Below are 142,838 nucleotides of genomic sequence, written 5' to 3'. Positions count from 1 at the left end.
ATTTTCAGAATTAACTCACACAGTAACCTGTATCTTTTATAAACCTGCTTTAACTGGTGTGTTTTTTATTCCAGGAGTTGTTTCATGCAGTCATGATGGGATCTCTGGATCAGTGTTGAAGGTTACAGTCAGACCAGGACAAAACGTCACTCTGTACTGTGACTGCAAACCATCAACAGGAATATTCATTGTGTGGTACAGGAACTGTTCTCATGAGAACCTTGTTCTGAGAACAAAATATGACAAAGGAGATGCTATTAACAAAGACCATACTGCCATTATGAATCCATTCCCTCATTTTCATTTGGTGAAGAACCAATCCACTGAATCCTATGACCTGCTGATCAAGAACATCACTGATTCAGATGAGGGCCTTTACTACTGTGGAACTGAATAGACCAAGGTGGAGGATAAGGAAAACATTTCTTCCAGAGCTGTTTACACTTATGGAAATGCCACAAGGATCGTACTCAGTAAGTAGTCTCATCTGACTTCTTTATATGTGTGAATATTCTGCAGAGTAAATTTAACCACCATTTGACCAACTCATCACCACACAGGAATAAAATGTAGGTTTACATTAATGTGGACATTTAAAAATAAAAAGTAGATTATTCAGATTCATGATGTCACAGTTCACATACAAAATATATTAACTTAATCATCATTCACCGGAGAGTAAAATAACTGACAATCTGGAAGAAAATACTGATTAATTGTTACCAAGGATTTCTGCCAAATCAGAGACCTCTTGGATCTGAAGGGTTTTGAGCCATCATGAATATAAACACAATATTTTCTATATTTATTTTACTGCAGAGTAAGTTTTCAGATGATTTTCCATTTACAGATAACAGGCTCGGATACAGAAAAAGATCCAAGTTGCACTTACTGTTGATATTAAATCATAATTCAAGACATTACCGAAATTAGAATGATTTTAGATGTTGATGTCTAAATTCTGAGTTGGACCAAAGTGGAAATTTGTAGATTTTGGGTCACATCACATACATTGTGCGTATATTCAAGTACATTTGAAGGATTCTTCTGATGGTCAGTATGAACAGGATGATAATTTCTGCACCTGACTACTGTTTTAAGACAGAATTGAGAAATGGTTGATTTAAAGTTTCAGAAAGCAGTTTGGTACAAGGAAAAAGGTCATAAACTGCATTATTTTCTGGAGTAAAAATAATAATGATTATTTGTTTATTTCAAAACATTCTTAAAGAGCCAAAGTGGAAGGTCCATCAACCAGACTGGGTAGATATTACATCAAGAACACTGAGTAGCACATAATGGAAATGCAGCATCAAGTCATTGTTGCCCAATTAAACAGTTTGCCACAAAGTCCTGCAATTTCATTAAAAAAACAACAATCTCATTTTAATATTGGTATAAACTTGTTCTTGGTTGCTGGAGTATTGGTACAAATAACACACATGCACAATATAAATTACAAGTTTGTGCAGGTAAATTAAACATAAACAGTTGTAATTTCCATCACATATCTTTAAAATTGGAATAACAAACATTCACTCATTTGTGTTTGATTCAGTCTCCAGTGAGCCAGATTACACAACCTCAACCCTTCACCTGATCCAACAAGGCAAGGCAAGGCAAGGCAGTTTTATTTATATAGCGCATTTCATACACAGTGGCAACTCAATGTGCTTTACATAAAACAAACATTTAACAGAAAAAATTGAAAAAAACATGGAATTTGAGAAATAAAAATAAAACCCAATCATAGTAAACACATACATACCCCCCCCCCCCCCCACACACACACACACACACACACACTTATAATAAAAACAAAGTACAGAAACATAGAAAGAGAGAGAAATAAAATACTATAAAGAGCATTAAAAATAAGATTGCAGCATAAAATAGTGATTTGCTTTAGATTAAAATGTAAAGTGCTTTAAAAGAGCTCAATCATAAGCACAGGAGAAGAGAAGTGTTTTTAACCTGGATTTAAAAATATTCACAGTTGGGGCTGATTTCAGTTCTGCTGGTAGTTTGTTCCAGTTGTGTGCAGCATAACAGCTAAAAGCTGCTTCACCATGTTTAGTCTGAACTCTGGGCTCCACTATCTGACCTGAGTCAGTAGATCTCAGAGCCCTACTGGGTTTATATTCTACTAACATGTCATTCATGTATTCTGGACCTAAACCATTCAGTGATTTGTAGACCAGTAGCATAACTTTAAAATCTATTCTATAGCTGACTTTGAGCCAGTGTAAAGACTTTAGAACTGGAGTAATGTGCTCTGATCTCTTTGTTCTGGTCAAAACTCGAGCTGCAGCGTTCTGAATGAGCTGCAGTTGTTTAATGCTTTTTTGTCCAGTCAGAAGACCGTTACAGTAGTCGAGTCTACTGGAGATGAAAGCATGGATCAACTTCTCCTGGTCTCTTTGAGACATAAAACCCTTCACTCTGGATATGTTCTTAAGCTGATAGAAGGCTGTTTTGGTGATTGATTTGATATGACTGCTGAAGGTCAGATCTGAGTCTATCAGCACGCCAAGGTTTTTTTATTGCCAAAAACAATTACTTCAGTTTTGTCCTGATTTAATTGAAGGAAATGTTGGTTCATCCAATTTGTTACTTGCTCTAAACAGTGACACAATGACTGTATTGGACTGTAGTCATCCGGGGACAGTGCTAGGTATATCTGCGTGTCATCTGCATAACTGTGATAGTCTACATTAGAGTTCTGCAGAATTTGACCCAAAGGCAGCATATATAGACTGAACAGAAGGGGTCCAAGAACTGACCCCTGAGGAACTCCACATGTCATAGCCACTCGATCGGATTCATAACTTCCAATGGTCACAAAATAACTCCGCTCCTCCAAGTAGGACCTGAACCATTCTAGGACTGTTCCACTGAGTCCTGCCCAAGTTTCCAACCTGTTCAACAGTATACTGTGATCCACAGTGTCAAACGCAGCACTGAGATCCAACAGGACCAGAACTGACACCTTGCCTGAGTCAGTGTTTAACCTTATGTCATTTAACACTCTAATAAGAGCTGTTTCTGTACTGTGGTGAGGTCGGAAGCCTGATTGAAATTTGTCAAAAAGGCCACTGGAGTTCAAGAAATTGCTGAGTTGATTAAAAATCACTTTCTCAATGATCTTGGCTATAAAAGGAAGATTTGAGATAGGTCTGTAGTTGGTTAACATGGAAGCATCCAGAGTTCTCTTTTTTAAGAGTGGCTTAATGGCAGCTACTTTTAGGGGTTTAGGAAATGTGCCTGATTGAAGTGAGCTATTTATTATTTGTCGCAAATCTGTTTGGACAGAGTTCACAATAGTTTTAAAAAAGTCTGATGGTATTTTGTCAAGACAGCATGTTGATGGTTTTAGATGCTGAACTGTTTCCTCTATGGTTTTTTTCCTCTATGGTTTTCTAAATTCTGACATCGCAGATGAGTTATTCCTGGGAGGTCTTAGGGATTGCGTCTTTTTATTGTTTTGTTGATTTGTGTTGATATTTAACCTGATGGACTGGATTTTTTCACTGAAAAAGCAAGCAAATTCATTGCATTTATCTGTGGAAAGGAGTTCTGGAGCTATCTGTTTAGGGGGGGTTGTAAGCTTATCAACCATAGCAAACAGAGTGCGAGTGTTGTTGATGTTCTTATTAATGATTTCAGAAAAGTGTCGCTGTATAGCTTTGAGTAACTCATAGTTAAAATGACAAAGACTTTGTTTGTAGAGGTCAAGGTGAATTTGAAGTTTACTTTTTATGCACTTACGCTCTGCTTTTCTGCATTCTGTCCTCAAAGCCTTTATCATCATAGTGTTCCTCCATGGTGTTTTCTTTCTGATCAAGGTCGTCTTAGTTTTAGTTTTAATAGGTGCAACAGCATCCATGACATTTGAGATTTTCCAGTTAAAATTATCCAGGAGTTCATCAACTGACTCTGCACTCAAAGTTGGTGACATAGCTATAGCCTCCATAAACTTTGCACTGGTATTATCATTTATGTACCTTCTCCTAACAGACACAGAGGTTAACTGAACATTTGGAATGATCTGTAAGTCAAAGAACACACAGAAATGATCAGAAAGAGCCAAGTCCTTAACATCAACAGAAGAAATGTCAACACCTTTAGAGATCCAGATCCAGAGTGTGGCCTCGAGTGTGTGTGGGCCCTTTCACATGTTGTAAGAGGCCAAAAGTGTCAAGTAGAGCAGAGAGTTCTTTGGCATTACTGTCCATGTTATTGTCTATGTGAATGTTAAAATCCCCTGTTATGATAAAAAAGTTGTAGTCAGTGCAGATAACTGACAGCAGTTCAGCAAACTCATCAATGAATTTTCCTGAGTATCTTGGAGCAATTTTAATTTTTAATCTTAAATGATTAAAAAAATAACTTTTGGATCACCTTTTAATAAAAAAACAGAGATATTCAAAAGAGCTAAAATCACCTAATGTAATTTCCCTGCATTGAAATACAGATTTAAAGATGGCAGCAACTCCCCCGCCTTTCTTACCAGTTCGGCACTTGTTCATAAAACTCAAATTTGTTGGTGCTGCCTCATTGAGAATAGCACAACAGCTAGATTCAGTCAGCTATGTTTCACTAAGAAGTAAAAAATCTAGATCATAGGTCATAATGACGTCATTAACTAACAGTGATTTGTTGACTAGTGATCTGATATTGAGTAGAGCTAACCTTGTGGAGATAGCAGGAGACACTGGTATATTTCGAGGTTGACATGCTATACTTAATAAATTGGCAGATTTAATTGAACCCTTTTTTCTCACCAGTTTAACTATTCTTCTGTTACCTGTCAACACAGGGATTGAGAAGGCTACCTGAACTCCATAGGGCCCTGACTTTTCCTGGGGGAGAACATTATTGGTATCAGTATTGCAGCCTGGACCCGGCACATATCAGTCAGACTCACAGATGATATGATTCAAAGGAGGTGGGGGGGGCTCTGTGACTTTTGGGTGATGGTGTTTTCCAGCGTGGTGGAATGCGAGGGGCTGGACGAGGAGGGAGGTTGAAGGGAGAAAAAATGGGATTTGGGCGTGGTGTGAGTTGGATTCCTGCCGTGACAAGGTCATTCATCCTGTCGGTGAAACCCAGAAGTGGGGAGTCCGGACTGAGTGGAGAGAATTAAAGGCTGGATGGGGTCCTGGTGGGTGAAAGTTGGGAGTATCCTGGTGGGGCTGGGGGAGACTCCACTTGTTGGGCTGTTGGGGCTGGGGGAGACTCCTCATGTTGGGCTGTTGGGGCTGGGGAAGACTCCTCCTGTTGGGCTGTTGGGGCTGGGGGAGACTCCTCCTGTTGGGCTGTTGGGGCTGGGGAAGAATCCTCATGTTGGGCTGTTGGGGCTGGGGGAGACTCCTCATGTTGGGCTGTTGGGGCTGGGGGAGACTCCTTGTGTGTTTCATGGTCAAGACTGAGGTGTGTGCTGGACACTGCTGCTCTCTCTCTGTCCATCTCTGGCTGTTCTCTCCTCTCTCCTCTTCTCTCTTTTGGTTTACAAGCTCTGCCAAAAAACAGGTACCTACTGTACAGTCTGTCACTTGTATCCATTTTTTCCTTCTATCCTCAGTTCATAACTTTACTTTGATGACTACTTCATTAAATGTTTATAGCTTAACCAGAGATATTGTCCAAATTGTATATAAAGACTTGTTTTACCACATAACTGGCTTTAGATACAATAGTTAATACAAGTTAAGGTATTTTGTGAGGTTAACTTTCATGGTGCGATGATAATATATTCATGTCTGCAGGCAAAGAACCTCAAGTGGATCGACAAAGACCTGACACCAGAGGAATAACAGGAAATCTGGTAATTTACAATATAATCTTGAATCACTCTTCAATAGTATGTGACTTTATCATGCTGAACATTTTCCCTTGTCACACAGGTATAAATCCTGTCTCAGATCAAATATGTTATCTAATTAAACTAATGATGACTGCATTTCATTTTGTGTTTGAATGCTGGGACCTTGGTATTGTGCATACTGACTCACTGGCACAGCTAAATATAATGAAGCAATTATTCATGATGCCTAATAATTACTAATCATTAATACAGTGAGAAAGACATTTGCCCCAATAAGTTAAACTATTGCAATTAGAAATGTTTGGTTTGCATCTGTCAGTTCTACAGAGATCTTTGCACTTTTGCATGTATATGATGTTTTACACTAACAACACTGATCTCTGATTCTGGCTACAATGGGTGTTTAATAGTGAATCATATAAGATCAAAGTAGTAGGTCTCTGTAGTACATGTTCATGATTCTAAATTACAAATGTCAAATTTCAGGATGAAGATGTGTGTTATGCTGCACTGGAAATTCGTCAGGCGTCACAGAGACCAAAGAAAAAGAAAATCCAGACTTCTGAGTTCAGCACTTATTCTGCCATCAATACTTCTAGGGTGTGAAGGGCCGTACAAGTTGACATTATAAATGAATGAGAAGAGGTGTTCATAAGCCATTGTGTTATTTTAGCTCTCATGCTTTGATAAAGTTAAGCAACTGTAACTGTAACTGTAAGTCAATATGGAACTATAGTATCAAAATATGTTTTTTCAACGTTTTATCAACTGTACTGTTCTAGCTTGTTTTTGTTTTAGTCAAAGAGACACTTGATTTCAAACAATTAAAACTTGACTTTTGACACCTGAAGCAGATTGTTAGATGTGATTTACTTTCTTATGCAATTTTCCAGGTCTATATTTATACTCTGGAGCTCTACTGAAATATATTTCATGATTTAAAGTTTAAAAACTCCTTCTACAGGCTCTCAGTTCATAAGTGGTCACGTTTACCATATCCTCACTTTGATTACATGTTACCTTTATTTTTCCGTTAAGTGAAAAAGCTTGATATAGTTTGATTAATATAGAGTAGACAGGAGAGATCTGATGAAACATCTTTGGGTGGGATTTATCTTCTCTATTCTGTTAAGTATAGGGATACTTCGTCCTTCTTATTTATTACAAACTGGTTTGCAGATTCAAAGATGTTAACAGATCATAAAGGGTTAACAGTGAAGTTACCCTCATCCATCATGTCACCCCTGAAATGAGTAAGGCTCACAGGAAACCCACACTGAAAAACAGCCCCTTATGCAACAGCATACCGCAACATGCAGACAGACTATAACTGCTATTTAGTGGTCTGTTGAAAGTGTGAATTACATTTGTTCGTAGATTTATTTGTTTTTTTCTTTTAATAATTCCAAAAATGAAATTGAAGAGATCAATTAAAACGTTTTATATACGTTTCTGTAAAAATGGTTATGAATTGTTCACATGGTACTGATCTGCACTGATGGAAGTGTTCTGTTTTTTACTGTATGTGTGAATGCTGCTAAAGCAACAGGAAAAAGCACTGATTACCCTCATGGGCTATAGTGTCTCCAATAAGTCCAAATTAAATGACAAAATACACTGATGGTCCAGAGTGACATGACAAGAATTGTCTGGTCTATTTTCTGTTCCTATCAACAACCTATCAGGGTTACTTAACTTAAAATAAGTACTGTCATTATCATGGGTACAATGATAACTAAGTTCACATGGCCATTAGGATTCTTTCATTTGAATGTTTTTTTTGGAGCTCGATGCATAGACTACTGATCTTTTTCTTATGAGGACAGCCTCAGTGGATATGTTTAATTATACACCAAAACAACCACCAGAAGAGGTTTGAATCCAAAGATATGATTCCTTACTATCTACATTATAAATTCTGAAACAACCGAAACTTTATATTGTGAACAATAATTATCTTGCAGCATTGGTTCTGACCTATAGACTGTATAGAAAGAAAGATGGACCTAGCAAGATGAGACATTACCCAATGATTTGCATTGGAACCAGTTTGAAACCCAGAGGTGCTGCGTATGGTCGGCACCATCCTTTTCATTTGGAGCTAGGAATTTCCAAGGACAGATTACGGAGTTTTGCCTAACCCTAACCCTCGGACTGAAGTTAACACATTGTTGGACACTTGGACTAACGTTAACTACTTCACCTAAACTGTGCTGACAGGGCAGGTATCATAATCAAGTAACATCTTACCAAAAATAGTCCTGACAGTAAACAATAGTCTGACTCAGTGCCAGTCCCAGAGCTGGGGAGAGACACAGGTGAGCAACTGTTAATTACAGATGATTTCCACTCAGCAGACATCAGTGCCTACTACAAGTCTTCAAATCTTGTTAAAGAAACAATAATTTCCAAAATGACCACCATCACACTTATGAAAGGGCCCAAATTAAGTGATTGACACCATAACGTCTCACTGAAAAAAGGCAGATATAATATTTCTAGAGGGAAGTTGATGCTTTTTGAATACGAGTCAGTTGGAGTCAATTGGGGTACTTCCAGCCAACAGAGGTACAGTACTAGCATTGGCTTCAACCTCAAGCTGTGGTACTTGCTGCTTGTTCTGAAAGTCATGCAAACCTTAACCCATATCAATTTAGTCCCAGAATAATAAAATATAGACCTGAAAATATGCATGTTTTGTCCTCTTTAAGATTGCAATGTACACCAATCAGCCATAACATTAAATCCACCTGCCTAATATTGTGGAGGTCCCCTTCATGCCGCCAAAACAGCTCTGACCTGTCGATGCATTAACTCCAAAAGACCTCTGAAGGTGTCCTCTGGTATCTGGCATCAAGATGTTAGAAACAGATCCTTTAAGTCATGTAAGTTATGAAGTGGAGCCTCTGTGAATCAGACACATTTTTCTAGCACATCTCACAGACACTTGATCACATTGAGTTCTGGGGAATATGGAGGCCAAGGCAACACCCTAAAGTCTTTGTCATGTTCCTCAAACCATTCTTGAACAATTTTGCAGTTTGATACAGTGCATTATCCTGCTAAAAGAGGCCGCTGCCATCAGGGAATACTGTTGTCATGAAGGGGTTAATTTGAACTGCAACAATGTTTAGTTAGGTGGTACATGTCAAAGTAATGTCCACATTAATGCCTGCACCCCAGGTTTCCCATCAGAACATTGTTCAGAGCATCACACTACCTGTGCTGGCTTGCCTCGTTCCCATAGTGCAACCTGGTGACATTTCTTCCCCAGGTAAACTATGTACACCCACACAGCCATCCACATGATTTATAAGAAAACATGATACATCACATCAAATCACCTTCTTTCACTGCTCCATGGTCAAGTTCTGATGCTCACGTGTCCATTGTAGGCACTTTTGTCAGGGACAGCATGAGCACTCTGACAGGTCTGCAGCTACGTAGCCTCATACACAGCAAGCTGTGATTCACTGTGTTCTGACACCTGTCCATCATTCACTTTTTCAGCAATTTGTGCTACAGAAGTTCTTCTAAGGGATCGGACCAGATGGCCTTCACTTCTCACATGCCCACATATATCAATGAGCCTTGGGCAGCCCTGACCCGGTCATAGGTTCACCAGGTGCTGCTGTATTCATTTCAAACTGATGAGAAAAGGATATGGCACTAGAAGTCAAATAAGATGCAATCAGGGGAATAACCAGTTGTCTCTAAATATATAGACTCTTCTTGTGGCAAATCATTTTGACTTGTTAGACAATTAAACAATAATATTAAATTAGGCTTTGGTACTGTACATGCTGCTTCTCTGGAATAACTTGATGCAATGAAACCATTTTCATTAATATTTATTCACAATTCTAAGATCTAAGTAACCCATACCCAACAAAAGTTTAAAAGAAATCAGCTGCACAGAAATATCTAGACTGATGTTTCTGTACAACTTCCGTACGACAGACTGTCCCTGCCACCCAGTTTCTAAGAAGTTACAAGGCAATCAGGTTGGTCAGGGTTGACAAGAATGTTAACCTCAACCATCATGTAGTCCCTGTAATCAGTAAGGCTTACAGGAAACCCGCACTGACAAACAGCCCTTGTACGACAGCAGAGCTCAACATTTAGATGTACTGAAAGTGCATCTTGGTGGTCTGTTGAAGGTGCATGGTTTCACTGTGTTTATTGTTCAAGAATAGAAACTGAAAAACACATAAACACAATACATAAAACCAATGGAGATGTAATGTAATCAAAAGTTTAAATAATTTATTTTAACATGCTTAGTATTAGCTTACTATAAAAACTTGTTTGTTTCTACAGTAAAGCAAAACATTAGTTAGAATGTATATATTATTATTATAAAAATGATTGTACACTACAGTGTATTTCAGAGTATTTATTGTGTCAAGAGAGAGTGACAGCATCTACTCAGTTTACACATATGCAGACACTCTGTGTAAACTTAGAGGGTAATTTGTTTCATACACAAATACTCATGACAGTGATGAAATATTAAAGATACAGCTCTACCATAGAATGTACAACTGACTGACCATCAGTGCACAACTCAAAGATATTTAGTTTACATCATAGATGACTAAGGAAATCAGAAAATATTCACATTTGACAAGCTGGATTCAGATTAAATTAAATATCAAAATCGTTGGCAGTTTTTTAATTTAGTGGTTGTCAGCTTATCAATTAATCAGCTCATCTTTGCAGCTCTACATACATTGTATCATGTATCATCATTGTATTATCTCCCATTGAGAATAAATAAAAAAAAAAACATTTCATGATCATGGAGCTTTAACATAAGAGGCATTTCATCATCTCACTTCTTCCGGCAGATATCCTCTCAAGTGATGCATGCTGTTAGCTAATTACATAAAAATGTACACAAGTTGCAATGTCAACATCAGATATCCAAAATGTTAATTTTGTTAGAGTTGGGGAAGAAAAAAAACCTGGTTTTGAAAATCAGTATTTCACCTTTAGTATTTTCTTCCCAAAAACATTTTCAGCAGAGTGTTTAATAAATTTGAAACAGCATTAGTCTGCATCAGAATTCATACAAAGGTTTTGGATGAGGTTGATTTCAGGGCTCTGTGTAGGCAAATCATGTTTCTCCACACCAGACTAACAAAACCATTTTTTCATGGATATCGCTTATTTCATGAGTTTATAGTTTTTTTTATTCAACAGAATATTTTAAATAATAAAGCAAATGAAAATGATATGGACAAAATTATGAAAGCTTTAACTTTATATTTTAATTGAACTTTTAGGAGCAACCGCTGCAAACAAGCGATTTCTGTAGACCTCAGTGAGACTTCTGCACCTCTCTGCAGGTAGTTTGGCCCACTCTCCCTGAGCAAACTGCTATGGCTGTCTGGTGGTTTGAAGGGTGCCTTCTCCTGACTGTTTCAGATCAGGGCTCAAAGAAGGCCACTTCAGAATAGTTCAATGCGTTGTTCTTTGCTTGACCTTGGAGTGCAGCTTGAATTTCATTGGAAGTTTTCTTTCGTTCTTTGTTGACCATTCGAACAATCCTTCTGTTCAATGTGGGGTCAATTTGCCTCTTATGGCTGCATCCAGGAAAGTTGGCTAGAGTCCCATGGATCTTAAACTTCTGAACTAATATTTGCAACTGTAGTCACAGGAACATCAAGCTGCATGAAAATAGTCTTATAGCCTTTACCTTTAACATGCTTGTCTATAATTTCCTTTCTGATGTCCTCAGACAACTGTTTGCTTTCTCTGGTCCATGTTCAGTGTGGTGCACACAATGATACCAAACAGCAGAGTGACTTGTTTTCTCCATTTAAATAGGCTGAATGACGGACTCCAGGAATGAATGTGTGACACTAAATAAAGAAAACTGTTAGTTTGAAATATTAGTGTAATCCAATTATTTAGAATCTTTTCAACCAACAAATCATTCTAGGCCATTTTAGAATATCTTTGTAAAAGAAGCAAAAATTTACCTCTTATCACACTTTGTTTGCTTTACTCTATGATATACCAAAGGCATACAGTTTCTACAGTTGATTTTAACTTGATCAGTTATAACATTGTTCAGGATTGTATCTGAGGGGAGAAAATGGTATCAACACACCATTTCAGTTTGACTCTCAACCATTTTTGATTATTAAATACATATATTTCATGGTTGCATAGGCTAAAGTTGTGGTATTAAAACAGTGTTAGAATTCCAATGTTAAACTTTAATTTCTGGTAGGTTTATTAGACTTAATTTCAGCACCATGCACAGTTCAGGTAGTATTGCGCAACCATGGTTTTAATACTTGTCCTTGAGTTGGAGCAGCATTATGTTACTGATAGGATCCTTGTGTTTATTTATGTTTGTTTGTTGTTTTGTTTTAATGTAAGGTAGATTTGTAGAAATACAAAAAAACATTTTGATGTAAACTATGAATGTCAAAATCTTCAGCTTTCATTACTTACGGGACCCTCATACTTTTGCCACAGGCCGCTATTTGCATCTCATTGGTCTATGCTGTAGTAGATTTTCATTAAGTGTTACCATTAAAAACAGCCTTAGACCACAATGGCGATGCATAGAGATGTACACTATGTAGTGAATGCAAAGACTTCACAAACCGGTCACTTCCCAGTAGGACATTACCCTCTTATAAATGGTAAATGGTAAATGGACTGTACTTATATAGCGCCTTTCTAGTCTTTTCGACCACTCAAAGCGCTTTACACTACAACTCATTCACCCCATTCACACACATTCATACACTGATGGCAGGGGCTACCACGCAGGGTGCCAACCTGCACATCAGGAGAAAGCTAACCATTCACACACATTCATACACCGTTGGCACAGCAACGGGAGCAATTTGGGGTTAAGTGTCTTGCCCAAGGACACATCGACATGTGGACTGGAGGAGTCGGGAATCGAACTGCCAATCTTCCAATTGAAGGACGACGGCTCTACCTCTTCTTCAGTTCATTGTATACTTTGATGACCAGAATATGTTGTATCTGTTCTATTTTGGTGTACTGTAATGATTCTGTATTCATGCTTACAGCTAAAAATCCTAAAGTTGATAATAAAACAACTGACACCAGAGGCCAAGCAAGAGGGAATGAGGTTATTTATAGAAGGAAGTTGTATAATCCTTCATGTGCATAGATCATATACATAGTGTATGTTTAATTGTGCATTATAGTAAATCATGTATTTCACAAATGTATATTATTCAGAATAATACACTATATGTCGATATATCTGTCAAATCATAGGGTGAAGATGTGTGTTACAGTGCACTGAAAATTCGTCCGGCATCACAGAGACCAAGGAAGAAGACAACCCAGAGTTCTGACTTCATCACCTATTCTTCCATCAATACTTCTAGAGTGTAAAGGGACAAAATATTTACACTAAAATAATAAATTGTGTAATTAATTTATCAAAACTGATGTTTCTTTAATTTTGTTTCCATTAATTATATATATGAAAGTTTCAGTTAAGGGTTAAGTTTTTCTAAAGTTAAAGCATATTTGACTGGCACATTTTTATTATGTATGTATGTATGTATGTATGTATGTATGTATGTATGTATGTATGTATGTATGTATGTATGTATGTATGTATGTATGTATGTATGTATGTATGTATGTATGTAAAACAAATTATGAAATGTCCTTATTTGAACTTACAGAGGGTGTCTCTTTTGTCACTCAGTGGAGGGCTTTATATAACTTCCCTGGGCATATGTCAGAGCCCTTTGCATAGATTTAACGACAGAGTGGTCAAAAAATGTTTGCTTAATTGAAAGAAATCCCACCGAAACGCGATCTGTGGGTTTATGATGATTAGCCCCACAATGATCTTGTCAGTAAAGTACAAATGTAACAGTGTGCCAAAGTGACGGTTGATTAACCTGGAAACAAAAAAAGTTACCAGGCTTTAAGTAAAACATGATACAGTGATTATGAAAATACATCAGAGATAAAGCAGAAAATACCCTTAGTTTTCCAAATATATGTTTTGTTCTCATTTACACACAAGCAACAGTGTATAAGTGGTCAACAGAGAATCAGTGTTTTTCCAGCAGATCAAACATACATACACCAAGACCAGCATGCATACTCACACACCCACACAGGAACAGGATGCATCGGTGCATAGTATGCTCATGTCCCACTGCAAATGAAAGAGTAGCCTACTGTGGTTGCTGCAAGTTATGACCATGGAGCTTTGACACTTAAGATACATTTTTAATTATCTCACTCATGCAAATAAACTTTAAGGTGATATTCTCAGTGACTGTGACTGTGACAGTACAAGGGTGCCATGATTTTCATATAGTTGTCATTTGCTGACAACATGTCAAGAAAAACTGGTTTCTGATCCACTGGCGTTACAAAGGTTTCATTAAGATATTTCACAAAAGAGAGGATTCTGAACTCAAAACAATCATAATCTGATTTAATAGATATGGGAATTATGTGATTATTACTGTAGTTATCTAAGCCACTAAGCTAGTGGGAGTAAGGAGGCCAACCATGTAGCTATAGGCTGTTAATTAAGTGTACTAGTAGCATCAGCTAGCAGTAGGTTCACAAAATTAGCTTTTGTGATGAGCAGCAAACATCAACAATTGTCAACTGTGAGCTTGAACACCACACTGTATTCATGGACCCCATGACTCGGAAAGATGTGTGGGTCCCCTGATGAAGACATCTATTGGACTGTTAAGGTGTTACAAGATCAGAGAGCTTCAGTGGTGACTCGAAAAGCCTGTGGGAGTGATGCAGAGATTGAAAGTGGCCACTCAATTACATCTGGTAAAACTCTAAAAGCTACATCAGGGTTAAGGGGTTAACAATTTGACTCCAGAGTCATAGATGCAGTCCTAATGTCTATTTTATCAAATCTCCAGTGGCTCCAGGCGTACGCAGTTTTGTGTCTTGAACATGGATGGTGTTGGTGTAGGTAGCCTATTTGCTAAAATCTCACAAATGCTTTACCAGCCTCCCTTTTCCTACATTGGTAAAATGATATTCTCCTGTGTCTTAGCCTGTTCTCATTTTGGAGAATTGTATGTTACCTTCAAAATAAATCATATGTAGTATCTACTTCAACATTTAATATTTGGGGAATGTTGTGCAAGACCATTAATTTAGTAAACATAAAACTCCCACTAATTCATAGATCAGTTGGTTTTTAAAACTTCTCTCAGAGACACCTGGGATATTTGAGTGCATTCAACTTGATAAGTTTTTTCTAGAACAAGCAGAGGTGAGTGCAGGGAGGCCATCTCTGAACAGTTATACTTACTGGCTCCAATTAAAACTCTCCTGACCTCTAGTGGAGATGGTCGATAATAACCTAAAAAAGACCAAAAGAATAAAACATGTATTTCCTGATTAATCATAAGCAAACCAATCTGAAAAAAAGCTTTGCAGTCTGTCTGTAGCATCACACCAATGTAAAATTATCCCCATTAAAGAAAATGTTCTGTTTGATAAGCCACATCACAACACATGCATTTTGTGAAAAGGAAAATTCTGTGCAGGTTATAATTGACATCGATGTGCCTTTTTTGCTGCCTTTAAACTGTAAGTTACCTCACAATTGGATGGGCTGCACATTTTTGTTGTCATTTCTCTAGGTACTTTTCTTTTAGTAAAGGTTTTGAAGAGTGAATTTCAACATTGCAGATGTAAGTCAAATTGTATCCTACCCAACTTTGTTGGTTTATAGAGAAGGTTTTAAGGATTTTGAAAGTAGGGACAAGCCTGTGCCCTCTTGTGCCTATTGTGTCCTTGATGATGATTTTTACTCCAACCTTTACTTTTATTTTCTCCTTCCTCTCCTTGACTTCAGTCTATCATTTTTGCCAGAGAGCAGGCACCTACAGCAACTCTTCTTTACCCCCTATGTGAATATAGTTAATGTTCATTTATCTAAATCTTAATTGTTTTTCAGAAGAAAAAAGTTGTTTTAAAAAAAAAAGATACCAGAGATCAAACAAAAAGAAATCAGCTAATGAACAGTATGACGTCTGTGAAGATTCTCCACAATCCAGGTCATGGTTATCCAAGGAGGTTTGAATCGAGCGCAACGGGGCTTACTTGAAGACACTTGAAGACATTTTGCCTCTCAGAGGCTTCTTCAATTCTAACTGACTGGTGGGGAATCCCAGGTATTTAACTTCTGTGGGATCATTATCAAGATAATTGACTTGGTTCATTAGTGCTCCTGGTTATTGTAATGACTGACATTGAGAGTTGTTGGAGTCATTTGAGGCCAAGTGTGAATTACAGTTGTTAGAGTTGCTACATGAGGCCAAATATGAATGGGAAAGGATGAAAGGACATCATTGTAGGCGATGAAAGCATTTCCAGAGATGATCTCTAGGCTGTGATCAAAGCATAAAGCTTTCCTGATAGCTTTATTCAGATGATAAGATGTCTGGGCTTTAAATCAAGTGTTTGTGTAAATGTCAACTGGTTTTTAACTGAGTCTTTTGAAATAGAGAGAGGAGTGAAGCAGGGCTGTCCTTTTAATGCAGCTCTTAATATTTTATCCAACAGCCTAAAGTTTTGCTGGAACATGTGTAGGCTATGAACACAAAGTCACAGCAATTGCATATGCTGATTACTTTACTCCCATTATAAAAACAGGCAGAGATGGATGTGTTAACTAATTATTTGATTTTATGTGAAAATGTGTCTGGAACAAATTTAAATCACAATAAATCAGAAGGAGTTTGGATGTGAACAGAGAGTGACAAACAAAACATTGACATTGAAGTCAAACAAGAAATTAAAATACTTGACCTGAACATTGTTAACAGTGAATTGGGAGAAAAATTGCATGAAATTAAAGAAGAGTTAGATAGATGGGGTAACAAAGATACTAACAACCAAATAAGAATAAACATTGTCACCCGCCACCGAACAAAATAACAATCCAACTAATCCAACAAACAGTGTGTCAACCTAACCAAGGGAACAACCAGGGAAGTTCCCAAGAGAGAATTCATGTATAAAAGCAAAGAATATGGTTTGGGTTCTGTAGAGTTTGGTGACAGATTAAAATTGCTTTTGAAAAAAAAAACACATCTGCCCCCATCACCAGAAATGATCTTTGGGTTGGAAATCTTTCAAAGTATAAGACATGACCCTTTTACAAGGGTCATTTAAGGTTTACAAATTATTATTATACATAATTTTTATTGCACAACACCAACATGTACAAATACACTGGTTAGGTTTACCTAGCAAAATGATTTATAGTAAAATAAGTAATTTTTAAATATGGGAGATTAATTCATTATGAAAATCAATTTATAATTAAAGCACACAGGTGATGAAAAATCTAAAAAAAAAAATAAGAATATGTCAATGAGCATTAGTGATGCTCAGTGGCTGATATCGGTGGGAAGACTTCCAGTAAGAGGGGTTGTGTCTTGGAGTTGTTGTAAAAAATGTCCAATGATTTATTACAATGATATTGGAGTGCAACAGCATCTTCTAATGGACTGTTACAGAGCTCAGGAAGTCTGGAATAAATTAAAAGTGTTTAGTGTACATGTTGATTTATTTTATAAATCTTTAAGTTGTACAAGTTACATTAACATTGTCACAATCTAAATTAAGAATGCATTATTCTATTGTTATAAGCAGACATAACCAAGCACAGAACCAATTATTCTACAGGGCCATAAGTAAAGCAAAGAGCTCAACACCACTGAAGGCCACAGTAAAGCACAAAGAAAACTTCTTACCAATCCAATCTGTGACAACAACCTCAATACATAAGCATGGACACAATCATCCCCTTCTATATCAAGTATAGTTGACCCCGAACAATAATATGGCCAATGCACAGACCAGCACCACAAATGAAGGATAATAAAATATGCTTCACTCACCAAAGCTGGGGGCTCACTTGAAGAGAAAGGCAGCATGGCGGTTCATTCTCTGGGGAAACATCTCAATAACTTTGGATGAAGATAAAGTCCTGTTGCTGCTGAATCAGTGGATTTTTGACAGACAGCACGGCCAATAAGTTGAGTGAGTTTGTGTTTATTGCATGGAAAAGGGAACAACCAGTTACAAAGGGTATGGTACAAGTCTGGTAATACCATGGAAACAAACATTACTTCCTTTTACAGTACAGTTGGTAATGTAACAGTTACCAGTGGTAATTACCCAATAATATACAATAATTTACTATGTATTTAACAGGTAAATACTTAGTAATTTGTGGACTGTAAAGGGAAGGGTTACCAAAATGCCAACCTCCCTTTTTGCCACTGAGAAACCAAAATAAGGTTTGCACTTTGTAACAGAATTCTTAGACTGCCTGTCAGTCATTTGACTAAACGTATTATCGTAATTTCAAAATACTGTAGTGTGCTGACAATAACAAACCTTTTTTTTCTTCAAAGTGCAGGCTTATAAAACACATGTACAGTACCATTCACTTGAATGAGAAAGTGTGCCCAAACATTTGACTCGTACTTTAGGCTGCATGGAAAAACTCAAACCATTGGGATTATATTCATTATTTAAGTTGCAATTCAAAAATCCCATTTCATTAAAAAAAACTGAATGGATTTATGTGCTGGCAAAGTTTAAATTATTTATCATATAATAATGCTCAACTCATGTCCACCATCTTTTTTATTTCCTTAGTTATTAGTTATTAATAAATCATTAGACACAAACAGCCTATGAAATATTATTTCATATTATTTGTCTACAACAAAGGAAAACATTTTGTTCATATATTTCTAACACTGAAAAAAGAAAATAATTACATAATGAAAAAAACATTCCAACAGTAAAAATTTTAAATCAATTAATAGCTACATTTCTGAATTATTTGAATTTAAATGGATTGCTGAAGGTACTGACTTGATACAGTACAGTTTCGGTTTAATTACTGAGTAAATTGATGTGCTTTACTTAGTGACGTTGTGGAATATATGGTAGTTTGTGGTGATTGAATGGAAAAGGGAATAATCTAATCTAACAAACATGGCTTCTTTTTACAGTACAGTTTCTGCTTACTTACTGAATAAATTGTAATGTTTTACTCAGTAATGTTGTGGAACATATATGGTTACAAGTTCCTGTCAACTGCATGGACAATGGAATAATGATTACAAAGGATAGGGTAAGAACCTTGTTTTACCAAACAAACAAGGCTTCCTTTTACAGTACAATTTCAGCTTACTTACTAAGTAAATTGTCATGTTTTGCTTAGTAACGTTGCAGAACATATATGGTACAAATTTGTTTTGATTGAATGGAAAAAATAATAATATATAACAAATTATACGGTAACAATGAAACATAAATCCTTCATAAACATAAACAATTCAAGCATTCAAAGTATGCATTAAATGCCCTCAGTTTGATAAACAGCTAGTGTTCTCACATTTATAGTTTCAACAAGCAAACTGTTCATGGGCATTTCGCAAATTAAAGAAAATTGGGATTGGAATAATGACCTAAACCCAGAAGAGAGTAAAGCATTACAAAGTAATTGATTCACTAAGATTATTTTTTTGTTAAAACGAGTAACATAACACACTAGTTTTGCAATTGCAATTCAAGTAATCAGTTATTAGTTACATTTTCAAATAAGCAATCTGTTACTGTGAACATATTGTAGTTTCCTGGGGGTTTGCTATGACAAGAACTCAAGCACAGAGATGGTCTCACAAAAAACAGCATGATTTTATTGGTAGCAATATGCTTACCATCAACACTGCAATGCTCTCTTGTCACTGTATGGAAGGGAAGGTACTAACCGTGCACCTAACTTCACTCTTGATATAAAATGCATTTTCACAACAGCAAACTGTAAACAACTAGAAACATTTTAGAAACAATGTTAAGAACTAGAGACTTCCGTCGGCCTAACTAGAGACTTCTGCTGACCAAGCCGGATATTTTCTGGTAATCAAATTAATCATGCAGCTCTTGTAGACTTTCCAAATGTTATAGGACCAATTCTGATCTATTCTGAATTCTGAATTCAGGATTTGTTGATGCTCAAAAGTATTTATCCACTATTGGCGCTTTTCCACTATACAGTTCTAGCACTATTCGGCTCGACTCGGCTCGATTAGTTTTTTTTTGCGTTTCCATTAGGGATAGTACCTGGTACATGGTACTTTTTTAGTACCTGCTCTGGCGAGGTTCCAAGCGAGCCGAGCCGATACTAAATGTGACGTCAACAGACTGCCAGCCACTGATTGGTCAGAGAGTCTTCACTGGAAGAGTCATGAGCCGTCCCACACAAGAATCAAACCTGCCATTTTTAAATACCGTCAATAGCGTTACAGCCATACGGCTCAGTTTTCTTGCAGTACACCATCACCTCCATGTCCTCCATTGTTTATGTTTGCGTCACGTATAAAATTAAGTCACGGCAGCTTCAACGACCCCGCCCACGTTGAGGAGGTACTATGAAGTAATGGAAAAGGTCGTTCCTGGTACCAAACCAAGTCGAGCCAAGCCGAGTAGTGCTAGAACTGTATAGTGGAAAAGTTCCACCTTAGTAGCGACGGTGTAGGCTACGGCAGAGACTATGACATAAGCATGTGTTGACCAGAAAGGGAGGACAAAAGTCCCACACTCCAGTTTTAAAATGTCCTTGTAACTAATTATAATTAGATTAGAAGTGTGCTACGAGTACAATGTCAATAAGCATTTATGTATTACTCATAAATAATAACTGAGGTACTATGGGTAAGTAAAGTATTACCATCCTAGGCATTTCTCCATAACAATAAAGAGTCATGCCTAAAAAACAATCAATCAACAGGTTCAAATTATAAATCAAGTAAAATTTCAAATGAATCAAATTCAAAGAAAAAAACACTTGGTGTTATTCATTAAGGTCTTAAACCTCGAATCCACCTTGTATCTGCTTCATCAAGACTGTTATCAGATTTAAAAAAATATATTGTTAAATATTGATTGGAGCATGGAAATACTTGACGTAACATTTTTCCTTGTAACATAACACTGAGAAAAACAGAAATAAAGAAATTTGGCATGTGAAATAATATAGGCCTTTAAATTTATTGAGATCAGACTAATGTGAGGTGATGTCTTCATTGGAGGTTTAAATTCAAGCATTGCCTCTGTTACACAGAAGAGCCGCATCTGTTTAAACAGAATTTAATCCCTCAACCATAGATAGGCAAAGCATCAAAAAGCAAAAAAGATTGCGTCTAAAACAATATATGGTATCAACCATATTTCTACATAAGACTTAATAACAGAAAAAAATCTGTTTCAAATATAAAATAAGTTATTCAAAAACTGGCAAACTGATTGTCATACTGATCTCCATATATATGCAATTGACCAAATTTGCTATATTTTGTTGACTTTTTTTACAGACAACATTTGACATCATACATATATCACAATTCTGCCAGTGCTTTTTGACGTCTCAGAGAATGGAAACATCAATATGTTATTTGCTTCTCTTACTCTTCTTTCATATTGATATGTTGGAAACCACTGTCCCTAGAAATGTCTAGCCTTAAGTAGGGTTATGCTTCCTAAAACTTAGTGCCTTTACATTACCAAGTGCTCGAAATTATGTTCTAAAGCTACCCTTTCGGTTCAAAAAGTATTCTAGTGAAAATGTCAATAAAAAAGGGAAACATTCTCAACTGATGGTCAGAGTTTCTGAAGACCACTTTGAAGCTTCTCTGAGGTTGGCTCATTTTTCTTTTTAAAAAGATTTTTTAGCTTTAGGGATTTTTTGCTTTTTTCTTTTTCCTTGTTCTTCTCCTCTTTAATCTCATGGGGTGATGCAGGAGATGGGACAGCAACTCTTGCTGGTGGCAATGGTGGCTGCACCTCTGTTAGCTTGCTCTGTTGCAGGTTGGGGGTTGGGGCAGAGAGGCTGGTTGTGGATGTAGCCAAGGAAGAGCAGGACTTCTCCAGGATTCCGTCGTACACAAGCTGGCTCAATGGGCCAATGGCGAAAAGGTCTGATGATGACTTCCATGGCACCAGGGAGGGTGCTGTAAGGTCTGGTTGTCCAATTCTTCCTGTAGATGAGCCTGATCCAGATGCTCCCAACTCCTCCCTCATTATTGATTTTTCAGGTATTTCCATGTGTACATCAACTCTATCACGGGATATCTTTCCAGTGGGCATGTCTGTCGAACTGTCAGTGTTATCTCTTGGTATTCTTGGTAGTCTCCTTCTGAGAGAGCCCACAGACATCTCAAGTTCATCTCTGAGAGTCCTCCTACTTGTTGATGGTTCTGAGCCAAACTCTTGCTTTTCTTTGGAGGATGTGGTGTCCACATGTGCTTCAAATTGCTCTTTGGGTAGCATCTTTATGGAAGCAGCATCTGCACAATATTCCAGCTCATCTCTTGATATCCTCCTTGATGGTGTTCTAGCAATCTCAGCTGTTTTGTCCATTGCCATTGCCCTCATGGAGGAATCAATCTGATATTCCCCTTTATTCCATGGAAGCTTTCGAGAAGCTGAGTCTAGGGAAACTCCCATTGAATCTCTTGTAATTCTTCTGGATACTGAGTCAAATGGGCGCTCAAACTCATCTCGTATCATTTTTCTTGAGGCACTGTCCATTGAAGCGCCCATCACATCTCTTGGTATCTTACCAGGTGCAACATTTGATGCTTCTAATTCATCCCAAAGAATCTTTCTGACATCCAGTGGTAAATCACTTATTTCTCTGTATATATTCCTTGAAGCAGTGTCCATCAAATCCCCTACTGTATCTCTTTCTACTTTCTTAGCTGTAAATTCTGCATCTAACTCACTGGCAAGCCCCTTTCTAACTGTAACATCCATGGGAACTTCGCTCCTGTCTCGCGATCTCTTCTGTGACGTAGCCTCAATCAAACACTCTTCCTTGGACATCTTCAAAGAAGGGATTTCTGAAGAAGTATCTAACACTTTGTCTTGTGTCATCTTTCTGCAGGAAACATCTAGAGAAGCCTCTAGCTCTCCTACAGAAACTTTGCGAACTGGAGATTCAATACCAGCGTCTACTTCTTCTGCAAGCGATTCAGTTTCATCATGGTAGAGCCTTCTAGAGGAGGTGTCAACAGTGGGACTCGGGTACATTTTGCTTATAGGAGATGAGCTGATATATTCTGCATCTGAGTACATCTCTAGTGAGTCTCTATTAGTGAGAGAAAGGAAAGGAAGAATAAAGGAGGAAGGGATAAGGAAGGAAAGAATCAAAGAATGAATAAAGATTTAAGATCAACAGAGGAATCATCGAAACAGTTTAGCAGTGTGTGAAAACAACAAATTGGCCTCTAAATGTTGTGAGCAGAGAGACATACTGTTTATTAAGGCTTTTGAGCAAGAGCTCCTCATCCTCATCAAAGCAAGGGTAGGGAGCTCGGATCGGGATGATAAGGTCGGGGTCTGTGGAGATCATGGTGGCTGTTGGCTGAGTGATGACACCAGAACGACGTGACCGACATATGGTGGAACCCCGAGGTCGAGGAGAGCGTTTCATTGGTGAAACTGGAACCGGAGATAGATCAAAGATTAAACCAATCAGCAAAATCAATGATGTAGTAGTAGCAATAAATATGTACACCATGGTTTTCAACCTCAAAGGCCCGATCACACCACAAAGTAGAACAGGGAAATTAATCAGACAATCCTCATGAAATGTGTGGCTCTAGAAGTTTGGTGATGTAGGGACTACTTTCAGGGCTAGTTGATGAATTACTGTGTCTTGTAACCAACTATTAATATTCTACCTAGTCAGGAACATTCAAGCTTTTTTTCTATTTTCTCTGTAGTAGGCCGTTTACTCCCCTGTTTTGGTTTTAGGATTGTACATAATTTAATTTGATTAAGCGTTAATGAAGAGTGAAAAGAAGGTGCTTGCCCACTTTCAGCAAGCTTGCAAAGAGTCAAACCATGTCTCTTTTGGAGCAGTTTAAATTCTGACATGTGCAAGTATATGAAACTGGATGGTAAAAACACAGCTAGTAAGCTAAGAGTTTCCTCTTTCTGAATTCCGTTCCATCGAAGCTCAGCATTGTCAAGACAGCTTGCTATTGGTCAACACTGTGAATTTGTACATCAAAGTTCACCAAAGTTGAGCTTAACACAAAAAAAAGTGGATTTACTTGTCTTAATTTAGAGCTTTATAATGACTGATACTGTACTGTCCTTTGAATATACACATCACTTTTTACAAACACGCAAATTAAGGAAACACATGACTAAATGAGTGGATAATATATATATATATATATATATATATATATATATATATATATATATATATATATATATATATATATATATATATATATATATATATATATATATATATATATATATATATATACATATATATATATATTTATAATATTGCAGTTGCTTCCAAATTTAGGGGTCATTGAATGGCTTAATAAGTACAAAAAGTATGTGAATTATATTCTATGGGCATTATAATTTATAATGGGGATCCAAACATATAAAGAAAGAACTCATCTTTTGGTCTACTTACCTGGCATCTGTGATAAGATTGGCGAAGCAGACTCTTCTAACAGATCCTCTAGAGATCCATGGACCGAGCTGCGACATGAAAAAGATGACTGGGGCACTCGGGGCAACCCCATGGCATGTGAGTCTGAGTAGAGCTGAGCTGTGAGGTTTGCAAGGCCAGGATTTCTGATTATGTTGAAGCCACAGATTCTCTCAATATGCTGCCAGCGATGGAGCCGCTCCCGTAGGCAGGCTGTTACGTCACACAAGGCATTCCTTTGGGAAATACAAAGACCGTTGTGACATATACATATTTGCTGTGACAAACACAAACAAAACCTGCACAGTAGTATTGTGGCTCACTTTGCCTCCATGATCTTGTGGTCAACCTGGTCTAGAGAGGAGCTATGGGCTACATGGAGAGTTCCAAACACAGAACTCCTCTTTTTCTTAATCCTCTCTGCCTGGAAAGTAAAGGTGCATGTCAGTTTATGTACTTGTGGGACAAAAAAAATCAATATTGCAACATCAATAAAGTGGCACCAAGTATCAATACATTTTTTAAATATACGACCGCTCAGAGTTGATTCAGCTACTTCACTACCAGAACACCAATACCACCCCCCCCACCCAGTATGGAGGCACTGAACAGATTTGTGATGGTCTGTTGGTGACAATGGAGAAAAAAATTTATGTAAAATAATCTGCTGTGAGCCACTACTGTCCGCACTGGAAACACAGAGAGTATGCTGGAGCCTCGACAGTCTCAAGGAGTGCATTCATAGTCCTTTTTAAAATGTTCTGTGTGGTACCTGTGTTGTAGCTGACTTAGCGGCTCTACAATAAGAGGCTCTCCAAGTGTGTGTATATAGGAGAGTGTCAGTAAGTAGTCGTAGCCCGATTGTTTATCATATTAACGTTCAAGCTACCGTCATCAAATGTTTTGAGCCTAGCCCTGCATATTTCTGGTCCTCAAAACTGGTATTTTCGTCTCTTAACCCCTGTATATCTTGTAAAGCTCTGATTATATAACAGTTAGTAATTGGCAGGTTGTCTGAGGTGTTTACTGCCACAGAAAAGGAAGAAATCTTTGGGTTATTAGCATGATGTCGCATCTCTGTTCTCTCCTATTAGACTTGTTAATGCTACCACCGCAAACCAAGGCTCCAATTATCAGTGTTTTGATATATATACTTCTTTTCTGTCAAACTAATTGCCTTTTTGATTGCAGCTTCCTCAAGAACTGCTCATTCAAACAGAGGGTGGGTGCTACACTTCTGTAATAAACACTAACCCGCCATCATTGTCCAGGATGGAGGTATATACAGTTAATGTCATGTCACTCACTTGTGCATTCCCTGCTCAGGATGTGGAGGAATGGCTGTAACTTCTTACTTAGCCAGTGTGAAATGAAAAGCCTACATACATACAGATAGAGACTACTTCCTTGACAGTTAAATGTTGTTATTATGGGAAGAATATCGTGATAGTGTCATCTGAGTATGGTATTCATGTAGTTTGGTCAAAATAAGACAGATCTTCTATATTCATAACCCTATGTCCTTACATTTTTTGCAGTTATTTGTGTATGTGTCCAGTGTAGTCCCTTTAAATGTCACTACTGTATTTTTCATGTGTCTCCATGAATACATTACCTCTTCCTTGGCAGAGGCAAGCTGTAGTTCTGCACCATGCTTTTTGACATTGTAGTACTGGACTTCCACCTCATGTGTCAACTGGAGCCACCGCTGGAGAACTTCTGAGAAAGTCCAGCTAGCTAGCATGTCTTTTTCTGCCTGTTTCAGTGCTCCACGAACCTGAAGGGACGGCAGCAGTCAAATGTTTGACATCAGTTTAGAGAAATGTGAAAAATACTTTCAGTGCGTTTAAATTACAGCAGAGAAGATGACCCTTCTAGTGTGGTATTGTGAGGTTGTTTCCTCTGAGATGTACGATGGGTTTTTAGTATGTCTACCTGCACCAGCTCTTCCTCTGCATATCGTAGGCGACTGAGCTCACTGACAGCTCCCTGCCTCAGCTCGTGCAGACGGTACGCCTCCTCCTGTGCCCCCATAATTTCATCCCTCATCTTCTCCTCCAGGTTCTGTTTCTCCTCCGCTACATTACGTTTCTCTTCCTGGGCTCGCTCTAGTCTGAGTAAGTGACATGGTTTTTAGTGCATTCAAACAAAATGAAGCCAGATCATATAGTAGTTGAGAGGCAGACAAAGAAAAATAAATGAATACTTACTGTTCCTGTAGATCTATGAGGCTCTGTTCAGCCCTCTGCAGACTATCCAGATCTTTAATCATCTTGTTTATGTGGATCTTGCTGGTTTTGTTTTGGGCTTGAGCAAACCAACAGCCCCCAACTCCCATCACCACTGATACAATTAGCAACAGGTCCTTCATGTAGTTGTGAGGAGGACCTATGGTCGAATGGAAAGTCATGATAATATGATTATAACTATATCATAAATGTATCATCAGGTAAGTGGAATTCAGCAATCATTAAAGGGGAATTTTGGTATTTTTAAACCTTGACCCACTTTACTTTCCCATCTTTTTGTGTCTAATTGACTAATGGGGAGAACCATTTTTGAAACTGGTCCAGTATTGAGTGAGAGCAATTTGGACTGCAGCCACTAAGCAGGCTGCAATGTAATCCTTTGGGCCAATAACATCCTGTCAATGTACTTCCAATGAAAGTGCTTGCTTCCCCCACTGACAGGCTCAAATTGTTATTGTAAGTGTCTGACAAAACTATGAAAAGGACCATACAGAGAAATAAAACATTTTTCTTTGCCTTTCGCTTGATCTGGTCTGTTTGTTATTGTGTCTCACCAAGAAGTCTTGCGTGTGTGAAATCTTGTGAGAGCTGAGTTGTTCTTGAAATCCACTGAATACTCAGTCATGACAGACTTGGAGAGAGGTGTGCTGGGAGGAGTTTGTCATGTTTAAGTACAGCAAGTGTAGCTTAGTATTATCTTAAAGATCTTCAAAGTCGTGGCAAAATATTTAGCTAATTTCCACAGCAACATACACTACAGGCCATTTGGTGGCTCTACTCTGAACCAATGTCGAAATTTGTTGTTCCCAATTAGTCACTTAGACACAAAAATATGGGAAAATAGGGTCAAGATTGAAGTGAAGTAACATAGGAGTTGCCAAGTTGGCGACATACAATTTTTAATAGATAGTACAGTGTGAATTAAGTTTTCAAATTTCTTAATTTCAGGGACTGATTGATCCAATAATATAATTTCTTAAAATGAAGGGTTGCAAAATCACTAGAGTTTACTGAAAGAAACAATACAATGACAACACGCCAGTAGTTCTCCTTCAAATATCGTTAAGATCTGTGGAAACTGGGAGAGTTGGGATGTGTGCATACTAAAGAAGCAAGTAGGCAGTCCAGGATTGGATAGTACTTTAAAGAGACATAAGAATATAGAGAAGGAAGACGGTGAGGAATTGTTCTTACGTGTAGTTGGCCCAAACAGTACTACGTCCAGAGCTTTGATGGTGAGCTTCTGTTTGTCTCTCTGGTCCTGAATTTTCAATTGGACACTCAGAAATGAAGGCTCATTGGCTGCAATCCTACAAACAGATTTGATTGGCAATAAAGATTCATTATGTTGATATGATCCCAAACAACAACTGACTTGTTTTTGCAGTGTCTTTGTTGGAAAACGTTTTTTCTCACCTGGGGAGTGTGTTTCCATTGACCTTAAAGTCTTTAAAGTTCTTCTCATACTGTGGCAACTCAACAAAGTCCTTCAGCCAGCGAAGCACCTCCTCTTGAGTCCAATTATGTACTGAGAAGTGAGACAATAGGGCAAAGTGAGTCAAAATAGAGCTTTACATCTTTGGAATAAAACACACACGTATATACACACACACACACGCACACACACACACACACACACACACACATACCGTCAGATGATTTCCAACCCCTCCAGAGCTCCTCAACTGTAATGTGCTGGTCTTCTCTGTGCAGGTTGCTGTGTTTGTTGGTTTGCTGCTGCTTCATGTCTTCAATGATGAACTGCAAAGACAGATAGCAAAGCTCTCACACATAAATGTTCTATGTATCATATTATCTGCACTTTGTGAAGCACTGTGTAACTCTGAAAAGTGCTGTATTTTTCTTTTTTGTACACTTGGGCCAGCTGGTCCTCTTTAACCTTCCGTAGACTTATACTTAAAGGAGTCATATTTATTAAAGGTTCCTAAAGTCTTTACCAAGTTAAGTAAAAATAATAAATAATGTTTGCACAATTTGTTCTGTTGTCTGGGTGCCAACATTTTGGGGTATTTAAGTGTGCTAATGTCACTGAGTTATTGTTTTGGATTGGTCCTAGACTGGTCCTAAATATATTAATTATTTTATTTAACTTGCTTCGGACAGCAGCATGGGTTGTAGTAAGGAATATTGTTGTATTAGAAATTGTATTAATTGATTTCAGTGTTTGACTCTGATACTGTGACCTACATGTAACCACTTGGGACAATATTTGTAATTGACACAATATCAGATTCCCTCATAAGCGGAAAGACAGCTAATTTGTTCCCTCAATATTTAGTCTAAAGCCAATTCCAAAACACACTTGATGTCTATCATTCACAGAACACTTCCTGTATCTGGTTTGTGTCATCAGAAGCAGTTAACAGAGTAGCTGCGACTGCAGTGCCAAAGCTTTCGGTTCATTCTGTAGGTCCTGAGGGCCACCACTGCTTCAGCCCCAAATGTTTTGAGCCTAGCCCTGCATATTTCTGGTCCTCAAAACTGGTATTTTCAAGTAACAAAGATGATATAAATGTGAAGAAGAAGGGGGAGGGGGAGAAATATGGTGCTGCACATAATAAGACGCATACAGGCTATGGATGTATTGGCAGTAAAGTTACTGTTGACAGTGAGTGGAGAAGTTTCCAGTGTTTCAGGCTTTTCTCCACATTTCAGCACACAGATTGATCCATAAATGAAAACTGGAGAGAGCACAAAAGTCTCAAATTGCATGTCTTTAATTAGCAGAGCTGCACACACACAGAGTTCTCCACCGTCACAGACCAACTTTCATGTATTATACTTATTTTATTTCTTGTATTTTGCATCTATGTGCATCAGATTCTTTCCTTTGTGTTTATTAAATACCTGCAGTATCACACAGTAGCTGAAACGATAAATGTGCCTCCAAACAGACTGTGCACATTAATGCATGTGGCACAGCAGCAGCAACTTTATCAACATTGGTTCGGTCAGGATCTGATGGAAATTAATCCTCTGTGTACTGCTACACTTCACAGGTCAGCTGTTACACACAGATTCCAGGTTTATATGATGGAGTTGTTTGTAATAAAGCAGTCCTTATGGATGAATGTTGAGCTCCATCAGCAATGCCAGGACATTTTTATTTTAAGTAGCTGAAAGTCCAAGATAAGCCTACTGCCCCATGCCCACCCCCCTCCAATGTCCAATGACTCCAGTGTCTGACTTTGAGACACACATATGTATGTATATACAGTATATATATATTGTTTTTTTGTTTTTTAAAATTTAAACCTACAATCACTGTGACCTGAGCCCGGTATTTTTTACTCTTTCATGTATCTGTATGGCTGAAATGACAATTCAATTCTTGAATCTTAATACGATTCTCCGAAGCTTACATAAAGGTTAGATAAAAATAAAACAAAAATCGCATTGGCTGAGCTAACCTCACTTTCCTAAATACAGTGTGTTGCAGTGTGTTCTTGGATTTCAGTGAAGGAATAAGGAGAGTGTGACTTGAGAATGTATTTATTTAGAGTGGATGTAGAAGCATGAGTGTGTATTGCAGACTTCACTGATTCTACACGCATATGTGCCTGTGGTAAGTCTGTCTTGGAATGTGTCCTTGGCTGTAAACGAAGGCTTCATATGATGGCTGGAGGAGGGCTGTGTTCTGATGAGCCCAGGCCCCTCCCCTGAAGTCTCCATGGCAACCGCAACCCGAGCCCCTAGATACTTTATCCCTGAACTACATTCTGGAAGGCCTAAGGCATTCTAGAATTCTGGGTTTACTATCAATGTCACATAGAGCAGAGACCTGCAGACTCCCTGAACAAAAACGCATGTTAACCCTGGATATCATTAACTGTGAAATATTGAATCGAACCCACAAAATTTTGTTTTGCGCATATGTACTGGCCCAAATGCTTGGTTGAATGCACTTGTTTACATGACCAAAACAAATCTGAATAATAACAAGAGTATAACTTTGCATAAACAGAACTATTTTTTACACTAAATTAAAATGCTTGGAAGGTGTGATATAGAAATGAAAAAAAAACAAAACAGACTGAGACAGTCGGATTTTTCCCCATTACAATTATCTTTAGTAGGTAAGAAATACATTCAGGCACTGAACACATACAAATCACTGATGTGATGACTGTCATGTGTGTCTGTTTGAAATATCTGGCAATAACAGGCATAACAGAGTCTTGTCTTAAGAAGAGATATACTCTTGAAGTATGACTATGAAGGTCATCAGTGTTACAGTACTCTGTTAGTGCAAACCAACTTTGTCACAGAGCCAAAAGCAAAGTTATACCGTTGCTATCCTTGAAGTAGCATTTGACTCTACCACCAGCCAGGACACCTGTTTTTGTACTCCTGGTTTACCCTGTCTGTCTCTTGCATGCAAGAAAACACGCACACACATACAAGGTTCACAGCAGCCAGGAAAATGGCTGTTTTTGTACCTCCACACTCTCCTCCACCTCAATCCCTCCATCCTGATCATCGTCCATCATCTGGTGGATGCTACGCAGGGCTTCCAGGCTGTAGCGATCAGCCTCACTCATACATGGTGGAGACACCACCATGCAGGGATCTGCACAGGTGAGGAAGGCGACATTAGGTCAATCATTATTTCAGGTAATTTCAATCCAACTCAACAAATTAGTTCACCAGATCTATAGATCAATCACTATCTGGTGTATATGTTCACTGCTCTGTTCTATACACTGTTCTAAACAGGATGGATGGTGTTTAAATACATTGTCAATTTGTTGGAGCTGCAGCAATGGAGTATGCACATTTACAAGTTCATTCTTCTCTATCACTGTGCAGAGAAGTCTCATCTTTTTGTCTATCCAAAACATTGACATTTTAACAAAAAAAAATCGTGAGTCAATGGCCATGATAATATTTTAAAATACAAACCGATTTCAGGCCAGAAATCAAACTTAATCATACAGGGGGTCCCACTAGTATGGTAGTTAAGACTCATGCAATACATTGAGAGACATATAATCTCAACACCCTCAATTTGATTCTGGACAAGCACATTTTGTTATATGTAAACTTATCAATAAAGTTACAAAGCCAAAAAAAAGTCAAAAATAATATTCCAAATAACAATAATAATATTAAAACCGCAAGCGGCGATGGCGGGCCCTCGCTCACCCATGCCACCGCGGGGCCTGAGGCATGGCGGGGCTGTGGCGTGAAGCAGAAAGTGAGAAAAAACCTGGAAGGAGGCCAAAAATGCAATGTTTCGTTCATCCAGTAGGGGGGAGTCACAGGTAGTTACACATATGGTCTGGTGTGGTCTGGTGTATTCAGGGCGGCCACTCATCAGTCATGTGAAGTTTGGAGTGAATTGGACAAAGCATGAAGAAGTTATGAGAGGTTGATGGTTCATCCACCAGGGGGCAGTAGAGTGTAACAAAACACAAGCGGTTGCGTTCAGGGTGGGACAGTGATTACACATGTGAAGTTTTGTGGAAATCGCACAATGATGATGTAAAATATGGCACTTCCTGTTTCCACTAGGGGGCGACACGAGTGAGATCGCCTATGAGTGAATGGAGACGTTGAGGTCGGCCCCCTGGACCTGTGTACCAATTTTCATGATGATACGAGTTCAATAAAGCCATCAAAAAGCCAAACGTATTTTCATGGCAAGGAATTGATGGTCGCCGCGTCGCCACACGGACGCCATTACTCGTAGCTTCACAGTCTTCATAATGTCCAACTGGTTCTGAATGAAGTTGATGGGGCAAAGTATGTAATTTTAATGAATCTTAGTTAACTTCCTGTTACCACCGGGGGGCGCTATGAGTTACGTGGGAAGTTAATATATCGGGACGTTCAGGGCGGAGCCATCATCATGTCCAGCAAGTTTGAAGCTGATTGGATGAAGTATGTGGGTGTGAGAGCAACTCGTATGTACATGGCGAGCACGCCAAAGTTAGTTGAGCCCTGGCAGACACGCCCTTTGTCCTACGGATGCGCAGAGCACAACTTAAGCTCAGCTAGGTCTGGAGATGTTGCGTACCTAATTTGAACTTGATCGGGCGAACGCTGTGGGAGGAGTTAATTTTAGGAGGGAAAAATCAAAACCAAAATGGCAGACTTCCTGTTGGGTTGAGGTCATGAGGTCAAGAGGCTTTTTTGCATATGTGGGTATAATACATATGTGTACCGAATTTTGTGAGCATAGGACAAAGTTAGCAAAATTCCCCATGGGCATTTTTGGACTTTGTAGGGGGCGCTATTCCGCCATTCTGCGTCGACCATGTGCGACCATCCAAAAATATCGAATTTCGGATGAGGCCGGACGTCCGTGCAAAAGTATAAGCATTTTCGCATTTGGGAAAGGGGCGAAATTGGAGCACGAAATGTCGGAAGAATAATAATAATGATAATAATAAACATTACAATTTCAATAGGGCTTTCGCCAGGCGACTTGCAGTCGCCGCTCGGGCCCTGATAACCATATATTTTTACAAACTGTACAAGTCAAATATGGACAATAAGATGCTGCATAGTCAGTATAATTCTGACAAAACAATCCTTTGTCAGTGCTGATCAAGAATGAATTTTGAACTTCAATCAGTTAGTTTGTTGTACAATGTTTGTAAAAGAAATAATGCAATACATCCCATCCCACCAGAGCTTTCATGTAGTTGTAATGTTATTCATACAAGGTGCAACCGAACTAAGAGACTGCCAAGTTTTGACAAGTTTGTAGTTGTATAAGTACTAAAGTCAGGGACACAGTAGCAGACTTTTACAGTTTGAACCAGTTGTGAATTGGCAATAGATATTATCAATTGTTTTTACACTGCATTTTAGCTACCAATTAGCTCAAACTACAGAGTTTTATCAAGAACAGTCATGAGTAACGCCATTAAAATAAACATGTTTTTTGTGATTGTAACAGCTTTGAGTGGTCTAAGCTATGAGTTGGATACTCAATACGTAACTAAAGCACGCAACAAGGCAATGGACTCCATTCATTAATATGTGCATAGAAATGTTCTTACTTTGCGCACAAAATAAGTGTGCATGTAAAATCAGTTGTGTAAGCTCTGTTGGCACAGTACAGTAGTGGAGAGAGCTGTCACTTATTGCAAAGAGGTCTGTGATGGTAAAAATGTACAAAAGAAAAAAAAACACTTTACTGTGATGCAAACAATAGTTTTAGAAGTATAAGCCAGAAAAGCCAGAGTTGGCTGGTAAAACGCAGGCACAACAATTTGTAGCCAGACTGTAAATCCTATATACAGCCCAGATAATTGTTGCACCACTACAATGCAGCATGTCTGTAAAAAATAAAAATCAGTAAATGTGCAGATCTATAGAATTGATCTAAATAAATGTCTACTGCAGCATCAGGTATACATCGTGTTTAATCTCTGTCCACAATGTAGTGAAAGAAGAGCACCCCTCCCTGTGCCACTGCTGAACTGTCAGGGTGTGAGGAAAACTCAGCAGGCTGCTGGTTAACCAGCAGAATTGGCTTATATCACAGCCAAATCTGATGGGGGAAATTACTTGGTGTCACATTCCAATATATGTAAAACGGATGTTACAATATAACAGCTATAGCCATCTAAAAGTGGGAACAGGACAATTTTAATTTTATTTTTTAAATAAATGTGGTTGTAATATACTATTTACATGGAATAAATAGCTATATCATTTTTAAGATTGTGGGTTGTTTGTGATTTGTGCATATACATGGTCTAAGGCAGTTCTAAATTTGTTACAGAACATATTGATGAATCCTGGATTTGTGCTTAAAATGTGTGTATGCACGGTTTAAACACAGATTTGTGGGTTTGCATTGTTTGTAAATGAGGCCCAATATGTGCTGAAAGTACATGGTCACTTGGCAGTGCGGACTCTCTGGAAAATCCATTGTCATGGTCAAATCAACTGTTATGATCAGCTACAGCTTTGAACTTCACAGTCTGTTCTTGTAGTAGTATAATATGCAGAGGCTAATACATGGGAACAGCTTTCTGTTATTCTGGTCGGTCAGTCCAATGAGTCAGGATCCATTTTTGTCTCAGTGACTGTAGTGTTTTGTGCTCTAAGGAGCTGAGGGGTCTAGGGGTCAAAGGTCTGCTAGTTAAACCTGCTGTCAAAGCAAACCCCAGTAACTGTGGCCTCTCCCTGCCCACAACATGAGCAAGAATAAAGCTATGGGAGAAATTGACTTCTTGGAATTAAGTGAATTGTTATTTACAGTAAGAGTTTGGATGTTAATCTCAGAATTCTGACATTTTTGCCTAAATACATCTCTGAAGTAGTATTGTTTTATCTTCATGTAGATCTTGCACCTTGCCTATGTTCAGTTAGGGCTGGCACAAAGGAGTATGTGAGTACAATAGGATCCAGTGATTATACTGCTGGATAAACATCAAGCCTGCTTGAAGAATGTTTCTAAAGGATGCAGAAAGAACAACACAAACTGAACATACAAGGATGCAATGACTTAAAATTATTCTGATTTATTTTAACTTTGTCTGTTGTTTGACATATCAGTTAATTGTGTGATGCATTTGAGCTACTCTTAGAATCATTTGATATGAATAGTTAAAATTATTGACAAACCACTGTTTCACTTGGAACATTCATGAAAAATTGAGTCTCATGAGATATGGCTTGCCTATGAATATGATCCATGTCCATCTGCACATTTTAACAACCAGACCACAAATGTTCAAAGCACAGTCACTGATTCCTTGGTTGTTGATGAAACGTGCATTTCTCAACAGTAAGAGGACCTCTCAGCTGGATGGGTTATCAAATATCAATGGTGTATCCAAAGGCCATCTGAACAGTGTGTTTATATATTATCTGTGTCCCTGTAGGACCTCCACATATGAACTGTGTTTAACCCTTTTACACAGGTGGGCTGAGCACAGGACTGGAGCACAAAGTAGCTGGATTAACAGTCTGAGGTCACACGTGTGAAATAAAAGCCATCGACAAAGTCCAGCAAGATTTAGAAGCGTGAAACGAAGTTTACTTTCCCAAATGTTATATAAATATAAAATCACTCTATCTTTCATTATTATCAAAATAGAAGTAATTCTGCCAAGTAAAAGAAAATCTAAAACCTTTGCCACAAGAAAAATAAAATATTTTCTTGAAAATCGATCACATGTGATCCATTTAAATGGAAAGCAAATCTTAAAACAGACGTATGACAGGCTGTCAAAGTGCCAAGAAATGTGCAAACGAGATTGGTGCCTGATATGGCGCATTATTGGCGATGACAGGGCAGATTCGAAAAAGATGACTTTGTCAAGCTCAAGGGTGAGAACTGAGGTCCATCTAGCCTGATTGGTTCAGTCTATATTTACGTTAGTCTCTTACATGCATCATTTAGCACATACCTGTTGGGTCAAACCCTGCGCTCCCAACTGGGAAGGTGTAACCCTGGAAGTCCCCGGTGCCTTGTGCGCCCATGATGAGCGCTGCAGGGATAACCAGTAACAACAGGGCCAGCATTTCAGTTACTAGATAATATCGTCCAGAGTTGATAAACTCCTCAAAACAGATGGAGAAAGAACCTATACGGCACCAGCCCCCGTTTAAGAGGCACCAAAGTCACTCTGCGAAAAAAGTGTTAGGCGATCTGTTGCTATTAAGGGTGCAGCCAGGAGAGATGTGATACTGACGATTCTCTTGAGAAATCAGACAAGACGGATTACTGTGCAACTCAAACTGTATATTAGCGAATTAAAAGGTTTCAAAGCACTTCTAAAATCCCTATAGTAACGATTTGGCATCCACACACACACGAGAAGACTGCGTAAAAGTACTCCAAGAGTGGGTATTGGTATTCCAGAAGAATGTCAGATTCTGATGTTCAGAAGATAAAACCCGTCAGGATAACTGATCCAGTGACTGATCCATCGTGCACAAAATCCAAAGTTGTAACCACACGCAGAAAAGATCTAAGAAAACACCATTTTCAGGTCAGACCATTTTGAATGGGAAGGCACTGATTATCCTGCTCAGACCGCTTCCCCGTTCCTCGTGTCCGCAGTTTTTTTTGTTGGCTCTTGGTCTCTTTATACATCAGCTAATCATACTTGTCCGGCGCTCTGCTCACTCTTGTGAAACCCCCTTCCCAACAGAGTGAAGACGTCGAGATGTGACGTTCTTGCGCGGAACTGACCGCCTCTCTCTCTCTTTCCCTGTGTCTCTTGCAACAGGGCCCCCAACACATTATTATGTTTCCTCACCTTCTCCCCAACCCAAATATGTACATAGAGGTCAAAAATTCCAGTTGGTACAGTGTTGATCCAGTGACCTGATCCAGTGTTTATCCAGTGACCTCAATATGCAGATATTTTTTTGTTCATATGCCTATTCTGTCATGATTGAATAATGATTTGTTACACTTGCTTTTAATGCATGACACTGATGAGTGAAACTAACACAAGTCATTCCTACTTGATCATTTTAACTATCCTATCTCGCTAATTGTGGTTTGGAATGAGGATCAATTCCAATCCTTAACATCTCACTCCGACAACTATTACTCGAGATCAATACTTCCATGACAGGAATAGCATGGCATTTGTCATGTCACGGCTTGGCTGTCTAGGTCTGACAGTTGTATCCCACCATGTTCACGGATCCTCAGGCGATGTGGATGGACTTAGGAACTGTTTGTACACCTGTTGGTGGGGTTTTAGTGATGTCCATATGTGGTTTGCAACTTCTTGGACACATGTACGGAAACACTGAGACATAGACAGTCCATCTGTTAAACTAAAATTATTGAAACAAACGTCAAGAGTGTGAGGGACGCTAACAGACCACATGCAAACACACAAACACACTTTAAGAGTAACAAAGTGTCAGGTTTCATTCCAGCAATCCGGCTCCCAGTTTAAAAATAGTGAGGCAGTTTTGACCTCTACCCTGTGGAGCATGCCCAAATGGCAAGTGTCCAACAAGGCCTCAGCAGGATGAGTGTGAGTATACAGTAATAAATATATATATATATATGTATACTGTATGAGTGACTGAAATTAAACTTAATTCATGACCTTCCAAAGAAGGTCATGTCTCTTATGAAAGGGCACAGCAGATTGAAAAGATAGAGGGTTGATATTATATAGGGGGAAATAAGTGAGTAAAAAGGCAGGATATACGAGTAAAATATACTTATTTCATAAATTAAGATGTCAGTAAATCTACCAGGATGATGTTTTTGCACACTAGCTTCTTATACAGTATTAACTTTCATCTCACCTGGCCTGGTGTATTCATGGTGGCTTGACAGACCAAAAGTTAATTAAAAGTAAGGCACAATCAAAATGTGGGTACAGAGAAGAAATTAAGAGGCCAGATTAGGGATCCAATCTCTGGCCCGTACGGAAACCAGCGCCTCAGTGATGTGAGGAGTTAAGATTTGATTTGATGTGCAAATGGAATGACCAAAAATGCCAAATGTCTCTGCCTCTGCAGAACCACACAGGGACCAGAGGAGTAAAACGTTGGGATATTGAATGTAGCATCTTATACCAAACTACTGTGACAGAATTTATGCAAAAAATCTTTACATAAATTGAAGATGATGCACCTTGAATATTAAAATGTTGGAGAATGCCATAGACTGGCCAGATAAGGCTTGATCGTAGCACAAACAGATGTTGCTGGAGTGGTATGATGTAAACTTGGTATACAATCAATGAACGGAATACCAAATTTATAAATGTGTGCTACAAAGTAACAAAGTTGTTTACATAATTTCCATTAAAACCTCAAATTGCCTGTAAACTAACCAGGACAACTATATTTATACCCTGAGAAATTCAGTAAGTCAGTTCAAGTATTACATTTACACACTCACCCTACTTGGCAGTAGGTAGAAAAGCAGAAGAGACTTCTTCTTCAGACTTGAGTCTGTAAAAATCATTCATCGTCCAATGGTAAGACCCCTATCACAAAGTTTCCTGTCAACACAGTGGATTGTAGTAAAAGTTGTTGTACTATAACCACAGTTACATGCAATGTTGGACAAAACCTGACTCAACAAGGCTGAATCTCATCATGACTTAGTTGAGCAGCAGGTGGAGGTGTGAGGGTACTGCTGCAGGCTACAAGGCTGAGACACTGTTAAAGCTCTTCCAACACATTCAGTTCAAACTCAAATGGATACTTGACTAAGAAATGACGTTCAGGATACAGATAACTTAAAATCTGACAAAACATATTCAAGCAATTTCTGAATCTCATTTAGACAGTACATTTGATGATACTACAGTGGAGATACAGCATTTATAGAAAGGTCATGGACATCTATGGGGTAGGAGTTGCAATGTACATTCAGAGCCACATCCCTGTTAAACTCAGAAGGGATCTGTCATGTTATGTTGAAATGCTACAATTACAGGTTCACCTAAAACCTATATTGCTGGATTGCTGTTATAGGCAACCAAGGTCTAACAGTTAGTACCTTGATGATTTGATCGAGCATGCAATGAAAATAGAGAAATGTATATCTTCTGAGAAGTAAACATACATTTTCTTGCATCTAACTGTTCTCTGTTGAGGACAATTCTTAATGTAAACCAGTACCAGTAATTTGGTTTAAGTTACTATCTAACCTACCAGTATATACCAAGACAGGAACTGTATCATCCACATGCACTGATCAAATATACACCAAAATGCTTGGGCTGCCTTTTCGGGGTCTAAAAGCTGACCAATCAGCTTGTTACCTATCATAAGCAAACTTTTGGAAAAAATTGTACTTGACCAGATATAATTATGTTTCTCTATGAGCAACTACTAGCCCACTTATGGTGCATCAACAGAATATTGTAGGAGTAATACTATTAGACTTTAGTGCCGCCTTTGATTGATCAGTTTGCTACTAAGGAAGTGTTGTTGCTTTAGTCAACTTGCTTTAGCATGGATATAAGAGACCACAGAAGCTTTTCTTTAACAGAAGCTTCTCAAATGCAATACATATACGGTATGGAATCCCACAGGGCTCTTCACTTGGACCACTGCTTTTTCTCAATTTCTATAAGTCGTCTATGTATGCAGAAAGTTCAACACTGTACATGTCTGCACCAACAGTTAAGGAAATCACCTCCCTCAGCCCTCTGACTATAAGTATTGTATTAAGAACCAATCACTGAGTTAGCCCTAAACCCCAGCTGAATCGGTACTGAACACTGTTGCTATTAAGCAAGAACAGAAAACTAATCTTTCTGGTGCAACCTTAGACTGTAAACTGACGCCAGCTGAATCAATACTGAAGACTGTTGGACAAAAAATTGACTGGACAGATGTTAAGTTTTGACTTTATAACAAGGTACTTCACAATCAATAATTTTTTTATCATTAATGTGAAAACAGAAGCACTGCTGTGTACTTAGCTAAAGTATAGGGACTCATTATATTTAGATTTGAGATTGAGAGATTTGATTTGATGATTTACATTCAGGTAAAAAAACAGCAAACTGATTAGAAAGCACAGGGCTTGGTCGCCCAGAATACACAGATACAGTATTACATGTTAACACACAAACTTCACTCACTGTCATCTTTGATATAAAAAGTAGTAAGAAACTGGTCAATTGAGCCCAGAGGCCTTCAAAATAAAAGACAGTTAAGCGTAAAACTGCGGACAGATATAAATTGTCTGATGAGTCTCCTTAAAGATCCAGCCATATTGTTTCTTCTTCATTTTTTTTTTTTTTTTTTTACAGGATGTACAATAGTTAAACATTGTGTAAATAAGTACACATTTGGCTGTCTAGTTCCAAAACGCATCAGTGGAGATTAAAAAAGAGCTGAGAAAAAGTAGTTTCCACCCTGACCACCTTGTTGAGACAAAACTGAAATTGGAGTCAACAACATGACAAATTCCATTTGATAACAAAAATGAACTCACTATGTAGTATAATATAAAAAAGTCAAAATGTACCTCGGCAAAGCTTATAAAATATAATATGAATAAAATAATATAATAATATTCCTTGGTCCATAAAAACTATGTTACTTTTACAACAAAAATGTTCCCTTGCACACAATAAATCAACACTTTTCAGTAAAAACATGATCCCTGTGGACATAAACATAGCATGAAAACAGCTTCCAAATCCACAGGCATATAAAAACAAAATTGTTCTTTTACAAATCAGGTTGATGTGAGTTAGAAGGCAGATTCATCTTCTGTTAGGTGGTCTCAGATATCCAGGTCCTTCTGACAATTCCACAACAGTCCACAAGATGGAGCTAAAGAGAGGAGTCAGTATCCAGAGTATTTCCTTTCAACTTGTCCCCCTCTCCGAACTTTGTTTTTTATTCCCAATGATCACAGTTGATCTCTAATGAAGAGTCTCTGAGTTCTGTGTGTAATTCTTCACAGGTCTTTGAGCCTCTTTGTAAAGCATATGCACACATTTGCTTACACACTTATAGAAACACATTCAATTACGATACACTTACACACACAAAAGTATTACTAGGACAGCACTGACATGGTAGACGACCCTGACAACATGCCTGAGTCACAGTTCTGGTTCTGGTGGTATGAACAATTCGTAGCCTACAGTTTAATTCACCTTGATTTATGTTACAAATGCCTCTGAAATGGCCCTGAAACAGTCAGCCACTGATGAGGAATACATTATTGTCAATGTCCTGACAGAAATGAAAGAACAGCAGAAAGTTTTCTTAAAAGAAAGAAAGAAAGAAACAATAAAACAACGACATTACCACCTTTTAAAACTCAAGTGGATGATCCTACAAAGACCAGCGACAAGATTGCAACAATGTGCAGAGACATATACATAGTGTGTGAATCTGCAATATCACTGGATGGGAAAATTGACTATATCGAGGGGCAACATCATTATTGACAGAATTCCAGAGTCTCAGTGTGAGAGTTGGAAGAAAACTGAGAACAAGGTCTGCTGGATTCTAGCTGAAATGTTAAATGGATGAGGAAGCAAAGTGGAGTACCCACATCGGACAAATTATCCTACAACAGCAAGAGACCAACACAGAGTCATCATCGTCACGTTTTTAAGATGGAAGGACAAGGTGGCTATTATGGCAAGAGGAAACAAACTGTATGGTACCAACATCTCCCTTAAAGTGGAAAAATACAACTTTTTACCTTTACCGCATAGCATTTCCAAGTGGTATCATTGTTTGTGCTGCTGTTGTAAAGGCAACTGGATTACTTTTCTCAGAGTATAACTCTGAACAAATAGTCAGCACCACTCTGGAAATAAGACAGAATAAAGAAGCATGGTCACCGAAGAGGTAAATTGAAATTGTCATTATTATTGAATTTGGGAACTGGCAAAAGCTTTTGTAATGTTGTGCACTGCATAGTAATAACATATCTATTAACATTATTGCTTAGCACAAACAAGTAACTACAGCAGAGGTTGGTGTCAGAGTGGAGGGGGCAGTAACATTAGAAGAAAAAAATAGGAGAAAAAGCGTGAGTTTGTTCATTCATTTAGTCTATAATGGAGACATGAAAGCAGATAGAAATTCTAAGTATGTATTGAATAAAGAAAACTGTTTGTTTTTACAAAATGAAAGAAACTGCGCAACCGACGGTGATAACATATTTTCTGTCAACAGGATGAACAAATCAAATGAACAAGTAGATTAGCCTGACTGGATACTGATCGAGTTTTAGATGGTTGTTGGACTGATGGTCTTCCTTCCTGTTAGCTACCATAGCTAACTAATCTAAATCTAATAGTGACATTATTCTATATCCATTGCGCTGTGCAATTAACATTTACTTCATAAGTTGTCTGTTTCCACTTTATTGAGGACTACTCTGAACCATAAGGCTCAAATGAAAAGAACTCATCTTGATCATGAAAGCTGAACAATCCAAGGGAGACATTGCCTACATCTGCTATAATAGACTCATTGTCCACCCTAATTCCCAAAGGACTGCTAGAGTGGAAAGATCAGCCAAGAACTGCTGTTCCTAACTTCAGGCACATGCACACATACACTGAACTGAATGTTACTTTACCTACACCATGTTGATGTTGACACTTCCCAAGAAGGGGTTAAAATAGCTCATGTGAATATATGTAGCCTAAGAAATGACGTTCAGGATACAGATAACTTAAAATCTGACAAAACATATTCAAGCAATTTCTGAATCTCATTTAGACAGTACATTTGATGATACTACAGTGGAGATACAGCATTTATAGAAAGGTCATGGACATCTATGGGGTAGGACTTGCAATGTACATTCAGAGCCACATCCCTGTTAAACTCAGAAGGGATCTGTCATGTTATGTTGAAATGCTACAATTACAGGTTCACCTAAAGCCTATATTGCTGGATTGCTGTTATAGGCAACCAAGGTCTAAAAGTTAGTACCTTGATGATTTGATCGAGCATGCAATGAAAATAGAGAAATGTATATACATAAACATACATTTTCTTGCATCAAACTGTTCTCTGTTGAGGACAATTCTTAATGTAAACCAGTACCAGTAATTATGTTTAAGTTACTATCTAACCTACCAGTATATACTAAGACAGGAACTGTATCATTCACATGAACTGATCAAATATACACCAAAATGCTTGGGCTGCCTTTTCGGGGTCTAAAAGCTGACCAATCAGCTTGTTACCTATCATAAGCAAACTTGACCAGATATAATTATGTTTCTCTATGAGCAACTACCAGCCCACTTATGGTGCATCAACAGAATATTGTAGGAGTAATACTATTAGACTTTAGTGCCGCCTTTGATTGATCAGTTTGCTGCTAAGGAAGTGTTGTTGCTTTAGTCAACTTGCTTTAGCATGGATATAAGAGACCACAGAAGCTTTTCTTTAACAGAAGCTTCTCAAATGCAATACATATACGGTATGGGATCCCACAAGGCTCTTCACTTGGACCACTGCTTTTTCTCAATTTCTATAAGTCGTCTATGTATGCAGATAGTTCAACACTGTACATGTCTGCACCAACAGTTAAGGAAATCACCTCCCTCAGCTCTCTGACTAAGTATTGTATTAAGAACCAATCACTGAGTTAGCCCTAAACCCCAGCTGAATCGGTACTGAACACTGTTGCTATTAAGCAAGAACAGAAAACTAATCTTTCTGGTGCAACCTTAGACTGTAAACTGTCATGATCAAGACAAACATATTTACTGGCACAAAACATGGGGATAAACATATCTGAAGTCAAGAGATGTTCTTCTTTTTTAACACCACATCTGACCAAACAGGTCCTACAGACTTAAGTATTATCAAACTTTGATTATTGCCTGGTGGTCTACTTAGGTACTATAAAGATGAATCCAGGGAAGCTACAACAAGTTCAGAACAGAGCAGCTTGGCTTGCCCTTCAGTACACACAGAGACCTAATATAAACAACTTGTATGACTAACTCTTCTTGCTCAAAGTTGATGAGAGGTTAAAAGCATCACTTCTTTCTTTTGTAAAAAAACATTGATGTATTTAAAATCCCTGATTGTTTGTAAAGGCAGATCAGACTCAGCTCTATTGCACAAATACCCCACCAGATATGCCACCAGTGGTAACTACACAAATCCAAAAACCAAAACAAATTTGAAACAATGTGCAGTGTCGTATTGAGCTATGATTGAGTGGAACTCCCTTCGTCATATTTCTAAATAACTCAGAATAAAGCTAATTTCAAAAAACGAGTGAAGCAACACCTATTAGATCTAAGTGTGCATTGCTGACTTATTATTTTAATTTTATTTATACTCTATTATTTTATTATTTGTCTGTTGTTATATGTTGTTTTTGTGTGTGTTGATGGTTCCTCCTTCGTCATATATTTTGTGTGGACACCATGAAGTTTTCTGGGGGTCCTATTAAAATCAAATCAAATCAAATAAAATCATATCACTACTGTTGTAAACTGCATGGCCATCTCCAAGTCTGCCCAACGATGATGATGGTGAAGATGAAGAAGCCGGTGATGATGAAGAGGTGCTATGTGTCCGCAGAATGGCCCCTGCGGCACTGCAGTGTGGTCGGGGCCCCGGTTCAGGGGTGTAGGTGAAGGTGAGGGCAGTGGCGTAGATGATACCATCATTGCGGACCAGCGTGACGGGGACCTGCACTGGCTGTCTCACCCAGCGCCAGCCTTCCCTGAAGGCAGAAATGTCCGGCACAACACACAGTACGCTCTCTCCACATCTTAGGAGACCAGACAAATGAGAAAAGGTCTGAATATTTGGGTCATCACACAAATGTGCACACACAGAGATATGTAACACTCACAGACACTTGTACCTGTACATGGTGTCAGCCTCCACATCTCCAAACCAAACTCTGAGGTTAGGGGTGAAGTTCTGTCCTGTCAGCTCCAGCATCGCCACATCTCCTCCACCATTTAACTTGACAGACATACAAAAAAGGCTTTAAAGTCCCTTCAAGCTGAATAAAAAATTTAAGAGGAAGTAGTTGCTAATAAGAACTGTGTTTGTTGACAAAAAACATAACAAGCATATTTTCAAAAGAAAAGGTTATGTGTTTACCTGCAGACTCTCCACCACAGGGACAGGTGTGACCGGTGAGGGGACAGGGCCCATGCCCTCATAAAAGGTGTACTCTGCTTTGTCAGTGCTAATGATAGTCCAGGAAGCCCCGTCATTAACAATCTCCTTGTTAGTTTCTTTAGAGCATTGTGTGGCCTGAAGAAAAAACCCCAACAAAAAACAGGTAAATAAATTTCACTTCCCAATTTCATAGCCAACAAGGGGAAAGACATACTTGAGCAAGCTACCACAGTGTCAGGCAGGAGGTTGAAATGACAGGGTCAAAGATTAGTCTATCTTCTCTTGCTTCAGAATGTTCACTGAGAGAAACTGCAAGACCTCTTAAGTGGGAACTAATTTCAAAGCTCACACTTGCTGTAAAATATGCTCTTGGCAGGTTAAAATTCTGTTTTTTTTTTAACAAGCAGAAACAGTTGTAGCTAGCCGAAGTTACAAAAACAATCTATTGACAGAAACACTAGTTACAGGGTAGGTTTACAATTTCTTTTGAGTCTGTCCTAAAACAACGTGCCCAAAAGAAAACTGACATGTTTTTTCTTGCTGCAATTTTTCCTCCTGTTCATACTTACCATTAAGACATTCCTTCATAATGCACTTTAAATATAAGTGATTGGAGACAAAATCACAGCCCTCTCAAAAATGCATTTAAAAGTTTATTTGAAGCTAATATGAGGCTCCAGTCATCCAAATTAGTCAGATCAAGACAATATCAATAGTAAGTTACTGTCTTTTTAGCGCCAAATTCCCTCTACAATCCTTCCACTGTAGCTGGAAACAGGAAAACACTGTCTGTCTAGACACATAGAAGGAATTTTATGCTAAAAAGCCTGGAAAATATCCACATTATTTTATATACTCAGATGGCTAAAGCCTCATATTTTCTTCAAATATACCTTTAAATATTTCTTTTTCTTAGAACAACTGTGTGTTTTTTGTCCTCTATCACTTACATTGTAAGTGCACCTGGACAGGATCTTCTAATGGTCATTATGAACAGGAGGAATGATTAGAACAAGAGGACTGACTACTGCGATCAAAACCAGTTTTAATGTACATATGGGCACCTGACTATTGTTTTAAAACTAACTATTGTAAAAACCTGAACCTGACCTTTAACATACATGCTACCTCACAGATTCTTACCAGTTACTATATTGCCACATTTTTCTACAAAAATGTTTCCTATTATTACAAAAGAAACATTTCTTTACTGAATCGTGTGAACTTATAATTATACAGAATTGCTTTTAAAATCAAAAACAAAAAAGCAGATGTTTTTTCTCCAGCCTTCTCTGAGTCATATTTTCTTCAGTACGTCTACGACTCAAACTGAGATTTAGGATTAAGATAAGATTAAGACCTGATTCAATCATGATCACAGCTGACAAACTCCAAAAGATACTCTGATTGCGCACCTGGAACTGGATGATTCGCTCCTGTGAGAGACAGAGATACATTTTGTCTGTGTCTTTCAGGTAAAAGGCACATTTGTGGAGTTGGGACACCGGGTCATCTGCGTCTAATGATGCAGTCTGCTTGTCCACTTTGCGAATGATCTGCGAAATCCAGACAAACACACTTATCATTGACACACAGGAACATATCATATACATATGCCAAAATGAACACAAACCCAGGTCACACAGTTAGAAACATCACTACACCCATATTTAAGTACACATGCGGTATGACTGGTCAATTTCTGACAAACAATATTACAAGTGAAATATGAATTGACAGACACATGCATACCAGTCTAGGCAAGGCCATGCCAGTTACAGAACAGACCAGTTTAACCGTCTGGCCATAGTGAATGTAGCCATCTCTCACAGCAAACTCCTCTCCCTCAGACTCCTCATCATCCACTAAAGAAAATGACACAGAATACAGAAACAAAGTACGTCACTTTTTTTGTTGAGTTTGACTGAATAGGAATGCAGGAATTAAAGGGGCCATATTATAGACCTTTTCCACAAGTTAAAACCGTTTCCTTGGGTCTTAATAAAATGTATCTGACACAGTTCGGTCCGAATATCTCAAGGATCAAGCAGCACAGCAGCCTTCTCATCCTGTCCAAACAGCCCTGTTCAAAATGGCAGGTTGAGTGCCTGTCCCGCTCACCTCACCACTCTCTCCTGCAGCTACCATGGCAACTGTCGATCCTGTTTTGTTTATTCCTGTTACTTGCATGACTTTGACGACAGGATTGTTTGTATTTATTCTCCCAAAACAGCCAACGAGCAACAGCAAACACTGACGAGTCCAAAACCAGCGCAGTGATGTTACTCAAGCTCAGCATGAATGAACCCAAAATTAATTTAATAAAATTCAAATGGATGCCGAAATATCTACATCATGATGCACATTTACAAAAAGTCTGAATTCATGCTTTGTCAGGTCTGTCTGCATGCTAACAAAAAAACAACTTTTAAAACGCTGAATGGAGTTCTGATCGATCACGGCTGTGCTGACATTGTAGCTGCTTCGTCCGCACTCAAAATAACATCTAAAGACATAAATAAACTCACTGGCATTTAAGATATTTATTGCTGATGACAGTAGCTGAGGTGGTGTGTGACTCTGGCGTTAACTTAGCTCTGGCTAGGTTGAGAATCAGGTTTGATAAATTCACAAAAGTTTGAAAAAATAAACTCCTCCCACCAGTAAACTGGTCCAAAAGCAGAAATGAAGACCCAAATATATAAACACAAGCACTGAAAAGGTTAGTTTTTCATAATAAGACCCTTTAAGATATCATGTAAGTACTTTTTTAATAAATTATATTACTACATTAATAAGAGTAAACACAGATGAAGAACAGAGGAGAGGATTAAAGAAATAGAATAAAACCAGAAATAAATGTTTTTTAAATGATATATATATGTATAGGCAAAGAGAAAGTGTGACTCACAGAGGTGGATGTGGAAGGCGCCCCACTGTTGAGAGCTGGCATGAAAGTTTCCACCTTCGACATGAAGATACCTGGTACTAACAGTCTGGGATCGCAGACGGTTAAATAACGCCACCTTTGTTCCCGACGCTATACACACTGAGAGATAGAGAGAAAGAGAGAAAGTGAAATATTTCAACACTCAAAGAGAATATAAAATGTACATTAAAGTATTTGTTTGATCTTTTCCACATGAAAATTAAATGTCAGTGTGTTATGTGAGCGTGATGTGATATTGTGCCACTCACAATCTGCATTTTTCAAGGACTGTTTCTTTTTGGAGGGCTTGGAGATGACTTTAATTCTCTTGCCGAGGAAGACTCCGATATTGGCGCTGTTCCCATATAACATCTTCACAGACAGCATGAAGTGTTTCCTTTTATCTGAGTCACTGATATACAGCGTCTTGGCTGTGCAGAAGTGCTAATGCAAGAGGAAAAAGAAGTTAGAAAGTTTTGTTTGCGTGTGCATGTCTGCTTCTCCCCCTTTCACTTCCCTGTCATCTCCCTCTCAGAACAAGTTTATCACTGACATTTCTAGAAAAAAAAAAAGGGGGACATGAGGACATGCATGAATATCAGCTAGTGTGAAGTGTGAATTCAGGTAACAAAGTTTTGCAGCGACAAACAGGATATGGTCAAACTGCGAAGCAAAGCAGCAGCACATTTCATCCTGTGGTTACTTTGCATGGTTTATCACTGTGAAACATCAGATAACACTAGTAAATTTGTTAGTATGAGTGAAGTATAGAAAGAGTATGTGTGCAGTTTAGATTGAAAACACAATCAGAAAGATAAAACCCCTACAGTACAGTGTAATTACAGATGCCCACCCACCTTCCCCTCCAGGTTGAGTTGCTGCATCTCCTGCTCACTGTTGCCTATCCCAATGAATGCACATGGCTGGGCCTCCTGCTCTGTGCAACCCTCCTTCTCCATATTCTCTAACTTCTTCTGCCAGCCGCTGCCCATCAGATACACACATGGCGGAGGGCAGAAAAACCTAATTGACACAAGAAGAGGTCAAAAAACACACACTACAACGCACTCACACACAAACAAAGTATGACGCTTTTAACACTCCCACACAAACCTTTTTTCATTGCCGTATGACTTTTGTGCAACTTTTGCATGTAGTATGAGCACTGTTTGATCATCTTTCTCCTTTAAGTAACTCCTCATAGCCTCTCTGAAATGAAGGGGGGGACACATGTTAACACACATAACAGATTAATCAAGTTGTTTTCCTTTAGCTTTCTACACTTATTTTAAAGGCTAGTTTCTACTTGTTTGCACTGTGAAGGGGTGCCTTTTTTCTCTTCACCTTGTCAAACGCTGAGGCTGAGGTCGCTCACCAAACTTCCTGCGAAACAAAACATCAGGGTGAAAGGTGATTAGTGTGGTTTCTCTACAGAGATTATGTAGATAAAAAAAGAGAGCATTAAAATCAATGGCAAGGTGCATGAAGTCAGTGACATCTGTAATGGAGAGATGTTATATTATCATGTTGTATTAACCTGAGACCACTGACACACATGTGGTTAAGGTTGGCCTGGGAAAGAGCCACTGTACGGTATACAATGATTATTAGATGTAGATGTACAATGCCATAGTAGTAACCACTATGAAGTAATTATTCTCTTTTTGAGCTACTTCCTGATATAATGGTTTAATTAAACCCAGAAATGTGTGGTTAGGATCATGGGAACCAACCCTGAGTATTCTACGTCACTCTGCTTCTCAATTACTAATAATAACTATATAACGCTTGCTATGACATACATTTAACAATGTTGCTATAATTTGTGAAGATATTACATTTTTGCTGCACTGCACTTGTGGAAACTGAAATGAAGTAGTGATAAAAATAGGTAGCTAAGACAAAATGTATAACTTCTGACAAAAAAAACTAACGTTTCTGAAATAGCTATCGTACGACAGCTCAACAAATGGCAGAGAAACCAGCAAACCACCATAGTACGAATAGTTTTGTAGAACTGACCCCACATTAAGCCACAGAGCAGCAGCACTGAAGCTTATGAAGCAAAGGCAGCACACACTAACACCCAAAAAGACAGCCCTCAGAAACGCTACACCTCGGCCACGCTTGACCACCACAAAACAAAAACTTTTTTTCATAACACTATGCTTTGAATTTCAGCACTTACCCCGTAACAACGGGCGCCATCTTCCAAATAACTACCCCTCCCCGCCCCCCTCCTAAAAAAATTTTTAGAAAAAAAGAAAAGTCTAACAATCGCGAGATCCCTCCCCCAGCCCCCTTTACCAAAGCCAACGACACAACAGAAGAACCAGACTGGAAGGAAAAGACGGGAGGAAAAAAAGAGGGGGGAGGTGTGACCGGTGTGACGGAGGGGGGAAAGGGGTGAGAAGAGGGGGAGGGAGAACAGAGACGGGCAGAGGGCAGACGCCAAAACAACAGGCGTGGGAAAGTTACAAAGTCGCGCGAGAGCCGAAAAACTCTCATAATAGACATGAATGAAGTTTGACCGGTTGTATCGCGAGATTCAGAGAAACTCTCACAACTGGGTTTCTTTCTTCTTCTTTTTTTTTTTTTTTTTTTACACACAAGGCACACAGACTGTAACTGGATTCCCACGCCTTATTGAGCAATAAAGGAAACACCTCTACATTGAAGGGATGGAAAGTAGAGTTTGAGGATTAATTAGTGAACATGAACTGGAAAACATGAAACGTATATCAAACATTGTAATAACACACCATTTTAAGACTATTCTTAGAGAAAAGTGCAGTTTCTTAGGGCCAAAAGACCGATTAACAAAGAAATGACCATGTTAAATTAACATTACAATAAAATCCACCTTAAAACTCAAACAGCACAAACAATATTTCGGAATTATTTTTTATTACATAAACATATTTTCAAAGGTGAATATAAAAAATTAAATGTATAAAAGTTTGACAATTTTATCCATGAAGACAGTAGAAGGTGAACAATTATTCCAAAATCTCTCACAGCATTTGGATATCTAACATACAGAACATGATTTTGCAAAATATGTTGATAAAACATATTCCCCTCCAATCATTGGAAGGGGCACATTGAAACTGCGTGTGGTGTGACAAGAAACCATCAAATATATTATTTTAAATCTCACTGCTGTACAGAGAAAACATACAGTAGCATTACATAATTATGTGTGTGAATTCATGATCCATTTACCAAAATGAAAAAAAAAAATCTACTTAAAAGAAGCAAACTTTTGGCAGGAGAAAGATTAATCGTTTTTGTCGATGCCATCATAAAATGGGGCATTGTGTGTCAACAATTTTAAAGAGGGGGCTATTTTGTGACTTCAGTTTTTGGAAACCTCATGAAAAATGCACTCTGTATTACCCAAAATGCAAGCAACCTCCTGTGGGTTTGAATAGTCATCTGACATGCCCTTCTTCACTTCCCCTCAGCTCCTGGGAACACGTAGCATCATGTCACACTTGTGGACACCTGCTGACTGAGGGAGCGGGGGATTGCAAATGGAAAACACAGGCCTAATGATCAGCAATAATACCAGTAAATGATGATTAAAACTACACAGACAGAGGAATGACATTTTGTATATACTGTTAATCTCAAGTTTTAAAACATCTACATACTGCCCCACTTAAATATCTTGTGAATTATATCAATGTGAATGTTCATAATACATTCTTGATAAGATTTTCACTTCTGGGTATATCATTCACAGCCTCATTTGGCCCTTGAAGATTCAGTCTGATAAAATCCCACTTCTGCTTTAAAAGTAATGCAGTGGTACTTGCGATGACAGCAGGGATTATCCCTGGGGGAAGTCAACAAGGGCTTGTTAAACCACTACTTCAACACCCTGCTGCTATAGTCTGTGGTGCAAGATGAGGAATGAAAACCAGCATATGTAACACATAGTCAAACAGCAATTAAACAATGACAGTCTTCTATTCTTCGTGGAGTTCTTCCTGAGTCAGTTAAGATATTTGGCAGGGGTCAGCTGCTTTATATCTTCAGATCTTTGAAAAAAAAAAAGTGTTGATACTGTTATTAAGTAGTGACGCAAAATTAGAAAATCCAAAGACACAAACAAGTAGTGCTGCTTGGAAGTAAGACACGCATATACATTTAGAGACAGAGTCCATGTAATTTTGACAGAATAAATCAAGTCTCCAGTTTTACAATTTCCATGTTTTCAGATTATAACTCCAGCAATTCTGATGTAAACAATGTCCTCTGCTTTCGTTGTCTGAAGACCCCATCAGTAAGGGGTCCGGCTTCTAAATTTTCCAGAAAATCTTCTTCCTGTAGAGCACATAGGAGATGAAGACCCAACAGGAAGTAGCCACAAGGTTCTGCGTGAGGTGCTCAGCGTGGGATTGACTGTTGGCCATGTGCCAACGGAAGGGGAAGTACTCCTCAAACACTTCATGGCCCACATACACAAGGATGGAGTTCATACCTGATTTCACACACACAAGCGAGAGTAAAGCAAAAGTCATGCTGATTATAGAGAAAGACTAATAATAATCAAAATCTAAGAAGTAAAGAAGGGTATGCATATGGATGATTTTCATGGTTCATATTTAACTAAGTCTAAGTCTAAGAAAGAAAGGGTTGAACTTAACTGAAGTCAAAAACAGGCAAGTAGGTTGTATAATATTATGTGTTACAAATGTCCACTAACTTGGCTTTTAATGTCTGACAATATGGTTCAGTGCTCACCGGGGTAGTAGAAAGGAGCTCCAGACCACCACTTCTTTACATCCACTGTGTAGTAGACCAGCACTAGCAGCACAAAGGCAAAACAGGCCAGTGTCGTCACATAGGACAGAGACCTAGAAGTCAAATGGACACACATAAATATGTATTTCTGAAGGATACACCAAGCTGTAATGTGTCTGGTAAAAAGTAACTGCACAAAACTCTTCTCATACAGGACACAAATACTTCACCATTGAACTTTAAAGCCAGTGTCAGTGTCATTTCAAGTGGATTTCCCTAAAGGTTAACAACTTCTGACCGTGCCTAGCAATGCATCGGCTCAGTTGGGTGACTGGCTTGGCAACCATGTGCCAAAAATTTAACCCAGCTGAACTTTTAGACTGCATGCTCTGGTGAAACAGTACTTTAGGTTTAGGGAAGTAGCTGTCTAGGATTGTTAAGGAAATGTTGTAAAACCATGATAGAACTTAAATTTAGTAAATGATACACCATGAGTCATCAGTCCGTTTATATACATCAGGGCATACAAGGCATTTGAAAACAAAGAGAGGAAAGAATGTTACGACAGGCCACTATAAAGTACTAAAAATGTAATAAACAAAAGAGCACTTATAGCATTTCTAAGGTTACACAAAAATATAACAACAAGATATCATTACCATAAATTCTTGTTGACAGGAATGAATCCCTGGTCTGTGGAACACTTAGTCAGAACCGCTGAAATGGCTCCCTGTGTGTTACAAGAAACTTTATTATTCAACAAAAAAAGTAAAAACTGTCCTATTTCATTGCAAACATTGTGACTGCAATCCTATTTAATAATACTATGAGTGATTAAATGTACTCAGAAGGAACAACTTATTAATATACATGTGTGCACATACTGTAAAAAGCAGATCAAGTTATTGTGCTTACCAGTATGAGACCCCATATGAGGAACCTTGACACAATACTTGTATGGAGATCTCTGTAGTGTAAGATTATCTTTCCCGCCTGGAAAAATGGAAAATTCAACAATTCAAGCTTTAACTGATTCCCCTTGGATGTTCCAGTTAGCTATATGAGCATTCATTTGGAGACACAGAGAAATAAGAGACAAACAAACACATATTACAAACCTGTAATCCAAGAAAAGCCATGAAGACAGAGTTGATGCTACCAAGAACACCTTCAGGATCATAAGGCATGCCAGTCGCATAAATCACCTTAATTTGAATGGGAAAAAATTGATTTTTGTAAATACTCAGTCCACCGTTGCATCATTTGTGCATGAGAGAAACCTGATATATAAGCTCAAGTGTACCGTCTCAAGTTATAAAAAGACTTAAAGTGTCTGCTGTTGGTATGTTCTGGGAGTTTTATTTGGTCACTAACCCGTGACGAGGGAGTCTGGTAGATGTGGTTTTCTCCAAGCAGCCAACGGTCAATAAACCCAGCTGCTCCACCGGTGCAGTTGGCATACAGACCCATGTCCCCAATGCCACCTGGACCGAGATAGCCACTGTTCAAAAGAAGAGGGTGTCAGTATTATTAGTCTTCAGTTTTTAAAAAAGAAGTAAATAAACACTATATACAGACTCAATCTGTTGAGTGAAAGCAAAACAATCAGAGTTGATGTATCCAGAGAAATTTGAGATCTGCATCTGGGTCAAAATGAGACTACTAAAGCATATGCTGATAATTAGACTGAAGTACCATTACCTTACACTTATTTGCAAAAAACACCAACCCCTTACATAAACAGACTAAAGACCAAAGACACACGCATTGAAAAATACTTTTTTTAAAGTGGACAAATCCTTGTTGTTTGCTAAGCATTTCCCTCTTGATACAAGTACAAAAATACAGTCACATGTATATACAAATATGTGCTGTCCTGATTGACTCACTTTGGGCAGTCGGCTACAGGAAGTAGGAAAGTGAGGCATAGCCAGATGGTTTCCAAAAGAAGCACACACAGCCAGGCTGGCCAGTACAGCAGGATATCAAGGCATGGGGACCACCATGCATCCTGGAAAACACAGATATTTCTCACTTAAACCCTTTCATTGTCCTTCCAAATTCATTTAATATAAACACATTTATCATAGATAGTTAAACAAGAGGTTACATCAGAATTTATTTAGGATTTATGTATTCATGGCAAACGTGTTTTTAAGTAATTCATGTTACAGATCAATTTAAAGAATGAAGGTAAAATGGAACTCTTGGCTGACCGTTGTAATGATGTCAAGGTGAGCTCTCGCCACCAACAGATCCAAGCAGGCTACAACAAGGTATGACCAGGCCAGACGCTGCAACACACCTGGGATCCGCAGGTTGTCCCACGATACTGCGGTGTTGAGGAGGATCAAGTGTGAGCCCAAGTGCAGGAAGAAACACAGAAGCAAGTAAATAAAGGAAGACGCGGCCACATAAGTCCTAAGAGACGGTACAGTGATGAATAATATTGTCTGTTAATCATCTAAATGGTTTGGGATACTACAACCATTAATACAGAACTGTTTATACTCACATGGTCCCTGGCAGTAATTTGGATTGATGATGAAGACGCCAATGATGAAGAGCTGCAGGCTCCTCCACACAACTTTTCTCAACAGTGAGCTGCGAGTCGCACCTGCACGTAACATTGAGTTGACTGAAAGAGCGATGGATGTCCCCATGATGAACACAAACCTGGTGGAGGAGGGAGATGGAAAGAGAGAGAGAAAATGAGACAAAGAAAGTGTTAGAAATAATATATGATTAAATAAGATACATGTACATCTGATAACAAATTAGAGCCCAACAATAAATATGGCCAACATATTGTCATCAGATTATCAAAACTCTCAAATATTAATCTTGGTATTGGGGCCTTATTAAGTTAATTGTTTTTGGGTTTTTTTGGGGGGGGGTCTCTGGTTAAATATTGGTCTGGAGTCTATTTCCAAATTCAGCAACCCGTAAACAAGTTCACACTGGTTTGCAGGGAGAACTAGCTTATGATAGAAAATGCATGAAAACTACAAACAAAACATAAATACCAACTGTAAAAACACACAATATCAAGGCAACTACCAATTGGTCGAAGCAAGAAAGAACATAATCCTTCAAGCAAGTTGTAATGACTTGAACATCTACTGCAACTCATTATAAATATCTTTATTTTATGCATGAATTCCACATTATCTGTAATGAGTTCATGGTTCTGGGTCTCTGTCAGTACATACTTTGCCATGATCATTGCATTACAAAATATCAGCTATTATTTACTTTCATGTTTGAGTGGAAATAAAGAGTGTCCAATTGTAGAGTGGAGTTGATTAATCTGCAGTGTGAAAATATGCCAGTGAAACATTACAGAAGAAAATGTAAATTGAGTTTACCAAGGGAAAACCAGATCTGCAACAGTAAGGCCTGTAAGGAGACGGACAGGAAACACTGTTGTCAGAATAAACTCCAAAACCAAGATATTTTACAAAGATATGTGAATAAAGAGTCATTTTAACATGGTTGAAAAAAAGGGAACAATTGAGACTCACCATTCCAGCTCTCATGTCTGAAAAACCAATACCGCCCCCCTCCATAATTCACAAACACCATAATTACTAAAGAGATCCTGTCAGGAAATAGAAAATACAGCATTACTGAAAAGCATGGAGAAAATCAAAGTTGCATGGACACACTCGTCTCAAATGTGAAACGCATAGCAGTGACAATCATGTGACACACAAGAGATCAGACCAAGTGGTAAATTAGTGAACATATTTCTTTGAAAAGCTGAGCTGCTGGGGTGAGCGGTGGGTAGGGTGGGGGGTTAATGGCCTACCCTCTGAATGTGTCCAGAGATCGCAGCCTTTTGCTGGGGCTGGGTGATGGAGGGAGGATGTTGTCAGTAACTGGTGCCACCGTCCTGCCAGGGGAGCCCAGTTCCTGCATGATGAAATTTAAGTTAGATATTAACATTATTCTACTGAAAGCATACACACTACTGCACCCTGTGGCATTAACTTGAGTGAAAGAAACATTCACTATACAAGTCACAAAGTTACACATAATACTTAATACCATTCCTAAAGGATTTGACCAATATCAGTTCTTGAAAAACATTCTAGTAACCAATTTTGTGCAACTATTAGTTATTGACATGAAAGTGAAGAAACCCTCCATTCAAATAACTTGTAAACTCTCTACTAAAACCTTTACTAACTCTTTAAGTGTTAACAGCACCTGAAAAAGTGCTAAATATAGGCAGCATGTGTCATATAAAATATTTTTAAAATGGTGTCAACATTTTTTTTAAACTTCTAAAGTGCTTTATAATGCAAAATAAAAACAGAGTTAGGGTTAGGGTTACCACAGAGCTGCTTGACATAAATTCTTAAAAGTATACCAAGAAAACTGATATATAAGTCAAACCCCAATGAAGAAGATGATATTTTGTAGCTCATTTCGGTGTAGTCGAAGTAGCTAAATATGGTTTGTGACTGGAAGAACACCCTCCAGAGAAACACTCACAGAGTTGATGAGCCTCTCTGTCTCCATAGTGCCACCAATTCGGAAGAGGATACCCTTCACTACATCAAGTCTGGACAAGAAATAAGCAATCAGTTAGAGGTGATTATCTAATAGAGAAAAGCTAAAGAAATGCCATCATTAATTTGATGTATCATACATACGTTTTGATTTTGTTTGTTTATGAACAGATGACTTTGCACATGTTCCAGTCAGAACAAAACAAATCACAGCTTTACTTTAATCAACTGAATAACAATAACAACAGAATAAAATGAGCTTACCCTAATATTGTTCTTCCAATGGCAAACACCAAGGCCAGTCCAGCAAAGATAAGAAAAGCTACCAAGATTGCTGTGGAGAGACAATCAGATGTACAATAGTGTGTACTCTGTGAAGGGTAGTAATGGTGAATATATAAGAACACTTTACATCCACGTCTTACAAGCTTATGAATGTGTGTATGTGCGTGACTCACGTATGTAGCTGTTGACAGGGTCTGCATCAGTCACTATGGAGCAGTTGACCACTGAGGAGTCGTTCAAATTTTTCACCCACAGAGAGTAGTTCCCCTGCTCCCCAAAGTGGAAGGGAACCCTGAGTATTTAAAACAATGTGTCAATGCTTGATATATATGCACATAGTTGTTCCATGGATCAGTTATTCAACATATCTTTGTGTTTCCTTTTTTGTTGTAAGATAGTTAGTGGACACACAATGTTCACCTTCACAACATGTGCAAAAAAAGCTACTATATGTCAAATATCTGTGAATGTTGTCTGCTTAACTACATTTTACAGTCAGATTTTGTTAAAAAATGTCTTTCCTTCCTATGCTGGATGGCCTGGCTTTTCATTTTATGGTGTTTGTAAAAACATTCAAGTCAATTCATCTGAGCTGTCAGAGACATTTCCCACTGGTTGAAGGATAAACTGGAGGACCTTCAGGGTTCATTTCATTTATACAATATATGCCCAGGTCTTGCATATGTGAAACATGTCTGTATTCATTAACTTACGTGCAGAGCTCCAAGTTGATAGGAGTGCTATTGAGCTGTAGTGTGAGTCCATGCTGAGTGCCCACAATGAAATCCTCTGAACTGGGCTGACCAGGACTGGGTTTAGCAAGGACCACCCCAAGCGGCTGGTACAAACACTAACACACAGAGAAACAAGCATCTAGCATCTGAACTGCAGCATTATCATCATCATCATCAACAAACTAGTCAGATATCCACCATTGGAGGGGACTAATGGAGCTTTGGTGGAAGTTCAGTCAGTTAGACAATCTTCTGCCTGCTCAGGTCTGCAGTTTAATTTCTCAAACTATCTGTCATTCCCATCCCTCACACATGCTCACTCATAATGTCCTTGCTGTCATTGTTTGGATTATCAACTGAGATGTCAGCTGTTCACATCCAACCAATAAAATGGTGATACACCTTAATTTTCAGCCTATCATATTACAGCTGCTCTTTTAAATCTGTTCTCACTTTCTGCCCCTCAGTGCTTTAACGCAGCCATTTCACATGTCTCACTTCCTCCCTATCACTGCCTAGTCACAGGTTTATCACTTCAACAACTTCATCAGCCCTATCAGTCTCAGCAGAAGCCATCAACCACCACCACCAGTGTCTGAACTCCATGGAGAGATTTATCTTGCTGCTGCACAGGACTGATGTCCCCCAATAATAACATCTCCCTGTGGGTTCTAAGACTTTTGACAAGATGTAATCATAAATATCATTTCTATAATAAACTATTATTTTTGCTTCATTCACTTCTCTCCTGATGAATTTTGGTGTGGAGTGTGCCCAACTTACCTGATAGCAGCGCTCTGACACCCAGGACACCACTAATTCAGTGTCCAACTCATTGTTAACTCTCAGAAGTGCCTGATCCATTTTCAGGACTCTGTGCTTGTGATAAGAGAAGCCAGCTGGAGAGAGAAATAGCAGCACACATTGAGCAGATGCAGATAAATCCAAATCCATTTGCTGTACAGACACAGATACACCATGCAGTAACGATGCTGCAGCCCACAGTGTTGCTCAAGCTGACCACACCCAACTGTGAGTCCACTCTTTACTAAACGCTGTATACATTATTTAAATCATATGAACCAAGTGCACATGCGTTGAATAATCCTAACCTTTCTGACTCCATATTGACATAGATATTGTATAACATTAAGTGGGAGGAATCATACCGTGGATGCGTTGCGTTATTGCTCTTGTAGAGGCTTAATCAGTGTAACTATCGTGCAGTAACTTACCTCAAAGCTACTCGGCCACTGTCACCGAGGTCAATTTATTCCATACCAAAAGTGTGTATGTGGTAGTAGCTGGATGTAGCTGGAATAAGCAAAGAAACAGACGGACTGACGTGCAAGCTACAGACAGGCTAGTGCTGCTGTCTGGAAGAGGAAAGCATGTGAGAAGGCTGAAGTTATGGCTGCAGAGCCCGATGGTCACATGCTGAATTAATCCGTAAAATACCCCCACGGAGGGAAGTTCAAACGAGTCGGACGGAGCTCATTCTTGGCTGCTTCTTCCAGCTGGTGCTGTTTGACGCCAACCTGAAGTTAGCTAAAAGCTGATATCTTATGGTTTTAATTGTCAGTTTCATTTCTATTGCCGTGAATCTGCAGTTGTTGTTTGGACGCTTTCGTTAATACTGGAAGTGAGTTTAAAAAGCCACTGAGTTCAAAGTGCTGTCAATTATGACTGGACTTTTAGCTAAATAGCTTGGTAGCTAAGTGAAACTAGCCTGTGAGCCTTCATCCCCAAAAGCTTGCCCTTGGGGGGGGTTTGGGTACTTACAGGTAGACATTTCAGCTGTCAATGGTACCACGCAGACGGCTATGACCAAAACTATAGCTGCAAGATAAAACATCTCCACCTTCGCGGGCTTTGACATTTCGCTGTGACTTTTCTGTGTCACTGCTACATCTGAAGTTGTGTCTTTTGTGGTTTCCTTGAATTTCCCTTTTGTCATAATAGATACCACTTCCGACTCTTCCTTGTTTTGATATTGTAGTGGGAGCGAGAAGGGACAAATTAAAGTGATTTACAATTGCGACATCTTTTTTTTGCAATTGGAGCCTCAGCAATAACTTTAAATGATCCCCAGGGTATGTTATAATCATATCAGGAGCGAGAATAGAGGTATCTCACTTTTTAGTTAAATGTATTATGAATTAATATTAGTAACATTTGCCTATAATTGAGAGAGGGCTGGCACATTTTGTGGAAGTGCCAAGAGTATACCTGCCACCAAAAAATGTCCATTACAAGATTAAATTACCCCCGAATAACTACTGTTGATATTGCATTTTTAATGTGCTATAATGCATATTTCACCAATTTAAGAACATACGTATTATTCAAACCAAACTTTCCAAAGTGGGACAATGAAAAACTGAAATAAAACATGAAATGTGTTTTAACGATATTGATTCGTGTTATACGAATGATATCAATCAGCCACATGGCTTCATGTATGACAGATTTATATCCTTTACATTAAATTATTCTGAATCCTTTGACACTGATCTTGGACTGGATTTCTGGACTGGATTGCCCCGCCCCAATCTATGACCGCACATGTGTGAAGTCATGTGATTTTACTTACATGACAGCCTAGTTTTAAATTGACAGCATTCCTGTGTCTTAGCATTTGTTAAAAGATGAGGTTGATGCATTTGAGCGTTGGTGTCCCACATTCTTATTCACCTACATTATTAACACTACCTGTGTGATACCTTTAAGGGATCTTCCATCATGGATTATTCATGTTTATTTCAAATGAAGCACTAAACCTGTAATCATTTTTTTGTATTACAGTTTGTTGTTATGGAAACCATGGCACAAATTATAATCAGTGATACAATATGTATGGAGTTTATTCCTCTATCTTAATTCAAGAGCATATTAAATGTATTTGAGAACAGTATTTATTGATTTCATGCTCAGATTTTATGATATTTTCTCTCAAAACTCTGCTCTCGCGCTCAAATTTGCTCTGCGCATGCTCGCACTGTGTCCTCGCACTCGGTTACAACGCTGCTCGCGCAGATTTCCTGCGCTCACACTCAGGTTCTTCCTCTCGCACTCAGGGAGTTTGTGCTCGCGGATCTCTGCCCTGCTCTCGGATTTTTTCTGGATCAAAACTGTAAACGGGTGCGTTCGCTGCTCTTCGAGGAGCGTCGCATACGGGCGGGCACTCTTTCAACCGGGTTTATCCACTCCTGACCTCCGGTGCTCTAATAAATGTGGTTTCTCAGGATGTTTTTGAATAGATAAGTAATAAAATATAAAATATCACCATTTGATAAACATCAGATTCTTTTATATAAAGATAATCTTACCAAAGAATTTTCAGAACTTGTCAATATTATTATAGTTTTGGGTAAATATCACATCCATTCATGCAAATGAAAAAATAAACCCCCCTCAATAGTATGGTTTAAAAACGAACTAAATAAATATTTTTCTTCTTTGAAGTTGTTAAATGTATACAAGCCAATTTGTAAATTGAGTGAAACTGCAAAGAAATATTTGTTTTTTTGAAGGTTTTGTTTTTTTAATGATATGAAGTGCCTTGTATTTTCTTTTCTTTTTATATATTTTTTTATTATATCCTTTTATGTCTATAGCCTTGTAGATGTTATTTATAATGGAGATATCTTTGTATTGTAAAAAGAATGCACATGTTTCCTATCGAGTTTTTTTGTATATTACGGAAATGTTAATAAAGTGTATTGGAGGGGAAAAAAATAAATGTATTAAATGATATTTTATTCCAACAGTGGTCAAAAAAATGAAAGAAACCACATTGATTACAGCACCAGAGGTCAGGAGTGGATAAACCCGGTTGAAAGAGTGCCCGCCCGTATGCGACGCTCCTCGAAGAGCAGCGAACGCACCCGTTTACAGTTTTGATCCAGAAAAAATCCGAGAGCAGGGCAGAGATCCGCGAGCACAAACTCCCTGAGTGCGAGAGGAAGAACCTGAGTGTGAGCGCAGGAAATCTGCGCGAGCAGCGTTGTAACCGAGTGTGAGGACACAGTGCAAGCATGCGCAGAGCAAATTTGAGCGCGACAGCACAGTTTTGAGAGAAAATATCATAAAATCTGAGCATGAAATCAATAAATACTGCTCTCAAATCCATTTAATATGCTCTTGAATTAAGGTAGGGAATAAACTCCATAAATATGGGGCTATACAATGTATTACTATGGTAGTGTTTATTCTTTCAATCATTTCCTCGTGAAAATGTCTTAGAGACATTTTTCTAATTGGCATCTCTGATCAGAAAGTCATCAGACAGAATCAACACAGCAATCCGAACTCATTTCATTTTCTCATTTGGAAAGTGATGTTTCCTTAAATTAGCAGGAATGTTTGAACTGAATTTAACAGATTTAAGTCCAAAATGAAACTATCTCTATAATTATAGACATGTTTTCCCCCATATTTCCTTGGTTATTATATGTCTGTACTCATGCAAGAAACTTTTGGATTCAAGTTTTCTTATTAATCTTGGAGACTCATAAGGTATGAAAGCATGGTCTTATTTCTGAATGTTGAATCTAAGTGGACAACTTGATAAAATTGCGTTTTTTTCAGCCTACGATTCTGTCTGTAGAGTAGCCTATAAAAACAAAACACTTAAAAGACACCTTAACGATATTGCTTGATTATTTAAGTTGGTTTGCGATATTGTCATATTGTAATGAAACAGTTTTACTTCCGTTTGTCTTTTTGGGATCAGTTTAAGCATTTTTCCCTCAATACTCCATGTGCTGTTTGTAATGTAACTATGACTGACGCATGCGCATACGCTGCAACAACAACAAGGAATTCCAATCGATAGTCGAGCGGCGCCTCCCATCAGACTTCATCTTTCACAATGGCAGATAAACAAAATGCCCAGAAAAGGTAATAATACAAATTTGCCCATAAATGACACTAAACCTCTTAGTTAATTGTTAATAGTGAATATACATACGACTAAATAGCCACAATGAAGTAAACTTGTAGCTAATATAAACAGCTTAGAGAAGTGGCTAACTTAGCTAGCAGTGTTAGCCACGTTAACATTTTAAACCATTTTCTCTCATGTCCTCGCTAACTTTTATTTTGTCTTATTTCTTGTAGCGTCAAAATAGCCGCAGGCGCCGTAGTTTGTGTTGAAAGTGAAATCAGAGGAGATGTCACCATAGGTAAGATGGTTTAGGCAACTTGCAAATAGAAACTGCTGACTTGACAAACCTGCATTTCTTTTCCCTTTAATCCGATCAGTCTCTACTGCCAGTCTACTTTTGTTACTTTACTTACATATGTCCAGCATCTCTTCTCAGTAACTTGTCTTGCCTTTACTCAGGCCCCAGAACAGTGGTCCACCCAAAAGCTCGCATCATTGCAGATGCAGGTCCCATTGTGATCGGAGAAGGCAATTTGATCGAGGAGCAAGCACTTATCATTAATAGGTAATGCAATATTTCCTGTTACTCAGTGTAATGTCTTCTATCCATCTTTGAGTGTGTACTGTCTTTGCTTTGTAATCATTATAGTAACTACACGCTTTGTTTTTCTACCCAAGTTACCCAGAAAACATCACACCAGATTCAGAAGTGGAACCAAAGACTATGACCATTGGTATCAACAACGTATTTGAAGTTGGCTGCGGTATCCTTTTAATTAGTCTTGACTCCACAGGTCAAGGGATTTCATTTTATAACCGTGTAAACATTTTGGGCTGTTAAAATCTAATTTTGCCTTAACTGGTGATCCAGTGTCACAAGCCCTGAAAATAGGGGACAACAATGTGATAGAGTCAAAAGGTGGGATGTTCAATTCTTTGTTTTGGTTTTCATTGCTTGCACACATCAATATGTGAGCAGCTGCAGCATCTGAGGGAAAGACTAGAGCATTAATATAAATGAAGTAACTCACTTGCTAATATCTTCTGTTGTGTAGCTGACGTTGGTAGGAATGTGATCCTGACCAGTGGATGTATCATCGGGGCTTTCTGTCAGGTCAACACCTGTGAGGTCATCCCTGAGAACACGGTCATCTATGGCTCCGGATGTATGAGGCGGGTTCAGACAGAGAGACCACAGGTACGTGCTTACACTAAATGGCAACATTTTGAGTGTCAATGTGGAAACCCCAGCAAAATGTCTCTGAAGAATAGACAAACTGACACATTAAGGTTTTTTATAGGTGATGTATCCCACCAAAAAAGTAATGTTGTTGACCCAGTGATCAGAAATGTCACAAAAAGCTCAGGGGGTCAAAGATTTTAGCAGCAGTACTGTAAAGGAAAAAATAAACATTAAATTATTGATTGATAAATAAGCAGAAAGATTATCTACGTATGCTGGCCGATATATTGGCTTATCACAGATTGTCTGGTATGCACCAATATTTTTTTTAAGTTCTATAGGCAGTGTATATTTGATCCTTTTTCTTAATTCAAGTTTAATGTATACGCTCATGTCTATCATGTCTGTCTTTATCACAAGTGTTTGATAACAATATTGCAAAAAATGTATGTTTTATATACATATTCTATATAGCTGCCAATGTATCATGTCGGAATTTTTTTACTCCCTAATACCAGTATCGGCATTGGCCCAAAAAATCCAGTATTGGTCGGGCAACAATGCTGACTGTAAACATTGATCAGCAAATACATACTGTGCATGGTAAAACTCTGCTCTGGATTTCTACGCTTTAGTTATATTACATAGTCAAAGGTCTTGCTCAACTTTGTAGAATGTATTTGATCTAATTAGAAAGGGTTTACCATGTCTGAAATCTCCAGCATATAATTCCTAAAAAGTATGTATATGGATGAGTTTTTAGGCCATGCTGTATACAAAAGAATACTGTGCAAATAACCACGGATTTACATATGAGCTGTAGCTCAGACATGTTTTTGGCTTGTTTAGAGTCTACATCTTATTTAAAAGTAGTATGCAACAAAAACTCAACTAACGAGATTTAACACATTACTGCATGAATCTACGCTGATGGAAGACAACAGACTTAAGGCACCACAAATTTTACCATAATTCACATTAAACATTGCAGCTTTTATTTCCACCGGACACTTTAATTTTTTTCCTGTAGTCTGCTCAGGAAACACTTAAATATTGGTAAATTTAAGCGTACCTTGTTTCTAAGTAGTGCAAGATTTTAAAAAATGGCCAATGTGTGGCTATGCCATGTCTGAAATGATTGTGGAAGAAACACCACTTTTATGTCTTCTGCTTTTTAACACATTTGTTTGTTATCTTTACAGCCTCAGACTCTTCAGCTCGACTTTCTGATGAAGATTCTACCGAACTACCACCATTTAAAGAAAACTGTTAAACCAGGCCACACTGCTAACTGAAATGTAACTTTATACTCTTGAAGTTTTATTGTAAATGGCTAGTCAACCCATATTTAAATAGCTAATGCTGGGGGGAAGCATGAATGTATATAATTATATGTATCTAGCTTCATCAGTACTTTTTTCACTGGTATTTTCTACTCTAACTGCAAGCATTTCCTCTTTATCTTGCTGTGCTGATGAAACATTTTCTATGATTAATTAAATAACCTCAAATGCTGATTCGTGTACTATTTTATGATAACAGTTGTTACTGGTTATTTCATCACTAGGTTATACATAATCCAGTAAGAATACATAGGAATGAATAGGTTTTCAGTGTATATCCACAATTGGGACAGATATGGTCATTGATTTTCAATTTATTTTTCTATAAAAACACCAGCTATCTACTTTTAATGTAATTTTTGAGAAGACCTCAGAAAAGCCATTTGACCTCAATTAACTGATCTAACACACCACCATACACTGCAATGAATGTAAATCAAGAAATGAGGCAGCATCATGTAACAGTGTCATTTACTAAAATAAATTCACAAAATTCTAGCATTTTAAACCTTTGCTATGATGCTACGGTGTAAAACAATTTAAATACATTGGAATTCAATGAGAAGTGACGTCCAAGATGGTTCATGTGATCTCAATGATGCACAACACAAGCCTGTCTTCTGCAAATCCTATTGAAATGGTGGCAAGTTATCAATATTTGAGGAGTGTTGCCCCAAATAATATCTTCTACACACATTTCTTTGTGATACACTGAGTAAAATGAAGAAAGAAAAATATTTACACACTTGAACTCTGATTTGCAGGTTTTTTACAGTCAAATGACAGCGCCCCCTGTAAAAGGATGATAGTTTTGGTCGGGGTATACAGCATCATTAATGGTCTCAGTACTCCTTTCCTCTAAGGTCCTGCAGTTATCACATATCAATAACCAAACTAAGAAGGATTCCACACAATAGTTGCTATTGACTCCATGTAATACAAGATCACAGAGGAGTGCGAGGAGAGGAAAAGAAGCAAGTTGGTTGACGTGAACAGCCATAAAAAGTCTTTCTATTGTAGTGATTCTGCATCAATCCTGAGGGCGTGAAGCAGAGGATTTCACTTCTTCCCAGGCACACCATCTGTATAGTCCTCCAGCACTCCCGCCAAATGGTTGTTGTGAGTCTTGAAGTGTCTCTTCCTCTGTCCACCTTGCTTCTTCTTCTTTTGAACTGGTAACTGCAGAGAGCACAGACACAGACTTAGTACAGACGTTAATACTGAGTGTTTCAGGATTTTTCAGCCATGACCCAGCTGAAGGGCTCTCGCTCAATTCTAGAACAATTTCAAAATTCCTTTATAGTCACTTGAAAATAGGGTCCAGGTTTAAAAACAGTTTGCCCGTAAAGTCGTTACTTCTAGTGAAATCAATAATTTTATACTTAAGTTATATTCATTTGGCGAGTTAAATTGAAATCAAGCAAACCAAAAGACACAGACCACTTTCTTTCCTCCTGTTTCTTGCATAGAGGAGATGCCTTGTTTCTTAAGGTACTCCTCGATCTTCTCTTCATCTATGGCATCCACTGGAACGCTCCTCCACAGTTTCTGAAACTCTACAATTTACATTTTTTTGATTTTGAGCCAGAAACATGACTTGAACAGCTGGACACACAATTTTAAATTACCGTACTTAAAGATTTGGACCAAACTTGACCTTGACACAAATTAAAACATCCAGATATCACAGTATGTTAAAATGATCTATTAATGATAACAACCAAAACAAAACATTTTAAGGAATATGACATGAACTGCATTGAACATACTACAGCAAGGTTTGAGTTATTCCAGGAAAAAATGCATAATGATTGGTCTCAGGTTTGGTTATTTTATTCATTCATATATCAGAGACAATACACAGAGGCTATCACCAGCCGCTTGGTGTTTGATGTTCACGTTTACTTTTGAACTAATACAATTAATTGATTGTCAAAACCTGCTGCAGCCCAAACTTTCAACATAAGAAAAGCCCCATGAAAGAGAGATTACTCACCTTCATCTACTGTAAACTGGCAGTGCTTGTCATTGTAGAATAGGATCTTCTTCTTATCTGGTCTTGTCACAAAAATGATCTGATCTCCCAAAGCCTGCGATTGATCATATGAGGGTTTACTTCTCTGCCAATTTCTTTATTGTTCAGTCACCACAAGTTGAGGTACAATTAAATCAATTGATCATACAAGAGTGTGAGACTAAAGTGTAACTCCCTTGCAATACTCAGCATGCTGTGCATTATTATATTAGCATAAAGGACTTATATTGTGAGCTACCTTGATGGCCTTGGCCGAGTTGGGCAGCCCCTCCTCTACGTCATCCAGCAGCACCCCTCCAAGGCCCAGCTGGTCATGTTTGTCCAGCAGTCTCAGCAAGGCTTTCTTGTCCTTCAGATTATACTTTGGCTTGAACCCATACGTCCCATCCCGGACGTCAATTTTTGGGTTGTTGACCAAGGCCTGAGATCAGCAGGAAGCAGTGAAGGAGATGTCATTGCACAAAAATTAAACAGGCTGTTTGCAAGTATCTTTAAAAGATTAGCAAATAAATAATAGAGGATGTATATTGTTTCCATTACAAACAAGAGTATCTTCAACAAAGTACTAAATATTGTTTAGGATTAGGAGGTTTAGGATTTGTGTTGTCAGTATTATCTGTTGCTACTCAGTTGCAGCATACAGCATGTGAACACACCTCAGTCATGAGCCACTGTTTCTGTTTCATGCTTATGTCGAGAAGTTTGGTCTCATCCAGAATCTCCTCTAGGGTCAGGAAGTGTGTATCACCATTCTGATGCCTTGTCTAAAAAAAGTAAAAGCACACGTGTGTGAAAAAACAACAACACACAAATAGCATCAACAACATCCTTCACTCATTTTAAAATGTAAGCAATTCTTAGTGCCACCCCTTTAAAAGGGTTTAGCCAAACATCTATGGAAATGTAGTGCCTTATATCCAACTGCTGAGGTTTTGACACAGTTTAAAGCTCTGTGTAACAGATGGCACAAAAAATGCATTCAAAGAATATCTGTCAACTTGAGTTCTACAGCGAGGGATGAGTCAGACAGCTAGTGTGACAGAGCCTGGTTGCCTCTCTGCAGCGCCACAGCATGATAAGCTGTTTACATACCGAAAGAAAAGGCTGGGGACCAAATGCTACACAGCGGACAAATCTGACTCACTGGGTTGACACAAAAGACAACAAGCCAAGCTTTTAAAGAGCTTTGATGGACATGATGACAAGCTTATCATGTAGTTATTAAGTGGATGCTGCTGTGAGAGCTTGTAAAACATCATGGAAAAAACAATGACCAAGAGAAACAGATCGTTTTAAATTGGTAGAATTTTTTTTTTTTTTAAAGATGAAATGTCTCCGCAGACTTACCTTCATATAATTGACTATCTTGGCCAGGCAGCCAAACTTGTACCCGGAGCTTGTCTTAATGTTAAAATTGCCATTACTCGAGTCTGTGGAAAAGAAAGAAAAACACTTTAAGCAAGATATTTAACAGTCATATAATCTATTGTACAACAAAGGCTGACACCAGTAAACTACACAGACAGACAGAAGTTATAGATTTTGTGAGAAGCCGTTGAAAATCAATGGACATGATTTGCACACCAGTCAGTGTCAAAACCATGGATAAATTATATATTTTTTATGTCACTAATCTTATTTAATAATATTTTATGGCAATGTTTGTCGAGTTTGAGAATATGTTGAGCAACACCTAATTAAAAGGTAGGCTGGTGTTATTCTACTTTTTTCGTCATTTCATGCATATTTCCAGGTCTATATTTATATTTTGGGGGTCTACCGGAACATCTTTGCATGATTTACAGTTCAAATACTTTGCCATTTTAGCTTCTGTCTCTTTTTAGGGCCCAATCCTTATGAGCTCACTTTGTTTTGATTGGTCAGCTCACGGCTCCCAGAAGCTTCCCCTCGACAGACTTCCGGCGGCTCAGGGGGGTAGGACTTCACTTCTTTTGTTCTTTACTCTAAATGGATACTTCTCAAATATATGTGTACGTGTTCAAGCTCATATCCAATCAGAAATATAATAGTGGTCAAAATGAACAACCCATGGAACAACCTTAGCAACAAAGTATATGTAACAGATGGCTGTTTGTGGGCATGTGAAAACGATCTGACGTTATCACAAGGAGGAAGTGAAGGTAACATTGCAAACTAATTGTTCAGATGTGACTGAAGCTTGAGCTTTTCACTTGGTGGGAGCATTTATACAGATGTTCACCTCAAGTTTTGGACCTTTGACCAGGTTCAATCATCCTTTAAAAATAAGTCACAATTAAATAGTTTCATGTTTTAAAGATGTCAAGCAATCCCTCTAAAACTGCTGGCTAAAACCGTCATTTTTAACAAACATTACTCAACTGGAGTAAACACAAGTGCATTTGTTTGGGACTATTTTCAGCTGCTGATTAATACATGTTCGGTGCACTGGCGAGTATTTAAGGCAGCAGAGAGATGTAGGTGGGACTGACTCAAACTACAGTGCTCCTGTTCATGGTGATGAAGAAATATGTCACCCAGCACAATGCTGGGGCTTACTACCGTCACAACGTCTGCTGTGACAAAGGCCTGTCAATGGTTTTGGGGCGTGTATGGCAACATTTATTGAAAGGTTCAATTCCCCGTTAGTTTTGCTCTTTTCCGGGATTTGTAAACATTTAGAAATTACAGACTATCACCAGCCTTTAACAAAAATATCCTGAAATACTGAAGAAGCAGTACATGAGAGTAATCTGATGAGAGTGAATTGAAGTCTGGCCAGCTGGTCCCATTCTCTGCTGGAGTGCAATAATGCTGCTCCCCCCTGGAGACTGTCTGAGGTCTGGGCCCAACACTCCAATGAAAGCTGAAAACAGACACTGATTCATGAATGATTCATGGTGTGGGCGGGAGCTTCTGTGGCTGTGAGCTGCCCTGTGGGCAGGACACTGAAAATGTGACAGGCCGTTTAACGTATGGTGCAGAGGCAGGGCTATAAGAAAAGAACCAATGGAGAGAAGTCCATGCTGTTCAGTTGAGACATGAAGAGCTGCAAGGAGTGGCGAAGAGAGGGAGAGCTGAAGGGAGGGCGGAAGGGAGGAAGTGAGCAGGTGCACGCGCAACGGCTGAAAGTGCGTGACAGTGCTAAGGAGGGGAAAAACAGGACGAGGCGTGAACGCAGAGGAGGAAGAAAGTGGGAGACGGAGCGATAGGTGGAGCACCGAAAAAAGAGAAGAGTGCATCTGTTGACTTGCATCTTCTAAAGGCTAAGCCAGACACAGGTGAGTCTGCATATTTTTCAGAAAAGCATCCTCTGTATTTCTGTGATCTGTTGATTTTTAACATGCACACATTATTCAAAGTATACATTTAAGCTACAAACTGTAAGCTAGACTGTTTTATGGGACGAATCCAGCATTTACAGGGCCAATCATACATGATTGAATCCATTAGATTCCATTAGTATTTACGAAGACTGCTTCGGCATTAGAGAAACTAAAAATGGCAAATCACCATATGTAGCAGCTGTGTATGGAAAATGTGAACACTATACCAACTAGTAAGCTAAAATCTTTAGTCAGCCATTATGATATTTAGGCCAAGACTGAGCATACACCATATTAAATAAACATGAACATCTCTGTCTGCTCCCTTTCCGCTTGGAGATGAAGCATCAGACAAACCGAGTGTGTACTCATGTGCAGATTGTCTGTGTTTGAGATGCATGACTCGATGCAAACTGCAGCTCTCGACACAAATCAATGAGGGACTCACAGTTGTGAGGAGCCAGCCGGGGGCATTAGGCGTGTGCAAGTGTGTGTGTTGAGAGGCAGCCGATGTGTAACTGGCCCAACAACACCTCTAAAGAGGGGTGGGGTGCGGCTCATTTAGGGTGAGATAACAGATGCTGTAGGGAGCCAATTTGTCCTTATGTGTGCGACTTCTCTGACAGGAGGAGAGGATGAGGAGGAGGATGTTGTCATGGCGATGAGTTGAAATGAAGTTAATATTATGAGGATGCTAAAGAGGGAACAAGGAGTTGCATCAACTGAAAAGAAAATGTCAGTAAATACTTCACATACATAATACACTGTAAACAGATGTGCTTGTGTAAATGTATTTAACTCTGTGTGACCCCTTGATAATCATTATGATTCACCAGCCAGATAAAAATCCCACTGTTATGTTCAGTATACAGAAAGAGTTGCACCGACTTTGACAAACTGAACTAAGGAACATGTATTATGTATATATAGTATATATAATATATATGTAACCGTGGTAAAAAATCATGTACACAACATAAGTTATTACAATGATAAAAGTACACTTCATCTTATTTAAATGACCCCAAAAAGAAACTAGGGCACATGCATTTTTTATGATCATGTTTGCTACTGTTGTTTTGGAGTGACAGGTAACCATGTCTAGGGTATTCATTATTCATTGATAAGACATAACATATTAAACTGATTTTGGATACCAATGCAAGACTAAATTAGGCAAGTTGGTCCTAAAAATGTGGAAATGGGTGATGTTGTTAGACAACTGAAGCCATGACACCAACAACAACAGGTTATATCATGTTTAGGGTTCAGATAACATGGAAAACCAAGCTTCAGTCACACCAGGAGCATTCACTAATCTTTGCAAGTGCACAAGTACAATCTGGCATGTAATACAGGTCAAAATCTCACACACCAGAATTCTGTCCTACATAATTTAAGTATGTTTTGACACATAGTAAGCCCGGTTATTGTTAGAAGCTCTTAGAGGAAATGTGCACATTAAAAAATGTACCTTACAGGATTAATTTTAGTGCAAAGCAGAGCACTTGCGCTCCTCTTTCTCAACTTGTTTCTGTGGTTCACTCCAATAATCTGGGTCAGCTACCTCAGTCTCAGTATGTGATATAAAAGTGTCTGTGTATGTGTGTGTGTGCATGTGTGGGCAGAGAGAGATACTGGCATGCTGTTCCCTTAGGGATTTAAAATGGTAGGCGTTGGCTGTAAATGTGAAAGAATAGCAAAGGAGAGACAAGTGGTCTGAAATTGTGCACGTTGCATAACGTTTATTAACTCCATTCCAAGATTCTAAATTCCTTTAGCACAACGTTGTGTCAGGCGTCACGGCCAAAAGAGTTGCAAACCAAGCATGAGTGCCACATACTGATGTGCGGCTCCCCCTCTTTTTCAGGCTTAAAAGTCTGTATTTGGTCAGAGTAGACAGTCTCAGTAAGTTTTGAGCTCTTTTGCAGTGAAATCTTTTTCCCTAGTAATAACAAAACATCTTCATTTGTTCTGTGTACATACTCAGGATGCAATTTATCATTTTACAGCATTACTGATTGATTATGACTGACAATGATATTGTGCTAACAGAATCACATTACAGTCAAATTACCTAAGAGAGGCCCTGATGGTTTTAGAAAATGGGTTTCTCATTCTACCTCTGGTCTCTGGTGAGACTATACCCACATTTGCTGTGTAAAAGTGAAAATGAAATTAAGGCAAATGATCTATAGAAATGTATTATTTTTATTTACTGTGTTTAGGAATAAACGTTTCTAAAAGTCTGGCACTACAGAGCCCGGTACATCAAGTTAAAATTATGATATTACAGTAAAAAGCAAGAAAATCCTAAATATTTGCCCTAAAGAGCAATTCTTCAGCTAGTTTCATTTTGAATCACCATGGAAACAAGTATTTTATAACCATCACTTTGTCGCCCCCCTGCCTGTCATCACTCCACAGCATCACAAGCAGTAACAATCTTTCCTTTTCCTTCTTTTTTATCTTACATCCGAACAGAAATGGCCAACGTCAGTACCACTATACACCCGAGTAATGTCCCATGGCACTCAGAGGCAGCAGCCCGTCTCTCCCACGTTTCCTTACAGGTCCAGGAGGTCTACCCCTTTCATGATGGCTGGAATGTGGCCTGCTTCATCATCCTTTTGCTCTTCATCCTCACTGTCCTGTCTCTGGCTGCCTTGGCCATACTCTACGAGCTCCTGGACTGTGGCTGCTGTGCCAAAGGAAAGACACATCACCAGCTACAGGAGGAGGGGCCCGGAAGCTGCGGCAAGCTGATGACCAGCATTTGCAAGGAGCCAGAATCTCACACTGAGGTGGTATAGGAGCGACAAAAGTGAAAATATGGAGGAGTAAGAGTTCGGGTTTAGTTGCTGAACTGGGCAATACCACAGTGTTTACCCTGATGCCCCAGGAACAGAACTTCTAAAACTGCTTAATAGTGGTTCAACTGCTCACAGTTAAGACGAAGGAACACAAGATGAGGTTACAGGACACTGTGAAGAATGATGTGGGCAGTTCTTCACTGGTACGGAGTGAGTCTTATTAGCTTTTCATTTATGTTAGCAGGGAATCTTCACTCACCCACATTCACTACCACTAAACACACATGGTAGAACCGGAAAGCCATATTTTACACCAGGAATCCTACCTGAATGAAGACAAAGCACTATAGTAGTATAGTAAAGGTACTAACGGCGTGGCCTAAAAAACACACATTTGTAATGCTGTAGAATGAAGGCGGGATTTTTTGCTTTGTTTTCTTTTATGAAGCGTGAAGTTGCATGGTCGAAACATGTAAGCATACCAAAAAAATACATCAATCAGACCGAATACCAGTTAATTTAAAAAACACTTTTCCTAAAAAATATTCTTGTACAATGACATGAACCCTGTGTGTGGGCAAATGGGCTTATATGAGATGTGGTGAAATGTTGTGTGCAGTCAGGAGAAGCTGTCCAGTCTAAGGATATATATACATATATATCCTCGCTCCCCAACAGGAAGTCATCACAAATCAACTGAAGTGGCCAAGCATCGTCATTGCTTTGGATAAAGTCTGTGTTTCTTTGTTCTTTAGTAAATTGTATGGCAGTGTCGTCAACATGTTTAGCATTGCAACACTATTTAACGACGAGTGACACTTGTTTGCTGCACAGTGATGTTATTTGCCATGTCATCTTGAGCACAACGTATGATTTCATATGCCTTACCACAAAATGCCTAATAAATTGAACAAAAATGAATCATGCACCAGAGTTGTTTGTTTTTGCTGTTAGAGCAATCATATAAAAAGGGAAGATACATGAAGTGTTTAACAACAGAGAAGCGGAGCTTAGTTTAAGTGTAGACATGTTTTATAACTAAAATTTTGAGTCTTTCAAATGTTCAACACAGCCTTCAAATTCTCAAAGTACTTCCTGAGTGATTATTTGTGTCAGCTTTGTGGATGTGCTTTTCCAGTAGGTAATAGATCAGGTAAAATGAAGTGTAAAAAAAATTCTTGTGTGTTTGTTGAACACGATGGCAATAGCACTTAAGCTTTTGCTCCAATTATGATAAAGACCAACTTCACATCAGGAAGTGTTGTGAAGAAATATTAATCACAAAAACTATTTCAGACAGTGTCCACACCGCCTGCATTTTCTTAAGACATTAGATATAGAATTTACTCAGATACTGATTGAAATATTGGTAGAAATATAATCTAAATCACATCATACTTCAAGTAGTACACTAACTTAAGGTAAATATACTAAAAATGTAATAATACAGAGAGAAAAAAATCAGCAAACAATCCATCTGAAGCTGACTGGTAGATTTCAATTGACGCCAGTGATTGTCTCTAAATTTGCTGATTTAAAAAACTGTTAAATATCACTAAAACATTTTATCACATCCTGATGCATGATGATGATGCCCAGACATTGCCTATTGTAGTCTGAGGTTGCAAAACTACATGAGATGCCACCATTGCTCAAAATCAACTTCTTATATGTTGTCTTATTTTATTTACATACAAAACATACAACGAAAAATGTTTGTTTCAATAAGAATTTTGATCATTTAGAGAAGTATGAATAGGTGGCGAAAGCAGATTTAGAGGATTAGAGGAGGAAACTGCCAGTTTTGCAACTGATACATAACAAAAATAGGACCTCAAAAGGTAGAAGCTGTTTGAGCTTTCTGTAAAAACTGAAACAATGTGGATTTGGTATTTAAAGACAATCTGTATGTGCTGTAAAAATGCTGAATGGTGCATCCCAACGGACACTGAAAAGTCCAACAGTGATGGGCACCAGAATCATGTGCTGTAGTGGTATGTAAGTGAAATAATGTACTTCAATACAACACAGGGAAATCACTCAGTCAGTGTGATAGTAAAATATGTTAGAGTTGATCTTAACACTGAGTGCTTAACTTACCAGCACCGTGTTTAGACCCAGAAGAGCTCTCCTTATCAACTTTGGGCTTCTTCTTCTTGTGTGATCCGGAGTCTGAAGCAGCTGGTCTCTTCTCTACTGCTGGGGTGGACAGAGCTCTCTTCTTGAACAGCTCCCTCTCCCTCAGCAGAGCCGGATCCATCCTGGCTGACAGCACACAAACATATATTAAGACTTGAACAAGATAAAACACAAGGCGACTGACATATACCCTATTGGATTAAAGCTGAATCTCTATTTAGTTTTTGAATATAGCTTAATCACATTTAAACAGTTTCAAATGATGCCAGCGAACATTAGCTAAACCGGAGAGACCTGCAGCGGCTTAAATATGTATATGAATGATCAGTGACTCCACACTAAGTTTATTTGGTGTCTGTAAAGAAAATGTGGCGACATGCAAGTGAGCTACGTTAGCTGACTATCATCTAGCCAGCCAGTTGTCGGTCATGTGGTTAAGTCTGAGGTCGTGTTACCGTGGAAATGTAAACCCACAATGTAGCAAAGGTTGCCTGGGTATGTATTACATATAACTTTGCTATCAACTTTGGAGATTTGGACGACAAAAGAAGGAAGCAAAGTGTTACTAGCTTGAGTGTTAGCTCGGTAGTTTTCAACGTTACCTGACGCTGCTCCTGTTGTCAGAGAAAGTGACGGGTTAGATACCGTTGATATATACGACAGGAAAAAAAACACTTCCTTATATTAAACGCCGCTTTTTGTTTTATTTTAGTGAACGTTAGCTAACTAACTTCATACACACAATTTATCTCCACTGTTTTCTGCTGCCGTACTTCCGTCTCTTGTTCGATTTGTCGGGTATCGATAACTAATCCTCGAGTGACGTCACACAGTTCACGGGGGGGGGGGGGGGGGGACGACGACGACAAATTAGTGAAAAATTACTTTATATTTTGGGTGGATTAGGATAATGTGGGACACTTTTTGCAATTCTGACTTGTTTGCCATATTTACATATGAATCCAATGCATTATATCAACACCTAATATCATTATGACATCCCTGAGACAATTTTGTTTGTACTCAAAAGGAAAATGGCACATATATTAATATTCCTCGTGTCAAATCATTTCAGAATTAGTAGATTTTGTAATCTGGGGCACTATTTATTATTTTTTAGGCTTAGAAATACTTTGATTTATACAAAGTAGCCTTATCTGCCAAAACGTTCTGAAATGTGCATACCCAGTGTATTCCTGTCTTTTATTTTATTACACGGAACTGTCCTTTAATATTGTCAGTTATCACTTTATGCTTTTCACATGTATTTATGCTGTTTAAATCTGATCTGAGAACAGCTGGAAGTGTAGACATTTTTAAAAGTAAACTCAAAACCTTCCTGTCCAGCCTGGCTTTTGGTAATTGGTAATTGTGTATGTAGTCTTTTTATTCTATTTTATTGTATTTGTTTTGATGTTTTAATTCTATGCTATTTTATTATTATCATTCTATAAGTTTTATTTTCTTATCAATTTTATTCGTTTTAACCTAGTTTTAGTCTAGCTTTTTAAAAACGTTATCTCTTTTATTTCATTTTTTTTTCCTATGTTTTTTAAATCTATTTTACCCAATTGTTTACATTTTTATCATCCTTATTTTCGTTTTTTGCTTTTTATTTATTTAGGGTTTTCTTTAGTTAAAAAAAATAAATTACTATTATTTTCTGTGTTCCTTCATCACTTCACAAATTGTTTTCAAAAATCTCTTCACCACAAAAAGAGTATATGTAAAATCAGTTGTTATCATTACATTTTAATATAAATATATGGAACTGACTTAATTTTATTTTTAATATTCGTTTTTACTGTAGACTACCTTTTTTATTTTATTTTTAGGCTCAGCCTAGTTTGGTTGTGTTTATTTCTTTGAAATACCAGAAGTACACTTACATTACAAGTACGCAATACATTTAAATGTATTTTTAAATAGTTTTGTAATAAAATCATGTTATACTACTTAATCTTAACTCTGTATTGTGTTTTACTTTTTAACCACTATCAACCTGTCTATCTGTGTTTCAGCCACATTTGCCATTTTTCTTCCTTTCATACCTTTATTTTGAATCACATCTCTGTCTCGTCAGAACGAGTCTATGTGCTTTGTTTGTTTAAGTGTCAACTTGAAGTTATTGGTATTTGTTAATAACTATTTCTCAGTTGTACATACAGGATTTCCTGCAGTTACAACTGCAGCAGTCCTCTCCCCTCTCACCACCGCTCATTGATATCTTGTGGTCTAGAATATTGCAGGATAAAGTCATGTCTGAATCTTTTTTTCATTTTAACAAAACAAATGATTTTGTCAGAAGACAAAACATGGCAAATAATAACTAGATTTTCTTTGTTTTTCTTTTTACATAAATACTGCAGTCTTCCTGTATTGTGGGTATCATTTTGGACAAGATCTGTATTTACAATAGTTACACAATACTGAAACTTTATATTCCTAATTTGAGAAAATAAGCATGCTCAACTGAACTCCAAAATTAAAGTATGTCAAACTAAATACAAATGCCAATTGGCAATCCTGCCAATCCTTGTGCATGTGTGTCTCATAACACCACCATCAGCTACCCTCTCCCCTTTTCTCTCTCCCATCTAGAAGCAGCAATTCCCTCAGTCAGAAGAGAGCAGAATGGCACCAGCACGCTCTACTGGGCCCTGTGAAAGGATGCAGGGTTGGTGTGAAAAGCTGTGTTGTTTATCACAGTAAATATTGTTGTTCACTTTCAGTTGATCTCTTCTTATTGAAATTGAGCAAGTTCATTAAGGAAGATCTCTATCATCACACTCCACCTTTAAATATAATAGGTGAACATTGCTATTTCCTTATTTATTTGTGTCACTTCCACTTTCCCACACTGTCAAAATCCCTTCATTCTCAATTTTGATGTCACTATAGCTGACAATGATGTTTCTTGCTGTTTTCTTTCCTTTAACAACAGGAAGAAGACTACTGCAGGTCAGCCTGTGGCACATATACAACTCAGCACATTTCAAGCTGTGATATACTCCAACACATGTAGCTACTGTTATAAATTACAGTATACATTGCCTAAGAATTCATTGCAATGACATATTTTGTTATCTTTCTAAAATATAAGTATTTTTTTATTTTGTCAATAAGAAAAATGCAAGATAACTGGATCTCTATTATTTTCTTATCTTGTCAGAACTGTTCAGAATACTACTGATATGAATAGTTTTTTAGCCACAGCACCAATGATGATTTGATTGTACCTGCATCCCATATGCATGAAAGAGTCATGTAACTAAGACTAAATTCTCCTTGGGGAAAATGGCAAAAGGGCGCCACTTAGTGGTTAACTTACGCTTCTACCTTGGACACACATTCACACCTCTCTCTTTTTCCTTTCTGCAAGCTGTACTACAAATATGATGGAACACTGACATTTCTCCAGAGCTAGCAAACATTTGAAAACAGACAGGTGCAGATATAATTTTTGGCTGACAAAAATGATTGATTTTTATTTATATATTTAAAAAAGAAAATCTGGAATAATTTCCTGCTGTGACTGAAGAGCCATCTGGACTGCACATTGATGGTTTTGAGGGAAGCATATTCTAACTTTCAAGTTCACATTAATTTGAATATCTACAAGCTACATCTTAACAGAGAGAAATTAATAACAAACTGAGAGAAAATGAGAAAATGTTGATCTTATAATCCAACTTGCCAATGCCACAGCATATGAAACAACATTACAGTTATTCTTTGCTTTGACTGTAAACTTAAAAAAAATAGTTAAAATTAAAGAGGAGTTCTTCAGGAACAGAGTACAACACCGACAAAACATTAGAAAAAATGTAAAAGCATCAAAACCTTCCTCATGTCTACACTACAGTTTAACTTAAAGGACTATACGACCAATGCTGTCCTCTGGCACCCTTTCAATGAGAAATTCTACTCCCTAAAGGAATTAACTATTATGATGTGCCTATAGTGCAAATTTGGCCAATACTGGGGCTATAATCTCCTCTGTGTATTAATCAATATATATGGTGTAGCCTTATCACTACTCATTGCTTCCAAATATGTGCTGTATAGGAGGTTGGAGAGTTGTAAAGGGCCATAACTTCCACACTCAAGATACTGTTGTTATGAAACTGAGTCCATCAGTCCATCTAACTGAAGCTGGACTTTGCTGACTGAGGAAGGAAGGCAGTTCCACCACTGGGTAATCAGGAGAGAGAAAAAGTGAGATAAGACCAGAGTATAACCAGGTCACCCAAGTAAATGGAGAGCTAAGCACAATATAGTTGTGTGCAAAAGTCTGGCCACACCTTGGCAAATAACATATTTTGCAGATTTTTTTTGAAAGATGTAAACACAGGCCCTCAAGGATATGGAACATATAACACAATATTTTCAGCAAACATCAATGCATACATTTATGCCATAAACTGAACAAAAACAAAAACGTGCGAAAGTTTGGGTGTATTCAGACTGCATTCAAATCACTTTAAGACAGACTATCTGCACTGTTATTTGCAAGTGATTGGATCAGATTTGTGTATCCAAGCATCACTAGTCTTCTATGGCAAGACCTATCTGTACACTTCGGCTAAATCCATATGCTTGATTATTATTATTATTATCATAATAGTAGTCTATGTAAAATATCTACTGTTGATGAAATTTGCTTTTTTCCACTTTTGTTCTGTAAATGATTTGATGGAGTGAAGTATAATGTCGGCTACACACAAAATAATAGGCTCATAGGCTTAATAACTTCATATAATAATTTCTAATAATCTGCTAAATTACATCTCCCTGAGCATTCTTACCAGATTTGTTGGGATTAAAGCAGCAGACATACCAAAATCGTCAGGAGCCGTTCAGAAAAACACTTTGATGTGAGTTACAGGGTCAGGAATTTCAAATTATCTCCATGGAAACACTGGAGGTCTGAGTACCCACTCAGAGCACAATTTTGTCACCTTGCGGCCCAGCACCCTTGCAGACTTGACATGATGACAGTTAGCACATCACAGTATATACAATTGGAATCCACAAGTGCTCGGTCTGCAAGTCCTGTGGATGGACATTTGGATTCAGACTTTGTTTTGGCGCTGTGTCAGTGCTGGAGGAAGATATCACCAACCTATCAGCATGGGTTGCTGTGGTAACAACATAGGTATCAGTAAATGCACATGCTGGTGACATTGCTTTCCAGTGTGAAAGCATGAAATGGATCCAAGCTGCCAAAGTGCCAGCAGACAATTTATTTATTTTTGGTGCCCCCTCCAATTTAACTGTTGTTCAGCCCTGTACCCCCAACCTAGCAATAATCTGGATCTGCCCCTGTGTTGTAGCCAGTGGCACAGGAAACATTGCACAGGTGGAGGAAAGAATAGATTACACTAAATATTCTACAACAGTGATCCTATCAAAATCCACCATGGACTACCACAAGAGACACGAACTGCAGGTTTTAGAATGGCACTCAGAGTTAAGAGTTAAGCATAGTTGAAATTCTGTAGGTAGACTTTTTTTAAAAATCTATTAATATCCATAATTCCTTATGTAGAGAGGCTGTGTATGTTTTCAATTAAAAATCACCAAATGATGTTAGTTGTTTAGGGATGCCCAGACTGAAGACAGCACAGAGTAGAGTAGATCACTGCATTCAGTTCAAACTGTAAAAAGGGAATACAGGGCAGTTTTCCCCCAGATTAGTTCTATATTCTTGCACACTCAAAGCTTTCATGCACAGATTAATTGGTAGGGGACTTAACATAAAAAGGATGTTCCCTCGTTTTATTTAAGAATCACACAGTAACTTCTCTCAGAGCTCCATGGACATTTACATTAAAATGCCTTTTACATATTTATTTTTGTTGTGATTAGCCTGAACATAGTATAAGTGTGTTTTCTTTATGAATTCAGTTGCTGTGTCAGTCGAGTTGGATCTGTTAGCTCTGTCATATTCAAGTCCCTAAAAACGTGGTAAATCTTAAAGGTCCTCTCCAGATATTTTTAAAAATGTATAAAAACACCTTACTTTGAATGATATTTTGTTAAATTCTTGAAATCTACACTTTCTCCCTCATTAAATTGCAGAATCTATAAATATTTACATATTTTTCATTTTAAAAGTGTATGTGCTGAACACAAGATGTCTCCTACTAAAAGTCAGTTCTCAGTGTATGTGCACTGGAGGTTTTGAGTTTTCATATCACGCTTGTGTAAATTGGGTTCTGGATCACGGCTGGCTCCAAACTAGTTGTGATGTCACAAATCCTGCTCTTAGATACATGCCTTAAACTCACACATTTTTGAGTGGAGTGGGGCCTTAAATATTATTTATGAATAGTTTAACGCTAATCTGTTTGTTTCTGACTGTGTGGGTGTGGTTTTCTCTATATTAGATTCACACCAACCAAAATTCTGCTAAATACTAATTGGTGCATATTTGCTTTTTTTTTTCAAACTGAACTCTGCCCAGTTCAAATCAGTGAGACGATCACGTACTGTAGGGAAAAATAGGCTAAAATAGTGCACAGCACACACTGATACCTTTTCCTGCCCCTAGGATGAACTGGAAATGTCCAAAACAGTTTGGCTTTCCTTGTCCACTATCTGGGTAGCTCGCATCTATTCATTATAAGGATGTTAGCAAGTCCATGCAAGCAGCATGCCAAAGCCCTGTGCTTGCTTTATTGAATTTAGTTTTTGATCTATTGTATTTGCATTTAAAAGCCCTGCTAGACTTCTTAATTCACTGTAAAACACACTATGGAATGTAAAGTGTATTATTAGCTACTCCTCAGGGGTATGAAAATGTGAATTTGAGTGTGTGTGTGTGTGTGTGTGTGTGTGTGTGTGTGTGTGTGTGTGTGTGTGTGTGTGTGTGTGTGTGTGTGTGTGTGTGTGTGTGTGTGTATGTTTTTGTACATTAGCTGGACATTTCTGGTAAAGAAAACAAAAAACAAACTCATATTATCTTATATCCACCATCTGTTCCTGTATCTTCACATCAAAAGCCGGAGATACTGATAATTAAAAAAGCTTAGGATGAGCTCTGGTGTGTTTGCATGTGTGGATGGTTGGGTGGTCAGTAGCCCTTGGTTAGGCATATTACTCCAAAACTTCAACTCAGTCCTTGATTCAGAAAACTATTTATGTCTAGGTGCAGAACAGAAAAAAAGCATCCATCAATTCACTCAACTTTCAGATGTTCATGGGGATCATAGAATAAATTAGCATTTCCAGAAGTCCTAATTAATGATTCAGCAGGCCAGTCAAAGAAGTGAGCCCACATGAATGATTAAAAATGTGCTAACCTAATTTAGGGTCTAATCCATAATAAATGAATTACACTGTTTAGTCATAGCAGAGAGAGAATGCAAGGGAGAGGGGCAGAAGATTTAGACATCAATGAATACTGAGACTTACCAAGTGACAAACACTGCTTCAGATGGCTCAACCTCACCACTTCAGCTGTGAGCCGCAACAACCTGGGAAAATCAAGGTATAACCATGGCCAATTAGACCGATGCTGTCACTCTGGAGTGAACTGAACTGGAGACTGAATTTGATCTATTTTCTGAGTCACCATGTCCTATTTTATTCATCTGGACCTTGTTCAGTTGTTTTTCACAGCTCAAATTGTGAGAGACGGCCAGGTTTGTGTGTGAATACACAAAAGAGGAATGAGAAAGTGTTTGAGTGTTACTGTATGTACAGTAACAGAAAGAGAGAGAGAGAGAGAGAGTGAGAGGAAGTAATACTGTAATCTAGAGGTGAGGTGTAATATCAAAGAGAAGAGACAAGTGAAGTGCTGGAGCTGCAGCCAACCAGTACAAATCCCTGTGGAAGAGAAAATCTCATAGTGACAGCTTTCAATTACAACAGTATGAGAGTGTGTGTGTGTGTGTGTGTGTGTGTGTGTGTGTGTGTGTGTGTGTGTGTGTGTGTGTGTGTGTGTGTGTGTGTGTGTGTGTGTGTGTGTGTGTGTGTGTGTGTGTGTGCACTACCTCTCAGTACTTCTGGGATTCACTGACAGTTCGATGTCACAGCTTCTGAATTGAAAGTACGTCATGTACACACAAGAGAGCCACATAATTCCTGCCTTCTTTCCTTTTTTCTTTGTCTGTGCCTCATTCACACATTTTGTCCATGCTGTATCCTCAGGTGTCTGGGTTGAACTGCTGTTGGACCTAAACCCAAAGAGAGGAGTGTACGTCCTGGATATAGATGGTGTTTTGAAGCCTTTACTTAAAGGAGGCAAAGACCACCTGGAACTACAGGTGAGGATTATGATTATGTATTTGTTTATTTCATTTAATAATGTAAGGGACAATGCAGATGCACAGTATAAGGATGTCTGGCTAAAGCTTATTAGCTGTCTAACCCCTGGTTAGCCTTCTGGTTGAAAATTCTGCCAATTAAAATAATCCTGGCCAGTGTCACTATCACTGAAAATATACTACATGGCCAGAAGAATGTGGAAACATGAACCTTACACCAACATGTGATTGTTGAACACATCATTCACAAACCATGCTGTAATCTGCTCCTCTGAGCAGGGATTTGCTCCCATTCAGGAACCAGATTATTGAATCCTGATGTTGACTAATAAGGCACGCTCGAAGTCAGCATCACCATTCATCTTGACAGTGTTTAATGGGGTTTAGGTCAGGGCTCAGTGCAGGCAAGTCATCCACACTAGTTTAGTTTAGTTTCTTTACAAATCTTGCTTTGTGCAAGGGGACATTGTCATCTTGACACAGGAAAGGGCCTTCCCCAAATGCTTCCAAAAATTGGACATATACAATTGTCTAGGATATTATTGTATGCTGTAGCATTATGATTTCCTTTAATTGGATTTAAGGGGCTCAGCCTAAACCATGAAAACCAGCTCCAAACCAAAAGATGATACATATGTGTGTAATATACTTTTGGCCCCTCTTTAAATGACTGTTGTGGAAAACTGAATTATAGCATTATGTTATTATTATATTATATCCATAGCAGCTTAATGACATGTAGGAATGATGTTTACTGTATGAAAATAAAATAATAGTTCAGCACTGCAAATTCAAGATGATACATAGTCATTTCATGAGTAAATTATGGGAATTGGGCTTACTATAAGTAACTGCTAACAGCTCATTTTGCAGTGGCAACCTGTATCCGTGAACATTTTACCTGTGAAATTAGTTCAAATTCAAAATGCTGTTTTCCTGTAATGAGATAACTTTGAGAGAAGGAGGGAGGGATTTTGGAATTGATCTCTAAAATTACAGTCTCCACATGGTGGCAGTAGCACAGCATTATTTTCTGCTCCAGCCTGGTGAGTGACTCATCGAACCAGAGGAGCTGCAGCCTCTCAGACAGACAGAGGAGATAAAAAAACAGCCAAACCTGCTGTATTGACCCCAGTCTCAAGGCTGCAGTTCATCTGCTAACCTTTCAGAATGAAAAGCACACCGTGGCTGCGGAAGCATCCAGATTTGCTTGTTAAATATAAATAGAGAATATCATGGGACATAGCACGTATAATAGAGGAGATGTAGAGTTTTGACATGCTGTCACGCTCTAAACCGGCCCATGCAGTCTACAGGCTTTGTTCAGACACTTTTTAGTGTGCCCTTTCTTCAAACCTTACATCAAAGAAATCAATGATCTGATTTTGACTGACTGGTGAGGACTGCCATGGTCAAGCCAGTCAATTTTTTGCTAAACCTGACAATTTGAAAGAAGGAAGAGATGCCTCATAAGGATTTTGAACAAGCTCACTTGCTGTGAGGCATCGTTATGTAAGACAGCACAGGCACTAAAGGATGGGGCAGAGTTTTGTTGCTGAGGCACTTTTTCAACTATTCTGTACTTTGTAGCAAAAAATAGTGTCCCAGAATGAGTCTTATAGGCTTGTGAATGTGAGATGAGGAATAACATTAATGCATTATTCTGCTGTTTATGTAACTGGGAGAGGGGCGATTCTCATGAATATACAGCCAGGGTTAAAGGCTCTTCATCCATTTTCCACTGTTTACTTTATTACTATACTTTTAAGGACCTTCACCGATTACATTCATCACTTTAACATCAGTTCCTCATGTCAACCTTCACCGATACATGATCTTATTCTATCCATGTGTATGCACATTATGTATATCTGTGCGGTACTATCAGATGCATGTATGTGTCTGTGTGTACTTGTGTGGGTGGCTCCCAATCGCTATTGAACAGCCAGGTGAAACGATTTGGCAGTGTCCAAACGCTGCAGGGGTAAACTAATCCTGGATCCTGATCTTAATCTGAGTATTGAGCTTCTGTGTGGGGGGGCCATGCTGACACCTGATGGTGTGGAGGTCAAAGCAGTGTGTGTGTGTGTGTGTGTGTGTGTGTGTGTGTGTGTGTGTGTGTGTGTGTGTGTGTGTGTGTGTGTGTGTGTGTGTGTGTGTGTGTGTGTGTGTGTGTGTGAGTGAGTGAGTGATGCTTCTCTTGCCCTTTCCAAATGTCACAGATGGGCCAACTCCTGAGGAGCGGGCCCATAATGTGGGGCCCACACATTATGCATGCGTGTGTGTTTGTGTGGGTTGTGATAATCTCCAGCATTAAACCCTTCAAACGCATAATATCTACTGAAGTTTGTGTCTGTGTGCGCACGTTTGTACGCACAGTTTGTTTGCATGTAGCTCTCTCTTCTGCATCCCATTCTCTATTCTCTTACTGCATCTTTAATAACCATCGTCCGCAGTGCTGCGAAGTTCACAAAGTCTTCAAAACATCTGCTTACCACAAAATTTCAAAATAGATTTTCATATATTTTTCCCAAGTGTTTTATAGGAATGACTTGATTTATATGCATGAACACCACTTTCCTAAAGTTATAAACAAAAGATTCTGAGTTCCGTTCTTGCAAGGCTGTCAAGTGTCATTTTAATAAGTGAATGGCAGCCCACTTTTTCTAATAGATTGACTAGTCACATTTTGTGGAATAATTAGCTCACACATGAATAAAAACATTGTCAAACTCAACATGAACAATCTGCAATCTGGGCTCAGCTTTATGAATCCCCATTTTTGTTCTTACTCAAATTTGTTCCATACCCATGTGACTAATGTGAGAGAATATTAAAAAAAACAAACGAGTGCTGTATTCAGGCTAGCATTGTCCGCCTACAGTCTGTCACTAGTTGGTCCTTTTCTATTCCTCATGGCATAAAAAAAACAATTAGCAGAGTACAGTGTTCGCTTGAGAATTTTTGACCATTATTGCCAAAAAGAAACAGAAAACGTATGTGTCAAACAGTGCTTTATGATGCTAATGTTTATTTTTTTCATGGGGACTTTTCAGCGGCACATCATTTTTGCCAGCTGGGAGTGAACAAAACAACAGCAATGAACAACAGCAAACAAGAAATGTTTGATGTATCCCTTCTCTTTTATTTTCACTGTTTGTGTTTCTATTTTGTCTCTTGCTTTTTGAGGTTGGTTTCTTCATTTGAGAGAGTTGTTTGTGTTACAAACACTGATTATGGTGTCCAGAATTTCAGGTATAATACAAAATTGATTTCCTCTTTAGACACCACAGTAAGATATGGTTTTCACTCAGTTTTTGCCAGAATAATACAATGATTTGAGGCACAGCAGATCAAACAACACGGCTCACATTGAGAAACACCTGACCTTTTTTTTTAAGCTTATAATAATTTAAAAAAAACAATTCAAATGTGTCCATATTTCATTAGTTCTTGCAGATAAAAAAGGTCCATGTTTACCGCTCTTAGAGTCAGACTCTGCAGGGGACTGGAAGTGGTGGTGGTACCGATGGTGGGGGGTCGCACAAATAGAGCCAAAGCACAGTTTATAAAATAGTTTCTATGGCAATGATTACACAACGGGTTGTCTTACTCATGGGCATAACCCATAATGATGGTGTTTGAAATCTTACAAACTGCAAAATACTGTCATTATTAGAGGAACAAAACTCCCATCACTGTGCGACTGACAAATTAGTATCAGAGGCACCATAACTTTATGGTTTACCAAGGAAATAAAATGTCTTATCAAAGAAAAAGATACAGCACTAATGATTTATAGAAAAACTTGTTTCCCTCATATTGTTTAGAAGATTCAGATTAGTTAGAGGATATATCTGATGATATTCTATATTATTCTTATTGTCAGGTCAGGTGAAAACCAAACATGAATCCCACTGCCAAATATTGCCTTTGTAGCCAAAGCTAGATACAGCTTATTACTCTGAGCGATGGACCTCAATTATTATCCATGAACTTTTAATAACATAGTGAGTCACATTATTTCCCTGGGTGACATGTTTCTTCATTATGATGAATATATATACTGTTTATTTTTAAGGAATCCCACTGAATACTCATCACCTAACCATGTCCTCTGGAAATTATCTTTATACCACTAATTTGCAACATATAATATGTTGATACTGAATGAAATAAGTCAAATATTCCCTGACAACCCTATTTACCCTATAATACCCTCTCTTGCAATACTGTAAATATGCTTGTAACAAGTAAACCATGATTATATTTTATGGTTATGTTTAGAGACTCATCCCAACTGGTTGGGGAGAGGTCATGTTCTTGTCCAAATCATGAAATAACTTAAATTGAGGCTGACACAGGACATGTTAATTTTTTCTTAACAATTAACTGAAACCACAACATTTTCCTAACATTATCTAAAGTGCTTTTGTTGTCCAAACCTAAACACACACACACACACACACATACAAACTCACACACACACACACACACACACACACACACACACACACACACACACACACACACACACACACACACACACACACACACACACACACACACACACACACACACACACACACACACACACACACAGAGAGAACATGTGAAACAAACCCATCTCTGGTATCACAGTCCCCAATCTCACCCCAATCACCTCCCTGTGACTTGGATGTGTTAAAAAAAAATGCAAGGAAAGTTTATTTGTGTAGCACCTTTCAACAAGACATGAAAGGCATTAGGACAAGATATAAAAACACACATGACAATATAAAAAGCAACATTTAAAAAGAATGTAAAAGAGTAACAAATAAATAACAATGTACAATTAAAGCCGCAAGCGGCGATGGCGGGCCCTCGCTCACCCATGCCACCGCGGGGCCTGAGGCATGGCGGGGCTGTGGCGTGAAGCAGAAAGTGAGAAAAAACCTGGAAGGAGGCCAAAAATGCAATGTTTCGTTCATCCAGTAGGGGGAAGTCACAGGTAGTTACACATATGGTCTGGTGTGGTCTGGTGTGTTCAGGGCGGCCACTCATCAGTCATGTGAAGTTTGGAGTGAATTGGACAAAGCATGAAGGAGTTATGAGAGGTTGATGGTTCATCCACCAGGGGGCAGTAGAGTGTAACAAAACACAAGCGGTTGCGTTCAGGGTGGGACAGTGATTATACATGTGAAGTTTTGTGGAAATCGCACAATGATGATGTAAAATATGGCACTTCCTGTTTCCACTAGGGGGCGACACGAGTGAGATCGCCTATGAGCGAATGGAGACGTTGAGGTCGGCACCCTGGACCTGTGTACCAATTTTCATGATGATACGAGTTCAATAAAGCCATCAAAAAGCCAAACGTATTTTCATGGCGAGGAATTGATGGTCGCCGCGTCGCCACACGGACGCCATTACTCGTAGCTTCACAGTCTTCATAATGTAGCTTCACCAACTGGTTCTGAATGAAGTTGATGGGGCAAAGTATGTAATTTTAATGAATCTTAGTTAACTTCCTGTTACCACCGGGGGGCGCTATGAGTTAAGTGGGAAGTTAATATATCGGGACGTTCAGGGCGGAGCCATCATCATGTCCAGCAAGTTTGAAGCTGATTGGATGAAGTATGTGGGCGTGAGAGCCACTCGTATGTACATGGCGAGCACGCCAAGGTTAGTTGAGCCCTGGCAGACACGCCCTTTGACCTACGGATGCGCAGAGCACAACTTAAGCTCAGCTAGGTCTGGAGATGTTGCGTACCTAATTTGAACTTGATCGGGCGAACGCTGTGGGAGGAGTTAATTTTAGGCGGGAAAAATCAAAACCAAAATGGCCGACTTCCTGTTGGGTTGAGGTCATGAGGTCAAGAGGCTTTTTTGCATATGTGGGTATAATACATATGTGTACCGAATTTTGTGAGCATAGGACAAAGTTAGCAAAATTCCCTATGGGCATTTTTGGACTTTGTAGGGGGCGCTATTCCGCCATTCTGCGTCGACCATGTGCGACCACCCAAAAATATCGAATTTCGGATGAGGCCGGACGTCCGTGCAAAAGTATAAGCATTTTCGCATTTGGGAAAGGGGCGAAATTGGGGCACGAAATGTCGGAAGAAGAATAATAATAATAATAATAATAATAATAATAATAATAAACATTACAATTTCAATAGGGCTTTCGCCAGGCGACTTGCAGTCGCCGCTCGGGCCCTAATAACACAATTAAATAGGAAACAGCACTTACTTACACTGGATAAATGTTCCCAGTGAATAAAATCGAGGTAGCAATTACATTTGCCACTGAAACATATTTGGAAAAAAATTAGTAGTGTATTGTAATATCTCTGAAATATACGGTTGCACTAGCATACCAAATGTGCATTAGTCCGCTGCTTAATATAGTCCTCAAATGCACTATTATTGCTGCTTGAGTAACATTTGGTTAAACATAAATGCAAAACAGTTTTAGGAAAGCCCCTTTTTTAAATAAAATGTTAAATAGTAACATCTTCAGTGGCACATATAGTCTACTATATGAGCTTAGACCTGAGTGCCACAGACAGGGTGAGGAAATAGAGTTATATATTGGTTTTGATCTTTTCATGGTAATTGTTGACCATACAAAAAAAAAAAGAGTTATCCATGGCACATTACTGCTGTATTCTTTGTATTGTTGCTCTTAATCACTTTTTAATTAAATGACCACAATTGCACAGTTTCACTAAAGACACTCATATCCACTGCTCTTTAACTGTTCTGGGCCTTCTTATTATCATGTTTTTGTGAATTCCTGTTGTGCTTTAGCGTGGATCATTTTAGCTTTCATACTCAACCAAATGTACTCTGTGGCAACAGATGTCGTGGGAACACGAAGGGTCAGTCATTTGTGTGCATGTGTGCTTCCATGTGTATGCATTTATAACTCTGTGTGTGTGTGTGTGTGTTTGTGTGCTTGTGTGCTTAATTTATTCGGGAATTCCCCTGATATCAGCTGGCACACATTACTTTCCCAGCCTCTCTCATAATCCTCTTCCCTCTTCATAAGTGTTTCCCAGACCAAAATGGAAAACCAATTGAATAATGAAGTAAAATCTGATACAATACTTCACATATTTTCTCTCTTAGCATCCCAACTAATGAGGCAAACAGGGTAGCTTAATAAACTGTTTAGGTTAGACATTATGGATAATTTAAAGGCCATTCATTAGGAAACTGTAAAAGAGACTTACTTCATCCAGTGTCTCTCTGCTTGTTTAAATCATGTTTAACCCTCATCCTACCAACATATTTAACAACAAGGACAACTGACTGGGGTCCCTGGGGACTCAAAGAATAAACCATCTTATTTCTTCTCAAAACATTACTGGTTAAGTAATTAATGACATCTGAAGTAAAAACAAAAAATAGATTACATTATTTTAGGAAAGTTACAGTTAATTTGTAAATTCTGTACAACAAAAACATATACTTTTCTGAAATAAAATTTGCAGCTCTTAAATTAGGACCCATGGCAAACATGAACACAGTTTCGTCTATTAAAACTGCATAGGCAGGAGTTGCTTTTGACTGGGGTCCCCCAGCACCCCAATACGTTGTTTTTGTTGTTGTTGTTTTTGTAGAACTAATTAAAACAGAAAACAATGATATGAAGTCGTTAGGAACAAACTGATTAACAACGTTTTTTTTAAGCACTAACTAAAACAGAAAACAATGATATGAAGTCGTTAAGAACAAACCAATTAACAAAGTAATGAAAAACTGCAAATAAAACTGGAAATAAATCACCTGTGAGATATAACAGAAAGTATATGTGTCGGATCTGTGGGGGTATCCCAGTCGGTAACATTAATTAATGGGTATTACATTTACAATACCAATAGGACAAAATAATCAGGTCATATCATATCAGGCTATATCATTAACAAAATTCATATCCCAGCCCATATTCTCATTAGGAAAGCAGAATTTCACCACAGCACACTGACAGTCTTTTTTTTTTCTTCCTTTTCTTCTAAACCAAGAATGCAACACTTTTGTTTTTGTCTTTAAGTCAGAATCTAGTGAAGTATATTTCTAAACACACATAAGAGTTTTATGCTTATGTTCGTTTGCAATTTGTAACTCAACTTCATTATTTTAGTAGAATCCCTGTTTGGTTTGGTATTCATACACTAATTTCTGTTATGAAATCATTACTATTTTTTTAGTTATTGTACATCACTATATAACTTCTGTCAAAGAACAATTGAGCAATTCAGACATGTACCACAGCAAGAGAGAATAATGCTCAATCCAGTTGAGGCTTAGCATTATGTTGAGGGATGTTAAAAGAACTGATGTTGGTTGACAAGAACAATAATGTACTGTATCTGCTTCTTAGAGGGCTCTTTATTTTGTTTCCATCTTGTTTGCTGTGTTATCTGTCAATCACTTGTGTGTACAAGAGCCATTGATTACCTACTGTCCTTTTAAGGTTCTATTAATTGATTTTGTTGGCCAACAGTGATGTAAACAACTCAACATCTGACATTATCACTTTATATGGTTATTATGGTGTTTTATTCACCATCTGCTGTCTATTTGAGTCATGTTTCTTTCCACCAGATGAATATAATATTCAGTCTCTTTTTTAGCTGTTTGCACCAAATGTCTCTTTCACTTGCTGCATGCCCCTCTATGTTAACCAGCTAGCCACTGTTTTAACTGTCTGTCATTTGGTGCTCGGCAAGTAGTGGGCTTGTTTTTAGGATGTTTTTTTGCTCAAGAAAGGTGCCTGCTATATATTAGGTTTTTAAAAAGAGAAGTGTGTGGGCTAGAAAGCTGAGCTACAATTATGTATGACTTTGGCACTCTCATTCTCTGAGGACCATGAATGTCACAAAATTTAACGATAACCCATTAAATAGCTGTTAAGATATTTCAGTCTTGACCACAGTAGTGGACCAGCTGGCCGATCAACTGACCAAAATTATCATAAAATTATTGAGTGCAGCTTTAAGCAATTTATAGGCACTGAGGATATTAATTGCAACATTGGCAGAGAGATGACTAAAATCCACAATATTGAGATCCATTTAAATGGGAATTTGGTGCATGTTGTTGCATAATGAAGACAGTCATCTAAAGTTGGTGCTCTGGCCTTGGAGGCTGAATGTGGAAGATCAAGCTCTCTTCCAATTTGGGTTGAGATTCAATAGTCATTATAATGAGATGATTGCCTCGGTCCAGTGTTCCCCTCTCTTTCCACACTCCCCTTTATCCTCCTTTATTGGAGCTTCCGCAGCACGTTGAGCACATACAGCCACAGATCCTTCAGAAGACGCTGCAATAACTATTCATTCACTGCCATGTGTTTGCTCTGTGAGTGTGTGAGAACCTGTACCACACAGACAGACAGACACACAGACACACACACACACACACACGCGCGCACACACACACACACACACACACACAGAACGAGAGAAGCAGACAGAATAGAAGGCAGATGCAGATTTGTGTTAACAATACTTATTTGAGCATTTCTGTTCCTGTGACTTAAAAAGTCTGTATATGAGTGCGCAATACAATACTAGATGTAGGTGCGTTTTCATGCACCTGTTTACATTTTCAATTTTCAATCTGCAAAAAGGGGAAACATCAGAAATTCAAAATATAAAGGATAAAACATGACAAAAATGTTTTACACATGATGAAAAGAAAATGTGACAAAGTAAAATGAAAAACAGACCTAGCAAATAAATCATGACGTACATGAAGCACGTAATTTAAATGTCACTCAAGATTCTACTATCAGATCTGTGTAGACCAATAGAAGACTGTAATGTTCATTGAATGAATATGAAAACAAAAATAAATACCATACTTCTGTCACGTTTTCCATAAGATTTTTCATTGTTTGAGGTTTGACTGGCACTCTTTTAATTTCATCTCTTTGTGCCCTTTTCTTCTGAAATATTGGCACCAGGACTAAAGACTCAGCGTCACAAACTGTTTATCTTGATGAAGCCAACTCCTAATATTTACAATATTTTACATTAATTTTGCATTTTCTTTTGCTGATTTTCTGGAAACGTGGTTAAAATATGTGCTATGCTCGACAGAAATGTAGCATTGCCTAATAGTCTGATACCTTATGAGTTTAGTTTGTAATCAACCTGTCACCTTCCAGGTTGCTGTTTAATATTAACTGTTAATTAGAGCAAATGATGATACTAAAATCAACTTCATTCTCTTACGCGTTCTTCATCCTCTCAATATTCTTTCCTCTCTCCTATTGCAAAGTTATCAGCACAAATCTTATTCTCTCCCCGTCTTGCTTTCTCCATTTCTCTCTCCCTTGCTGAGCCTGGGTGTTTGGGTGTTTTGTGTAGGCAGCAGTGATATCTCAGTTGTGGGTATTATTAGTCTCTCTGGAGAGCTCCACCTGTAAACAAGTCACGCTGTCAGAGAAGGAGGTAAAACCAACCATGAGAAATGGGCAGTGGGGGCTTTGGGGGGGGGGGGGACTAAGCAAAGACTTTCTTTAATGAAATGGATAAATGTGGATCTGCTCAATATATGTGCTGATATGTGTATATATACTGTTGTGCTAAATAAGTGCATTAAGAAGTTGATATAGTTTAGGTCCATAGTCATCGCTCTCTAATAGTGAATAGTTGGCGGTCCTGTGGATTTGGCATCTGTTTTATTTATTTATTTTTAAAATGTTATGGTCAAGCCACAGAGGCGCCCCAAGCATCCTTTATTTTTTTGGTGTCGCACACTTTTAGTAGATACACATCGTTTAATTAAAGAAAGGTTTCCTTAAAATTAAGTGGCATCTTTAAATAAACGTGGATGAAATAGAAACTGTCATGCATAAGAATAGTTGATTATTTAAGATGTTAGGAGAAGGTAGTAAGAATGATATTATGTAAAATGTTAAATCCTTCTAAAATCCTTTTAAAATAAAAATGAGTCAATAATAGACTAATGACACATATGTCAATTATGTGTTATTATTACTTTTTTATTACTAATAGTGCACAATTTAAATGCAAATTCATTTAATCTCTTAATAACTTGTTTCAATATATCAATTAATTAATCAATTATAATTAAGCACTGAAAAAGTTTATAATTATTTCAGTGGCACACACCCCCATATAAATTACCCTCAAGGGATGTAAAAGATATATTGAGTTTAACAGAATAACTGGAATCAACCTTGGCTGTTTGAAGCAGTGATGTCAGCTACGGGTCTCTTACTGAGTCACTGTCAAAACAGATGGCAGTGGTTATCACACACAAAGGAGGTACTGAACTAGGTTTTCCATTTTTTTCTGGTCACTGAGACTGTATTTTACAGTGAAGCAGCGTGTGTGTATGCACTGTACTTCATGTGATTTAGCACGCACGGATGTGGTGTGGTCTTGTATTCAAGCCTCTGCAGCTTGTTGCTGTAGAATATTGCAGTGAGTGAAAAAGGAGTTAAGTCCTTTTAAAGTAGTACATAGCTTAGCTTAAATATAACAGATGTAAGGTGTTTGTAGCCACTAATTGCATCAGTTAATTAACATTTTAATTAAGACTAATTGATATGATTAAATTAAATACATTTGTTAATCACTGTCTTTTTTCCCCCTCGGTTTAGACACATCTTAAAAAAGACCTGTAATTGTATAATATAATTCCAGGTAATATTCAGTATTTAAAATTTTTCAGTATAGCTTCGGATTAGTTTTTTTCTGGCTTCAAAGATTGGAATGTATTTTATCACTTGTCATCACTGCACACATGAAGCTGTGTAAAGGCACAGCATGCATCATTTATCATTTCTATATACAAGATAGACTCAAAATATGAATGTTTTCCTCTGTAATGCTGGAATAGAAATAATAAATAAATCAGTAAGCAATTGAATGACATTTTGTTGATGAAAATATACTTAAATTGTTGTTATTAAAGATTGCTTGGGTATAAACGAAATCAATAAGACAAGCTAATAAAATATCCACAGGTGAAGAAAGGTAGCTATGATTTTAATTTTTAAAACGTGTTACCCTTTTTCTGTGACTGCATTGCTGGAGCAGTTTCTGAACAGAGCTAGGCTGAATGCATCTTCTGTGCTTCAGACACGTCAAATTTACAACTTCTGCTAACCATCCTCCACTCTCTCTCTCTCTCTGCTTTTAACTCCTGCTTTTTAATATCACTTTCACTTTTGCTATCTTCACACATCTCTTAACGCAGCCATCTCTCTCACTCTCACTGTCTCATTTCCTCACACACCTAGCAATCTTTTCAAAATCACTTCCTTGATCCACATCTTTGCCCTCCCCATTTATGAACACTTTATTGAGAAGCAGAGAGGTGGCAGAAAAACAGACATAATTGCCCAGGGTGGTAAGTTATTGGAAAAATGGATGAATTGCTTTTTTCAGGGAAGAGCTGTGAGAGTGTTAGGAATAAAGAAGACTCCTTAATAACACTGAAGGTCAGGTGCAGGGATGTTGGGGGGTGATTTCTATATGCTGCAGCAGTATTGGGGATGAATAAACAGACAGAGTATTTTCTCTCTCCATGTGCAGTGTGTGTGCATTTGTGTGTATTAAGCAAATGTGTTTAGGTGTGTGTTGGGTGTTGGGGATTGGGACTGCTGATATTCTTATACTTTGTCAACTGGGCTTGGCTGACTAAGGTTAAGGCTTCTTTTGATAGGGACAGTTTTAACAAAGCTACTTTTGGTAGCACCTGCAGCTGCAAGTGGAAGCTGTTCAGTTTATTTGTTGTTGTTTTTTTATCTTCCACTTGTGCTGTTTCTTTATGACCCATTTATTCAACTGTCACTTATCTCCAGCAACAGTCTGTGATACAATGAGAAATGTCTTTGTGACAAAAAAATGTATTACATAGGTGATTTTATGTAACTTATATTTTTGGGTAATATTTTTGTAATGAGAATATTGTCACAACATTGTCAAAGTCGCTATAAAACAAGTAAACCAGTGAAAGTACCAATAAACAAACACAAATATTAGACTGCATTTCTGAGCAAGGCTGGCTAACTTCCCATGCCAAGAGTTGTTTCCACTGACTATACCATTTAGCTAGGATCAAATATTTGTTATTGTCTGTTCTCTGCCTGACAGGTTGACTATATGCTGCTACTGATTGTTAACATACTCAATAATGATCAATGTCTAACAGGCAAATGTAAATCCAAGGAGAGTGGAGCAAAAGAATACCATCTAGCCCATTGCCTATTAGCTAAGATGTAGGCTAAATACTTGAAAACGAACTCACAAACAAAATGTTTGTTTTAAATATACCAACACTGTGGGGGCTTTCTTTAAAACATCTGGTGAACTTTAATGTTTCATTAAAATAAGAGAGAAACAAGCTGATGATCACCCTTTTTGTAATATAGACACAGGGGTCCTGGTTAAGTTGTCAGTATTTTCTATGATTCAGATGCAACCTTTGACAAGAACCATATTGTATGCTGTGCTAAGAGGTTGCCAACCAAGTTAAGTACAGTTGAAGCAATAATCACCTGCAGAGTTTTCTCTGCCCATTGATTGTCATTTTTTGAAGTAGTGTTCACCCTATTAAGCTCACAGTGTGCTCTAATTTGATGTGATCACAACCTATAAGTATTTATTGATTTCTCAATAAAAAAAAGAAAAGAAAACGCATCTGCTATGTAAACACGCCACCTGGAATGGTACAATATTTAGCATTTTTGCTCTGGTTTGAATCACAGTTTGGAGCCTTTCAGTGTGGAGTTTATAAATTCTCTGCAGGTTTCAACCAGACACTCAGGACATTTAATGGACCACAGCCCTTACATCGCGCTGAATAATAACATGCAGTTAAGGAGCATGCATGCATTTGCTATTTCTAGCCTAATTAAGAGTTGGCTTTATCTAGTGATTCAAAAACTAAAAACAAAGCCCTGTGGTTTAATTTTTTAAACCTGACACATGAAAATGTGATATTCACCAACATAGTGCTGAATAAAGTGTAAAAATGACATCAATTTCTCACTTAATATTCCCTGTATCTATTTCTATTCGCTTCATTTCCCTCAGTTAGCCTACACCTACCACCTTCAAAATAGCTGTAAAGGCAAATATCTCTACATGAAGCATATCCAGCAGCAACTATGGAACTATGGAATCTTCTCTTGATCATGAATGTTTGCATTATACTGTTTAGGAAATATATTTGTTGGTTTATTTTCATCGTTCCCATTATGAACTGGTCTATGAGCATGTTTCAGAGATTGTCACTGGTGTGTTACTCAAAAGCAATTGCTACTTCTGCTTTCTTAAAACTGTTATATAAGATTACTCATTTTGCATTGAGGGGTAAGTAAGTTGGTAGGCATGCAATCCCACTACTTATTACCTTGCTTCTGTATTACATTGTGTTATCTTATGTCCTAAAAGTCATGCCAATCACCTGTCACTGGAATCTTATTCAGACTTTGATAGATTTTGTAGACACGGGCAGCAATTCTGCAATGCAGTCTGACAGATTACATCATTAATCTGTGTTACTGGTGCACAACCTGTCGACAACGTATCTTAGCCTGTGTTGCAGAGGTAGAGGCATTGTTATCCCTGCAGTTTGACACTGATGTTTCCCTGATCAGGCGGCTTAAAAGGATCGCCGACTATTAAGACTTGTATTAGATTAATAGTGTTGTAGTTTTAGATTAGATTAGATTAGATAAAATTAGATTAGAAAACTTTATTAATCCCCTAGAGGGGAAACTCATTTGCCACCAAGCAGCTCATACATACAACAATATGGACAGTATAATCAAGTAAATAAATAAATAATACACATTAGAAACATGATCTACAGCATTTGATCAGAACAACAACTAAAAGCGTTCATTAAAAAATCTGACTTCTGCTGGAATAAAAGACCTTCTAAAATGTTCAGTAGAACACTGAGGCATCACAAGTCGCTCACTGAAGGAGCTTTTTAGGTTGTTAAAGACTTTATGAAAAGGATGGCCTTCAAGGGGTAAAACTGTTTTTAATTTGGACCTTGTTCTTTTTTCAAACTTCTTTATGTAGGAATGTTAGTAAAATACAAATGGTTGTACAGTAGGGCTGTGTGATATGATGATATATAGTCACCGACCACTTCATTAGGTACACCAGTGCAATCTTACAGCTCTGCTATAAATCCTACTTTTTTTCAGTTTTTGTTACCATTGCCAAAAAAGTGATAATTCTACTTTGTTTATTACTGAGGATGTATTAAGTGGTTGTTGCATACTGGGGTGCATTATATTAACTGGTGTTCCTAATATTTTGCCCCTCTCAGGTATGTTAATGGAGTGGACAAAATATTATGAACACCATTCAATATGATGCACCCTAATACACCACCATCACCCACTATAGAATTATCACTTTTTTGACAATGTTAACAAAAATGTATAATCTTCATAAATGTCAAATTTATGAAGAGCTGTTTGATTGGAATGAATTAGATTACACAGGTGAAGCTATTGAAGTAGCCGGTATGAGTATGAGAGTATGATGAGAGAAAAACGTATACCGTTTCACATTCTGTAGCCTATCGAAGGGGGAACAGACTTCAACATAACACTGGCGTGCTGTTTAAAGCGCTCGCAGGTGGAGGGGGCGGCCCGGTTACAGCGTTAAAACTTTCAAAGTAAAAGTTATTGGTAGCATTTGAAGGTGGGTGTTTTACAAATCACAGTAAAAAAAAAAAAAAAGTAGTAAAAATGCGGTCGATTCCGAGACAAGACCAAGACCTTAAAAATGTGGTCCCGAGAACAAGACCGATCTCGAGTAGTACAATACTATAGATTAATGTTGTCATCAACTATATAAATGTGATATAGGCGAGACTGGGGACAGTTGCAACAGGGGACGGTTGCAACAAGTCTTATTTCTCCAATCAGAAGCATGCTAGAGTGATGACACTCACACTGCACATGCTCAGTTAGACTAAGGTGACCAGATTTCTGAAATGAAAATCGGGGACATTTTCAATGCGGCGGTGAAAAATCATTAAATATTATCATCATGAAATAAAAAATGGGGACAAGTACTTTTTCACACAAAAGGACCTGGTTAATAAGTCAAAATATCAGCACCCACAAATATCATGTATCAGTAGCGCGCAGCAGTGTCAAAAACACAAATGTAGAATACTTTAGAAAAAACATCTCTCTTCCAAAGTTAAGTGTCATGTGCAAAGACAGCTGCCAGACCAGTAGCTAGTAAATATCATCAAGATGTAATTAATAGGGCCGGGACTCGATTAAAAAAATTAATCTAATTAATTAGAGGCTTTATAATTAATTAATCGAAATTAATCGTATTTTAACCGCATATAAATATTTGACCTGAGAACAGTGAGAAGTCATTTTTTTCACATGGATTTTTAGTATACCATTGAATAATGACTGAATACATAAGCTTAAGCAACACAAATATTGTTTATTTTTGTTCAAGTCCAACAGACCAGTGCAATTTTTGCCATTAAGTGTAGCAATAGCATATTTAGAAATATAGTACATTTCAGAAATTAGCTAGCTACCACACTAGCTTCCATGCTAGCTGCTATATGTTTTGCATTGAGGTGATACTTGAGGCTCGATGTGCTGCGGTGATATGTGAATTCCTTGTTGCATAGCTTGCACACAACCATGCTCTTATCCACACTCCCACGGGGCCAACCAAAGCAGTCTCATCAGCTACTTTCATGTTCACTGTGGTTTGTTGTTGTCTGAACTACGCTTGTTAGAAAGCCCACATTGTTTTGAGTGATATTTACCTGTTTATAGTCTGTTTGCATTGTAGGTGTCATTTGTCCTACGTTATTGAATGCAGCTGAGTTTTACCGACGTTCTTGAACGCACCACACCTGTGCAATTCTCCTTCTCCATGCGCTAGAGAGCTGACGTTTTTTCCCTTGCCTTTTTGCATCTTGCATCCTTATTGCCCTGATTTCCTGCTGTGTGTGAATGTATAAGGACCACAGCTGTAATAAAGCAGATAACTCCGTACATCTGTATCCGTGTTCTTTAATCGGGACACACTCATCATACCTTGCCACTCTAAACCAGTTAACTTCCTGGAGACCCCCACTATCTCCTTTTTAACGCTAGTTGGTGCTCCAGTATAATCGGTCCGGCTGAAACTCATCCAGTGAGAAACGTTCCGCGGTGCAAAAATAAGTGTGATTAAAATGCGTCCATTTTTTTAACGCGGTAATTATTGTGTAATTAATTAATCTTAATTAACGCGTTAAAGTCCCGGCCCTAGTAATTAATAATAATTACCAAGTCAAAACATATGAGTATATTAATTTTATACATGACTCAGGGCATCAGCTAATCAGATGGTCTGCATTTATAACTACTAAAGTCATTAGTTACCCACACAGCCCGACACAAAATACAGAAGTTAGCCTAACACACACAACTATCAACCATTGATTTATTATTAATTAATTTATTATTTTTAACAGAGTCTCATGTTCCTATGCCTACAGGAAAATCATATGTTACCAAAGCCGTCTTCCACCTCCCCCTCTTCCAAATCAGGGCCACATACAATGTCATCATCTGGTAATCTCATGCTAACGTTAACGTTACAGCGTCACTAATGACAGATATGAAAACATTGTCATAATGTTATGACAATGACTTTTATTACTGACTTTTATAAAGTTACGTTAGGTCTTCAATTCAGATAAAAAACTTACTTTAACGTTACATCACTTCTCTCTCACACACACACACACAGCCAAGTCTACTGCCAATTCACACAAAAAAAATAAGTTCATACACAACATACCATTAATGACCGCTGGTCTTCTTTTCTTTCCTTTTTGCCGCCTCTAGATTGTTGTTGTTGACGCTGCCGCGTCTGGTCGTACGTCCTGATAACGTCTGTACGTCATACGACGTCTTCTCTGGCGATGCATTAATTTCTACCGTAATAACTGGTGTTTGAGTCTGCGCGCATTTTTCACCCATTCAGTGTCAAAATCGGGGACATTTTCGGGGACAGCTTTGACCAGGGACAGGTCAAAAGGTCAAATCGGGGACGTCTGGTCACCCTAAGTTAGACCCTCTGCCCACCAAGAAGAGAGAGGCCATATTGAGCATCTGGTCCTGCTTTTATCAAGAAAAGTTGTTTTGGAGGTATGAAAGTAGCTTTTTTCATGAGCTGTATTTTTGTCATACTGTCCTGATCTTTTGTATGAGTGAATCCAAAGTTACCTAGTTTAAATCATTTTTTTGTTGACTATTCAGTGACATGGTTAGCATGTGTCAATGTCAGTGTGGCTAGCTAGCACATGATGTTTTGTCATGACTGATACCGGACATTTGCAACATCTGAATTTTTCTATTCAAATCAATATTGTGATTGATATGGTAACCATCTTTAAATGGTATGGGTAATTAGCAGACATATGTAAGTTTAATATGTAAAGGGTTGGTGGGCCTAGTCTAAATAGTCTCTGAGTAACTGACTGAGAGTAATGTAAAAAGTGTTGCAACTGTCCCCAGTCTCCCCTAAAAACACTCTTGGTGTCTTAATTTTTCATAAAATTGGAAAAAGTTCTTTAACTCATAGGTCGCTATTGTTGTTTACATCACAATGCATTCTGGGTAGTGACATCAAATGGTTGCAGCAGTCTTTAGTCCCAGTCTGTTTACAGTACAGCGAGATAAACATGTCTTCTCTACAGCCTTTTCAATTTGAACCCAAGCACAATGTTGGCAAGGAGAACAACACATAAGATTTTACCGTAATTTTAAATCAAAATGAAGAGAAGAGGAGAGGAGAGGAGAGGAGAGGAGAGGAGGGTAGTGTCTGTGCAGTAGCTGCTCGCCTATGCTAACCGGGAGGGAGAGTGTTTGTTATAAAGAGCTGCACTTTCTGTCAGCAGTTGTTCAAGGTAAGTGTTTGGATCAAACTATTGTATGATAAAACTGCATCAGCATTACTTGGAGAACACTTTTTTCCCACTTCTTTCTCTTCTCATTGCTAGGAAAGCTGTGAAGAATTACATTACTTGCCTTCTTTCATTTCAACTGGAAATTACAACCAAAAGCAGCACAGTCGCATCTCGAATTGCAACCATTTTATGTCATCAACCTAGAGTTGATAGACTGATACAAGTCTAAATAGTTTAGTTCCTGTTAACAGATTGTCTGTTGAGTTTATTTCTGTGGATATAAGTCTTTGAAATTAACTCATTGTATGGTGCTGATGAAAAAAATTAGAATATGTTAATTTATCAAAACATTTAGCCTCTTCAACACACATTGACAGACAGCACACTGAGCCAAGCTGGGTTAAGTTTCCTTGATAAATATTGGTTTAAATCAGAGGTCAGTAATAGGCGGATCGTGGTCCTATATGCCATCCTATTTGGACCCGGACCTATAACTGATGAAATATTGCGGATTGTTATATTTTTTCTGAGCGTTTCTGTTTTAACGGGTGCAGCTTCTCCAGCTATTGCGGTAAAAGTCTAGTGGCCGATCAGCCAATCAAATCTGTGCATTCGGATGCGAAGAGACTTGACTGTCAGTGAGATACACGCAGCATATCAGAGATGATGCAGATAATAACTAGCTATTTCACATGAAGTGCTTGAAGAAAAGGAAAGTGGGCAATGAAAATAGCGCTTTTAATCCAGAATGGACAGAAAGCTACATGTTCATCCTTAGAGGCCAGTTCATTTTATTTTTCTAAAACTAAGCACTTTCTTTAAGAAGCACAAGCAAAAGCTTTCTGTAATGCACTTTATTTTAAATGTCATCTTAATTTGACATAAGCAATGTATTTATCTTATTCTTTTTTATTCGTATTTATTTATTTGAATCCCACAAGTTCCGTGTAAATACTAATAAATTAATTATATTGTATTTATTTGACAGTCTACAATCAACCCACTAGACACAGATGCTGATGTAACTACAATGGTACTTCAAGGTACTGAAAAATAACACAGACATTATGATGTTCGAGACCTTCACTTGAGGACATTTTCACAAATTGGACCTTAGTGAATTTTAATTGAATATCCCTGATTTAAATCATCGGCAGTTACCACAGTTACTGAAAATGAAACCTTAATACCTTACTCTAATGAAACACTGAATTCAACCTATAATGAGCTAAGCTTGGGGAATGTTAGGATGGTATGCTAGAAATATAACAATACAATAATGTGATGTAGAAAATTGTGTGTGTGTGTTTGCAAGTGTTTGCGTGTGAAATTGAGTGTTATAGGATGGAATTTGTATGGACTGAAGCCTATCATAATTACAAGCCTTGCAGACAGCCCCAAACCACGAATGCCAAGCAGCATTCATTTTGTGTGGTTCTGAGAGTTTGTCTTTTTTATCTATAGACAAGCGATGCCTACCTCTGCATGATCCCCTGGGGACAGAAGATCTGACACCATTCACACACAGAGAAGCACAGCGACACCTCAGTGTACATCCATCTCCTCATATACAGACATTCAAATGCCTGTGCAAGCCCGCACATGCTCACACATTTCTCAACAAACTCCATAAGAGTTTCTCTGTGGGAAACTGGGACAAACTGTTCTGGCAGGGGATAACGTCTGTGCTCAGAGAACAAATCTAACTGTTTGGCAGCCAACGAAGCAAACGGGCAGACTAGCATGTGCGCTGGAGTTATAAAGTAGTTGGGCACAGTGGCAGATGTAAAATGGATGGCATCTGGCTGTAGGAAGGTTCTTTCTCTGTGTTCTTGTTTTTCTTATTATCATGAAAAATGGAGGAAAAAGTTGCTAAATTTGGCATGAGTTCTTAAGATCCAGAGATAAACAAAGTCTCTGTCTTTGTAGAATGTATTAATATCACCTGAAGACATATAGTAACCCAATGTATGGAGGAGGAGCAGGAGAAGGTACAAGTGAAAAGGCAACAAGAGGAGCTGAAAATAGGATGTTATGGTGCAAAGAAAGCAAGATATGAGAACAGAGGCGAAGAGGGTAGTAAGGGGTATAGAGAAGAGGAGGAGGGAAAACAGAGGAAAAGAAAAGAGTAGACAGTGAAGCAAAGTAGATTTTCCTTTTGTTCTTTTTTTTGTTGCTTCCATTGTTTCTCATTTTCATTCAATCTATCTTTCTATTTCTCTCCCTCACCGCTGCTCTCATGGGAACCAAGTTCTGAGTTGCTTGAGCTGTTTGGAGGTGATGTGACTGTTTACTTGTGTGTGTGTGTGTGTGTGTGTGTGTGTGTGTGTGTGTGTGTGTGTGTGTGTGTGTGTGTGTGTGTGTGTGTGTGTGTGTGTGTGTGTGTGGAGGTTTTAAATTGAGCAGGTGTATCAGGAACAAAAGCGGAGGGAAGATCAGTGACTCAACTATCGTCGTGCTGTGTGTATTTTTGCATTTGTGTGAGTGCATACGAGTGCGTGCATAACACAGAAAGAAAAAGAGTTTAATAAAACTGTCGACCTGGGCCTTCTGGTTGGCGATGTAATAGTAAAGATGTTGGCAGCAAGTCTCTGGATCATATTATCAGTTTTACTACTTTAACATCAGGCTTTCCTCTACAAAACTGGCAGCCTTACAGTGGTCCAGGAACGATGTGGTAAACTTTTAGGAGACAGCTCTGAGATTCTACCCTGACCTTAGCTCTGCGTTGGCAAAGAAACATGCAACCTATCACGGTGTGAAACAGGCATGCTACCAGAAGGCGGTTGAGTTGAGCCTGATGCACCCCGCCTGCCTGGTGGTAACTTTCGAGGCACAGATGCTCACTTTCAAATCACTTGAAGAAGCCCAAGAATTTTAAAATCACTGGGTAATTAATGAGAGAGAAAGCACCTTTGACTGGTGACATTCATTATCAAGAAGAATGGCCTCTACAACAAGCACATGACTTAATGATCTGGGCCCTATATAAACAATGGGACTCTTCTTGTTCACACCTTAATCTCGACATTTGACATAGGGACCCTTTTACTCCACCCAAAGGTTATCAAGTATAAACTATTGTATGTCCTACTTTTCTTTCTAACCTTATACAAGTTAAAAATCTTTAAGTTCAGACAATCAGTTAATTGTTGTTCTCAAAGCAATGCGTGTAGTTTGTAACTGTTGTGATTGCTTTGGGGCCGCCCTCCACAGGTAGGCACTTGAAGTAACCAATATATTATGTGATGTTTGGTTAATGACTATTTACACTTGCCCATGTGTTATGTGCCATGCATGTTTATTCATTTTTTTCTCTAGACAACAATATGTTTCTGTAGTGATGTTGATACTTAAGTGATCTGCAACACCTCAGGTTAGAATAGTGTTAGAAAGGATGTAAATAGTGAGGCAATGTTTATACAATGTTTTGTCATGTTGTGTTATCCTGGTTAATATGAGAATCTGTTTGGCTTATTAGGGTATTGGGTTTGTGCATCCCTGGATTTCAAAACCATTTTTACAGTTTTTATTTGTTGTTGTCACCATTCTTCTTCATATTTATAAGTGAAGGTACCATTATATGCTTTCACAGTATGCAAGTGTTGGGCTATGATGTGGCAGAGCATGTAGACCCACACAAGCATTACTGATTACTGATTTCAAACATGATGAACAGGACACAGAATAGCAAGTGCAAGATTTATCTCATGCAATGTCAAGGGTTTGAATGGACCTGTAAAACGAACTAGAGTATTTCTACATCTTAAACTTCTAAAATTCAAAATAGCTTTCTTGCAAGAAACTCATTAATGGTTAAAGATCACAGTAGTAAAAAATCATGGGATGGGCACATTTTGAATTCATATTTCAATTCCAGGTCACATGGCACAGCTATTATAATCCAAAAAACACCACAGGTGCCATTCTTTGTCTCGCCCTATGTTTTGTTTCTTGCTTTAAGCTGCCTGGTCAACTCTCAGTTGTTTCATGTTTGAAATAGTATTAGTATAGTATATATAATTTGCTTGTGAGTGTATTTTATTGTGCTTGCAACATATGACATAAATCTGACACTATGAGGGTGTCCCTTTTAGTCCAAGGGGGTTTGGAAAAGCAGTTTATAAGTACCGAATCCGACTCAATAATATGCCAATGTTTTCTAACTGCAATCTCGTGTCCTTGGATACAGGTGAATACTGAATGGCAGAAGCAAACTCTTTGTTCTGTTTCTTTTGGTGTCATTGTCTTTACTTAGCATAGGGAATTTCTCTCTCAAAAAAAGTCTTCCTGTCTCCCAGTTCAACCAAATCAGATAGATCTGCTGCTCAAATGAGGACTTCAACACCCAAACTAAAGAGCTTAAAAACCATTTCAGAAGAAGACAATATGAAGAGGCTTGGATTAAAAGTGCTTCTTCACGTTTTTCCAACTTGTCATAAACTGAATGCTTTGTTAAAACTAAATCAAAAGAAACAGAATATTGACTTTTTTGTGCCATTAGGTATTCACTGTTATCCAAGGACAATGGAATCAAAGAACATAAAATTGAGATAGATCCAGTACATAATAACTGTTTTTCCAAACCCCCTTGAGTGGTCCATAACAGACCCCCTAATCTGCATAACAAGCTAGTGAGGGCAAATCTTCCCTCTCCATCACCCTCACATTGTCTTATCTCGATCCCCTCTGGAAATGATCCATGTGGCCATTTCACACATCAAAACGAATTTGTTCAACCACCTCACACAGGAAAAAAAATACAAAATTAAAGGTGTTATTTCATGTTCTGCTGACAATGTCATATACGTACATGCTTAAATGCTCATGTGGACTTGCATACATTGGTAAGACCATCAGACCTCTAAAAACTCAAATCGCTGCAGCACTATCAGAAATAATGTGATATCCAGTCCTGTGGCTGTACATTTTTCAATGCAAAAACACAACACGTTCAGATATATAGGGATTGATGCTTTAAAACACCAACACAGAGGGGGAGATATTAACTCTACAAGAAATCCACATCAATGGCGTTTTAATGCACTGGTTTACCAAGGCTCAAGTCCCGGGCTGGCACTGTGAAAGAAAAAAAAAAATCCTGCCTTATTTGTAAGTTTTTTTTGTCCATTCTTGGTATCTGGATTTAGAGCGAAGTGAGACATCTGTCCTGGTATCTCTGCTGCTCCCTAGTGGAAACCAGAACTGCTGTGTTTATGTTTTTGTCAGCAACAGTTGTTACTTTTAGTCACATTTTTAAAAAAACTTTCAGTTCTCTTTCTGTTTCTAAGAAGCGTATTTAACCCTCTGAGCCTCAGTTCAGGGTAGTAACTTACTGTTATGATTTTCCAACTGTCCTGCGGCTATTTGTCGGCATGTAAAAAGTTGAACTTTTAATTAATTCATTTTAAAAATATGCAGTCTGAGTTATTGTTGATTTAACATTGCATGCAAATTAAGAGTGGCTGATGTTTGTGCAGGTTTGGTGGATGGTAGTTGAGTTGCGATAGTGTGTGGTGGGGGGGCATCCCTAAAAACCAAATGCCAGTTATATAAATATAAATATCAGACATGTAAATACTTAAGCAGATACACAATTTATCAAAAAATGTTATGATGTATACTTTGTTTTCTTTTTTTCCTCCTTTTGATCCCTCTCTTGCAGAACTTTAATGAGGTAAAGCGTGGGCGCTGCTTCTCTTTCTTCCCTTCCTTCGTTCTTCCTGCCTCCCTCTACTCCCACTATTCCTCTTTTATATCAGACACACCCCAGTCCAGTTGAACTGCCTCCACCTTCTACAGGGGGTACTCATGGAGGCACAACTGTAGTCTGTAGAGCTCACTCCAACAGATGTTCTCATTTGTAAAATTTGAACTTTCTTTTGAAGTTGTAATGAACTGCCTTAAATGGTGAGACATATGTAATTTGACATTAAAATATGTAATTAAATAATTACACTGTATGCACAGCCAGTCTGTGATCACATCATCAGTGAAGGACCCAGGGTCATTGGGAGTTTCGTGTTTTGTGGAATATACTTGCTGAGGTGCATTGTGGCTGTTCATTGCTGCCAAATATCAGGAAGAAAATGATACAGAAAGGCTTCGTTAAAACTGCAGATTACTTCCCCAACTCTTCATCACTTTTTGACTTGTTGACTCTCCAAACAGTCACTGGAAGATAATGTGTTTTTTGTTGTTGTTTTTTTTTAACTATAAACCTAAATCAGTTGTTTAGTTTTCAACACAGAATGTGTGGAATGAAAATTTGTCTGCACGCTGGTGTAACGTTTTTGTCAGATGTTTTGTTTTTTGGTGCATATTTGTTATGTTTAAGATTTTGTCAGTTGTATTAATTTATTTTGGTTTTCATTCATTCATTTGTAATATTTTACTTTTTTAGTTTTACTTTAATTCTATTTTATATAATACTAATAATACAAATATACTACTACTACTACCAATAATAATAATATTACTGTTTTATAATAACATTTTTTTAGATTGAATATCACATTTTTAGAGTTTCTGTTAAATGTATTGGTTGCTCAGGGATGACTGATTTCAGTGGTTGTTGGCATACTATGCGTCACCTTTTTTTTATCAGTCATTTCATTTTATGTGCTTGCTGCTTTTGACTCTGCTGGGATTTGATCAATGTTCTCCATGTTGTTTTGTGATTTTGGAGATGGTGTACTTCACTTCTAAATCATCTTCAGTGCTGAGCACACACAAACAGAGAGAGAAAGAAGAGCCGGCTAATGGAGGACTCTGCAGAATATTTGCCTAATAGTGATAAATGTCTAGTAATCAAATAAATGGTAAAGTTGTACACTCATGACTCTTATGCACTTATTTCAACAAACAGAGATTAACGTTTCGGCAAACTGTCTCCTTCGGGATGTCTAACACACATCTTCGCAATCGCCGCATGTTTTTCTGTCTTGCAGAACAACTGATTAAATTCTGAAATTTTGTGGTGCAAGTCCCACAAACCATTTTTAAGCAGACCAGGGACAGCAGCCAATACATCACAGTGCACTGTTTCAAAAGGGACCAATCATGCTTTTTGATTTTCTGTCATTCCAGTTATAATGTTGGACGTCTATGGTCACATGCTCCCTGTAAGTCAAAAGCCTAGATATTCTAATAGAGTTTCTGAATAAAAATATAAACCTGGAAATGTGCATGTTATGTCCTCTTTAATTGGGCCTAAGACCGACTTTAGCCATGCCACAAAAAAAACAACTCTCCCATTCATTTGAACAAGAGGAAGCCAATTCTGTGACACAGTGGGTATAGCAGTGTGGAGGGCTCCTGAAGGGTCGTCTCTTATTACTATCTGAACAAATGCAAATAATTTTTATCTTTAGCATTTTTTCCAGCTGTAATGAAAATATACCAAACTGTGAAATCAGTGTGAATTTTGTTTAGTCTACGATTGATAGATACATAGATGTACAGATACATACTTAGCATAGTTAATAAAGTGAGTGTTATGAAATAGTTATTGCACTGTATGAGATCAAAAAATGACAGTGAAGGCAATGCTTTCATTATTAAACTTCCTGTTAGTGTGTGTGTGTGTGTGTGTGTGTGTGTGTGTGTGTGTGTGTGTGTGTGTGTGTGTGTGTGTGTGTGTGTGTGTGTGTGTGTGTGTGTGTGTGTGTGAATTGTAACACTGGTCATGGTGCAACAAAACTTTTTTCTGCAAAGAAATTATGAGAAGTGTCATATCAAGAGAAAAAAGTCATTATTAGTGTAAGGTTCTCATGTGACAGATGGGATGTGGGTGTCAATATCTCAGCCTGTGCCGGTGCCTTTATGTATGCATGTAATGTAGGCGTCTGGTCCTTCTTACCTACATTCTCTCTCCCTCTCTTCGTGTGTGTCTATCATGCCCCCTTCTTTCTTTAACTATGCAGTAAATGTATGTGTGGATAACTCACAGTTAGAGGGAGTGTGTGGTACTACGTGGGTGGTTAAGAAAAGATGGAGCAAGAGAAAAGGAGAGGTAAAGATAGAGAGTGTTAAAGAGAGAACAGCAGGGATAGATAGCATGAGAGAAAAGAGAGAAATTTGTGCAAAGCCATCTGTCTAGGTTAATCCAAATTTCATGGGTGTCTGTGTGTCCACATGTGTGTCTGTGCTACAGCTGTATATTATTTATGCTGCATAACATACCTTTGAGTTTTTTGGGTTTTTTTACAGATTGTTTTTGGTATTTTTGGCCTTTATTCGACAGCTGAATGTGCAAAGACACTGGAAACAGGGAAGAGAGAAGAGCACAACAAAAACCTGTTGTCTACAGCCTGAATTGAACCATAGACGTTGTTCTGTAGTATTTGTCTTAACCATTTGGCTACTGGGGAGCCCCTGCATCAAGATATTAATAACATAGGGTTTCTTAAAATTGACTTTCATTGATATGCTTATAATTACAATGAATCAAATGACAATGTGAGAGGTACTGCAAGTTAGTGATGAACCTAGAGAATTACCACCCAACTATGCAGCTTCCCTTTGGTTTGAGTTTTAACTCATTGTTTAGCTGTCCAATCCCAACTTTTCTCTTTTGCTTCACACTCACCACACTCAGTGTCTTTTTCTGCCACAACAGGGAGCTGTTTTCAGTCCACTGCACACTATCTGCCCAGCACCAAAAAGCAGAGTTCAAGCTAAGCAAGTCTGATTTTTTACACGTCATGTTCTGAAATGTTTCACCTGAAAATTGTAAGTTGCAGTGTTGCAGCTAGGCAAAAAAAAAACACATTACACATTTCTCCACAGATATTATGTTTTTTTCGTACTATGGTCTATTCATCGCCTGAGAATGTGCATCTCCACCATAAACGCACAAGTTGAGTTCACCGGGGTTGTGTGTCCACAGTGGATGGGCCAGATGTTGCATAATAACATAATTATGTTAACATAATTGCATGGAGCTTATTTGGGACCTTAGCAACTAGCTTGTGCACATAAACATGCATTTAGCATGTTAAAAAGCCCACTCTCAGCAGTCGCTAGAAACCAAAAACAGAGCTAAAAGAATATTGGACTCAGTCTATATTCATCAAATGGGTAACTGCTGTAACTGCTGGATGTGTAAATAAGCAATATAGTAGTTTCGATATATTAAATACTATTCTTCACACAAGTATTCCTGTCACTTTTCGTATGTACAATACCTTTTTTTTATAACATGGCGGCGCAACAGACATTTGTGGCAGCCTCTCCTAGCAAAAATTCACTGCTGTCACATGTTCGTGGAGTGAAAGAAAGTGTAGTCCCTTGGAAATCTGCGGCTGCATCTGGAGTAACACTGGTGAGGAAAAACCGAAAGTGGTGTGACAAAACTCGGAAATAGGGCAAGTGCAGAGGCTTTCATGCTAGGCTAACCGCTAATCCCAACAAGCCGGCATTGCCTACACTCATGCTCATGGCGAAAAAATGTTGACAAATGTTGACTCCCTTGACACCAAGTTGGACTACATCAAAATGTGGAGAGCTTCTCAACGCAAACTGTGGGACTGCTGTTTATCTGTTTACACGAAGACTTGGCTAAATGAGAATATTAGGACGCAGTGGTTCAACACAGTGGCTTCGCTGGCCGGCAAGCTAAGGTGATGCGACCTGGTCATTTACATTGGCATAACGTGGTACCAGGATGCCGTGGTGGTTTACACTCTCTGCACACCACACTTAGAACTGATGACTGTAAGGTGCTGATCCTTCTACATGCCGCCTACTCGTCACTTGAGATGTGTATCAGCTGTCAACATCAAAATGAGACATGCACTTTCTCTCCAAATGCACTCTGCTGCTAATTGTTTGTTGTTTGTTTTGCACTGCTGTGGGCCAGGAGGAACAGCATTTCGTTTTTGTGTGTATACAAGTACACAAGAAAATGACAGTGAACTCAATCTTAATCTTAAATTTGGTGGAAACATTTTACTGTATATTATATTTACTGTGTTTTTCTTTATTTATAGAAATTAAACTTTAGATTTTTTTTTTTTTTTAATGCACATGTGCCTGCTGAGATGCATGGTGTCTGTAGGCGTGTCTGTAGGCCTTAGGTGTTGTTTTGTAAGTGGTGGTGGACTGAATAAAGAATGAACGAATATGTGGGCAGGTGTTGGCAAAAAAATAAATATTGAAAGGCCTTTTAGATTGTACTGGCCACCTGGGTTGATAGCCCACTTATGCTATATGTAGTATACATATAGCGACATGTTTGGTAACAATGCTTAAACCACCTGCTAAGGTTTCAAGTATGTCAAAAGTGTAAATGCACAGTTTGCTTTTACAAAGTCTGAGAAAATTGTTCTAAATTCATCCAGTACATTTTTCTTTATAGGCGTCAGTGTTTTGAGGTTAATCCTCAATTTCCCTTTTAAGAGAGTAGGAGACCTGTTATTTTACATGATTTTATTTCATTCAAAGAAAAAACCTTTCTTATTTTTGCTTGGCGTGTCTTTGCTAGAGCATCTCCTCCATCCAAGGTCGTATCATTAAGTGGAATCAACAAAATAACATTTCAGTATGTAGGGGGTTAAGGTTAGTGGCGACAAGATAAAGGGATAAAACACAATGCCAATAAAAGATGTAAGATGTAATGAAATCATTACTTTTCCATAAAAGTATGTTATTTTTCAGATATGGAATGATGACAAGACAGCTGACCAGTGGCCAGATGGATGCTAGAGTATTAGTTTGGATTGACACTTTCTTTGGCTCAAAGCTACAACCAAGCTCAGACTGTGTTTTGAATTTTCAAATTCAAAATAGATTTAAAAAAATATTTTCCAAAGATGTTGTGCTTAATGTAATGCTAAAGGAAACACAAAAGCCCACATTAAAAAAAAATCATGGTTATGCCCAAAACTGTGCCTTCTGCTTGATTTGTACTTGTAAGATCATAAATTGCAAGTGCAAAAGGTGGCAGGGATCACAAGAGTTTTGTTATTTCATACATATTTCTCACTTGATAGTTGTATCTAGAGCTTGCCTACAAATTTACTGATGATATTTACTATTCTAAGGTGTTACCTTGACAGTTTTGTTGTAGCAAATTTAAATATGACCATGTCAAAAAAGGTGTTATGAAGTACCTCTTTGAGTGTAGAAACCTTCTAATATTCATAGACAATTGACTCTCATAAAAATACACTCAACTGATGAACAGTACAAATGCTAGAGTTAGATGGACAAGTGCAAATGACCTGAACATTATTCTTATTTGTATTATTTATTTATTATTGTGTTACTTATCTGTGCATTATTTATTACTTTAACCTTTATTTATTACTTTTATGCTGATTTTTGGTGGTGCAAACACCATTTTGTTGTGTTTTTATATGAAATGACAATAAATATCTATCTAAAAAATTGAGAGCCATTAAAGCCCATCTACAGCTACTTATTACATCCATTTGTTCGGTCACCTGCTCTCAGTCATTTTTGATGCAGTTTTTATTTTTAAATGCAATGCCCCACACCTTTTTGCCCTATGATAACATTAGGAGAGCACCTTTCCCATCTTCCCCCATGAGCTCATGGGGGAAGATGGGAATGGGATAGGGATATGGGGAACAAGAGATAAGGACAAGAGGAGTGTACACATGAGGGACACTGCAAGTAAGATGAGAGCTGAGAAGAAGTGCAGGGGTGTGAGTGGATGGAAGATGAGAGAAGTTTGCTGGAGTGGGCTGCAAGTCTCCCAACAGCAGTGAGCAGATGTTGGGCCCACAGGCCTCCAACAGCATGGAGCCCCTAAGCTGATAATGTATCAAACACACCAAATACATTAACACAGTACATACACATACACACACATGCACACACACTGCGTGTACAATTATTCAGCAAATTATATTCCTCAGAATGAATTTGTATTGTTGAACAAATACAATGCTCTCAGTCAATGCTCTGTTAATGAATCTCAGAAGTATAACACCAATTAGTAACATAAAATGATAAATAGCATTTTTGACCTTTCAAAAATATTCAGTGACTAGTATAGCCACACTTCTTTTCCACAACTGTCGTGAGCCTTACACCTATGAAGTCTGTCAGTTTCCTGATCTTTTCACGAACAACTTTGCTGAAGCAGCAACCATAGCCTCCCCAATGCTGTTTAAACGTTTGTCTGGTGGTCACCTCAATAGATTAGCTACTGCATTTCAAGAGTGTTGCATCTGTCTGAAAGGCATTTTACAATGTTTGACTTTTCAGTGTCAGTTAAATTTCTATTTTGGCCTGAGTTCCTGACTTAGCGCAGCAGTGTTGGAGTTTTACCTGCAGAATTAGAGGGTCGCCTCCTTGCGACTTCATGCTGCTGGGAGGAAGACTCTGACTGTCTGACACTCTGTTGTGTGTGCGTAGGCACCAAACAGCAGTTCAGAGTATCCAGCCTTCTTGGACTCTTTGGATAGGGCCCTGGAGGGGGCACGGCTTGGTGAGTCCATAGTTCTGCAGAGGGACTTCAACGCCCATGTAGGCAATGACGGAGAAACCTGGAGAGGGGTGATTAGAAGGAATGGCCTGCCCATTCTGAACACGAGTGGGGTGTTATAGGACTTCTGTGCTAGCCATGGGCTGTCTATAACAAACACCATTTTTAAGCATAATGATAAGTGTACCTCTGTCCTAGAGCACCATAGGCCAAAGACTGATGATTGTCATTATAGTCATATCATCATATCTGCTGCCATATGTCTTGGACACTCAGGTGAAGAGTGGAGCAGAGCTGTCAACTGATCACCACCTAGTGGTGATTTGGATCAGGTGGCGGGACAAGCAGTCAGACAGACCTGGGAAACCTAAACGAGTAGTGAGGGTGAACTTTGCAACATCTGGTGAAGGCCCCCATCCGCAAGATCTTCAACTCCCACTTCTGGAGGAATTTCTACTGCATCCAAGGGGAGGTTGGAAACATGGAATCCGAGTGGACCATGTTCAGGACCTCAGTTGTGGAGGTGGTTGCCCAGAGTTGCAGCCAGAAGGTCATTGGTGCCTGAAAACCCGCTGGTGGACACCGGCAGTCAAGGAGGCAGTCAAGCTGAAGAAGGAGGCCTTTAGGGCCTGGCTGGCTTAGGGGTCTCCTGAAGCAGCAGATGGGTACTGACGGGCCAAAAAGGCAGCAGCTCAGATGGTCGCCAAAAGTTCAGGGAGGCCATGGAGAAGGACTTTTGGTTGGCCTCACAGAAGTTCTGGCAAATCATCAGGCAACTCAGGAAAGGGAAACAGGTCTTTGCCCAGGCTGTTCTCAGCAGGGGTGAAGAACTGCTGACCTCGATTGGGGATATTTTCAGGCGGTGGAAGATACACTTTGAGGAACTCCTAAACCTGGCCAACATGTCCTCCGTGGAGGAGGCAGAGCTGGACGATTAGGGGGAATCTTCACCCATATCCTTGGCAGAGGTCTCTGGGGTAATTAAACAGGTCCTCAGTGGCAAGGTGCCAGATGTTGATGAGATTTACCCTGAGAGCCTAAAGACCACTGCATCGGACTGTTCTGGTGAAGAAATAGCTGAGCCTGAAGTTGAAGCTTTCAGTTTACCAGTTGATCTACGTTCCAACCCTCATCATGAGCTTTGTGTAATGACCAAAAGAATGAGATCGTGGATACAAGGGGCTGAAATGAAATCTTCCAGAGAGTGTCTGGGCTTAACCTTAGAGATAGAGTTAGGAATTCAGACATTTGGGGGAGGCTAGGAGTAGAGTCACTGCTACTTCACATTGAAAGGAGCCACCTGAGGTGGTTTGGGCACATGGGTAGGATGCCTCCTGGACACCTCCCTTTAGGAGTGTTCTGGGCACGTCCAACCGTGAGGAGGCCCCGGGGAAGACCCAAAACATGCCTGGGAATGCCTTGGAAGAAGCTGATGAGTGTTGTTGGGGAGAAGGATGTCTGGGTTTCATTGCTCAGCCTACTGCTGCTGTGACCCACGGAAAATGGATGGATGGATGGATGGATGGATATATGGATAGAAATTATTAAATTTAATAAATATTCAAGCGGTCACAACATTCACTTGCCTAATAATTGTGAATGCAGTGTATGTGTGTACATGCACACACTCCAGAGCACTGAACTATTTCTATACGACTATTGTTTAATAAGGTCATGGAGTTGGGTGAATGAGAAGTGAAGTGATAACAGTGGCAATTTGATTCATACACAGTTTGTGTGAAGTGTTTGTGAAATAACTATTTTAATGAGTGTGTCACTCCTTGTCCACCAGCCTTGATGGGAGTGATTCTGGATTATGATGAAACTGCAGGGCTTGTAATGACATTCTGCATTAATTGTTATATAAAACGAGTTTGTGTATTGAGCAATGTTACAGTGCATGATATACTATAAAAGAATCTTGCCATTTTCCTGCAAAATCCAATCCTGAGGCCGTATGAGGTTTTCATTCCTCTTATTGATGACCTCATTTGTTTATCCTATGTCTAAGAATCAATAATTTATTGATGCTAAAATGCTACATGAGGATTAAATAAAATTGTTTTTTAAAAGATTGCAATGTCAGGCATAAGACAAAGCAGCAACTTCGACTTCTACCTCAATTTCCATAAGAGCATGATGACAAAAGTTGACACACACATCACACACACACACACACACACACACACACACACACACAAATGACAGCAGGGGCACTGGGTCGATGAACATGTGGCAGAAGATGAGAGACCACAAGAGTATATGATGAATATTTGAAGCCTAGCACAGCAGATCTGTAAGCCATCAATCAATCTGTAGATACCATGGTGATAACTGTGTTTGTGAGGCACGTGTGTGTGTGTGCATGTGTGTGTGTTAGTTTTGTGGGAGCTTGTGAATGTGCACACATGAAAGTTTGTATGTATACGACATGCACTTTTATATATGTCTATGTTCACTGACAGCGAATTTAGCCTGACGTTTCAACATATTTTAGATTTCAGCGACTTTGCTCCTCTTACTCACTTTTTTCAAGGCTTGAATAGATCACATCTGAGAGGTCTTACAGTATTTGTAGTTATATACTAGTTGAGTGATTCTTGTTCCTAGTGTGAGAAGTGGACACTGTGCGGTAATTTAGATCTTCAAAGGAAGGTCAACAATGCCATTAGGTCAAAAGGTCACACAGCTCAATCACTGCTCTGTATCGGCTGTTTTTTATAAGCTCTTGCTATTGTCCACCTAGGCTAGTTCATTACAGACACACAACTGACAAAGTGATTCACATTCACAGACAGAGCAGTGACTACAGTAGCTCAGTGTGGTTGGTTTGTTTTTGTTGGTATTATCTATCAACATCTCAAAGTCTGATCCAGTCAAGTTTATTTTCTAATATCATCTACAATAACTCAAGGGGCTTTAGAGACCCACAACAAGGTTCCCCACTCTGCTTTCTAAGAAAACAAGGACATCTCTGTAGAAAAAAACAAAACAAAACAAAACATTGTATGTAAGGAAAAAATTGAAGAAACCTCAAGGAAAGCAATTTTATTTCATTTGTAAAAGATGTCACCGCACAACAAGACTAAGAGTCTACAGCCACTTTAGCAGAGCTGTAAGGTTGCACTTACTTGTGATTCACTCTAAAAACAGCCCTGCATTAAAACAACAAAGACTGCATTGGCTTTTGTCAAGTTATCAGTGAGTTTTTACAGCAGCAATTATTTTATCTTTCATAACGGTTATCACAAGGTCAATAGTAAAATATGACATCCATGTGACAAAGTAATCTATCAGCAATGAGCAACGCAGTGCCTTGCCGGATGTCGTTGTATTGCCTTGCAGCAAAAGTTGAATCTAATTCAAGTTTTGGAGCCTGGAGTTTTGGACGACTGGAGCCTGTTGCTTTTGCATCCCTGCCATGCTCACATACTGCCTTCATTCAAATGCGTGAGAGGGCTTTTCACGCAGGTCTGAAGTCTGTCTAAAGGCCTTAGTCAATGTGATGCTTTGAGCAAAACGTTAATGTCAGCCGGACCTTCTAGCTTCAATGTTTATTTTCAATGTGCTACTCTCTCTCTCTCCTATTCTTCCTCTCTCTCCCCTCTACCCCAACCGGTCGAGGCAGATGGCCGCCCACTTTGAGCCTGGTTCTGCCTGAGGTTTCTTCCTGTTAAAAGGGAGTTTTTTCTTGCCATTGTCGCTAAATGCTTGCTCATGTGGGAATGTTGGGTCTCTTTATAAATTAAAACTTGAAGAGTACGGTTTAGAACCTGCTCTATGTGTAAAGTGCCTTGAGATAACTTTGTTGTGATTTGGCGCTATACAAATAAAGATTGATTGATTGAGCATGCTCATAAGTTCACAATGACAATGCTAACACACCAGGCATTATGTTTACCGTGTTTATTATGTTATGTTTATTAATCTCTAAGCATGCAACCATTCTAACATTAGCTATTTAGTTGAGGCTAAAGAGAATGTTATTGTTTTTGTGTGGATTTGGTCATAAACTAAACTAGCCATAATTAAAATTTTCACCAGATAATGGTGCTAGATGAACAGTGAGGGGATCACCACAGTCATTACAATTGATCATCAGGGGGACATGAATGTCTGTAGCCGATTTCATGGTAATCCATCCAAAACTGTCAAAGACATTTCAGTTTGAACCAAAAATGTCAAGCTGCTGGCAGAGCCGGGGGGAAAAACAGGGCATCACTAAAGTCATTAGGATTAATAATTTGGAAACCATTTTATATGTGTATACAATTTTGTGTCAGTCCAGTAGATTTCCATGCTATTTCACAGGATAAGTGAAAAATTGGACTTGTTAGTGGTGCTCAAGGGGAAAAAATCAATGGATATATGTACCAAATGTCATGGCAATCCAATGAATATTAGTTGAAATATTTTAACCAAAGCAGTGGACCAACCCAGGTGGTGGTGGGGCAGAAAGTGGAAGAAACCTTAATTCAAAGAGACAGACAACCCACCCCACCACACCCCTACACCCCTGTTCAGCAATAGAAATTAAAAGGAAATTCGGGAAAATGAATGTAAAATTGTAACAGACCTGAAATGCATGTTGTGTAGGATTATAGTAGAGGCTAATTTATTCTTATTTCAACATCTATTCAATCTATAAACAGGAGACAGTCAAATAACCTGTTTCTTTCTTATTTTCATTCATTACAACCTAGTCAGAAGGATATGCAGGATGACTACTGGTATTTTGCTTAGGAATCATTTCAGGGTATCACTACTCAGCCCAGCAGTCTGTCCCTGACCTGATGAGCTGAAACGACCGTCTGTCCAGATGAAAGATTGGATCCTTTGGGTTGGATTTGTTCTGATGATGGTGCAATCCCTGGATTGTCATTTTATGCCAGGATGAGGGACTGTGTGTGTGAACATACAGTACAGTATGTGTGGTTTGTGTCTCCTCTTGTGTGTACATGTGAGTTTATATGATCTGAAAGTAAAAAACATTGACTCATATTTTCCTTCTTGTTTCTTCCTTTTTCTTTTTCTGTTTCTATATATCTGATTTCATTCACTCTTGCATATCCCAAAGATAAGCTTGACCTGTGGAAGCAATGGAATAGAAAAGAGTAATTTGGAATCAGATTCAAAACTCTATCATGGCCTCAGTTAAATATACATGAGTTTAAAACACATGTAATCATATTAAGAAACTAAATTTAAAACTAGAGGGGGTGGGGGTAATAGGTAAATAACAAGAACAGCTAAATGCCTATTTGTGCAAAATCCAAAGTTTAATACAAATGAATTAAAACGTAATGATTGAACTTATTTTTTTAGTGGCTTAGCTCATGCCAGATAAATGCCTGGTTGCTGTTTTCATATAACAATACACAAATTCAAATACGGTTGATAATGTATCTCTATGTTTTTGAGTACTTCATTACTGTGAGCCATAAATAATAAAGATAAAATCTAGAATATTGGGAGCTACCAAAAGCACAGCAGTAAGCTGACAAACCAATCTGCATACCTTGAGGCTTATTGCTAAAAGCAAACTTTTAAAAATTATCCAATAATGTACTCCACTTAAACTGAATTCTGTTAGCTTCTCTGCCTCCACCTATAAATTTTTATCTACAAGTGCACCAACAAGATTTTCGGAGGTGCAGTCATGAACAAAGGAAACATAAAGGAATTGTCTGCCAAGGCCGTTTGGAGTTTAACAGCAGCTGAAGGCTCTATTGTTAAGTACTGTAACCTGAAGCAGAATCTGATCTTATCAATATGCAGACCACTGGTCATTTCTTTTTTTCTTTTGCAACAGTTTTCCAGTAAATCAGCCATTGTCACAGGGCCTTGAGAGCCTCTTCTCAGTCAAACAGCCAAGAGATCAGCTCCTCCATATCATCCCTTGACATACAGCTGTAGTATTTGTACAGAGCAATCCTCAATCAAAGGCTGAGATACCCTTGCAGATCTGAGGGTTAAGGGTGTATGTGTGCATATATGTGTGCATGAGAATGAAGGGTAATTGAGGCGCTTCATGCCTGAGTTTTGATAAAGGGACTAATGGTGCATGTGGTTGCTGTGGAAACCTTTGTTTGACCATAACAGTACAATGATCTTCATTCCACAACACACATACAGTATATTCTCTCTCTCTCTCTCTCTCTCTCTCTCTCTCTCTCTCTCTCTCTCTCTCTCTCTCTCTCTCTCTCTCTCTCTCTCTCTCTCTCTCTCTCTCTCTCTCTCTCTCTCTCTCTCTCTCTCTCTCTCTCTCTCTCTCTCTCTCTCTCTCTCTCTCTCTCTCTCTCTCTCTCTCTCTCTCTCTCTCTCTCTCTCTCTCTCTCTCTCTCTCTCTCTCTCTCTCTCTCTCTCTCTCTCTCTCTCTCTCTCTCTCTCTCTCTCTCTCTCTCTCTCTCTCTCTCTCTCACACACACACCACACACACACACACACGAAAGCATACTTCTTGCATCAGTGATTTGAAAAGAGGCAGAAGATACATAATGAAGACTCATTGGATAGTACAGCAAACAGTCAGCTTTTTAATCCTTTTCCTGCCTGAGGGTTGAATATCTGCCAACACATAGTAGTGTCAGGGTGTTTGAGTTTGGCCAGATCTCAGGAGGATGTTGTACAAATGCAAAATAAGAGAAAAAAAAGAAAGAAAGCTGCAGTTCATCAAAACACACACATACACACGTGTTGGGGCATATACAATAAAACCCCCCTGACACAAGCGCGCACAGACACACCACTATCTCCCCAGGTGACCGACATTCATGCTGAGAGCGTGATGGTAAATTGTTAATATTGTGAGGTGCATTGCGGCTTATACATTTGAATGGTTCTTAAATTACATTTTAAATTTAGATGAGCTGTTTCAGTTAGCTGACAAATGTGTTGTTCACTGAGGGCGGGCTTGGGGTATCTAGTACCTCCATAGGCTGTTCAGGAAGGACCAGACAGCCAATCAAAATGCACGAGGCTTCATTTTTGTTCACCACACCCATGCCAGGTTTTGATAATCAAACATTGTGTGTGTGTGTGTGTGTGTGTGTGTGTGTGTGTGTGTGTGTGTGTGTGTGTGTGTGTGCGCGCGTGTGTATGTGTGTATCCGTGTTTGTGTGTGTGTGTGTGTGTGTGTGTGTGTGTGTGTGTGTGTGTGTATGTGTTTTTGGGCTGTGGAAATTAATTAACAGTCCTTCAATCAGGCACATCCATTATAGCAGGTAATCATGCTAGCAGAAATTTAATCAAATCGAATGTTTGATGATGCTTCTGCAATTTCTTCTGTAAACTCGAACATTTACACAGCCCCTTCTCACACAAAATATCTATTGGTTATTGTCAATAGTCTACTGTACCAACCTGGCTCACCCATCGACTCTATGCAAATATCTATGATCTAGGCAAATAATGCAGGTGCATCCAGGATGGTGATATGAGCCTGTAAATGTTTGCACCCAATATTCAACCCACATACTTTACTTACACTGTTTCTCAAACTACTGAGCTAAACACTTTGTTTTCAAGAGTTTTGTGTACGTCTTACACACACACACACACACACACACACACACACACACACACACACACACACACACACACACACACACACACACACACACACACACACACACACACACACACACACACATTTGGACAAGTTAGTGAGTGCTGACAGAGTAAAATAACACTGGGACTTTTAACTTACACGTATCACTCTGCTTTACAAGTGTTCAAATAATCATTTATTAAAATGACGGTCATTATCTAGCTTGGACTGTAAAAACCTTTGCAACACAAAAATGAACATTTTTGCACAAATAACATTTGAGTTAAATTGTGAATGGTCATCAGAAGAGGACAAGGGAAGGAAAGAAGCCTGGATGCTTCAGTACAAACGTCCAGGTGTGCTCATCTGACATCAACTGACCTAGACAAGTTAAAAAAGAGCAATATGAAGCTAACACTGTATGGCAAACAACGTGGGCTTGGAACTGCTTTCAGACATGGCTAAGTCTCAAAAATATAAACATCAACATTCCTTCCATTAAGAAGACCAAGCTAAATAATGTCTTGAGGCAGTTTATGGATCCATCCAGACAACTAAAGGGGAGCTCTACAGCATTGGCAGCTATCTTGGGCTTTGGGCTGGTTTAATCGTTATATCAACAAGCTTCCAGTTACCAGATCATTGAATTTAATGCAGAACCCTGAATTCATACCAACTAAAAAAGTTTAGATGGACAGGAAAAGACAAAACAACACACAACCCCCCAATGTCACCCAATTTCCCAGTGCATCTTAAACTATTCAAAAAAGGGAATCAGGATGTCAAAACTGACTCATTTATCCTAATACATGAAAATGGATCAAAGTATTTCACCATGAGATTCAACAAAGAAACAAAAAGACCAAGACCCACCGCAGAGAGACAGAGAAAATCGGAGGGGCGCTATGTGTGAGGAGTGAAGTAATCCCCTCTGCCCGGTAGCATCTCTTGAAAAATTCCTGAGCAAAATTCCACCCGGTGCAAAAGTCCTCTATCTGCAGCCAAGAGAGTAACAGCTCTCACAGACAGCTTCTGCTATACCGTCTTTCCCCGGGGAGTAAACCAGCTGTCACAGATGCTTCTCAGGACACACACGTCTTACACCAACCACAGCCTGAGAGCTACTGCCATACAGAAACTGTCTAATATGCTTTATATAAACATACAGAGACTACAATGTGAATTGTGTATTATAATGAGTCACGGGAAAAAAAAAAAGATATACCAGTAAACAAAAAAGGTTGTTTGTGATGCAGGTCAGAACGCTTGCTAAAAGTTACTGAAATGATGGAGCAACGTACTGTCTGATCAAGCATCAGAACACACGCCACTAAAGTGACAGCCAACAGACTCTTACTGATTGCACAATAAATGGAAACCCATAGATAAATATAGATGATACAAAGTAGCTGAAAAGTGGTAATACGTAGACCTGCACAAAGAAGACAGCTAGTGTGCAGGGAAATATTTATGTATTGGCAACAGATGATAATTCATAGATGATTAAATGATGATGAAAAATAAATCATAATCTGTTGTCCCTTATTACTATTAACTAATAAATGGTGCTTCTAAAACTGTTGTAGAAATGCAAAATCACACTCGAGGTCACATTGATGTTAAATATCAGCACGGCTGGGATTTGGTTGTAGGCCACAGGTTGAGTGTGAAAGATAATCCAAAAGGTAAAGTTAGTTCAAAAGGTAAAGCACTCCCTCTGGTGTGACATTACACATATTATACAGAATATATATATAATCTCTATCTCATCATTTCTTGTAAAAAATTAAATGTCTTTGCCAATCCTTTCTAACGTGTGTTGAATCAAACCTCCAAAGTATGTTAGTTTATTTAAAATCACGTTTAGTCACCCCTCTTAGCTCATTTTATTGACATTAGCTTGCAGGCTACCAGTACACCATAAGGAACAGACACAAAGTAAACTGCTGTAGATTTTAAAGAGTAAATACCAAACCAGCATTTAACTGAACCAGAGTGAGGTATGTTAACATGCTGTTAAACATTCTGCAGCTGAGAAGCTAATTAGCTAACTGATGTTAGCAGTACACTTTTCCATGGTGAATGTTTGTTTGGTGGCTCGTTCAACAAACTAAGGTGCAGGGCAAGTCATGTTCATATTTCTTAGATAAAGTTAGATAAAGAGATAGAGACTTTAGCAGAACTATGGGTTGTTCAAAGTTTGCTGCTCTTATGTTTAATAGCAGGAAGGTATCAGACTCGGTGTGACTGTCTGCTCTGCCACTGATTGATTGATCCAAGATTTGATTTGCTGTATCAAAATAAGGACTCCTGCTACATAACCTGAAAGTGAAAGGCCTTTTTATATAAATAATGTAAAACTAGGGAGCACAGTCATTAAACCAAATCATTTTAAATATAAATATACATTTTTCTTCAGTTTGCTTCAGATTTTTTCTCTAAGGAGAGTACAGGAGAATTGATTTACAATGTACAAAGCAGATATGTATGCTGTAGTAGACCAACATAGGCGATTTAATGTCAGTTGACTTTAAGACCTACAATAGGAAAAGTGTAATATAAAAATATAACATTATAAAATATTGTTATAATATATGGAAAATGTGACCTACTCAACCTTGCATTTGAACCCGAATAATAACAACACACCATCAATGTAACATAAGATTTATTCACAAGTCACTGAAAAGTGAAAGAGGCTATGGACCACCCAGAACAACATCAGTGACAGACAGAAAGACTGACAAAAGAAATAAGTCTTACTGGTCAAATTTATCTTGCAAGGTGTCTGTCTGAGCCGCAATGTACTGTAGTCATAGCAACTGTACACCCAGCATCTCCTGAAGCGAGTGAGAAAAGGATTCATGATTCATATCCAAACAACAACAGCCTGAGAATCCAAATATACTGAGGTAAACTGCCACCCCCAGACAGTCAAGCTGACAGCTGTGAGGAGGAGGGGCCACACAGAAAACAAATAAACAAAAACAATCACATTCATCCTCCATTCGCTTTATTCTAACATCACTTGTGGTCATTGTGTTCTGTTAGCCTCTTGTGGTCTCAGACATGTTAACTTGTACAGACAAATTGTATAATGGTAAGAAGTAATAACTTTGTCATGCCAGAAGGAAGGAATAAAGTAAGACTGGCAGATTTGCAACTGAGTCAGCTCCTGCTGATATACACCAAGACCACTTTCAAATTCATCAGTTAAAGACAAAGATAAATTAAGAGGATATGATTGTGAATTGTCTATCAACCAGAGCTAATGGTATGTATACAATCCACAAGAATCACTGTCAGCAAAATTGTGATTCATAGTTTCATGTTCTCATATGGAAAATGTGTCAATGTGACATGCAAATGTTTGAATCCACTTTCAGCACAGCATCAGTGCAACTTTCTATATTCACCCTGAAACCATTATACAGAAAGAACAGCATGCACAAAAAAGCCCACCACATTCACTGCCAATGAAAACATAATAAGCAGGCCAGAAATACTTGTGAACCATATTTAGTGGAGCTGAGAATACCGTTCTGAATCATAATAACCAAGATTGGGATCTCTTCATTACCAAAAGTCCTCCGTTCTTGCACTCACATTGCAATCCAGTCATCGTTGCCACATTTTGCCTGCTCAAGTAAGCGGCAGCAATCAAGGCCCTGCCTGCTGGGCCCACTATAAGGCAGCTGTGCCTCATTACCAATCAGAAGAAAAAGGGAGATGAGGCTCCTGGGAGACACCAGTTTGGACTGCAGCACCACGAGGAGATAAAACATGTAGGATGCTTCGCTGTCTCCTGCTTGTCTTGTGTTTTCTCTGTAACCGTTTGCACGTGATTCACACTTTACTGCTTTCACATCTCATACATAGCTTTGTTTCTTTTCATTCGTTCCTTTTTTGTTTCTAGTTTTTTATTTCCTGCTTTTCTGTATCCTTGTCTACTTGGTAATAAAATATATTAAGATTCCACTGTTCCGTCGTGATACTAGTATAGTTGTATTTTTCTCATTCCATCACAATTGTGATGGTTCATGGTTTATCTTTGTTTCTTGCCTTGCTCATTTATTAACATTTCTCTCTATGTTTTGCAACAGTGCTGTGAAAAGTGCTATTTAAGCAGCTTACGTACTCCTTCCGTGCAATACAATAAGTGAAATTGACTCTTCTTCTCCACGTGCAGTATTCTTGTTTTTATTGATTGATTTTATTTTATTTTATTTTATTTATTTATTATGTATGTATGATCTGTGATTGAGTGCAATCCGCTATATGTAGCACCTAACAGAGCAGCACTTTTAATTTCGTTGTATTGTTCACAATATAATGACAATAAAGACACTTTTGACTTTGACATAGATGTTTATTTGGCATGTCCACTCTTCAGTCCAGTGCAGTGAACCCAACGAAATGAGAGTATATTTGACAATGGTTTTGTGTGTGCATGTTCAATGACGATAGCAACAAACAAACTAAATATATTGGATGTTGAAGAAAAGTTAAATGCTAAACATGGCTCTCTCTACAGTATTAATTTATCAAACGCTGAACATTGAGCAAGTTCAGTTTTAAGGATTTCCAATTTCCAAAACAAAAACATACAGGTTATCTTGGTAACAGTGACAGGTGTTTGTGCAAACTGTTTCTCTGTAACTACAATAGAGAATATGTGGAAACGCATTTCCTTTTCTTTTACAAGACAAATAGCATTCATAATAATTCATTTGGAAGGTACACAGCACTATACAGAGCCTGTACCATCTTATATTTTTACAGTAAAACCTGGGGTATGAAAAATACCTTTTATGCCCACTGCACAATGTCATTATATTTTCAATGAATTAACTTTAGAATTTTGTATAATCAGCTTCAATGCTGCTATTACCTTGTATTGGAGGTTAAATGATACATATGGTATGTAATTATATTTCAAAATTCAAGGCAAGGGTGGAACTAAAAGGCCACAGACTACGAGAGTTTGAAAATCAGATCCTGCTTTGGTAAGATATTCTGTTATCACAAAACTGGAAAATGCACATGTTTCAAATGCACTTTGATATCAAGCTGCATGAAACTGTTCATGAGAGTCACAAGGCTTGACAGTACATCTTTTCATTTGCAATGGCTTTCCTCCTGTGTGACAATGATAAATTATTAATTGAAAGTGTTTCCCTTTTTTCAACTTTTGCTCCATTGTGCGGTTAGAAATATTTGCACATATGGGACAATCTTATCAGTTCATTTACCAGATTGTCCCGAAAAGTAAAACGCGACAGGGCTGGTGTTGATGAAAAAGGGGCAAAACGACGAAGGGTGGCAAATTGCCGCGAAACTTGCTAAAATGAGCCAGAGGGGTGGGTTGAATGAAAAATGAGCAAAATTCAGCACTGTGGGGGTGTTATCCAAAAATTGGGTACAAGGCCCCAAAACGGGTAAAACGCTACAGGGCCGGCGTTGACAAAAAAGGGGCAAAACGACGAAGGGTGGCGGATTGTTCCGAAACTTTCTAAAATGAGCCAGGGGGGCGGGCTGAATTATAAATGAGCAAAATTAAGCACCGTGGGGTTGTAATCCGAAAATTGGGTACAAGGCCAACGTGGCGACTCTGTTCATTTAAAAGAGGTAAAAGCATCTCTTTCAAAAAGTAATTTGACATTGGTCTGGCCTACTGTACTAGCTCAACAAAAGTACACTGGCAGTAACCTATCTATCTGTCATATACACTAGTGGCAAGTCCTCTCCCTCTCCCAGCTTTCCTGACGATAGTCTAAATGTCAGTGTTTTCTGGGCTCCTAATGTGTTCCTAAAATAGTATCTCCATTGCTGAGCCTTTGTGAAAAGGCATGCTCCAGAAGAGGCATAGTGAGTCTGACTCACATCACAGGCAGCAGAAACACCATGCTATCCCAAAGCCAATTAAACATGCATGGGGGTGTATGTGACCTCAAAAGAGCCAGCGGATGGATGGCCACTCTCTCCCTCAGCTTCCCCATGCTGTAGCTCACCCTCTGTCACTCTTTTTCTAAGGCCTGTCTTTTTTCCCTTTTTGCCAATTAGAGTGAATTATTCAGGGTGGCCTGTGTGTACCTGTTAAGTGTTTTTCTTCCAATGAGCACTCTCACGGAAAATTGAGGTGAGGAGACGATGAGCAATAAGAGTGCATATGCTGTAGCACAAAGGCTGGGCAGTGCAAGCAGATGAGTTGGCATAGACTTGGCTATGCATTCGCACACACACATGGATACACACACATAGGTCAATGGAGGGACCCCTGTGCATTTTGATGTGTTACCAGAGGCCAGGGCAAGGCTAGCCATTCAGAAGATAATATGATGTGGCTTAGAGAAAGATTAATTAGTTTTCGCTCACCGCAAGCTTCTTATCAACTAAGGAATGGCTACATTATGATGGATGGAATTCCTGGACAATGCAATTAAAATTGTGTAATTTACTACAATAGATTCCAATGACAAGGAATTCTAGAATGTGAGGTCATGTGATCCATTCCATTCTATTCCATCAGAACCTAAACTAGATCCCAGAATGTCTGGGAAATATGCACCCTGTGCTTTATAGTGCTTAACAGTGCAGAAGAAAGAAATGGGATGGAAATCTTGAAATGTCATACTGTATATGGATGGGCTGATTTTCCGCATTTAATCAAATTCAAACTCGGCTTTAAATGTCATAGTTGCCTTAATTAACAGAGACCACAATGTAATATCACAATGGGGACTGCTTGTTGCCATGCCATTCATTCATATTCATCGCTAATGCCAGACTATTGGCACACCAGGTTGCATCCATCAAAAGGTATTTAGGGACTCACCTGGAGAAAAGAGGACATATGTCAGCTTTAAAAACAAGTCAATCATTCAACCTTTGCTTCTACACAAAATGAAAACATCTGTATTGTATGAGCAAACTTCATTCCATGAATGAAGACTGTGGATGCATTTGGAAGCCCTAGAAAAACAACAACAACAACCAAAAAATAAAACATTAAAATTGACCTTGAATTAAGTTAATTGTGTGGACATTGGTGATATATATATATAGATCATATACAAATATTATACTTCTATTGCAGCCAAAGACTGTTGTGCAACTAACAATGCATTTTCGTACTCAACTACAAAAATGAAGCAGCATATATTCACTCTCACAGTGCACCAGTACCTTTTCCCTTCTACTAAAAAGCAGGTCTGACTCAACAGCATAATCTGGTGACGGGAGCTATACAGCACATCCACAATCAATAGTGCATAAAATAAAAAATCACAAACAATGTATCCTGACAAACATTTTGGATCATAGATATTGCCTGCATGACAATGAGTTAACAGTAGGGAATCAGCTGCTCAATCAGCTGTGTTAAATATTTTCAAAAAGTATGAATGGACTTTAAAAGTCGAACAAAACTACTATTGTATGAAAGATGGTTAAGGTTTGATTGGGATATGAATCAGTAGATAAGGGTTGGAAATGCATGAAAAAGCCATAAATACGGTATGAATAGTTCGAAAAGTGGGAAAGGGATGAAGGGTACAAAATATAGACTAAGCAATGAAAGAAATTAGAGCAAGGACTTAAATGAGCTTAAGCATACTGAGAAGGAGTTTGCTTCCTTTAATTGTTTTTGTTGGAATAAGGATAAAACATCAGCTGAGGTCTAAACCCTGACATGAGTTAAACTAATACTATAATACTATAAGAACTTTTATTTTGAAAAACTAAGTCAATCCCCTTTTTATTTTGGAAAAACAAGCCTGATTCCGAGCTTAATGCTAAGATACAGTTACTCTATGGGGCTTTTATTTTAGGGGGGGAAAAAAGAAAAAGAAAAGAAAAGAAAAAAACCTTGCCCTTGAGTTCCTTGTTAAGGTACAGTCCCTTTCTGGGGCTATAATTTTTACACACTAGACCCATCCCTAGTTTCCTGTTATTATAAAGTGATGGTTGGGGACTTTAATTTAAAAAAAAGTCCTGACTTTCCTGTTATAATAAAGCTACTATCTTGGGTTTTTATTTTGAAAATATGAAATGACACTGTGTGTGTGTGTGTGTGTGTGTGTGTGTGTGTGTGTGTGTGTGTGTGTGTGTGTGTGTGTGTGTGTGTGTGTGTGTGTGTGTGTGTGTGTGTGTGTGTGTGTGTGTGTAGATTGAGGATTTAACCACTGAATCGGCCAATCATAGATGTGTGTCACTTTCTGCCCAGAGATTTAGTCACAGATTACTATGGTGACAGTGCCCCCCAGTAACAGGGGTGAGACAAGAACCCACATTTATAACCATTTAAATATTCAGCCCCTAAGACAAAATTATTCACCAAAAAACCTATTTTAACTCAAAAACTAAGAGTCCCACTGAAAAAAAAATCTGTTTGAGTGAATTGAGATCACTGGCAATACTAATATGTGGAATACTAATATCTGTGTCAGTAAGATTTACAGATAATGAATTATATATCATCTCTGTTTTTTGACATGGAGTTTCAGAGCTCAGATAGCATGGCAATCAATTACTTTCAGACAGCACTCCGTGTAATTTTAAGCAATTTTTATTTTGAAAAAATAGCCTCATCCTGGGTTCCTAAATTCATATTAAGTTACTGTATGGGGGTTTTATTTTGAAAAACTGGGTCCATTCCTATTTTCCTGTTAACATACAGTGAACATCGGGGGGCTTTTATTTTGAAAGGTCTAGTTCATCCTGACTTTCCTGTTACCATCTTGAGCTTTAATTTTGAAAATGGGAAATGACACTGGTTATGTGTGTGTGTGTGTGTGTGTGTGTTTAGATTATGTGTAGTTGCATGTGTATCAGTAAGTTTGTGTGTCAGTATGTTTGTCTGTAAATGTGAGGCATAATCTGGTTTAATCAGCTAATCACAATCAGCTGTGTGTTACTATATGTCGATCAGAACTGTGACAGCCCACAGAGAGCCCTGCTGAGATACCACTCAAACAAAACAGCATCATTCAAAAACTGCAGGTATTGTTGAAATGTCTTCGCTTTCAGCATTGTAAGACCTTGCTGAAGATGTGTGTGATTGTGTTGATAAAACATGACCGAAAAATCACAGTGTCAAAAGCCAGCATATTTGTGTTTTTGTCTAAACAGTGAGAGGTAAAATAAAAGCTGTAGGGCTCTCTTGTTGCTTTGAGGCAGAGAATTCAAAAACTATAAGTCATATTGCTTAAATAGGCACATGATCTAAAATATGACAAATGAGTCAATGTTTTGAAGTCTGACAACAAGCAGACAAGCAGAAGGGGTTCAGTGGGTGACATCACGGGTTATGTGACACTGCACTACGCACACATTATAAACTTGGAAAAGGATTTTAAAAATGTTAAATTGATAAGTCAACTGTTTTCTTTCAAAAAGTTGAATACCATATTAATAGTTGAAAGTCTTGCAACCTGTATTAATGACATCTGTAGCTGAAAGTATGCAGAAGGCTGACATTTCAAAGTGGAGTAGGTTTGAAAAGGATTTAAAGATTGTTCTTAATTACCTGTATTGTATAAAATGTTGAAAGAAGTTTAATAGTTTGAAAAATATAAAAAAAGCTGAATACAAGCATACATATTCTAAAGACCTGAACATTTTGATATTTGAATGATTTCTGTAGCTGAAAGTATGAAGAAGTAGTAATCAACTGAAAAAAACTATGTAAAATGGAAAGAGAATAATGAAGCTTAGAAGCACAAAAGTGTAAATGCTGATTAAATATTTCTATAATAATTTAATAATAATTTTTTTGAGTTTTCCCCACATAAAATTGTTTATTATCTCCCTCATTGAATATACAGAATATATGAATATGCAAAAATGTGCTGTTTTTAAATTTACTGGACCATGATATCCCTTACAAAGTTCCACTACATTCTCAATATGTGCGCTAGATGCTTCAAGTTTCCACATTACACTTGATTAAGTTGTGTACATATGACTTAATTTTTATTTTATGAGATCCTAGCTTGCATGATTTGAATGTTTCTTTTTTTCCTGCTAGAATATTTGTACATTTTCAACATCTCACAGCTATTTAAAGCTATGAGTGGCTTTCCAGGAAGGATTCATTATTATGCATATCTTGTTCTGATCAGCTTTGTGTAGTTCCTGCATTATACTTGCTACATTTAGATTCCCACAGCTTGCCATAGTCATTAATTAATCATATACAATAAACTGATTGATTCCTTTTAATTTATACTCTCTGCTCATCCTTGCAGTCTTCTGCCTTTGGTCTGTGAGCTGAGTCTGAGAGACATGTCACCTTGTAAGACATACTGAATGCCTTCCCTTGAAGGAGGGAAAAAGAGAGAGCGGGAAGATAACAGCCAGGCAGCACTAACCGATCAGAGCACTCCAGCAGAGATATGACCCACATAGACCAATGCTCGTTTAATCAGCCTGCTACTGGCAGCGTGGCAGGGAAAGAGGGAGTGGGAGGGAGGGAGGGACAGGGGGAGTGTAAGTGTTAGATGGCTCCAGTTAGTTTTAAAGAAAGCTAAAATACATTTATAAAAAATGCAATTTCTTTCCACACTTGCTTTTACTCCTCTCCTCACAGTATCATTCCTTTTTCGCTCCATTTTTTTTGCTGGTTTCCCTGCCTGCCTCATTATTTCCCAACCCCCTTCACTCTATTATTTTCTTTTCTTTCTTTTCCCTAAACTGAATCTGTGATCAAAGCAGGTGTGAGATGGTGAAAGTCCTCAATAATACACAGATACTGTGCAAAAATAATACCCAACAGAGTCAAGAAAAACGTGTGGTGCCACTGCAACAAATAAAAGGTCATATGGTGATTTCATGAGGTTCTATATATCTCCTAGGAATATATATATATATATATATGTATATATCAATTAATCGTTTTTATAACTCTTATTAACGTGGAAGTGGACACATACACTTGCTATATGTATGTTTATTATTATTGAAACAATCCAGAACAATAAAATACTGCATGCTCCAAAAATCTGCTGTCAGTTATGATCCAGTTAGGGACTAGTTACATTCACTCACACATTTACATACACACACACACACACACACACACACACACACACACACACACACACACACACACACACACACACACACACACACACACACACACACACACACACACACAAACACACACACACAAAACATTACTGCTCGTCGCTTCCTTATTTCCAAACTACAGGCCGGGACAAGGGTCAAACACAACTTGCGCACGAAATTAACTTCAAATGAATGAATTCATTAACTTTGACTCCCAGATTTGGTTGCAGGACCTGCATGCTACAGTGCATTAGTCTTAGTAGAAAGACAATACAGGTACCTCAAAAAGAAGCCAGTCGGACAGACAACTGGTATTTTCTTGCACCCTACATTTTTGGAAGGATTTTCATGTGACATTGTGAGAATGTGACATTGTAGAGTTTAGGAGCTCTTTCAAAACATGCAGGATCACAGGGGTTGAACCACTGAGAGGATGTACCCACTATTCATTGCAAAATATCTTAGAATCTTTCACCCATTTGCCCCTGGACCCTGCAATGTCTTGACTTCCCACTGTTGTAGAACCATGGGCACTCAGAGGCAACTTGCTCTGTGTCTGTAAGACTCTTGCCAATGTATAAGGTCTCAGGCAATCTTGTCCAACATCTGAATTATTTCAGATAACCATGGCATGTGTAACCACTATAGAGCTCACTTCCTAAATCTGCACTCTTTACAGGAGGGATAGATAGAGAAAGGTGAGAAAAGGTGTACAACAAAGGCCTGAGGCCTTTGATAGGCCAATGCTTATTTTCCAAGGGGTTAGGTGTTACTCCCTAGAGAAAGGAACAGGAAATAGTGGTCCAACCTTCAACTTTCATGGGCCGGAGCCTTCCTTGGACATTTGATCTGCTGCTGGAATGCTCATGTACATAGATCAGGTATAAAAATCTGGGGTGTGTATATACAGTCACAATTTCGGGATGGGCCTAGGCCTGTTGATGTTAGAAGCTTCATCCTGCCCATCCTCACCACACTATTTTGGTCTTGCAGGCACAGAGGGAAATGGCACCAGGCTTGATGTACTGTCCTCATCTCTTGAACGTTGATATGCTGTAGTCAAAGAAAAAAGTAAAGCATACATTTTCCTTTAGTATAGAAAACCTTGTCTGTGGGGACAATAGCTTATACAAGTAGTACATTTTTATAGCCATACATTTGTGTTTCTGAAAGAATGAATTTGTACCCCAGGTGACCATAATGTACCAACCTATGAACCTTATTTTTCCATTTCTCTTTCTTTTTAGGATAGGCACTTCACTATGTAATGATTGTTTCTAACTTCTTTTGGCAACATCCTTGTATGTGGACAGACTAACCAGCAGAATTTGCTGGGGCTAGTGCAAAGACATGATCCCTCGCCAAACTCCCATCCATAACACTGCCAATTCTGGAAGAGTGCTTTTCTCCTGCACTGCACCATCCAGGTACAGAAACCATAATGTTATCTTGTCATACCCCATCTGTATCTCTTCTTAGTATCCTACTTTTGTGGCATCAAGGTGAAAGTTACATTCAGTAAATAGGACATAGCTGCAGATGACAGATCTTACAGCAGGTATTTAACTGAAGTGGAAAAGACTTTCCTTTCACACAGATACATTTAATACACACATCAACCTACTCTCAACCTCCCACTGAAGTAACCATTGAGGGTTAGATGCTCAAGTGTTGATTTTATGTTGTTTGTTGCCATAGGTTTTTCTGAATGTAACTGTTCTTATCACTTGACTCCTGAAGGTCAGTCTTCCATGCATATGGGATATGTAAATAGGTTCAGAGCTAGTCTCAATACATTGGAGAACTATGGCATGCATATATGCCTGTCAGATAGTCAACATTTCTCTGAAACAAATAGCCTAATGTTATGTAAACCTCTACGTTTTTGTAAACCAAGCCAGGACAATAACACGTGTTGACAGACAGATTAGAAATTGTTTACAGATTTGCAGAGAAAGATAGAATTTCACCAAAGACTGAAACAGAAATGCATTTTGCAAAATACTTTGTGGGCATACCTACTGTATGCAATCTCCCCAAATGTCCAGAAGTCCATATTTGTGAAAACATGGTTGGGTTTAACTCTGTTTGCATCTAATTTCAAAGTAATAACTGATCAAACTCAAGAGGCGAAAAGAAACGCAAAGCTATGTCAGTAATTTATTTGTTGGCAAACAACTTTCACTGTTACAACAAATATTAGTTATGAGATCATTCAACTCGGAACCCATACAAAAAGAATAAATAATTAGCAATAATATTGTAATAATAATCATGATCATAATAATTTAAAAAAAGAAACAAAAAAGCCCAAGCTCAGTGCCACTTTATTTACTCCTGCCTAAAGTCAGCTTTCTTTCCTCCAAGCTTGTTTTGCTGTCTTTAAACCAATAAACAGATAAATAAATAATTTCTCTCTTGGGGACATGGAAGGGGCTTGTGGGATACATGTGCAAGCTACACTTCATACACTTATGAAATTTCCCTCCTAAATAAGTAAACATTGGCTTTCCACATTAGACAGTGCTGCTGTGTGCAGAGTTTTCACATCTTCAGTACACATATGTGGTGTAAAATCATGGCATTTCACAGGTGGGACCCACCCATACTCAAATAGTGGAAATCTTATTTTACTTTTTTTAGTTTAGAGATTGACGTTTATTATTCTCAGCATTCTTCTTCTGTACAATAAGGTCTAGACCAGCACAGCAAGGTAACGTCAATTGGTATAATATTTGGCAATAGAGAAGATATGCTTCATATACCATTCTTATTACTCAAAGTATCTGGCGTCTTTGTATGATTTTTCACCCAGGCTCCTCCTTGTGCCTAAAGGAAGGAAATGCTTTAATCAACAACAAATGAGATGAGACCCACTTCCAGTAAAGGCCTAAACGCAGCATTTCCATAGCAACCATCTCCTTCATATCTTAGCCACTTCTTTTTCCGATAAATTTAAATCTACACAGTGGTAAAGTATATAGTAACAATTAATTTGCAAAATGTAAGTGACAGTGGTGTTGCTATAAAAGGTCCAGAATGAAGTGTGCATGGGGTATATGTGTAGTAATTAAGGAGTGCTAAACTGTCTCTGTATTTATGAAAGAGTGACATGAAAGATTGTTCCTTGCTCGTTCTGTAGTCTACATGTGACCAGAACATATCATGACAGTTCAGAACAGTTCCACAGACATAAGATTTGCAACTTAAAATTAAAAAATAAAACTTGATCATATGCAACATTTGAATCTTTATCTGTATTCTGTACAATACATAGAAACTGTTTGTGATTTCTTCGTAATCCTTTGATAACTGAAAAGTTTGACAGAAGAAAGGAGAAGTAACAGAACCCATTCGTTTTTAGTTTTTTTTTTTTTAGTTTTGTTTTTTTAAAACTCAGTTTGTTGTAATATGATCTTCCTTATTTGTTTTCAGTGAAATACACAGTAGCCTCAGTCACTACAACTTGCAGGAATGTTACACCAGCCCAGACACAACTCCAGTTTAGCAGATACGAACAGGAAGAGAGTTCAGAACATCAGCGTGATATGGTTACAGTTCGGTTGCCCAGTAAAGTAGTTTTTGGGATTGGTAGTGAGGGCATATATCATACATCCTCCACTTGATTGGCAGGTAGTGGGGTGGGGCCTTTTTTAGGCAAGTTTATGTTGTGAACACCAGAGTTTATCATCCTGCTCTACCATTTGAAGAAGTGGAAATGTTATCCCAGTACATGTCTTTAGAGTGAGACAGAGACAGACATACAGACAAACAAACAGACTGTTCCTTTAACCAGCGCTGGGGGCCATACCCCTGTAGTAGTGGTAGTGGAAACTATATGCTATGTTCTGCTGGAGGTCCATATTGGGGAACTTGAAGGGCTACGCTCAATCCAAGATTCCAAATTAAAGTTAACAGGTGGGGTAAAATTACAGAATCCCTCCCCCTTCCTTTCCTTTCCAGGTTAGAAGTTCTATTCCTGTTTGATGTTCACAAAATGTCACTCAGAGCCACCCTCTCAGTCGGCACCATATATGACAATACATTCAGTCCCTGCTTTCCTTTGACCAGTCATATCTCCACCATTTTGTTATAAACCATAGTTAATGTCGCTCACAGCACATCAATCCAGGGGCAGGTCAGCTCAGTTTGTCAGTCAACAACAGAATGATTTTCACTGGAAGGTTGGAAGTGTGAGAGTAGGCTAGGGAGGGATAGAAGTCTTTTGATTGGCTCTATAGACTGGTAACCAGGTGGGAAGGGTCTATGGGTGGCTCCTCAGGCGACGAATCAGACTCCTCCTTGTTGGCGGACACCATGTATCCATCGCTGCCACCACGGCCCATGTGGTAGTAGCTCTGTAGCTCATGAAGGTGGTTCCTGGAGCCCAAGTTTGGCATGCTCTTATAATAAACATCATCTAGCTCCGGAGCAGTGGCACTCTTACAGGGCTGCAGCTCCCCAGAACTTTCTTCCTCTCCATCTGTTAAACCGTTCATCTGCCCATCCGGGAGGTCCGTCAGCACTGGCATGCTGGTGTACAGCGAGTCTCTGTGGTTGGGTGAATGCGAATGCTCGTCAGTGTGCTCATTGGTCAGCAGGGGGAAGAAGCTCTCACTGGTCTCCTGGGGAATGCGTCGGGGCCTGGAGAAGCTGTGAGGAGGAGGAGGAGGTGGTGGGTGACTGTCTGGTGGAGGGGGCCGTGGTGGCAGGAGAGGCGCATTGGACTCCTCTCTGATGATCTCCAAACCCAGGTTCTCCTCATGGGGGAAGGCTACAGGGTTGTCCAGCACCATGGGACCACTGTCCTCTTTATTGCTGCCCACACACCCACCAACTCCACTGCTGCTGCTGCTGCTGCTTCCTGCCATGCTGCCTGAAAGTACCATGGTAAAAATATGTATTAGAACAGGGCGCGATAGTTGATTTTGAAAATAAAGTAGTGCTCTTGCCAATGTAGTGTTCTTGATTTTGGCAATTAATACTTCAGTGTTAAATAGACCAAAAAACAACTTTTGAACACATTAATTTTCTTATGTTTATGTCTATCAATTCTATACAGTACCAGTCAAAACTTTGGACACACTTTCTAAGTCAAAGGAATAGGAAATTTGGGAATGGGAAAACTTGAAATACCCTTTTTTGAGCGGGCGCCCTCACTGGGTTTGGCAAATTGACCACTGCCATCCCAAGATTTTAAAGATCCCATGAAATGGGCAACTTTTGGAAAACAGGTCCTTCTTGGAAGAATGTGCATCTATAGCCATTGCTCATCCTGCACGGTGGGTGTAACTAACAGGTCCAACTAATAAAGTAATCAAAAATTAATCAAAAATCCCTCTTGTGTGCTCAGCCTTACCACGCAAACCACCTTTCTTTCTATAACTAAATTTGGTTGGTTGTTTAAACAGGAAATAAATCACATGCAAGAAAGTAATGACACCATTTTAGTGAGACCTTTGATGCCATCCGACCTAAATGGGTAAAAATGTTTTACGTCCCCCAACTTTTTTCCCCAAAGTTGTTCAGCCATTAGCAAACAGCAGTGATGTAAAGAAGAGTGCTGATGTTATTTGTCCTGAAGCCAGAGCTTTGGGATGAACACACAAGTCACACCGGAGCTGTTTACTGGAAGGAGGAGAGCTCAAAGTTTATTTTTTAAACTTTGAGCAGCAGCAACAGTGAGGAATCAGTCTGTCGCTGTGGCTATTGACTAGGGGGGCCAGGGAGTTTTATATTGGTTTGTTGCAATGTAGCAACGTCATCATGCAGAAACCTTTTTCAGGTCAAGTTTTTACATTTTGACACTAAAACTGATGTACTTTGATCAAAATTTGGATTTTCAGATTTGAATACATATGGAATACTACTGGGAAGCTAGAGAATGATATAAAAAACCTCAGAAAATTAAATAAAATTGATTTTCACATGTGTATGAGGTGTGCACAGGCTGGAGGGCACTGTTTCACAAGCCTTTTCCCTGTCTAGATATGCAATTACCATCTCATCTAACCATTAAATTATAAATCAAGTTTGTCACCTCCATTGGCCATACTGCTGTTGACCAGCTTGTTCATCAGGTTGTGATTGCGCTCCGTAGTGGCCCTCTCATGGTTGTTGAGGTAGGATGGGATGTAGTTGGAGGTTAGCTCCTTGAGGATCTTCTTCTCCAAGGTCGTCTCCTTGTGGTTACTGTGGGTGCCGTAGCCACCACTACGATCTAAAATCTGGACGCAGTCACTCAAGTACTCACTGCTGGCCATGCTGTAGTTGTTGGCATGGTTACCATTAAGAGGGAGTGTATCCATAACACTGGAGTCTCTTGCGTTGTTCAGGATGCCCTCTGAGGAACAAATAATTAAAAAGAATTACAATTATTAGAATCTTTAAATGAACTAAGTGGATTTCTTTGAAGAAATATTTTAATTCTTATTTGATATCATAGAGTGTGTCGTGAATTGAGGATTAAAAAGTAGCAATGATAATTTTTTTGGAAGGAAAAATGCTTTGAGTGTTCATAATTTCATTTAGGAGAAATCTCAGAAGTACTTTCTTTTCTCAATTACTGCCAGCACTACCGCAACACAAAAAGAAGAGTTTTATGGCATAATAAGATACATGTTTAGTAGTGATGCTTAAAGTAATTACATTACTAGAAATTTTAAGGCCAAACCCATTGCATCGTAATTTTAACAACTCATTCAGTTCTGTAAGTTCAGGTCTATTTGCACATTGGATCCACATTATAATATAGACACTTTAAACAGTTTTAACAGTGTAAATACATTGCACTTGAGAGAGATAAAAAAAAAACTTTAAATAACATTTTCTTGAGAAGTAGAATCTAAAATTGTGTGATAAATCCAAATAAGACAACCATATTACATGGACCTAATTTAAAAAAAAAAAAGGCTTTTGCGTGGCTGACTGCCAAACAAAAGTACTGTTTGGCAGCAGATTGAAAATGTTTCTGTGCTTTGGAAGCAAGAAAAGAGAGAAGAAAGTCAATGTTATTGAAGTAGTTGAGTATTAATTTAGCCCATACTTGTGTCTCGGTAAGGTGCTAATGGACAGCATGAGGGAGAAGAGAGAAAAGAGACACAGATGTGAGTTCGCACATCGAGAGAAACAACTTTCAGCAGCTACAAAACCAGCAGTTGCAGTTGTAATTGGAGGCATGATAAAAAATGTTTGACAAAGAAACCTTGTCTCATAAAGCAAAATCAAAGTGTGGTTTTCAGGGCCTGATTGTTAGCTGCCTGGTATCGTATGTTTCATTATTCATTTAACACAGAAAAAAACATAAAACCACACCTCACAAATCACATTTAAAACATAGTATATACAGTAGAAATGCAGTAACACAAGCAATACACAAGTCCCGACTGACACATAAAATTAAATTCAAAATGAAGCACATAATGTATAAAATAGCACATTCACACAAAATAGTGCAAATATTTCATGGCTCCCAAGTAGCTTATGAAAGATATGGTGGATCTGCAACCAGTAACATATAGTGTGGAACCACCGTACAAAATAAATCAGCAAGTGAACTTGTTATACGGTTGCGATAAATCATCAAAACATTTTCATCTCTCCATTTATGTGCAGTAAGAACTGCCCAGTGGGTGTCTTTTGTGAAAGATTATTGCAGTGATTGATCGTCTCACTTGGGAGCCATAATAAGGCTAGATCAGAAATGCAGCCAAAGGTGTAACACAGTAGCCTAGCAAACATTTCAAAATTAAATAACCATGCAAAATCAATTTGACGTAGTGAAAAAAAGAACTATACGTTTCCAAATGTATAATATTTTATAATTATATAGTATTATAATTTATAATAGAAACATCAGGCACACCTTGGGTGTTGTACATGCCCACGGCTGGGTTGTTATAGACTGCCGAGTCCCCCAGGAGAGTGTTATAAGGATTGTTAGTACCATGGGGACGAAGGAGAGCATTAGTTATAAGATGATTAGCCATGGCTCCTGGTACAGGCAGATAGAGAGAGAGAGGAAGAGCAGCAGCCAAGTTGAGAGAGGAAGAAAGAGGAAAAGCAACAGCCAAGTCAAGAGAGAGAAAGAGAGAAGCACTCGAGAAAAAAAAGAGGTAGAACGAAGATAGAGGTTGAAGGGAAGCATATGTACACATTGCAGAGTGGAAGTAAGCAAGAGGGGAAAAAGAGGAAAGGAGAGTGAGATGGAAAGTGAGTGTGTGGAAGAAAGAGGGAGAGAAGAGGACAAGTAAATCAAACAAGCAAACATAGTTTAAGGTGAAAGTCATTCTTGCAGCCACTGCATACAGGCCGTGGGAGGGGAGGAGAGACAGAGAGAGAGAGAGAGAGAGAGAGAGAGAGAGAGAGAGAGAGAGAGAGAGAGAGAGAGAGAGAGAGAGATAGAGATAGAGACAAAGAGAGTGTA

At 38.4% G+C, this 142,838-nt stretch overlaps 7 protein-coding genes across 8 annotated transcripts in view; 2 read left to right on the top strand and 5 right to left on the bottom strand.

Moving 5' to 3' along the window:
- Nucleotides 1-21,523: 21,523 nt before the first annotated feature.
- LOC133985973 (stromal interaction molecule 2-like) lies at nt 21,524-31,224 on the bottom strand. Its single transcript, XM_062425736.1, has 11 exons — nt 31,096-31,224; nt 28,285-28,396; nt 28,052-28,163; nt 27,830-27,945; nt 26,597-26,774; nt 26,322-26,499; nt 26,002-26,163; nt 24,710-24,810; nt 24,369-24,622; nt 23,179-23,365; nt 21,524-23,012 (listed from the first exon to the last, which is right to left on the bottom strand). Exons 1-11 carry the CDS (start codon nt 31,216-31,218, stop codon nt 21,524-21,526), a joined length of 3,012 nt encoding a protein of 1,003 aa, XP_062281720.1. The 5' UTR covers nt 31,219-31,224.
- A 12,580-nt stretch (nt 31,225-43,804) lies between these two features.
- Nucleotides 43,805-50,351, bottom strand: LOC133997410 (suppressor of hairless protein homolog). The gene is made up of 11 exons (XM_062436985.1): nt 50,323-50,351; nt 49,479-49,517; nt 49,248-49,343; nt 48,992-49,157; nt 48,404-48,578; nt 48,117-48,254; nt 46,958-47,070; nt 46,621-46,761; nt 45,185-45,340; nt 44,940-45,043; nt 43,805-44,843 (listed from the first exon to the last, which is right to left on the bottom strand). Exons 1-11 carry the CDS (start codon nt 50,340-50,342, stop codon nt 44,522-44,524), a joined length of 1,470 nt encoding a protein of 489 aa, XP_062292969.1. The 5' UTR covers nt 50,343-50,351; the 3' UTR covers nt 43,805-44,521.
- A 679-nt stretch (nt 50,352-51,030) lies between these two features.
- Nucleotides 51,031-60,392, bottom strand: hgsnat (heparan-alpha-glucosaminide N-acetyltransferase). The gene is made up of 18 exons (XM_062439561.1): nt 60,205-60,392; nt 59,206-59,321; nt 58,402-58,538; nt 57,862-57,980; nt 57,668-57,737; nt 57,387-57,456; nt 56,698-56,801; nt 56,411-56,487; nt 56,255-56,285; nt 55,402-55,562; nt 55,103-55,218; nt 54,776-54,897; nt 54,261-54,387; nt 54,005-54,091; nt 53,802-53,879; nt 53,546-53,616; nt 52,887-52,999; nt 51,031-52,623 (listed from the first exon to the last, which is right to left on the bottom strand). Exons 1-18 carry the CDS (start codon nt 60,377-60,379, stop codon nt 52,442-52,444), a joined length of 1,956 nt encoding a protein of 651 aa, XP_062295545.1. The 5' UTR covers nt 60,380-60,392; the 3' UTR covers nt 51,031-52,441.
- Nucleotides 60,393-63,243: 2,851 nt separating this feature from the next.
- On the top strand, nt 63,244-66,010 carry LOC133997002 (dynactin subunit 6-like). Its single transcript, XM_062436540.1, has 7 exons — nt 63,244-63,324; nt 63,544-63,608; nt 63,770-63,875; nt 63,989-64,074; nt 64,182-64,229; nt 64,366-64,508; nt 65,696-66,010. The coding sequence occupies exons 1-7, from the start codon at nt 63,296-63,298 to the stop codon at nt 65,786-65,788; spliced, it is 570 nt and encodes a 189-aa protein (XP_062292524.1). The 5' UTR covers nt 63,244-63,295; the 3' UTR covers nt 65,789-66,010.
- Nucleotides 66,011-66,290: 280 nt separating this feature from the next.
- gtf2e2 (general transcription factor IIE, polypeptide 2, beta) lies at nt 66,291-76,906 on the bottom strand. 2 transcript variants are annotated; one of them, XM_062436521.1, is made up of 8 exons: nt 76,731-76,906; nt 76,090-76,254; nt 69,219-69,301; nt 68,528-68,635; nt 68,110-68,292; nt 67,833-67,926; nt 67,277-67,392; nt 66,291-67,015 (listed from the first exon to the last, which is right to left on the bottom strand). In XM_062436521.1, the coding sequence occupies exons 2-8, from the start codon at nt 76,247-76,249 to the stop codon at nt 66,896-66,898; spliced, it is 864 nt and encodes a 287-aa protein (XP_062292505.1). In that variant the 5' UTR covers nt 76,250-76,254; nt 76,731-76,906; the 3' UTR covers nt 66,291-66,895. The 2 variants fall into 2 exon arrangements, with proteins under 2 accessions (XP_062292505.1, XP_062292512.1); XM_062436528.1 differs by having other exon boundaries at nt 76,090-76,250.
- smim18 (small integral membrane protein 18) lies at nt 73,175-73,989 on the top strand. Its single transcript, XM_062440391.1, has one exon. It carries the CDS (start codon nt 73,663-73,665, stop codon nt 73,987-73,989), a length of 327 nt encoding a protein of 108 aa, XP_062296375.1. The 5' UTR covers nt 73,175-73,662.
- Nucleotides 76,907-137,901: 60,995 nt separating the features above from the next.
- Nucleotides 137,902-142,838, bottom strand: part of adgrl3.1 (adhesion G protein-coupled receptor L3.1) — an 87,755-nt gene continuing 82,818 nt past the window's right edge. Inside the window, exons 21-24 of the mRNA XM_062425724.1 lie at nt 142,278-142,406; nt 141,459-141,476; nt 140,469-140,756; nt 137,902-139,250 (exon numbers count right to left, since the gene is read on the bottom strand). Of these exons, the coding sequence (XP_062281708.1) occupies nt 138,649-139,250; nt 140,469-140,756; nt 141,459-141,476; nt 142,278-142,406 (1,037 nt within the window). The 3' untranslated portion in view covers nt 137,902-138,648. The remainder of the gene's footprint in view (nt 139,251-140,468; nt 140,757-141,458; nt 141,477-142,277; nt 142,407-142,838) is intronic.

The sequence above is a fragment of the Scomber scombrus genome, chromosome 2, assembly GCF_963691925.1.
Source record: "Scomber scombrus chromosome 2, fScoSco1.1, whole genome shotgun sequence".
NCBI classification, from domain to species: Eukaryota; Metazoa; Chordata; class Actinopteri; order Scombriformes; family Scombridae; genus Scomber; species Scomber scombrus.
This window is presented reverse-complemented; position numbering and strand designations above follow the sequence as displayed.

Coding starts and splice junctions, on each gene's coding strand:
- gtf2e2 (XM_062436521.1), bottom strand. CDS start 76,249: ATGGATCCGGCTCTGCTGAGGGAGAGGGAGCTGTTCAAGAAGAGAGCT. Junction 68,293..68,527: donor AACAGTGGCTCATGACTGAG/GTGTGTTCACAT, acceptor TGCTGATCTCAG/GCCTTGGTCAACAACCCAAA. Junction 67,927..68,109: donor ACTCGGCCAAGGCCATCAAG/GTAGCTCACAAT, acceptor GATCAATCGCAG/GCTTTGGGAGATCAGATCAT.
- LOC133997002 (XM_062436540.1), top strand. CDS start 63,296: ATGGCAGATAAACAAAATGCCCAGAAAAG. Junction 63,876..63,988: donor CAAGCACTTATCATTAATAG/GTAATGCAATAT, acceptor TTTCTACCCAAG/TTACCCAGAAAACATCACAC. Junction 64,509..65,695: donor TTCAGACAGAGAGACCACAG/GTACGTGCTTAC, acceptor TTATCTTTACAG/CCTCAGACTCTTCAGCTCGA.
- smim18 (XM_062440391.1), top strand. CDS start 73,663: ATGGCCAACGTCAGTACCACTATACACCCGAGTAATGTCCCATGGCAC.
- LOC133997410 (XM_062436985.1), bottom strand. CDS start 50,342: ATGGCGCCCGTTGTTACGGG. Junction 48,255..48,403: donor GTCCTTGAAAAATGCAGATT/GTGAGTGGCACA, acceptor TCTATCTCTCAG/TGTGTATAGCGTCGGGAACA. Junction 45,341..46,620: donor AGCGAATCATCCAGTTCCAG/GTGCGCAATCAG, acceptor TTTTTTCTTCAG/GCCACACAATGCTCTAAAGA.
- LOC133985973 (XM_062425736.1), bottom strand. CDS start 31,218: ATGGTGGTGTCTCCACCATGTATGAGTGAGGCTGATCGCTACAGCCTG. Junction 24,811..26,001: donor TTGCCTCTGCCAAGGAAGAG/GTAATGTATTCA, acceptor TTTACTTTCCAG/GCAGAGAGGATTAAGAAAAA. Junction 24,623..24,709: donor CACAAGATCATGGAGGCAAA/GTGAGCCACAAT, acceptor TATTTCCCAAAG/GAATGCCTTGTGTGACGTAA.
- hgsnat (XM_062439561.1), bottom strand. CDS start 60,379: ATGACAAAAGGGAAATTCAAGGAAACCACAAAAGACACAACTTCAGAT. Junction 57,457..57,667: donor ATTGGAAGAACAATATTAGG/GTAAGCTCATTT, acceptor TTTCTTGTCCAG/ACTTGATGTAGTGAAGGGTA. Junction 54,388..54,775: donor CCTGTAGCCGACTGCCCAAA/GTGAGTCAATCA, acceptor TCTTTTGAACAG/TGGCTATCTCGGTCCAGGTG.